Source organism: Sarcophilus harrisii, chromosome 1 (genome assembly GCF_902635505.1).
Source record: "Sarcophilus harrisii chromosome 1, mSarHar1.11, whole genome shotgun sequence".
Lineage (NCBI taxonomy): Eukaryota > Metazoa > Chordata > Mammalia > Dasyuromorphia > Dasyuridae > Sarcophilus > Sarcophilus harrisii.
Window position 1 is genome coordinate 117,178,853 of NC_045426.1, and position 121,896 is coordinate 117,300,748.

The following is a 121,896-nucleotide window of genomic DNA, read 5'->3' on the forward strand; positions in this document are numbered from 1 at the left end:
CCTACACTATTTCTCCATAAGCCATCCATATTCTAATGAAAAATGAGAAATTTTAGGCACTGGACTTGCCCTCTCCCATAATTAGATTTTTCAACTTTACAGAATGATTTAAGAAAACTCCTTAGTTATTAGCATGATAAATGAACTATAAAGAAACTAAAACACATGTGATTATACACATATGAAAAATGTGTATGATAAATATATAAACATATGTTATATATAATATATGTGATGATAGATATAGAAATATACATGTATGTATATAAGTATGTGTGTATACATACATATACAAATATATTTGTTGCTCTTGTTCTTGTTGAGTTTTAGTTGTGTCCAATTCTTCATGACCCCATCTGGGGTTTTCTTGGAAAAGATACTGGAGTGGAATAAAAATGGTTTATAGAGAACTTAAACAACATAAATGAAGAGTGGGAGATCATGGTCATATAACTGTCGACGAGGAGTTCATGTCATTAGGCTATCCTAGATTTCGTTTTATTTAGAGTACTAAAAAAACTGTATTTTCTGAGTTTTATTTAGAATATCATGTGCTGGCAATGGGAAATATATTTTTAAATCACTGCATTTGTAAGTTCCCCAAATAATTCTGCCATCCTATTGAAACCAAAGTTGTTTTGTCATTAAAAGAATTTCTTCATTTGAGTTCCACCTTTTAAGAATACACTGGACACCTTGAAATAAATTTAACAATGTGGTAAAAATAATGATCAAACAATAGGATGTGCTGCTGAAGGAGTAAACTACTCTCTTGGTGATGTTCACGAGATACTCTACCTCCCACTCAGCATTTTTATATATATATAAAGCTATCCTCCATTCCAAACATACTACTTCCTCATTTCTGCCTCTTAGAATCCCTGCTTTGTTTCAAAACTCAATGCAAATTTCATCCTTTCAATTCCTCCAGTTACTCTCTCACTAAAAATCACCTTGTATTTATCTGTTTATTATTTCAATTAACAATGTGAAAGAAAGAGAGAGAAAAGAAGATAACAAAGAAGGTGATGAAGATGATGAAGAAAAAGGAACAGAACAAGGAAAAGGAGGAAGAAGAAGAGAAGTAGAAAGAGGAGGAGAAGGAGAAGAAAAAGAAGGAAGAGGAAGAGAAAAAGGAAAAGGAGGAAGGAAGGGAATGAGGAGAGAGAGAGGAAGAGGAAAAAAGGAGGGAGAAAGAAAGAGAAGAGTGGGCATGATGGGAAGGGGGAAAAAAAGAAGGTAAGTAAAGATAAAGGAAGAGAGAAAGAGAGAGAAGAAAAAAGAAAGAAATCAAAAGCTTAGTCTCTATTCCTGTTTATTTGCTATGTACTTACATAGCTACATGTTGCCTCTAAAAGAATATAAGCTCCTCAAGGATAGAGATTTTCACATTTGTTTTTGAATCACAACACAAAGCAAAGTGCCTGACACAGAACACATACTTAAAAAATGCTTATTATTATTTTTTTTTTACCAAATAAACAAATAAATAAAGGAATGAATGAATTAACCACCTCTTATTTTTCTTTTGTTTGTCTCTTCTGAAGCAAATGATCTTTGAATCAGGAAGGAAAGAATAAAAATGGTTTAAAGAGAATTAAAATAACATAAATGAAGAGGGGGAGATCATAGTCATATAACTGTCCCCAAAGAGTTCATGTCATTAGGCTATCCTAGATTTCATTTTATTTAGAGTACTGAAAAAAAAATAGACAAGTAGACCTATCTGCTTTGGGTCTCTAATATAGTTCTTATGGATAAAATGAAGAAATGTGGAATAAATTATAGGACCTTTAGGGAGATTGGGGACTGGATCAATGAGACAGCATCTCATGAGAGACAGATTTGTTGGGGGTGTAGGACAGTAGGACAATCAAGTAGGACTTCAGGATATTAAACAATGTAAGGTCCTCCCAACTGCATATTGACATATTTTAATATTTAAATATTATCTCCATTTTATTGCATTTTTATTTATAAATATTTCCCAGTTAAATTTTAATCTTGTTTGAGCTGGTCTCAGAAGTGCTGTGGGCCCCCAAGAAGCTCATCACAGCATGTTTTTACATCTCTGGCATTGGAGATAGAAAAATAGAGTTTAAAAGATCTGGATTCAAGTCTTTTCTCTGGCAAAGTGACCTGAGAGAAAGTCATTTAACCTTTTAGTCTCCTGAGGCAACTCATAATGATTTTTATTGTTAGAATTCTTGAGTTTTCATACATCAATCATTCTGTGGGGGAAAAAAAAACATCCAAGACCAAAAAATTTTCAAATAAATAAAGAACATTTTAAAAAAGCATTTTTGATTTGCATTTAGATTCTACCAGCTCTTTTTCTGGATATAGACAGTACTTTTCATCATAAATCCAACAGAATTATTTTGTATCCTGTACTGCTGAGAATAGCTAAGTTATTCATAATAGATCATCATACAAGATTGCTATTACTGTGTATAATATTCTCCTGATTCTGCTCAGTTCACTTTGCATCAGTTCATATAAATCTTTCTAGGTTTTTTTGAGAGCATTCTACTCATCATTTCTTAAAGCACAATAACATTCCATCACAATCATGTACAGCAACTTATTCAGCCATTCCTCAATTAATAGCCATCCCCTCAATATCCAATTCTTTGCCACCACTAAAAGAGCTGCTATTAATATTTTTGTACAAATAGATTCTTTTCCTTTTTGTTTTTCACCTCTTTGGGATACACACTTAGTAAGGCTATTGGTTAGTGGTATTCTCTTATTCCCTTCCTTTTTCATCTTTCTGCATGGTTAAAAGGATTTCTACACCCAACTTAATATGGGTATTATTCTCTCTTTAAGCCATTTATGATTAGAGTAAGGTTAATGTATTCCTCTTCCCAATTCCCCCATTTCCTCCTTCCCTATAAAGTATCTTTCAGACCTCTTTTGTGCCAGATAATTTATGCCATTATATCTGTCCCTTTCCTCTTCTCCCAATGCATTCTTATTTCTTATCCTTTATTTTATTTTATTTTTTTTTAGATAATCATACCATCCCATTTAACTCAGACCTCTGCTTTTTGTTTATGTACACACTTTGTAACTGCTTTAACAATGAGAAAGTTTTTAGGATTATATATATATATATATATATATATATATATATACACACACACACACACACACACACACATATATATATATATATATATATAATTTTCTCATGTAAAAATATAAATTATTTAACATTATTGAATCTCTTATGATTTCTCTTTTCTTTTTAATGTTTCTTTTGCACCTTGTATTTGAAAGTTAAATTGTCTATTCAGTTCTGGTCTTTTCATCAGGAATGCTTAAAAGTCCTCTATTTAATTGAATATTTTTCCCCTGGAGGTTTATACTCAATTTTGCTGATTAGGTAATTTTTAGTGATAATCCTAATTCCTGTTTTTGCCTTTTGGAATATCACATTCCAAGATCTCAGATCCTTTAATGCCAAATCTTTTATTATCCTGACTGTGACTCCATGATACTTGAATTCTTTCTGCTTGTAGTATTTTTTCCTTAATCTGGGAGCTCTGGAATTTGGTCATGATAGTCGTGAGAATTTTCATTTTATCATCTCTTTCTATTTTATCCTCTGGTTAGAATATCAGAGCAGTTTTCCTTGGTAATTTCTCAAAAGATAATGTTTAAATTCTTTTTTTGATCATGACTTTCAGATAGTTCAATAATTCTTAAGTTATCTCTCCTGGATCTATTTTCCAAGTAAGTTGTTTTTCCAATGAGATATTTCCCATTTTTCTATTTTCATTCATTCTATTTTTTTTTTTATTCTGGCCTGAGACCAGTTCATATTTTTCTTTAATGCTTTGAATGTAGGAATTTTGGCTTTGTTGTCTTTTTTCTCACTGTGTGTTTTGATCTTCCTTGTCACCATTGTAATTTTCTATGGTCAGAATTTTTTTCTATTGTTTGTTCATTTTCTAGCCTATGTCTTGACTTTTAACTCTATTCTAATGTGAGGTTCTACTTCTCAAGTGGAAGGGTCACTGTCCCAAGCTTTGGGATTTTCTCTGCAGCTATTTTCAGAGGTAATTCTGAGGACTTGTAAGTTTTTTATTCTTTTCAGCTCAGAACGGTGACCAGGGTCTCTTCTTTCCTGTGGGCTGCAAGCTCTGTTTCTTCTCACACTGTGACTAAGACCTAGGACTGTGAAACCGATCCAAGTATAAGCAATGCAACAGAGTTCTACCCTGATATCAGCAAAGGGATCTCTGTAAAACTCCTTTTGAACTGTTGTCCAATAATCTTACCATCTATGAGCTGTGAAAGATCTGGAAACTGCCCCAGTTGCCACTAACACAATTACCCTGGGCCCTGCTCCTGGTTTACTAGGGCCAAGTCTTTGTTGGCATGGCCTGCAGTGGATTGCACTTTTCTTCCTGTCTATCTTCTAAGTTATCCAGAGTTGGAAAATTGTTTCACTCCATCTTTTTGTGGGTTTTACTGCTCTAGAACTTGTTTAGAATCATTTAAAGGTATTTGGAGAAAATTGGGGAAGAGTTCAAGTGAGTCCTTGCCTTTAATTCACCATCATGGCTCTACCCCTCCAAAGTTGCTTTTCTTGACAATCTTGTTGTTACTGTATAAATTGTTCTATTTATTTCACTTTGAATTGTCATGTAAATTCTTCCAGCTTTTTCTGAAATTAATTCCTTCATCATTTCTTATAACACTGTAGTATTCTATCATATTCATTTATCATAGCTTGTTCAGCCATGCTCAAACTATAGGAATCCTTTCATTTTCCAATTCTTTGCCAACACAAAAAGAGCTTCAATAAATGGGTCCTTTAACTCTTCCTTTGATCTCTTCAATATAGATTTAGTGATATTATTGAGTCAAAGAGTATACACAGTTTAATAGCTTTTTGTATAGAAAGCCAACTATTAAATATCTAGGAACACACCCATTTATCCCTTGCTCATGATCATTTGACATGTGCTTACCTCTAGCCCTCATCACTAGTAACTTATTTTTCTTACTATCATTCCCTTAGAAATGGGAGAAGCTAATCTGTTATAAGGTCAGAATATAGAAGAACAATGGGGAATTTCTTATCTACCAATGGTTTTGGGCTCCAGTGTTCTGTTGAATAGGGAATTGACATTCTATAATAGATAACTGGTGAAAGAATATTAATAATTTTCCTCTTCTCTCTCTTTTTTATTTTTAAAATATTTAAGAAATAATTATTTTATTAATAAGAATATTAATAGTTTTTAAAAGATACTCTAATTTGTTAAATGTAAGATAATTTTTTTTTATTTTCTGAATGTTGGGAAAGATGATGAAAAAAAAATGAAAATAGTCAATGTTGGGAGTTCTATGGAAAGAAAGATCCATATTGCACTTTTATTAGCATTGGGAAGTTGGTCAGACATTCTGGTTATCAATTTAGAATTATGCAGAAAAAGTGACTGAATTATTCATATCCTTTGATTCAACAACCCCACTGCTGAGCATATACCCCAAGGAAGTTAAAGATGGAAATAAAAGCCTGATAACATAACAGGTGATTTATGGCAACATTCTTTGTGGAAAGAACTAGGGGGAAAGTGAGTGTTTAATGGCTTATAAAAAATGGTTTCTGAATGTAATGTGTCATTATTTCTCAGTAAGAAATTGTTAGTGTGAAGAGTTAAGGCAAATATGGAATGATTTGAATGATTTGAAGTAGTGACAAAGGTGTTGAATGAAAGGAATATGGTATTCAATGATTAAAACTATTAATATGAAAAGATCTTAGGACAGGGCAACTAGATGGCACAATGGATAGAGCACCAGCTCTGAAGTCAGGAGGACCTGAGTTCAAATCTGATCTCAGACAGTTTAACACTTCCTAGCTGTGTGACCCTGGGTAAGTCACTTAACCCCAATTGCCTCAGCAAAAAGCAAAAAAAAAAAAAAAATCTTAGGATACTGAATTATACTTGAAAAACCAATGAGCCCCAAGAACAGATGAATATACTTACCTCCTAATGGCAGAGGCATTGAAGAATACAAAGTAGAATGTTGATTATATTGTTAGATGTAGTGACTGATTTAAATGGTTGTATTTGGTGAAGTATATTACAGATGATCCTAAATATTATCTCTTTCTCATTCAATCAAAATGGTAATTTTAAAAAATAAGGCAAATCCTTTTTAATTTAGCAGCCATCAAAAAAATAAAAACTTCAAAAAACATGTTTGAAAAATGATTGGACAGAAACCCTTAAATTCCAAATTTTGTACAATTTTAGGTTTAAAATTTTTGATTTTATATATATAGCAAGTGCTGAGGGGCTTGGTGCAATTAGCACAGTCATCAGTAAACAGGTATATCTGGAGCACCCACAAATTATAGGGCAAATTTATATACAAATTTTAAATTTGTACTCTGCATTGGCTCTTACATGATGGTGATGAAAATTTTTGGAAAGAATAATCTCATTTTTTTTAATGTGTAAGATTATTACTTCATTTCTCTTAAAGTGAAAAGATGATAGTTAGAGTTGCTATCATGCTACTTAACCTGTTGAGAACACTTTTTATTTCAACCCTGTTGTCTTGTTTTAAATGTGAACATTTAATTTTTCAATCAATTTAGATGTGTTTAAAAGTCATTGGATGCACTGGAGTGATGTTGCACAGAAAGTATATTTTGATCTGTTTAGAGATTTGGTTATACCATAAGGGGTTTGTGTAAAACCAATGTCCTAATTGGAACAAGAGATATAGGTATTTACCAACATAAGATAGAAACCTTTCTCTAAATTCCATTTGCCTCCATGTGCCTTTCTGATTTATTTCCATTTTGTTTACTTATTTTTAATGCTTTTGGTGTTATCAATATAATTAGCATGATTATAGTAAATGTATTAGGGCAGCCAAGTGGCTCATTTAGATAGAGTATCAGGCCTGGAGTTAGGAAGATTCATCTTTCTGGCTCAAATCTGGCCTCCGATATTTATTAACTATATGACTCTGAGCAAGTAATTTAATCATTTTTTGCCTCAGTTTCCTCATTCAGAGAAGAAAATGGCAAATGACTCCAGTACTTTTGTCAAGAAAATCTCAAAGTGGTCTCAAAGAGTCAGACGTGACTTGAAATAACTGAACAACCACAAAACGTGAAACATTCTTGATGATTAGAAAGATTCAAAAATAATATCAACTCCCTGAAGAAGTAGTAGGTTCCCTTTACTGGAAACCCTGAAAGAAAAGTTGAATGACTACTTTTTGGGGGGCTATTAGAGTGGATTCTTATTTAGATATGGTTTGAAAGAATTACCATGTATACTTCAGAACTGATACTCATTCATCTAAGATCAAGATAGAACACAGAAGTAGAACAAAATCTATGATCATGCTTGAAGAATATTATGTCTTAGACATAATGTACCCTCAGTGGCATTTCTCCTGGCATTCCAAGAATTGCCTATCTCTCATCAGAGTTGCCTACCCATCATGGAAAGTCCAAGGAAGAAGATATCAGGAACTGAATAATTGCTTATTCCTGCTTAGTAAAAGGAAGATGATTTACTTTATCATTGTTTGCATAAGTGTTCATTAGAACTGAGTCATGCAAAACAGTCACAAGTTCATCATCCTCAATGCATGTAATGTAATGTCTGGATTAGCTTTTGGGAGGGCCTTGGCACCAGCTTTGGTCTCAGCAGAATAATCACCATGAGAATAGTCAGGAATAAAGTTCAAATAAAGAATAGTTAATTATGAGAGAAGGACATCAAGAAAAAAAAATTTAATCACAGCAACTCATGGAAAACTCCCTTTATTTCTATGCTCTCTAGTGGTTTTTAATAGGAATGGGGGCTGTATTTTATCAACAGTTTTTTCTGCATCTATTGAAATTATCATGTAATTTCTCTTAGTTTAGTTAATGATATGGTCAATTATGACAATAGTTTTCCTAACATCAAACCAGCTCTGCCTTCCTGGTATAAATCCCCCTGATTATAGTATTATCTTCTCTTTGCTAATATTTTACTTAAGATTTTTGCATCAATAGTCATTAGGGAGATTTGTCTGTAATTTTCTTTCTCTGTTTTGGCTCTTCTTGGTTTAGGTATCAATACCATATTTGTGTCATAAAAGGAATTTGGCAGGACTCCAAATAGTTTATTTTTCCAAATGGTTTACATGGTATTGGAATTAATGTTTGGTAGAATTCACTTGTGGATCCATGTGGTCCTGGTGATTTTTTCTTAGGGAGTTCATTGATGGCTTGTTCAATTTCTTTTTTTAAAAAGGGACTACATGAGGAATTTATTTCCTCTTCTGTTAATCTGGGCAATTTATGTTTTTGTAAATATTCATCTATTTCAATTAGATTGTCAGATTTGTTTCCATATAGTTGGGCAAAATAGCTCCTAATTATTGCTTTAATTTCTTTTTTCATTAATGGTAAGTTGACCCTTTTAATTTTTAATGCTGGTAATTTGTTTTTTTCTTTCCTCTTTCTAATCAAATTAACTTAATCTACTTTTTTGGTTTTATCATAAAACTAAATCTTAGTTTTATTAATTAGTTCAGTAGTTTTCTTAGTTCAATTTTATTAAATCCTCCTTAGAGTTTAGGAATTTCTAATTTGGTATTTAATTGGGTTTTTTAAATTTGTTCATCTTCTAGATTTTTTTAGTTGCATGTCCAATTCACTGAATTCCTTTCTCACATAACTATTTAGAGATATAAAATTTCCCCTAAGAACTGCTTTGGCTGCATCCCATAGGGTTTAGTTTGTTGACTCATTATTGTCATTCTCTTGGATGAAATTATGGATTGTTTCTGTGATTTGTTATTTGACCTACTCATTCTTTAGAATTAGATTATTTAATTTTCAATTGGTTTTTAGGTTATTTTCCCCTGGCCTTTTGAATATAATTTTTATTGATTGTGGTCTGAAAAGAAAGCATTTATTGTTTTTGCCTTTTTACATTTGATTGTGAGGTTTTTATGCTCTAATACATGGTCATTTTTTGTGCAGGTGCCATGTACTACTGAAAAAAAGGTATATTCCTTGCTGTTCCTATTCAATTTTCTCCAGAGGGTCTATCATATCTAAGTTTTCTAGAATTTGATTAACCTCCCTAGTTTCTTTCTTGTTTATTTTGTGGTTAGAATTTAACCAATTCTGAGAGGAGGAGGTTAAGTTCCTCCACTAATATAATTTTCCTGTCTATTTCTTCTTGTAACTGGCTTAACTTCTTTTCTAAGAATTTGGAAGCTCTCCCACTTGATGCATATACACTTAGTATCAATATTACTTTATTGTCTATGGTACCTTTAACAAGGTAGTTTCCTTCCTTATCTCTTTTAATGATAAATTTTTACTTTTGTTTAATCTGAGATCAGAATTTCTGCCTCTGCTTTTTTTAACTTTGGCTGAAGCCTAATAAATTTTGTTCCAGCCTTTTACTCTTATTCTGTATACATCTTTCCATTTCAAATGTGTTTCTTGTAAACAATATATTTTAGGATTCTGTTTTTTTTTTTTAATAACTTTTTATTGACAGAACCCATGCCAGGGTAATTTTTTTTTTTACAACATTATCCCTTGCACTCACTTCTGTTCCAATTTTTCCCCTCCCTCCTTCCACCCCCTCCCCCAGATGGCAAGCAGTCCTATACATGTTAAATAGGTTACAGTAGATCTTAGATACAATATATGTATGCAAAACCAAACAGTTCTCTTGTTGCTCAGGGAGAATTGGATTTAGAAGGTATAAATAACCCAGGAAGAAAAACAAAAATGCAAGCAGTTTATATTCATTTCCTAGTGTTCTTTCTTTGGGTGTAGCTGCTTCTGTCCATCCTTGATCAATTGAAACTGAGTTAGGTCTTCCCTTTGTCGAAGAAATCCACTCCATCAGAATACATCCTCATACAGTATCGTTGTTGAGGTATATAATGATCTCCTGGTTCTGCTCATTTCACTCAGCATTAGTTCATGTAAGTCTCGCCAATCCTCTCTGTATTCATCCTGCTGGTCGTTTCTTACAGAACAATAATATTCCATAACATTCATATACCACAATTTATTCAACCATTCTCCAATTGATGGGCATGCATTCATTTTCCAACTTCTAGCCACTACAAACAGGGCTGCCACAAACATTTTGGCACATACAGGTCCCTTTCCCTTCTTTAGTATCTTTTTGGGGTATAAGCCCAGCAGAAATACTGTTGGATCAAAGGGTATGCACACTTTGATAACTTTTTGAGCATAGTGCCAAATTGCTCTCCAGAATGGCTGGATGTATTCACAATTCCACCAACAATGTATCAGTGTCCCTGTTTTCCCACATCTCCTCCAACATTCCGTGTTATAGGATTCTGTTTTTTAATCCACTCTGCTATTCACTTTCATTTTATGGAAGAATTCATTCCATTCACATTCATAGTTATGATTACCAGCTTTATATTTCCATCCATTCTATTTTCTTCCCTGTATATACTTTTTGTTTTCTCTTTCCACTCTGTGCCTCCTTAGTAGTGTTTTGTTTCTAACCCACCTCACCCTTTATTTAGATGCCCTCCCTTTTATCATCCCTTCTCCCTTTTCTTATCCCTTTCTCCTAGTGTTTCTGCCCTTCCTTCTATCCATCCTCTCCTTTTTCTTTTCCCTTTCTCCTACTTTTTTATAGGGTAAGATAAATTTCTATACCCAACTGAGTGAATATGTTTTCTCTTCAAGTCAAAACTGATGAGATTAAATTAGATAATGCTCATCTCCCTCCTTTCATTCCTTCTACTGTAATAGGTCTTTTGTGCCTCTTCTGTGATCTAATTTGTCCCATTTTACCTCCCTTTTCTCTTCTCTCAGTACAATTCTTTTTCTACCCCTTAATGGTTTTTTTTCTTTGATATCATCACATCAGATCCATTCATATCCACACCCTTCATCAATGTATACTCCTTCTAACTGTCCCAATAACAGATACAATTCTCAAGACTTATAAATATCATTTTCCCATCTAGGGATTTAAAAAGTTTTACCTTTAAATAATATATATATATTTCCCCCGTTTACCTTTTATGTTTCTCTTGAGTCCTGTGTTTGAAGAAAAGTTTTTCTGTTTAGTATTAGTTTTTTCAATAGAAATGACTGAAAGTCAGTCATAGTTAATTCATGGTTATAACCCCAAGTCCTTTATCTTTCAGAACTTGGTGCTTCAGGCCATCCGATCCTTTATTGCAGAAGCTGCCAGATGCTGAGTAATGCTGACTGTTGCTATTTGATATTTGAACTGGTTTTTTTCCTAGCAGTTTGCAGTATTTTTTCCTTGAGATTATAGTTCTGGACTTTTGCAACAATGTTCCTTAGGGTTTTCTTTGTGGGATTTCTTTCCTGAGGGGCCCCTTGTGTTTGGTGTCTTCCTCACAGCAGAGAATAGCCCTACCTACTCTCTCCAGAAAATAGCTTGTTTTTCCTAGCTAGAAATTTGACTTCTAAGTTGGGATTGGAAATTGCTTTACTAGTCTGCTTCATTATGAGTCAGGACTGAAAGTCTTAAATGCTGATCTGTGCACTGACTTTCCCAGACATTGTCTGAGTTGGGTTAAAAAACTTTTTTACCCCAATAAGACTGACCTTTCTTAAAGTCTTTCCAATCTATCTTGAGAAAGAGACATAGGAGAACATATTATTATTGCTTTGAAATTTTGCCTGACCATTACATCCTTCAAAATATACACTTTTTTTTAAATAATTATAACTTTTTATTGACAGAACTCATGCCTGGGTAATTTTTTACGACATTATCCCTTGCACTTACTTCTGTTCTGATTTTTCCCCTCCCTCTCTCCACCCTCTCCCCCCGATGGCAAGCAGCCCTATACATGTTAAATATGTCACAGTATATTCTAGATACAATATATGTGTTTCATCTTAGAAGAGTTATTCCATTGAAAAAACACCATTGTCAATATAAAGGATTAAGATTAAGCTCATTCCCCACTGGACTCTAGAACAGACAATGAGGAAAAAAGCACACTGTTTACTCCAAGCATTGCATTTTTCCTCCATAGCTGGGACTCTTAACTTGCAGAGCTCCTCCTATCTCAACTATCTGCAGATTTGGCTAGCTCATTATTTAAAGATGGGCCAATCAATATCTGATTGTCTCATACTTCCATCAATTATGATTGAAGAATTTTCAATCTGCCAATGGAAACTTTTCTTTATACTCTATATTCATTTCACTTAGAAAAGCAAAATTGTTCTCTGTTTAATTGTCAAATTCTAGTTAGAGGAAGCAATGTTTTTTTTTAAGTGTGTGCATTCCCTAATTAGCTTTTTACATGAAAAAGTGGATACTTCTTGTGTTTCTATGTTCTTCTGACATTTGCTTAGTGATAGGCAGCTTTGCATTAAACATTGTCTTTAAAATGTCAGAGTTATGAGTCACAACAAAAATTATTATTAAAATTGTCAATTATTGTCAATAAGACAATTATTTCTGAAAAGTATGTACCAAGAATAAATTTCATTGTTGGTGGAAAATGACAAATTGACCATCCATGATCTATGATTTTTAAAATTTTATTTTTTATTATGAACTTAAAATATTAACAGATCTAAAAATTTCAATATATTTTTAAAAAATAAAAAGTGGGCATTATGTATGAAATTATTCATTTCTGTTTTGTATAGTATAAGTTCCATTAAACATAGCTTTGTCATTGTTCGGGTTCTGATTATTTCTTTCTGCAGCAATTCATACAAGTCCTCCATTGTATTTCTGTATATATCAATTAAAAAAAATTCTTACAGTGGAATAACATTGCATTATATGTTCCATAATTTGTTCAAACATCCTTTAATTGATATGCACTCCTTTAATTGCCAGCTCTTTGCAACAACAACAACAACAAAAGCTACTATAAATATTTTTAATATATTTTGTATATAAACATGTTTTGCACATGTGGGTTTATTTCTTTGGGATGTTGGCCATGTTGTGGCATTACTGAATCAAATGCTATTATTCATTTTAGAGACGTTATCAAAATAATTCCAAAATGCTTTCTAGCTCCACCAACAGTGCTTTAGTATGCCAGTTAAGCCCTTTAATAACTTCTGTTTTTCAGTTTGTCTTCATTGCCATTCTGATGAGTGTAAGATGGAAACAGAATTGTTTTTCATATGTGTTTCTCATTTCTTGATGATTTGTAGCAATTTTGTATAGTTGTTGATAGTTTTTTTTTTATTTTATGAATTTCCTGTTCACATCCTTTGATTAATAAGTATTGAAGAATGGCTCCTGTCATAAATTTGTATAAATTTCATATGAGTTTTAGTTATCAGACCTCTGGAAAAAAAATTTTCCATAAAGATTTTTCAGTGCTAGCTATTTTCACTCTAATTCTAAGTATATTGATTTTATTTATACAAGAACTTTTCTTTTTATCTTCAAAAGGTAATGTTTTATTAATATTCAACATAAATTAAATACTTTACAATGTTAATGAATACAGAAGTACTTTTAAAATACATTAATTCATAAATGTGCTCAAGTCCATTACATGGGTATCTAAAAATAAATGAGCACATATATGAGAACAAAATTAATGTTTGTGTCATTTTTTTTCCATATGAACTACTTGGAGTTGTCATTAACTTTGTAAGGAGAAAAACATAATCATATATCATTTAAGTTGCTTTACAGTGAGAGGTCAGCAATCAAATTAGAACTTTAATCAATCCAGCTTTAAGAAGCAAGTACAATGCTAAATGTTTTATGATTTCTTGAAGCATTATACAAAGTGATTTAGTAAAAGCATCTATCCCCAAAGCTTTTTATTTTTTCTTTAAACCCACTTGCTAAAAATGTAAACCAAAAGAATAACAAATAACAGTGCTTTAACAAGTACTTTTAAGATCTGTCTTTCCTAATATCCTTATTTGAGAGAAGTTTTTTAAAAAGCCTTTAAAATAAAGCCTTCTAATGGAATATTATTGTTCTATAAAAATGATGAACAAGCTGGTTATAGAAAGGCCTGGAAAGATTTACATGAACTAATGCTGAGCAAAACAAGCAGAACCAGGAATAGATTGTACCCAATAATAGTAAGAATGTGTGATGATCCAAAGCAATCCCAATAGACTTTGGATAGAAAATGCCATCTGCATTCAGGAAAAAAATTAAGGAGATTGAATATAAATCAACACATGCTATGTTCACTTCTTTTTTTTCTATTTTTTTTCAATCTCTCCCATGGTTTTTCACTTTTGCTTTGATTTTTCTCTCCCAACATGATTCATAAAGCAATGTATATTAAAACAAATCTAGTAAAAAAAATAAAAACTATCAATACATAACTGCATAGCTCAGCAAAATTCATTCCCGCATTAGCCATGTAGAAAAATATTCCTCTTTCTTCATTTTATCATCAGCTCTCTGTCACGAAGTAAGTGGTGTGTTTTATCTTTAATCTTTTGGACTCGTGGTTTATCATTGTGCAAATCAGAATATTTTCTCAAGTTGTTTTTCTCTATAAAGTTTCTATCATTGCATAAATCATTCTCCTATTCTGCTCACCTCACTTTGCATCACTTCATAGGGGCCTTCCCAGTTTCCTCCAAAACAGTTCTTTTCATTATGACTTATGGTACAAAAATATTACATTTTATTTACAACAATACAATTACACAATACACAATACAATACATAATATAATTTTATTTACATAATAAAATTTATTTATATAATACAATACAAAGGGCTTTTCCACTGCTCCCCACCCACCCTTTTTTTTTTTTTTTTTGCCACCTTCTTTCTGCTGTACTCTTGGACAATTTTTATTTGCTGAAAATATCAATGATCATTTTCCCCCAGGTGTAGAAGGTGGGTCTCCTGCATACCAGTTCCATTTGGACACTGACAGTAAGATTAGCTTTCATACAAAAATATTTATTTCTAAAGATATAATAATAAAACACACAAAAATACTCCCCAGTAAGTTGAAGATATAATTCCCTTCCACTGTTGTATTACCTCAGTCCCTGGGAAGGAGAAGAAAATCAGGTTCATAGCTTAGTTTGGTTTCAATAGAGCCTAATCTTAGTACCAAATTTGAAACTCCTTGGGCTTGTTGCCTAGCACCCCGGTTTCTCAAGATTTCCATGATGAGCCTGGGTAGATTCATTATTCTTCCTCTAATCCTGGCTTCAAAGTCACCATGGTTTGAACTTTTGAGTCCTTTGAGGATCACCCTGGGCACCTGAAATGGAGGAAGACAAACAATACAAAATAGAAACAAACAATATTAGACCCATTTCTCAAAACTAGGGTAAAAAGAGGGAGCAAAAAACTATGGCAGCAGAAAAACTATCTTATCAGTCTCAAAGAGACAGGCAGCTAATGTAAAGAGGCTATCCTGACCTGTGTGGTAGGAAACACATGGTCCATGATAAATTGATATGTTAGATCCAGAGGGTAAAATTGAAATTTAAAGAATCCACCAATCACCCTCTGAAAGAGATTCTTATGGGAAACTACCCAGGAATATTATATCCAAATTCCAGAGCTTCAAAGTCAAGGAGAAAATACTACAGGCATCCAGAAAGAAGCAGTTCAAATATTATGGAAACACAATTGGGATCACAGATTTAGAAGTTTTTACATTAAAGGGTAGAAGGGCTTAGAATATGATATCCTGAATTAGGATTACAATTAAGAATATCTTTCACAGCAAAACTGAGTATAATTCTTCAGGAGAAAAATAGATATTTAATGAAACAGAGGACTTAAAAGTATTCTTGATGAAAAGATCAGTGTTAAATAGAAAATTTGGCTTTTAAATACATGATTTAAGAGAAGTATAAAAAAGTTAACATGAAAGAAAAATCATAAGGGGTTCAATAAGGCTAAACTGTTTATATTCCTATATGGGAAGATGATACATGTATCATTCTATGAACTTTAATCATTTTATGTCAGTTAGAAAAAGTCGACATAGAGAGTATGGGTATGAATCTAGGTTGAGATGATGATCCCCAAATAAATAAGTAAAGGGGTAAGAATGAGAAATGCAGTGGGAAAAAGAGGAAAGGGAGAAGTAAAATAGGGGAGCTACTTTACAAAAAAAAAAAAAAAAAAAAAAAAAAAAGAGGCATGCAAGGAAGAACTTTTACACCGGAGGGGAAATCAGGGGTGGGAGTGGGCAGTCCCACTAGAGAGGAGTCCCTACATGCAGCCACAAAGACTCTAAATTTTCTAGCCTCGAGGGCCTATAGGGTCTCCTTACCAAAGGTCCACATTGCCTGCCAGTCCATCAAGTATTTGGGCCACAATCTCACCCCCACTTCCTGCTGTCTAACAGAGGGGAGAAAACAGACTATTCTAAGTCTTCCAGACCCTGCCTCACAGAAGCAGCTGTGTACTTTTTTAGGCATTGCTGGTTTCTGCAGGATCTGGATTCCCAATTTTGGGATTATTGCTAAACCCCTCTATGATTCTATTCAAGGTCCTGATAACCTTCCTCTTAACTGGGGACCTGCTCAAGCCAAGGCTTTTAAAACCCTGAAAGCCAAACTGACTTCTGCCCCTGCCCTGACCAGCCTAACTTAAAGAAGCTTTCACTCTGTATGTAGATGAAAGGCGTGGACAGGCTTTAGGGGTCCTTACTCAGACCCTGGGACCTGACCCCCAGACCTATTGCTTATTTCTCAAAGAAGCTGGGCTTGGTTTCCCTGGAATAACCCTCCTGTCTCAGAGCAGTGGCTGCCATGGCTCTTTTCATTGAAGAAGTCTCAAAACTTACTTTGGGACAGCCATTAGAGATTTTAACTCCCCATCGGGTCCAGAGCATTTCAGAAGCCAAAGGACATCAGTGTCTTAGTGGGAGACCTAATAGATATCAGGGTCTCTTAACTGACCTGACTCTCTGGGTGCTTCATACTTTTTATCCTGCCACCCTGCTCCTTGAAAATGGGGAAAGAAAGGCAGGTTATTCTGTGGTGACTCTTAATAGTATACTGGAGGCTAAGCCATTACCTCCTGGGAAGGCTGAATTCATTGCCCTAACCAATGGAACTGGGGAAGGGAATGAGAGTGAACATCTATACAAACTCCAAATATGCTTTTCATACTTTGCATGCTCATGGGGCTATCTGGAAAGAAAGGAGATACATCCTTTCTCCCTCTGGCTAGATTCAAATGCCCTCAGACCAGACACTATCCATCTTGCACTCTAGGCTACTTAAGTGCTTCTTTTACTGTATACAATGCCAGCACCTCAAACACAGCCCCCATCCCTTCAAGGAGGCAGAAGCAGGGATTTGGGGAAAATGTTCTTTGGTTCTTAAAGGCATAGCAATGCTAACACCCTGGGTGGGATACTTAGAACATCCTTTCCAACTTTACTGGCCAATGAAATTGCTTTCAGTTTTACTAAGGATGAGAATTTTTTTGCTCCTAGCATTTTCTTTCTTACTTTTCTTGGTTGGCATTCTATACCCCTCTCAGCAGCTGATGAATTTTTTGCAAAACGCCCCATTCCCAAATGTCACTATCTCAATCCTAGATGACATCCCACTTTTAATCTGCTCCTAAGATTTGTTTCCTCTAGGCTTCAAGCTGCAAATTTTCAACTGACCTTCAGTCTGCAGATCATGGGACGACTGATTGGGACTTCGATGCCCTGCTGCTATTTCCCCTCCTGGCACAAACCCTCGGTGAACTCAGGGACAGCTCTATAACCTTTGTCAGCTTGAAGCAGTTACAGAAGTCTAAAATCTTTGCCCTTTATCCCAAATGAATTTGGGTGGTTATTGCTTGAGGGGGGAGAAATGACACGGGTGAATTCTGTAAAAATTGTGTAAAATAATCACTGAAACTATGTCCCCATTAAGGATGAGAAACAAAGAAAGAGAGATTCGGGATCTCCCAGGCTCCAGAGAGTCTTGAAAGAAGGCATATCCTCCAGACAGAGATAAGCAGTATCATTCAAGGGCAAATCACCCCCCATTGATCTTTTGGGGAGTTGCATACTCATTCAGGAAACTCAAAAGGGCTTCAAAGTGATTTTCATTCAATTGTGAGATCTGGACCTGTTATTGATAAGTATCTAGGCCTCGGGACATTGGCTTTTTTTTTTCAACTGTTAACTTCAGTCTCAAATTTCCTATTAAAGGGCAATTTTAAACTCATTCTTTGTAGAATGCTGTAGGAATTACGCTTCTGCCAAGAAATCACTCCTTCCTCTTGGCACAGCTGCCTACTAGTACTCCTGCCCATTGTGAAGACATTCTCTTCTCAGTGATAAACCCCATTTCCCTAATAGGACTTTGCCACTGGTAAGTCAGTCTTCCTAGCAAAGCTGACTTCTCATCCAACAATAAACTTCCCTTTTTGCCATTTAAAACTTTTCAGGTTCATGAATTCTTTCACGAAGGACCTGCGCCCACCAAAAGGGGATTCTTCCACCACTCTCTGCACTGCCACTAAAACAATATCAAGGTGATATAGGATAAATAGAGATAGAAGGTGGGAGGGGGGAGTGATAAAAGAAAGGACAGATTAAGGGAGACAGTGATCAGAAACAAAACACATTTTAAGAGACAAGATAAAAAGAGTGAAGGATAAACAGAAACATTTGACATTTGGCTCTCTATAAGAATAGAGAGAAATACATAGTAATCATAACTAAAATTGAATAGGATGACTTTACCCATAAAACAAAAGTGAAAAGCAGATTAGATTAGAAATAAGAATCTGACAATATGAAACAGACATACATAGAGTTAAGGATTAGAGCAGAATCTATTGTACCTCAGCTGAAAAAAAAGGCAGGAACTGCAATCATGATCTTAAATGAAGCAAAAGTAAAAAGAGATCTAATTAAAAGAGACAATAATGTAAATTTCATTTTGCTAAAAGGTACCACAGACAGTGAAGTAATAGAAGAAAATTACAGCAAAAAATTTTTTTGATACAGACTTCATTTTTCAAATACATAGGGAATCAAATCAGTTATAAAAATAAGAACTATTCCCCAAATATAGTCAATGAACAAGAATAGTCACTTTTCAGAAGAAATCAAAGCTATCTATAGTTATATTTTTAAAAATGCTCTAAATTGCTACTGATTACAGAAATGCAAATTAAAACAATTGAGATCTTCCCTCATACCTATCAGAAATGAGAGGTTCTAGAGAGAGTTAGAGAAAATAGGTATAATGATGCACTGTTGGTGGTACATAGTCCACCATTCTAGAGATTAATTTGAAATATGCCAAAGCACTATAAAGCTTTGCAAACTTTTTGACCCAGCAATACTGCAATATTGTACTAGGTCTGTACCCTAAAGATATCAAAAAAAAAAAAAGAAGAAGAAGAAGAAGAAGGAAAAGGACCCGTATGTACAAAAACATTTATAGCAGCTCTTTTTATGATGGCAAAGAGTTGAGGGGATGCTTATTAATTGAAGAATGGTTAAACAAGTCATATCATATGATTGTGATGAAGTCTATTGTGCTATAAGAAATAATTAAGCAGGCTATTTTTAGAAAAACCTGGGAAGAGCTATATGAATTGATGCAAAATGAAGTGAACAGAACCTGAAGAATATTATACACTGTAACAGCAATATTGCAATGAAGAGCAACTGCAAAAGATTTGGCTACTCTGATCAAAACAATTCCAAAGAACTCATGATTTTTAAAAAATTGCTATCAACCTCCAAAGAGATAACTGATAAACTCTGAGTACAAATTGAAGTATAATTTTCTTTCTTACTTTTTTTTTTTGCCTGTTTGTGGCATAACTAATTTGAAAATATTTTTGCATGATTCCATATATATAATTGACATATTGTTACTTTTTCAGTGGGGAAGTAGAAATTGGAAGGAAAAAGAGAATTTGAAACTAAAATTTTAAAAAAGAAAATTATGTTTAAAATAAATAATTAAAAATAATAATAAAAGAAAATCATTTTGGTAGCAGAAGTTAGAGTAGACTAAATAGGAATCCATTTCAAAAAGCCAGGCAAAAAAAGATTTAAATGAATTAAGGTGGTAGCTTAATTTGACAGTTGTAACAGATGAGAGATTTTTTAGAGGGAGAAATGCTAAGACTTGATAACTGATTGGAAATATGAGTTGAGGGAGAATGAGAAATCAAGGATAATGCCAAGATTAGAAGCTTTTATTGTGACTCTTATTACATAAAATAGTATCTTTATCAACACACCAACATGTAAAAACAAATTCAATGTCAGCAAAGGAGTTTAGCTTCATTCTCTGGGAGAGCGTGGAAGTTATCAATTATGATAAATATAACATTCCAAGGAAATGAGTCACTGAAATATATATTATGAAAAAGGGTAGTTTTGAATTCAAGTCTGGTCTCAAACACTTACCATTTCCTAGCTGTGTGACCCTGGGCAAGTCACTTAACCCCAAATGCCTTGGCAAAAAAAAAAAAAAAAAAAAAAAAAGAAAAGAAAAGAAAAAGGGTAGTTTACTGTGGGAAAAATACTTCATTTATGTTTATGAAAATGTTATGAAGTGTAAATATAGCAATCAAACCTCTCCTACATACCTAGCATAATCTTTTTTTTTCCTCTTTCTTATCTGTGCTCATATTTTATCTTCTTCATTAGGTATATTATTAGTTTACATCATTAAAGCACTGTGGGTGCTCTCCTCACAACAGTGCTGTGAAGCAGATAGAATGAAGATTTTTATCTCCATTTTGCAGAGGAGAAAGCCAAGATTCAAAGAGGTTCAGTGACTTGCTAAATCACATGACTATTTTTTTTCTTTTTATTATAGCTTTTGATTAACAAAACATATGCATGGGTAATTTTTCAACATTGACCCTTGCAAAAACTTCTGTTCCAACTTTCCCCTTCCTTCCCTCTACTCCCTCCCCTAGATGGCAGATAGTCCCATACAAGTCACATGAAAATTAAATGTTAACACCAAGATTCAAAGATCTTATATGAAGTCTACATTTTACTTTGCCACTACCACTTCTTGAAGAATCTACCTATTTCTCTTTTTATCTCTGCTCCATTTTTCGTGTCCAGCAACCAAAAGCATCTGTCACAAACTATTATTACTTAAAAATGCAATATTGCTCATTTTGACATTTAGTATATCTGGGAGCTCCTCCTGCTGGTGGAAAACATTTATTTTTGGAGGAAAGGAACTGAATTTCCTCCATTGCTTTGCATGAAGCAGCACTTATTTATTGTAGAATGAATGGATGAATTCTAAAGCAATTTTATAGTTACATATATATACACACACACTGCCTTAAACATTCATGAAGGCTGTCCTCTTCAAATTTGGGAAATTCTTCTCATTTCATTGATGTCATCTTTAAACTTCAATTTTGGGAACCACACTTATTCTATTGATGTAGAAATTTCTTAAAAGTTTTTTTTTTTTTTCTTATCCCTCTTTGGACTTGTCTTTGGTATCTATCTGCTAGTAATGACTGGATGGGTAGAGGAATTCAGTGAGAATTGTGCAGGAAAGATGAAGTCTAACATCTGGGGCCTAGATATTCATTACTTAGTTTGGGTCATTTTTAGAGGTCTCTATCCTTGAAGAGCTTATATTCTTTCAGAGGGAATATGTACATATATAAGTACATAGCAAATAAATAGAAATAAAGACTAAGCTTCTGATTTCTTTTTTTCCTTTCTTTCTTTCTTCCTTTTTTCCTCTCTATCTTTTCCTTTCTTTCTTTCTCCCCCTCTTTCTTTCCCTCTTTCTCTCTCTCTCTCTCTCTCCTCATTCCCTTCCTTCCTCCGCTTCCTTTTTCTCCTCCTCCTCCTCTTCTTCTTCCTTCAGTAGTTCCTTCTCCTTCTTAGATTTCTGTCTTGATCAATAGTTTATTCCATTTCTGTTCCAGGAAGGAATACAAAAAAGGGTCTAAGTATTATTCCCTATATTCATCTCACAGATACTTATTTGAACTTTACTGATTCAACGCAATACCTTTATGCCTAGAGAAAGGGTACTTAGCAATGGGTAGCAGGACAAGATACCAGTACTAGTTGTAATAGTTATAGTTAAGAGTGGGATGGAAAAGCCCTCAGAGTTCCATACCTATTATCACAAATGTGCTTGTTTTTGTACATAAATGAAGAAAGTTTAATGTCCTGAAGCTACTGAGTTCAGCATTCATCGCCCTTTATTGTTTACTCTATTTATCTCCTTATGGCTACCTGTTCTATCACATCTGGACTCCACTTTATCATAAGCTATTATTAAATGATGAGTTCTGACTCCTGATCAATTGCCTCCTCCTATTTCTCAGAATAATGGTTGATCTCTGGCTCTTTTGAATTATGCTTCGAATTACTAAAAAGCATTTCACTTCCACCTATGCTCTCATGCATACCAAGCATTACACTTGCCCCAAAGTCCGAGGATCTGAGTTCAAATCCATTTCAACTTCTCTAACCTGAGGCAAACTCACTTCCAATCTCAATTTCCTCATATATAAAGGGAGGAAATCAGAAAAAAACTAGATTAGATCATTTAAAGTCTCTTCCTGTTCTAAATCTGATCCTATTATGAGTAACTGAGATCTGTTCCTGTGAGTTTTACCTTGACCTTGCCAGATGAGACAAGACATCCAAAAGTTGCAGTATTCCCTTTTGAATAGAGGTATGTACCTTTTGTTGTTGTTCAGTCATTTCGGTCACATTCAATTCCACTTGTGGTTTTCTTGACAAAAATACGGGTGTGGTTTGCCATTTCTTCTTCTAGCTCATTTTATAGATGAGGAAACTGAGGCAAATAGAATTAAGTGACTTGCTCAGAGTCACACAGCAAGGGAGTTTCCAAGGACTGATTTGAACTTAGACCTTTCTAAATTTAGACCTAGCCCTTTATTCATTGAATAACCTAGATGCTCCAGGTATGATGCAAAATATTATTTCTCATCCATTATAGACAAACCCTATAATAAACATTGTGAAATATGATTATAAACACCATTTAGCTCTTTGACCCAGTGATAAAGGGTGGCTAGTAATGATCCAAGAGAGCTTGAGCCCTATTAACATTAATACCAGGTAACAATATTGTTAACATCATATTGTTGATTTATTTCAGTCATGTCCTACTCTTTGTGACCCCATTTGAGATTTTCTTAGTAAAAATCCTGGAGTGATTTGTCATTTCCTTCTCCAGCTCATTTTACAGATGAAGAAACTGAGGCAAATGGTGAAGTGCCTTGTCCAGGGTCATACAACTAGTAAGTGTCTGAGGGCAGATTTGAACTGAGGAAGATGAGTCCTCTTGATTCCAAGCCTAGCACTGTATTGACCATGTTACATTTACTATGCCATCTACATTTACTATGTACATGGATATTGTTTCTATAAAACTCAAGATTATTTTTAATGTCATTTCATCTAATATATTTTTCACAAAACAGCTAGCAGTGCTGGGTGAGTTACTCCCTCTATTCTTTACAATGGCAAATCTTCGTCCTTTCAGGTTAGATTTGAATTATGAAAAGGCCAAAAATCATCCAGAGCCAAGTACCATGATGGTTAATATTATTTTTATGTGACTATAATAATGAGATTGATTTTCTTCTATGTCTCTTAAATTGGCTTTGAAAAGAAATATAAAAGCGAATCTCAGAAAGTCTGACAGAAAAATAAAATGTTCTGAGCTTTGACTACACAATGGGAAAAACTTCCAGAGAACACTCTGAAGGAAGCAACATCAACTTAGTTATAGTTCTGAAGTTTTTATTTTTCAAATCAGTCACACAATTTTATAATTCTATAAAATACAATATAGTTATAGTTAAAAAGCTAGATAGCCTCACGTGACCACCAAGATAGAGTGCTGGACTTGGAATAATTAAAAAAGGAAAATAATAATAGTGTTGGGATTCAAGGAGGACCCCAAAATGTTAGGGTTCCAGACTAGTGTTGCAAATTATCTCAAAAGAATTTGCAGGCTCAGATCCACCTCCAAGTCAAGAATCAAACTTTATTATAATTGTAATGGCAATTAAAACAAGCTAAGTTCCAAAAGAAGTTAGCAAAGAAGCAGGAGCAAGAATATAAATGTATAGGGAAAAGCTAGAGATTGAGTAATTCATGTCACTAATATGCTAATTGTATGGCTTAGAGGTAGAGTTGAGTAGTGGCCTGGTTCTGATTTTGTGTGCAGATTGCAAAACCCATAGTTCTTTGGGCAGAGCTGGGGGTGGGTGAATGGAGGAACCCTTTGGAGATGTGTTTTTAGGTCTGAAACATCACTAGGTTAAGGATGGAGCATCCAATTTTATTATGTCCCTGTGTCAGCTTTAAACAACTCATTTTTGTTGATCATTAGTCTCAGAAACCCTATTATCATAGACCAACATATTCTTGGAGCACAAATATGTCCAAGTCCCTCCCTTGCTCCAGAACCTTTGTGACTTCCTCCTATCTCTAGAATAATGATCAATCCCCAGCTTTGCGCTTTTAGAGCCATCCATAAACTATCTTCCTGAACTTATTTTATATTTTTCCCATTTTATACTTTTAGGACCATTTAAACTGGCCTACTTGCAGTTCCTCGGCTCCTACATTTCATCTTTCACTATATTTTGCACAGTGAGCTCCCTATCCCAAGACTACTCTGCCTCCTCACCTCAGCTTCCTCTAGATGCCTTAATTTCCTTTTAAAGTTCAACTGAAGTGCCATTTCTTTCAGAAAGTTACTGTCATTCTTTCATTTGCTACTGACTTTACCGTGGAAATTACTTTGTATCTGTATTATATATATTTTGTAATTGTCTGTGTTGGTGCTATTCCTCACCCACTCATTATGTAAATTGTTTGAGGGAAGGGACTGTTTCCATTTTTGCCTTTGGATCTCCAGTGTCTAGCACAGTTCCTGATCTAATAAGTATTTATTGGATTGAATCAAATTCTTCGACTTTAGCCTTTTGTATTCCAGAGTAGTCTTCCACTACCATTGTAGCCTAATTATGGAAGAAGCAAGAACACTGAAAAGTTAAGTGTATTTGTTGATTCTATTGAGGAAGAAATGGAAATTTCCCCAGTTTTTACAGTATATCTCCTTCCTCTCCTTCCTTTCCCTCACTCCCAAGCCTTACCTGAATACTTGTTATTACCTGTTGCACATCATGCTTTTTCACTGCATGTTAGAATATGCAGTCTATGCCTGATTTAAAACGTTTTAGAATACTTATTTGCTTAAGGAAAATCCCTCTGAGCCTGTGCTCCATCTTTGTAAAATTATGAGATTGGAACAGATGTTCTCTAAAATCTTATCCAGTTCTGAATGTTATAAAACTGTAGGCAGAATGTGTCTTTCTAAATGGCTAATGCTGCCACCTAGTGGAACACTGGTCTAATTAAGGTTCTAATTCAGGTTGCTAATTCAGATTTGTAACAAAAATACTGTAGTGATTTGAAGCAAGGTTTTGTTTGCTACATACAAATCCAACCCAGTTCAATTTATTCATATAAGATCTTCAGTAGGGAGGAGATATAAAGCTATAGAAAGAATGATTGGCTTGGAATCAGACCTTAATTTAAGTTCCAGCTTTATGACTGTGGATAAATCTCTCTCTTGATTGATATTGTACTGTGGTGAGGAAAATGTTTTGTAAACCTTGAAGTGATATAATAGAGCTGTGAGCTCAATATTAGAAAATTAATTCAACTTCTTATGAACTAGAGAAGAAATAGACCTTTCCATGAATTCTAATCTTGTTTCTATTTGAACTCCCTTTTGGTGTGTTTTATGTTATGCTTATTATTCATAATCAGAGTACTGTTGAACTTATCAAGGAATTCTGCATAATTTTAGCATATGCTTGGAAAGCATATTGTTGTTTTTAGATTAAACATGTATAATCCTTTTGAACACATTTCCATATTTGTCATGTTGTATAAGAAAAATCAGGCCAAAAAAGAGAAAGAAAAAGCAAAGAAAAGACAAAAGTGAAAATACTATGCTTTGATCCACATCTCCATAGTTTTCTTTCTGGGTATGGATGGCATTTTCCATCCCAGGTCTATTGAAATTATCTTGAATCACCATATTGCTGAGAAGAGCTATGACCATCAGAGTTGATCATCACATAATCTGTGATATGTAATATGTTATTGTGTACAATGTTCTCTTGACTTTGCTCACTTCACTCAGCATCATATAAGTCTTTCCAGATTCTCTTGAAATCAGTCATGCACATTTTTTTTTGGGGGGGGGGGGGAAGAAGAACCTTTAAGGCTACTTTCTGTTTAAGTTGTTTAAAAAAATTAGAAATCTATATCATACAGTTTAATTCTCAACTATGAAATTATGATCTTCACAGAAAGATTTCTGTGAAACCTTGCATGTGCTCTTCTCATTTTTTGCTCAATGGTTTCAATTTATATGAAAAATGTTCTCTTGAAGATTTTATAGAACTGCAGAAGTGCCCTGGTAGAGTAATAGGTAATGCCCCCTTTAGTCATCTTTTGGGGAGGAGTTATAACAATTATACTTCTAATTTTTTCTGTTTGAGTAATCTAGTATAACTTTATTATGAAATATTCATTTTGATAACTAAAATAGCTTAATATTGCACATTTTTATGCCTCATAAAAACAAGAAACTCAGAATTATAACATAGCTCCTTTTCATTCATATGTTTAAGTCACTTTATATTCATGATCTTGGTTATCTTCACTATATATATATATGTAAGGTAGAAAAATAAGGTAGTATTAACATTTTTCAAATGATGTTAAGAGCTTGCCAATTTATTCTTCCTTGGAAATATAACTATTAATTGAAACTCAATCATTTCCTAGTCCAAGAGTTCTTTTTAAAATTTTGTTTCTTAAAAAAATTATTTCAGTTACGAATTTATTTAGTACTGAATTGTCTCCCTCCCACTCTTTCATCATCCACTGAGAAAGCAAGAAATAGATTATATAGAAAAGATCATATAAGACATATTTCTGTATTAGACATATTATAAAGGGAAAAACAAACAAAAAATAAAGTGAAAGAAAACATGCTGCAATCTTCCTGCAGAGTTCATCAGTTCTGTCTCTAGAGGTAGATAGCATTTTTTAAAAATAAGGAGTACTTTGGAATTGTTTTGGATCCTTATCTTGAGCAAAGTAGTGTATTTCACAGTTGATTGTCATTACAATATTGCTGTGACTGTGTATAATGTTCTAATTCTGTTCACTTCTCTTTGCATAAGCTTGTATGATAGTTTTCTTAGGTTTTTCTGAAGCCGACCATTTCATCATTTCTCATAGTATAATAGTACTCAGTCACAATCATATGCCACAGCCATTCCCTAGTTGATAAATATAAATTTGTAATTATTTTCCACCACAAAAAGAGTTGCTACAAATATTTTTGTCAATGTGGATCATTTTTTAATAATTTCAACTTTGGGGGAATATAGATCTAGTAGTGATATTTCTGTTTCAAAGGCATAATTTCAATAAATATGTAATGTGATTGTTTAAAAAGAGAGAAGAAAATCAAATTGCTAGTATTAAAAATGAAAAGTATGAATAAACCACTAAGAAAGATGATATTAAGGCAATTATAAAGTTATTTTGAATTCTAATTTCTAATTCATTCTGCTTTCCACTTCCATTCCATGGATGAATCCTTTTTACATTCACAGTTATGACTATTAATTATGTTTCCCTGTATCCTATTCTCTTTTGTTAACTCTCTTTTTTACCTTATTTATCTTAAAAATCTGTTTAACTTTTCATTACTGCTTCCCTTAATTTACTTTCCTCCTCTTTTTTCTTATTCCTTTCCCCTGTTGGGTAAATTTCTTATACCCAAATGCATGTGTAAATTCTTCTCTCTTTTAAATAGTACAGATGAGAATAGGGCTGAAGCAATGCCTATTCCCTTCACCCATTATTCCTTTCATTGTAAAAACTTTCTTAGCATTCCTCTTTTATGTGAGATAATTTCCTCCATTTTTCTCCTCTCCTTTCACCTTTCTCCTAATACATGTCTTTTTCTCAACTTCCATTTTGTTATTTTACAATATTTTCATAAGGTGGTGAATTCTTTTTTTTAATAGCTTTTTATTTAAGAGTTATATGCATGGGTAACCTTTTGTTCCAATTTTTCCCCTCCTTCCTCCCACCCCCTCCCCCAGATGGCAGGTTGACCAATACATGTTAAATATGTTAAAGTATAAATTAAATACAATATAAGTATACATGTCCAAACAGTTATTTTGTTGTACAAAAATAATGGGACTTTGAGATAGTGTACAATTAGCCTGTGAAGGAAATCAAAAATGCAGGCGGACAAAAATATAGGGATTGGGAATTCTATGTAGTGGTTCATAGTCATCTCCCAGAGTTCTTTCCCTGGGTGTAGCTGGTTCAATTCATTACTGCTCTATTAGAATTGACTTGGTTCATCTCATTGCTGGAGATGGCCACGTCCATCAGAATTGATCATCATATAGTATTGTTGTTGAAGTATATAATGATCTCCTGGTTCTGCTCATTTCATTCAGCATCAGTTCATGTAAGTCTCTCCAGCTCTCTGAAATCATCCTGTTGGTCATTTCTTACCGAATAATAATATTCCATGATATTCATATACCACAATTTATTCAGCCATTCTCCAATTGATGGGCATCCATTCAGTTTCCAGTTTCTGGCCACTACAAAGAGGGCTGGGTGGTGAATTCTTTTAATCTCTACTTTGCCCTCTAGTTTTACACTATCTAGACAGTTTTTCCTGAAAAAAAAAATGGCTAGGCTCTTTTTTCTGATCATGGTTTTCAGGCAGTCTAATAAGTCTTAAATTTTTTTTCCTTAATCTATTTTCCTGGTTAGTTCTTTTTTTTTTCTGATGAGATATTTCACATTAACTTCTTCAGTCTTTTGACTTTGTTTCAGTATTTTGTGATATTTCATAAAGTCATTAGCTTCTACTTGATTACTTCTAATTTTTTTTTCTGAGGTAATTGGGGTTAAGTGACTTCTTCAGGATCACACAGCTAGGAAGTGTTAAGTGTCTGAGACTAGATTTGAACTCAGGTCCTCCTGATTTCAGGGCTGGTGCTCTATCTATTGTACCATTTAGCTGCCTGACTACTTCTAATTTTAAAGAAGTTTTTATCTCTTTAATTAAGCTGCTAATTGCCTTTTCATTATTTTCTTGCATTGATCTTATTTCTTTTCCCATTTTTCCTCTGCCATTCTTATTTTCTTTTTTCAAATAATTTTTTGCTCTTTTAAAAACTCTTTAATTATTTTAGGAATTCTTGGTGGTCTTGTGTTCAATCTGCATTTTTCTTTCAGGCTTTGCTTGTAGATGTGTCTAAAGTCATTGTCTTCTGAGTTTATATCCTGAGTTCCTCTGTCTCCATAGCAGCTTTTTATGGTCAGGTTTTTTTGTTTGTTTGTTTGTTTTTGTTTTGGTCATTATTTGCTCATTTTTCCAATCTAATATTTTTACTTTATACTTTGTTAGAATTAGGTTCTGCATCCCTCTGGCTAGTCTGAATTTCTATGAATGGATTTGGAAGTCTGAAGGTTTTTGGAGCTTTCAAGATGGTGTGATTCTGGGACAGTTTTAGTCACTATCCTTCTAGTCTGAATTCTGGTCCTTACTCAGGTAGGGCTTCTGCTTCTTCAAGACTGCAGATTGTAATCACCCTTTCTTTACCTTAGAATGATGACCCAGATCAGGTTGCTAAATGGTGCCTTGATGGTAGCTGAGTATATACCCAAAGAGTCTTTAGAAGTTCAGTACTCTGATGTGATCAATCAGCCGAAAAGTAATCATATGGCAGAAAGGGATTACCTGATCTATTAGCTAAAAAGCAATCAGATGGCAGAAAGGGATTACAACTGGGGAGAATACAGGCTTTTTAAACCAACAGAGCAGTGTCCAGTGCAAACAGCTCCAATGCAATTGCCAGGTGATGAGGAGAGATGAAGAAAGTGGTAAATAGAAGGGAATTAGATAGGTTATCTGCTTGGAGGAAATATATTCCTACAGATGGAGAAGGAAACAGATGGGTGGCAATGAGCACCTAGAGAGAGACAGAAAAGGAGAAAAACCTGAAGAAGATCTAAGAAACATCTGACATTGAAAGAGCATAGCTGATAATGAGACTATTGCAGGACTTCAAAATCTGCAGGAATCATTGGATTCTCTAACACAAGATGAGACTGTTGCAGGACTTGAAAACCAGCAGGAATCATTGGATTCCTTGAGATGAAAAATTGTTGAAGAGACTATTGCAGAACTTCAAAACTTGCAGGAATTATTGGATTCCTAGCACATGAACTAATGGACAATGGATTCCTTTTGGACTATTTCTAGGACTTTTGGACATATATAATTCCTCATGTTGATTCATGTTATTTGTTACATCACTACTAGCCTGTGTTGTGTTACTATGTGCTTATATAATTTATGTAATTATGTGTAATTCCTCCCATATTGATGGATTTATGTATACCTGTTTCAAATGAGCCCTTTCAGAAACCCACTAATCTGATTTGATTTCCCATTTTCTTTGGTGTTTTCATCTCCCTTCTGAGAAGCCAGGGAGGGTGTGACCACCTCCTTTTTATGGTGTTTTCACTCCTTTTTTGAGCAGTCAGGGAAGGCGTGATTACCTTCTTTTTTTTGCGTTCTCACCTCTTTGAGAAGTCAGGGAGGTCATGACCACTTATGTTCTAAATCAAAAGAAAGTGGGAAATGTTATAGGCCAGAACTTGAAACAAGGTGCTAAGTCACTGGAATTGATAGAGACAATGATTATGTATTTAGTACTTATTAGAGTTCACACCTCACAAGAGAGTATATATAAGCTAGGAGGAGCCTCAACCAGGATGGAGTCCAGGAGATTCACAAGTCTAAGAACACAAGCCCACTTTTGGAGGTGGAGTCAAATTCATTCCATATTCTACCTTTGTGTTGGCTGGAGATTCGGAGGGAGCTAGAGACTGAAGCTGGAAGAGACAAAGGACTAGCGGCAAGAGCTCTTGGAATCAAGGAAAAAGATAGGCCTCTATTAAAGCTAACTGGGGCCCCAGGAAAAGATTCAAGACTTTGAAAAAGAAAATAAAGAATCTGGACTTTAATCCCTGGATGCATTTGGGATGATTATTACTTTGAGCTGAAACTAATGCTGCTTCCAGAAGCCCCCCAAGAAACCTGCTCCCAGAGAACATTATATTTAGAGAAGAATATTACAGTGCCTAATTCTGTGCCCAATGCTAAAACTAAGGTTCTCTGTAATATCCTTCCAACCAGGTGTTTAGTCCTCTTACTATCTTTGGGTGCTGAGTGCTCTTGGAGAAGATACTGCTACTGCTGTTACTGTCACCTCCAGACCCCACAATGAATCTGCTTCCTTCACCTGGATCAACATAGTACCACTCTGGGGTCCATTAGCAGACTTTAATTTCAGTCCTTCTAAACTGTCATGGGCTGCAAAAAAAAGAGATACTGTAACATTTATTTATTATTTTTTTTTATATTAAAGCTTTTTATTTTTCAAAACATATGGATAATTTTGCACCTTATAATTTGCAAAACCTTGTGTTAGAGTTCCCCCCCCTTATTAATAAATTAGAGGAACATAGGATAGTTTACCTCTCAGACCTGTGGAAGGGGAAGGTCTTTATGACCAAAGCAGAACTAGAGATCATTACTGATCACAAAATAGAAAATTTCGATTATACCAAACTGAAAAGTTTTTGTACAAACAAAACTAATGCAGACAAGATTAGAAGGGAAGCAATAAACTGGGAAAATATTTTTACAGTCAAAGGTTCTGATAAAGGCCTCATTTCCAAAATATATAGAGAATTAACTCTAATTTATAAAAAATCAAGCCATTCTCCAATTGAAAAATGGTCAAAGGATATGAACAGACAATTCTCAGATGAAGAAATTGAAACTATTTCTAGTCATATGAAAAGATGCTCCAAGTCATTATTAATCAGAGAAATGCAAATTAAGACAACTCTAAGATACCACTACACACCTGTCAGATTGGCTAAGATGACAGGAAAAAATAATGATGATTGTTGGAGGGGATGTGGGAAAACTGGGACATTGATTCATTGTTGGTGGAGTTGTGAACGAATCCAACCATTTTGGAGAGTAGTTTGGAACTATGCTCAAAAAGTTATCAAACTGTGCATACCCTTTGATCCAGCAGTGTTACTACTGGGATTATATCCCAAAGAGATTATAAAGAAGGGAAAGGGACCTGTATGTGCACGAATGTTTGTGGCAGCCCTTTTTGTAGTGGCTAGAAACTGGAAACTGAATGGATGTCCATCAGTTGGAGAATGGCTGAATAAATTGTGGTATATGAAAATTATGGAATATTACTGTTCTGTAAGAAATGACCAACAGGATGATTTCAGAAAGGCCTGGAGAGACTTACACGAACTGATGCTGAGTGAAATGAGCAGGACCAGGAGATCATTATATACTTCAACAACAATACTATATGATGACCAGTTCTGATGGACCAGGCCATCCTCAGCAACGAGATCAACCAAATCATTTCTAATGGAGCAGTAATGAACTGAACTAGCTATACCCAGAAAAAGAACTCTGGGAGATGACTAAAAACCATTACATTGAATTCCCAATCCCTATATTTATGCACACCTGCATTTTTGATTTCCTTCACAAGCTAATTGTACAATAATTCAGAGTCTGATTCTTTTTGTACAGCAAAATAATGTTTTGGTCATGTATACTTATTATGTATCTAAGTTATATTTTAATATATTTAACATCTACTGGTCATCCTGCCATTTAGGGGGGGGGGGGGGGGGGTAAGAGGTGAAAAATTGGAACAAGAGGTTTGGCAATTGTTAATGCTGTAAAGTTACCCATGTATATATCCTGTAAATAAAAGGCTATTAAATTAAAAAAAAAAAAAAAAAAGAGTTCCCCCCCCCTTCACTCCCTTCCCCTAGATGGCAAGTAGTCCAATATAAGTTAAAGTTGGTAAAAAATATATGTTAAATCCAATATATGCATATATATTTATATGATTATCTTGCTGCACAAGAAAAATCAAATCAAACCAGGAAAAAAAATGATGAAGAAAATAAAATGCAAGCAAACAACAACAAAAAGAGTTAGAATGCTATGTTGTGAATCACACTCAGTTCCCACAGTCCTCTCTCTGAGTGTAGATGGCTCTTTTGATCACAAGACCATTGGAACTGGTCTGAATCATCTCATTGTTGAAGAGATCACTGAAGAACTGATCATTGTATATAATATTGCTATTGCTATGTACAATGATCTCCTGGTTCTGATCATTTCACTTAGTATCAACTCATGTAAGTCTCTTCAGGCTTCTCTAAAATCATCCTGTTGATCATTTCTTATAGAATAATATTCCACAACAGTTATATACCATAACTTATTCAGCCATTCTCCAACTAATGGGCATCCATTCAGTATCCAGTTTCTTGCCACTATGAAAAGGGCTGCCACAAACATTTTTGTACATGGGGGTCTCTTTCCCTCCTTTAAGATCTCTTTGAGATATAAGTAGAAACACTGCTGAATCAAAGATTATGCACAGTTTAATAACTTTAGAATTGCTCTCCAGAATGGCTGAATCTGTTCACAATTCCACAATAATGTATTAGTGTCCCAGTTTTGCCACATCTCCTTCAATATTTGTCATTATCTTTTCCTATCATCTTAGCCAATCTGAAAAGTGCATAGTGGTATCTCGAGTTGTCTTAATTTGCATTTCTCTGATCAATAATGATTTAAAGTACTTTTCATCTGACTAGAGATGGTTTCAGTTTCTTTATCTGAAAATTGTCTATTCGTATCCTTTGACTATTTATCAATTGGAGAATGGCTTGAATTTTTATAAATTTGGGTCAGTTCTTTATATATTTTAGAAATGAGGCCTTTATCAGAACCTTTCAATGTTTTCTCAGTTTATTGCTTCCCTCCTCATCTTGTTTGTATTACAAATTTTTTTTAACTTAATATAATCAAAACTATGTATTTTATGATCAATAATGATTTCCAGTTCTTCTGGTCACAAATTTCTTGCTCCTCCATAGATCTGATAGGTAAACTATCTTATGCTCTTCTAATTTGTTTATGATATCATTCTTTATGCTTACATCATGAACCCATTTCAATCTTATCTTGGTATACAGTGTTAGGTGCGGGTCAATGCCTAGTTTCTGCTATACAAGTTTCTAATTTTTCCAGTAGTTTTTGTCAAATAGTGAGTTCTTATCCCCAAAGCTAGGGTCTTTGGCTTTATCAAACACTAGATTGCTATAGTTATTGCCTATTTTGTCCTATGATCCTAACTTATTCCACTAATCAACTACTCTATTTCTTAGTCAGTACCAAATGGTTTTGATAACTGCTACTTTATAATAGAGTTTTAAGTCTGGCATAGCTAGGCCACCTTCATTAGTATTTTTTTCATTAATTCACTTGAAATTCTTGACCTTTTGTTCTTCCAGATGAACTTTGTTACTATTTTTTTCTAGATCTGTAAAATAATTCCTTGGGAACTTGATTGGTCTGGCAATAAATAAGTAGATTAATTAGGTAGCATTGTCATTTTTATTATATTTGCTTGGCCTTACCCATGAGCACTTGATATTTTCCCAACTGATTAGGTCTGACTTTATTTGTGTGGAAAGTGTTCCATACAGTTCCTGACTTTCCCTTGACAGATAGATTCCCAAATATTTTATACTCAACAATTATTTTGAATGGAATTTCTTTTTATATCTCTTGCTGCTGGACTTTGTTGGTAATATAGAAAAATGCTCATGATAGTTGTGAATTGTTTCTAATAGTTTTTTAATTGATTCTCTAGGATTCTCTAAGTATACCATTATATCATCTGACAAGAGTGATAATTTGATTTCCTGGTTACTTGCTCTAATTCCCTTAAACTCTTTTTCTTCTCTTATTGCCAAAGCTAGCATTTGTAATACAATATTGAATAGTAATGGTGATAGTGAGCAACCTTGGGTGAACCAGGAGTTGAATCAGGGGTGAACCCTGATCTTATTGGGAATGGTTCTTGTTTATCCCCATTACATATGATGCTTGTTGACGGTTTTGAATAGATGCTACTGATTATTTTCCATTTATTCCTATATTCTCTAGTGTTTTAATAGGAATGGGTGTTGGATTTTATCAAATGCTTTTTCTGCATCTATTGAGATAATCATATGGTTTTTGTTAGTTTGATTATTGATATAGTCAATTATGCTAATAGAGAGAAGCACAGAGAGATACATAGAGAGAAGCAGAGAGAGACACAGAGACATACATACATTTGCTCTTGCTCCCTGCTAACCTCTGCTGAGATTACTAATAAAGAAAGGCTGTTTGGACCTTAACATCGGTCTCATCTCCATGTCTATCCAGGAAAGATTGGTATGTATGGCCCTGGCAATCAGTAGCCTTGGAGTGGGAGAGGTTACACATGAGATGTAATTTCCCTTATTTTACTTTCACTTTCCTCTTTTTTCAGTACAATCCCCTTTCCACCTCTAGTTTTTTAAAAATATAATAGTAAAATCAAATTATACATGCACTCTCTATGTATAACCATAACAGAGATATAGTTCTCAAGAATTCTTTTCTTTTTACCTTTTTATGCTTCTCCTGAGTTCTATACTTGGGGATCAAATTTTTTTGTCCAGCTCTGGTCTTTTCATTAGAAATAAATGGAATTTACCTCTTTCATCGAATGTTTTCATTTCACAAAATCTGTTTTTCAGGGAGTTGTTTTTTCCATTTTCCAATAGTTAAATATATTTTGTAAGATGTTATATGCTTTTCTCATTTCACTAAATCTATTTTGTAAAGAGTTTTCTTCAAATATTTTCTCTTTCCTTTTCTAAACCCTCTTGCAAAATTCTCATTTCTTTTCTCCATTTTTCTTCTAGCTCTCTTTTAAGATCCTTTTTAATTTCTTCCAAGAGAGCCTTGTGAGATGGGGACCAATTTATATTACCTTTTGGGGCTTCATCTGGAGACAATCTGCTTTTAGTGACCTCAGAGTTTGAGATCTGTTTTTCTCTTTTACCATAAAAATTGTCTATGGTCAGAGTTCTTTTTTCTTTTTTGATCATTTAAAAAAAAAAAAAAAGTTGAGGTCTGTTTTTAGGGCAAGAGAGAGATTTTCCAAGCTTCCTCTACAAGTGGCCGGGCTGTGCGGGTTCAGCGCTGACTGACTTCTGGTGATGGGTGGGCATAGCCAGGTCCCATGAAATTCTGGCATTTTGGGGTTCATTTATTTACCTTTTGTGTTTGTGTTGGATGTTTTATAACTTTTTTGATGATTTACTGGCTTGCAACCAGGGCAGAGTAGTCAACACTGCTGTAGATTCCTTCCTATAGATTCTCAATGTGCAGAGCCCACACTGCCCAAAGTGTGTTGCCTGCACTGGCATCTATGCTCAGCCTGCTTGTGCTTGGCTTGCCTCCCTCCAAGCTGATTGAAACAGACCTTTTCTGGAGATCTTCAAAATTTTCTGCTGGTAATTTGTTACACTCCCAATATTTATGGGTTCTGTCAATCCATAACTAATCAGAGTTTGGATTTGCTAATTAGTCTGAGGGTCATGGGAAGAGCTCAGAAAAAGATGTGTCCTCTCTGCCATCTTGGCTCTGCTCCCCTCTTCCTCCCCATACATTAAAAAAAAAAACAAAAAAGAAAACAACTTTTCCTCATAATTTTGAGACAATTTTAAAAAATTGTTTTGATGATTTGATTAGGAGAACTTGGAAGAAATGCTTGGCTCTGCCTTATTCATTTTTTAATAACTACGTGGAATCTTCTTCTCTGAGATACTTTGAAAAGCCATCCCCTAATGCTTTCTTTTTTTTTTTTTTTTTTTTTTAGAAAATTTTGAATTTAATTTTGAATTAAATTGAATTACTTTAATATAAAACAAGGAAGAAAATAAAACATTTCCATATATATGCTAGAACATAAGAGAAGATTCAGTTTAAAACAGTTTTCCATTTCATGAAAACTCTACACTTGTTTTCAAAGCTACTCAATTTTTCTGTGCTTCCTTCTAGGTTTTCTTTGATCTCTGCTGTGTGTTCACAGCAATTTTTTTTTCCTCCCTTCTTCCCTTCTTCTTTTTAGAGAAGGCCACACACACACACACACACACACACACACACGCACACACACAGCTTTCATATTCACTACCCTATTATATTTCACTTTAAAATCTGGTGCTGTTGACTTTTCCTCCTTTACAATATCCCCCTTAGTTTTTTTGAAAATCCTGACAGTTTGTTCTTCCAAATGAATCATATTTTTTCCTAATTTATTAATTTTTTTAGTAATTTAATTAGAATGGAATTGAATAGATTAGTTAAAACAATTTTGCCTATTTTTCCAATTATTTAAATCTGACTTTATTTGCATTTTATATTCATGTTCTTGTGTCTGCATATACTCTGTGGTGTATATACTTTCCAGTATTTTGTGCTATCTAGCTATTTTGAATGGTCTAAAACAATGCTGAATAATGTTGACATAGTGTAATTTTCCAATTTTTCTCTTTTAATTAAATCTATTTTAATTTTAACTTAAAATCTTGATTACTACCCCTGCTTTTTTTTAAACATAAATTCTACTCCTCTCTTTTATCTTATCTTTCTGCATCTCTCATTTTTATTGTGTTTCCTGAAAGTGACATATTGTTGAATTGAGATTTTCAACCCTCACTATTATCTCTTTTTTATGGGCAAATTTATTCCATTCACATTCTAAGTTACTACTTGCCTATTTCTTTCCATCTTATTTTTTCTTCACTATCTTTCCTGCCCTCTTTACCCTATTCTTTCTAATTCATCTAATTAACTTCAAATTCCCTACCTTACCCTCCTATTTCTTAATCTACCCACCCCTCAAAGAGGCCTTCCTTTCTCCTTTCCCTCACAATCCACCTTAGTCTACCTATCTTTCTAAGACTTTCCTACTTACTTGCTCCACCTTCTAATTATTAATCCATAAAAGTACCTCCCTTTTTCTATCCCCTCACCATCTTTATTCTCTTCTAAATTTAGAAGACTTTTATACTCTTCTAGATGTATATGTTGTGTTCTCTTTAACCCATTTCTTATGAAAATAAAGTTCTAGCATGCCAATCCCATCCCCTCGATCTTGCTTCTTCTGTATTAATTCTTCCTTTCATGAATCATTTGTATGAGATGTTTTTTAATATCTCCCTACATAGTTCTTGAAAAAGAACCATCCCATCATACATAGCTCAGCCCAAGCCTTTCTTTTAAACTATCCAAATAATGACATTTATAAAAGTACTGATATCATTTTCACATATAAAAAAATAAATGGTTTGACTTTACCAAATGCCTTATAATTGGTCTTTAATGTTTACCTTATATTTCTCCTGAAAATTATGTCAAATTTTCTATTAAGTTCTGCTCTTTTTGTCACAAGTATGTGAAAATTATAAAATTCTTTAAAAATTATATGTAATGAATAATTTAATAATTTAAATAATTGAATTTCCTTTTTTTTTCCCCATTCAAGATTATACTTAACTTTGCGGGCCAAAGTTAACCCCAGATCTTCTAAGAAATATGGTGTCCCAAGACTTATAAACCTTTAACATAGAAACTATTAGGTTTTATGTAATCCAGATTATAGGTTTGTGATATTTACATTGTTTTTTGTTGTTGTTGTTGTTGTTGTTGTTGCTTCCAATATTTTCTCCTTCCCTGGAAGCTTTAAAATTTGGTTCAGATGTTCCTATGTTTTCCTCCTGGCATCTCCTTGAAGTGGTGATAGGTAAATTTTTTTTTTTTCTATTTCTGCTTTACCTTCTTGTTCTGGAATTTTGGGGCAATTTTCCTTAACAATTTCTTGTAATATTGTATTAAGATTCTTCTTTTGATCATAACTTTCAGGTAATCTAACAATTCTTCTAATATCTCTCCTCAATATGTTCTTCAGATCACGTGTTTTTCTGATAAAATGTTTCAAATTCTCTTTTATTTTTTCATTCTTTTGATTTTGTTTTATTATTTCTTGGTATCATTTTCTCCCTTGGCCAATTTTAGTTTTCTTTCTTTCTTTCTTTCTTTCTTTCTTTCTTTCTTTCTTTCTTTCTTTCTTTCTTTCTTTCTTTCTTTCTTTCTTTCTTTCTTTCTTTCTTTCCTAAGGCAATTGAGTTAAGTGACTTGCCCAATGTCACATAGCTAGGAAATGTTAATTGAATGTGGCCACATTTGAATTCAGGATCCTCCTGACTTCAGGGCTGGTGCTATATCCACTGTGCCACCTAGCTGCCCACTCAATTTTAGTTTTCAAGAAATTGTTTTCTTCCCTAAGTTTCTGATTTTCTTTTTCAAGCTGTTTGATTTTCTTTTCATACTTTTCTTAGATTGCTCTTTTTTTTTTCCTATTTTTTCCTCAGTCTTTCTTATTTGACTTTTGAAGTCCTTTTTAAGTTCTCCCAAGAAATCTTTTTGGACTTACAATTATTTGTCCTTTCTCATGATGTCAACATAGTATTTGTCAACAAAGTATTTCACTCTTTTTGTTATTTGCTTATATTTTGTTTTCTTTCTCATTTTTTCCTTTTTGACATGATTTTTCAAGTGCGGCATATTTGTAAAAATATGTATAGAAGAACTGTACATGTTTAACATATATTGGATGACTTGCCATCCCTGGGAGAGGATGGGGGGAAGGGAGGGAAAAAATTTAGAACACAAGGTTTTGCTAGGGTGAATGTTGAAAATTATCCATGCACATGTTTTGAAAATAAAAAGCTTTAATGAAAAATATGTGCTTTTTTTAGCTCCATTATCTTTCTCTGAATATGAACCCCAAATCTTCTCTATTTCCATAGTTACTATCTCTGGTTGAGTTAGTTCTCCTTTGCTTACTCATTTAAAAAAATTTTTTAGATTATTATTATAATCAAATTTTAGTCCCAAGGTGTAAGGAATGATACCCCAAGCCTCAGATTCTTTTTACCATTATTTTCTGAGCTCTGCCCCAGGGCTCAAACTTGGGCATTCCTCTTCACTATGGCTATGCAGCTCTAGCCATATTGTCCCACAAATTCTCTTGTTCCCTGTAGTCCCTCTGATGGCCATAAATTTCAACTGTTTTCTTTGCCCTGGAACAGACACCATGGACTCTACAATTCTGTGAGCGCTCACTCCCAATGGATCCCTGTCCCTCTACTACCATGCTCACCAGGTGTATACTAACAGCCCAGGACTGAGTCTAGTCAGCGCAGCTGTGTTTGGATCCTTCAACAATCCTTCATTTTTCTCAGTTATCTAACTCCCACAGAGGTTGTGAAGTGAAAGTTACTAAGCCTGAGGTTACCTCCCAATACCAGCTGTCCCTAGGGTTTATTGCTGTTGATTTCTGAAGAGTTGGTCTAGAGATATTTGCTTTTCACTCAGGACAAATCTCCACTCTTGGAGGAGGAGTCTTTCTTTCCTGAGGTCTTCCTAAATTGTCTCAGGACAACTGCTTTACCCTACCATCTGTTTATTTCTATCCTAAATTCACTTTGAGGCCACATTTTGTCTTTTGTGGAAGAAGTTTGGAGAGCCTAAAACTTTCTGACCTACTTTGCCATCTTCCCAGAACCCTTTTTTGATATCACCTAAAGCATTCATTTCTTCTGTGTCTTTAAGTCTAGTCTTGCTGTTTTTCCCTAGAATGCTTCTTACATGGCATTTCTTCCCTTTCCCCACTCCCCACTCCCCACTCCCTAATCCCCACTCTCCCAATAATACTAGATGGTTTTGTATCCTGAAACACTAGAACTCATAATTTCCAAAGAATTCCAATGGCACATGATCCAAAGAACAATAGAAAGATATTAATGTGATTTTAAGTAGGTTTGAACACATTTCCAGTGATAAGTTCTGAGAGGCAACATGGCATGATGGCCAGTATACTGGATCTTGCTTGAACCAATAAGACTTTGGTTTAAATATCCTTTTTCCTACCTGTCTAGTGATTCCTTCTGAATCTCCTTTGCTTTATCATTACCTATGGCATTCTCTGTGGGCATAACCTCTGAATGAAATGAAGTGAGATCTTTCAAGACAGTTGTGAAAATTGAGTAAGTCTTCATCTACTTCAGAGTAGGCCTGAAGGACTTTGAGCATTGATCCAAGAGCATACCTAAATCCCCATCCTGCTATCCTCCCATGACATCATTTTCTCCCTATTTCAATCAAATATGGACAATTATGTACTTATTGGTCAAGTTCAATTTCTTGGGTAGTTCCTGAGTTTAGAATATGAGACCCTCAGCCAATGAGGATGAGGGTCAGCGGTGGGAGGGGGTATTTGCTTTAGGGATTAAAGTGTTAATCCTGCTCACAGAAGGTACTTCCTGCAATCTTCTATTTGATGGGTGGGATGCCTTTCTCATGAAAACGCATAATAAACTTTGCTTTGCTTCTAGAGATCTCTCCAGCTTTTTTTATTAAATGGTGACTCCTTACCATTTCTGAACCACACAATTGGGGGTCTCCAGGTCAGTGTCATAGGTTTTGCAAAAGAATTCACAGTCCCAGTCTCCAAGTTAAGCTGGCAAAAAAGCGTTTATCTTGACAATGAGAATCTTGACAATGAGAATTCTTATCGGGCTGGGTTCCTGATTGTAATCCAAAGCAAAACACTGAGAGACAGAGTTCAATTTTATCTAGTCTTTTATAGCCTCCAGATGAATTAAGGGTGTTGGGCTAGGGAGAAATCTTCAGATGAATTAAGGATGGAGGGTGGTGGGCTAAGGAATAATCTCCAGGTGAATTAAGGGTGCTGATTGTCCTAGGAGTTTCCTGAGGCTAAAAGCTACAAAGTGGTCAGAATTAGGAGAGTTTCCAAAGCCAGAAGCCAGAAGATTCTGACCCAGGTCCCCTATAAAGATCAGGGGACCCAAGAGTCCTATTCGATCAGGTGCATGTATTATTTAAGGAAAACTAGCTCTTTTGGGGCAAGGACTTGCCAAGCCTTTTTCAAGGCTGCTCATCCACCTTTGGTTTTCACCTGGCATTCAATTTTCACCTATGGTTACAAGAAGTTATAGTATCCCCAGTGGCTACCCCATCTCAACAGACTGAGCAGACCATTTCAGATTGGCTAAATCAAGTTGAAGGTAATCTATAGGATTTAAACCCTTCTGTGAATTAGAAGGAGATCTACTCCCAGCATGTGAAATCTTTGTCTGCTGTTATGGATGAGAACAATTTGTTTCATCAGCCATAAAAGTAACTGAAACAGGCATTTTGGAGTGGTTAGAGCTTAGTTAAGCCCCAAAGACACCAAGGTCTTCTGCTGCGTTCTGGGCCAAACCTAGTCAAACTTGTCTTGTCTTGCCTGACTTCTCTTGCCCCTGGACTTTGATGATTTTGGAAGAGTGAGGTTGGCCACTTTGTCCAACTCTGTCTCCCTTCAATTCACCCCGTCAAGATGTCACCCCATGATGACATGGTTCTCTTTGAAAATGAAGGGCAGACAATTTTCAGATGAAGAAATTAAAACCATTTCTAGGCATATGAAAAGATGCTCTAATCACTATTGATCAAAGAAATGCAAATTAAGACAATTCTGAGATACCATTACACACTCTCAGATTAGCTAAAATGACAGGAAAAGATGATGAATGTTGGAGGGGTTGTGGGAAAACAGGGACACTGATACATTGTTGGTGGAACTGTGGATGGATACAACCATTCTGGAGAACAATTAGGAACTATGCTCAAAAAGTTATCAAACTGCTCATACCCTTTGATCCAGCAATGTTACTACTGGTCTTATATCCCAAAGAGATCTGAAAGGAGGAAAAGGGACCCGTATGTGCAAAAATGCTTGTGGCAGCCCTTTTTGTAGTGTCAAGAAACTGGAAACTGAGTGGATACCTATCAGTTGGAGAATGGCTGAATAAGTTATGACATATGAATGTTAATGGAAAATTATTGTTCTATAAGAAATGATCAACAGGATGATTTTAGAGAGGGCTGGGGAGACTTATATGAACTGATTGATGCTAAGCGAAATGAACAGATCATTGTACACAGCAACAACAATATTATATGATGATCAATTCTGATGGACATAACTCTTTCCAAAAATGAGATGATTGATCAGTTCCAATAATCTTGTGATGAAGAGAGCCATCTACACCCAAAGAGAGGACTGTGGGAACTGAGTATAGACCACAACATAGCATTTTTACTCTTTCTGTTGTTTACTTGCACTTTGTTTTCTCAGTTTTTTTTCCTTCTTGATCAGATTTTTCTTGTGCAGCAAGATAACTGTATAAATATGTATATGTGTATATATATATATATATATATATATATATTGGATTTAACATATATTTTAACATATTTAACATGTATTGGACTACCCACCATCTAGGGGAGAGGGTGGGGGGAAGGAGGAAAATTTGGAACAGAAGGTTTTGCAAGGGTCAATGTTGAAAAAATTACCCATGCATGTTTTGTAAATAAAAAACTTTAATAAAAAAAAATAAAATGAAGGGCAAACAAAAACATATTTATACTTCTGAATGTACTTGTTAACTTAGCTGCTTGAGAAGAGGGAATTGTTTCATTCTTTGTTTTTGTAGTCTCAATGCTTGGCATTTAATCTTGTGTCAACGATGGGACAATAAAAGGCCAAAATTATTAAAAAGTACTTTCATCACAATATGATGGTGTTGAATAGTAACAACATGATATAGTGGAGAGTACAGGGTTAAGAGTCAGGAAGATTAGTTGAAGATCCCAGAAGACCAATGTTATTGGGCCATGACATGTGGAGAAGAACCCAAGCTAAGCCTTTGATTGGATCAAATTCTGTAGGAATTTGTGGAGTGGAGATCTATTATCAGAGGAACAAGGTTTACTTTCCAGGTAGAAGACTGAACAAATCTCAATTTCCAATTTCTTCATCTGTAATTTGTTATGAGTCAAAGGTCAGTATGATGAAGTAGAAATAACACTTAGCTTGAAGCTAAATGACCTGGCTTTGAATTTTGACTTATTTACTTGTAATTTGTGTTACCTCCAGTCAGGTAGTACAATGGATTGAAGACTGCTGGGCCTGGAGTGAGCAAAATGTGAGTTCACATCCCACCTCAGACACATACTAGCTATGTGACACTGAGCAAGACTCTTCAGGTTCTTCAATTGTAAAATCCAGAGAATAAGAGTACCTACTTTACAGGGTCTCAAATGAGGCATATGCAAAATGTTTAACACAATGCCTGTAGAAGAGGCACTTAATACTTATTTTTTATTGTACTCCCTCTAGGCTTCTCATTCTATCTAACTATCCAGCTATCTATTAGATTTGTACTAGATCAGGACTTCTTATACTTTTTTCTGTGTCGTGGACCGTTTTGACAGTCTGGCTAAACCTGTTAGAACTACTAAAGAAACAAATTAGGAAAAGGAGAAATGTAATTTTTTTGCCCATCCATTTCCAGATCCCGTGCCCGTGAAATCTAAAAGCCAAGGAAGGCTCTAACTCCATCTCTCTTGAGGTGCTCCTCACCGGGTGTTCTTAGGTGGAGATGGCAGTAATAGCCTCCAGAAGAATAACGGCTGGTGGAAGCAGAGCTGGTAGTCTACAGGACGAGAACTGTGTCCAAAAGGTGCCTGTTCCTTTAAGGAACCCAAAGCTGTGCGCTGATTGGCCGCGGATTTACGGATTGCCTTAGCCACACACTGGACCTTGCCCAGGCGGGGCCCACCCGGTTCTAGGCCGCCTCGGAAACTCGTCCACATCCTAGCCAGCACTCTCGTCACCTTCCCGGAACAAGAACAGCAGCACCTGGGACCCTCCCGTGCCCTGTAAGCAGGCTCCGAAGCTTTGGGAGGACTCAGGGAGAGGGCGAGAGTGGGGAGGAGCGAGCAGATTCAGGGGCTTCCTTTCCTGGGATTGCTGCTTAGCACAACCCCCTGCATCACCAGGGTCCAGTGTCAGCACGTGGCCCTTGCTGGAGGGTGGGTGTTTGGGACTGAGAGCGCGGACTACGGTGGGGTGCGTTGCGCATGCTTGTGTGTGTCCGGCTGAAGCTGGCCACGCCTGCCAGGGGCTGGGAAGCCTTAGTAGTAGTGTAGCAAAAATATTAGAGAGCTGCTTGAGTCCCTGGGTGACCGTGAAGAAACGTCTTCATCTCTCTGCCTATTTCCTCATCACTCAAATAGAGGGGGTGCAAGGGTACTGGACTAGTGTCCCTCAAAAGTTTCTGTCAACTTCAAATCTGTTACTGTATGCGATTACGTGGTACTTTTGGATAGTTTTGTTTCAGAATTACACTACTCCCTAAGATAAAGCCGGCACTGTTACACCACTTTTGACCCTGAGAATTTAGATCGTATTCAAGGTTATGGAAGCAGGAACTCTTTCAACATGTCTGCTGACAAGTGTTGTTTCTTTTAGCTCATTTAAAAGCAAACCAAACCAAAAACCATTTGAGTTAGCATTTATAAAGTCACTTTATGGTTTTATAAAGCACTTTACTTGTGTGATTTCATGTTTTATCTTAACAGCCCCGTAAAGTACAGTGATAGCTGTTTTGCAGCTGAGCAAATACGCTGGGAAATGACTTAAAGTCTTAGAATTAGCAAGTAGTTTAGTTGGGATTCAAACCTAGGTTTTCTGAGTTTTTAAAAAATTTCATGCCGTCTTTTAACAACAGAATAACAATAGCTCTCTTTTTATATAGAGTTTTGCACTTTCCGGAAATACCATTTAACTAAAAGCTATTTGATGAATAGCTTTTCTGAATTGAATGGATTGGGGTTAGTTGAAGAAAGTTTCCTGGAAGCAGTAATTCAGGGAAGAAGAAAGGAGAAATCTTCTGTCTCCAAATTTAAAACTGCTACTGCCACTACTATTCTGATGTCTTTCTGTTAAAAACCTAGATAGAGTAATTTTGAATGCTCTTCTTATGTTGGATTAAGAAAAACGGCTGAGTCTTATACTGTTTATAGGCAATTTACTGGGATTGTCCTGTAGGGATTGGCAGTAGGGTTCCAGCTGCTATTAAGTCTGTCTGATATTGGGCCATAGTAGAAGCCAATTCTTACATCTTTAAAATGGACTTTTTAGTACTCAGAAATGTCTCATGGACATTCAAAGGGAGAATGGAATGGAACATGCATTTATAAAACTGCCTTATGTGCCAATCATTGAATTAAGTGCTTTACAAACATTATATCATTTGATCCTCACTTGAACTCTGGGAAGATGTTATTCTAACCCTCATGTTAGAACTGAAGAAACTGAAGAATCTAACCCTCATGTTAGAACTGAAGAAACTGAAGAATAGATTATTTAGTGTTTGAAGTAGCTCTTCCTGAGTCTAGGCCCAATGCACTATCTGTTATGCTAGCTGTGAGGACTCCATGGACAAAGATGTAGATCTATCTTCCTTTTTACCTACTCACTCTGTAGGCACATAATCAGTGATCCCTACTGCTTTTTGACTTCCGTTCCTGTATCTAGGAAGAGCCAGTCAATACTGAGATGTCCTATTCAAGAATTCAGAACTCTCCAGGTTCCCTATACTCTTGAAACCAATCACCAAACATCCACACTGAAAGGCAGAGACTTACAGTCAAGATTAGTCTGCTTACATAGGAAGCTCTTCTAATTCACACATTAAATGGAGGTGGCTTTGGCATTCTATATTCAGAGGCATTTCTGCCTATATTTGCTTTAAATAATCAGTGCCATTTTCTCTTGTAGGATGTACCTACAAATGGATATATCCAACTATATGGGATGGCAATGCAACTCCCAACTTAAAATGATTACTCAGAGATTTCTCAAAGTGAAGATTAGAAGTTTTATTAAAATCTCCCCGAGAAGCAGACAATCCACTTACTGAGTGCTCAGAGAGAGGAAGCTCATGGTTACAGAGTTAGAATTGATTAAATAGTCAAAACCATAGGAACCCGGTGACCCCCATCCTTTATTGGGGTTAATTTTCAATGCTTGCTCAAGTGGAGGTAGCAAAGATTTGCTAAATTCTAGTCAAATGGATATGGTTGACTTATTGCAAGTGTGTTTGCCTAAATTTATTTTGGTCAGCTTGTTATACTGTTTGCTCAAGCTTGCAGGTATGTTTGCCTAAGTTATTGCTTGTTACAATGTTTGCTAATGCTTGTTTGAGTTGATATGAGTACTCTATTGTAATGTTTGTACAGAGAATTTAATTTTTCCCAAAGCCTTCAGACCTTCATAAACTAAAATTTAGACTATAGGTTCAATCTACTTTAGTTAATGATTTTATGAGAAACCACACTAATCCCTCACACAGCTCTCACTGTCTACAGCCCTTTAACACGGGCTCAGGTTAGCTCACAATACCTGGTCAAAACATTAAAGAGCAAGCACTCTTGTCATAGGATAACCATAAATGTCTGCCTTGCCTTTCAGGCCTTTCATAACTAACTTTTTTTTTTTTTTTAAAATCATGTTTATGACTTCAGAAGAGTTTCAGTTTTATACAATTCAGTCATTGTACCTTAAAAAAAAACCTTTATTTCCATTGTTTAAATTTTTTTAAAACTCACACAGTGTACCAGTTTAATTCTGTCCCCAAATAGTTAACTCCTTAGAGCAGATAAGTGGCATAGTAGATAAAGCTCTGGGTCTGTTGTTAGGAAGACTGATCTTCATTATATATGGCCTTACTTAGTTGTGTAATCATGTTCAAGTTACTTAATCCTGTTGCCTCAGTTTCCTCATCTGTAAAATAAACTGGAGAAAGAAATAGTAAATTATTCCAGTATCTTTGCCAAGAAAACCCCAAATGGGGTCATGAAGAAGAGGACCTGACTAAAAAACGAATGAAAGTTCACTCCTCAGTTATAGCTATGGTTGTGTTTTCATGTGTATAGACAAACCTACTTAATAAATACATGGTACCTTTAGGGGTATGATTCCCATGGAGTAGAGTGAGCCTCATAACCTTTCTCCACTTATTATAAATAATAACATCTCTTGTTTAACCTGCTAGTAGTATACAATATGTATAATCCTAGAATATTAAAGCAGGGAGACACCTTAGAGATTATCTAGTGCAAACCATTGGTATTACAGATGAGGAAACAGTCCCACAGTGGTTAAGATATGTGCCCATGGTCATTGTAGCTATAGTTGCAGAGCTAGAACTCAAATTTTTGATACTACTCAAGGTCTGTGAGGAAGAGAGTAAACAAGCTTTTGATAATGTCTAGAAAAAAATTTTTTTTTTAAATCTCTTAAGTTTTTCTATCATTTTGCTCTGTGGATAGTCTCCTTCAAGAAATAATTTGGGAGGGGTATCTAGATGCCATGGTGAATAGAGCACCAGTGTTGGAGTCAGGAGGTCCTGAATTGAAATCCTGTTTCAGACACTTAATACTTCCTAGCTGTGTGACCCTGGACAAGTCACCCCAATTGTTTCACACATAAAAATAAATAAAATTTAGGAAAATCTCACTCTTCCAGTCCTCAGTATAATCAGCATGATGTCATCTGCAAAAAGAATTATCTAGAAGAATTCTCTTCCATTTGGAATGTATATTCTACTAAAATGGCAAACATTGGCAAATGTACATCTTTTTGGCTTATGCTTCAGTTGATGCTAGTAATGTCATGTTATATATCATAGGGTCACTCAACAACTATTATCCTATTTGATTCACCTTTCAAAGAATTTAATTTTATTTTTGTCATATGTATAAGAAATCCTGTGTTGGGTCTTTAAGGTATTTTTTGGTCTTTGGAATCTCATTTTTTTTTAAATTAATAAACAAGGACATAGGGATTTTATAGTCTATATCTTTAGAGTGATTTTGTGACTGTAACAGTTTGGTCTTTGGCAAAATATAATCAAAAAATTTCTAGTTCCCTTTTCAGTTCTTCAAGTTATATTTGTGGAATATATAGATGGGGGAAAGTACGCATTGGTTTTCATAGTTATTCATATTTTATATCCTTGGACGTTATTATAATGAATGAAGAATGTCTTAGTGTTCAAATTATGATTTACATATGGACAGATTTACACTAGTTTGAACAGACACTACAGATAGACAATGAACATGATATAGAAATATGCTAGCTTATCTTTGGGAAACTAAGTAATACTCCCCCTGAAAAAATAAACCAACCCCAAACAAACCAATATTGTAATATTTAATCAATATCATACAGTGATGCTATTCGGCTGAGAGTCATGGGTAGAGATGTCTCCAAGCTCACCCCAATTCAGTGACCTTTCTCTTTGAGGCTACAGCCTGACCATTAGAGACTCCATTGTATTTAACAGTGGAGTGGGAGAAGGGCTCAGACACAGCTTCTCTTGAAGTTTCTCAGTTTATCTCCCCAGAACAGATCAAAGAGAGTGCTGGCCTTGGACCCCCAAGAAGGGTGCCCAGAATGGCCATGTATCTCTTGGTTAAGGTGGGGGTGTATGTTAAAAAGACACTTCCTCTCCGGTCTCCTGCCTGAGGGCAGGGCTTTCTGGTGAGAGAAAAAGGAATTTAGGAGTGCCTTAGGATGCAAAAGAAGGTCCTTTGTCTCTGGAGGGGCTGGGCTGAGGGAGTTTCCTCAAGCCCAGTATCTTTGCTCAAGGAAGAGTTTTTAGAGGCAGATGTGTTTCTAGATTGTGGAAAGATAAAAGCTTTTAGTTTTCCAAATTCTTGCAGGACCTCTCTCTAGATTGGCTACAGAATAGGGAAAGAAAAAAAATGTCTTTTACCTTGTCCAGAGTTCCAGATTTCCTGGTCCTACTATCTCAAAAAAATAGAGTGTGACAAAGAGGCTTTTTTACAAGAAAATGCAAATATTCTTCCCAGGGGAATGAGACCCACAGTCCAGACCCGGTCTGGGTGCCCACTACCTTTAGAGATAGAGTGAGACAAAAGAAGCACAGGTATTCTTCCTGGAAGAAACAAATTGGTTCTGAGTGTCCAGAGTTTTGGGGTTCCTGATTAGGGAACTAAATGATTAAGTTTAGATTTAGGGAACCAAAATGAAATCAGGATTTCTGGTGGTCAGGGAGCTAAATGATAAGATTTAGTGGCAGGTTCAGGGTTCAGGGAACCAAATAGAGAGGTTTGGCTTTAATGCAACCCCTTGGGATTCGGCTCAAGGATAGGGAGTTTTGGTGACTCCCTTCTGACAGTGTAGAGGTTCTCTGTAAAGGAATTTACAGACCCGAAAACCTAGATTAATAAAAGAGGTTTATTATGGGGATTGGAAGTAAGGTTAAAGTCTGGTTAGGGAAATGAGTAAAGAGAGGATGGCACTGGAAAGAGTATTCCAGTGGACAGAGGTCCTTGGCGTGCCAAGCATAGGGCTAGCATGTTTGGAACCTCTGCAAAGTTAGCATTTTAGTTTGGCTCTTTTTATAATGAGAGATTTAGCTAAAGAGGGCCCATGGGTGGAGTCCTAACTGGGTTTCAGCTAGAGCTAGAATTTGAATTGAATTCAGTGAGTTTCAGGACTTAGCCAACCACCTCCAGATAACAAAGATGAAACTGTTTGTCCTTTGGGGCAGGGTCCCTCACTGAAGCAGAGTTGAAGGAGATTTTCTTCTTTAAGGATTTTCAGAATTTCGGGGTCTCCTCTTCAATACTACTGTGTCTAAAGATCAATAGTGATATATGTGGAAGGCATGAGCAGACTGCAGTATATTCATAGTGAAGAATTGGCCAGAAGTTTTTCTTTCTTCCCCCATACCCCCAAAAATGTCATAGGAGAGATACATGACCTGAAAAGGGAGTCATGAATGGAGATCAAGGGATAGTAAATGGCCTTATGTTCTCTATACCATATTCATAGATTTAGTGGGAGGTTTCCTATCCAGTATGCTGAGCAGTTTTGGAGTATCCAAATCAGTGAGATCACAGATCCACAGTTGTTTTGCTAAGGATTGTCATACCTCCTCCCCCTTTTGATTTTTTCTAATCTGGACTAAGATATGGGGAGAGAGGGAAAGGAACAAGCATTTAAGTACTTACCATTTGCCAGCCTCTAGGCTAAGTGGTTCTGTTTGTTTGTTTTTAGCAAGGCAATTAGGGTTAAGTGACTTGCCTGAGGTCACACAGCTAATTTAGTGTCTAGTATCTGAGAATGGATTTGAATTCAGATCTTCCTGACTCTAGGGCCAGTGTTCTATCTCTTGTACCATCTAATTGCCTCAGGCTAAGTGCTTTTTACTAATATTATTTCATTTGTTCCTCACCACAGCCCTGTAAAGTAGGGGTTGTTATTATCTCCATTTTATAATTATGGAAAAAGAAGGATGTGTTTAGGATCTGAGGCTGGATTTTAACTTGATCTTCCTGACTCCAGGCCCAATTAAAGAAAACCAAAAGATTTTTTTTAAGTTCTTCAGTTTTTTAAATGTACATGGAAGAAAAACTAGAAACCAATTTTATGGTTAAATGCAAGAACTATATAATGCTAGAAAAATTGAACACTTAATAAGAATCTTATCTTTCTATATTTTAGATCAAAATGGGATTTATTATTTCAAAACCTATGAATGAAAACATGAAACAACAGCAGGAATTTATGCTTATGAATGCTCGACTTCAGGTATGATTTCATGTTTCAATTTAATTACAATTTAAAATTTGATACTGAAATGACTGAATTGCTTTACATTCTATAATTGCTTGGAAAACAATTAAAATACAACTGAAGTGAAATAGATAGTTATCTGGTGACTGACAGTGTGACTTTTTAGATACCTGATCTAGATAAATAAATAAGTTCATTTTAGAAATATACTAAACATACCTGTTTCTCAGAATTTCAGAAATCTCTATCATGCTTCTGCCATGATCACATCTACATTATTAAAGAAAAGCAACCATAAATAAAGGTTGTCTAGATGCAAAAGAAAAAAAAATTGGAAAATAAAAATCAAGTATTTAAAAATAAGACTAGAACCAGAGCTTACTAAAATCTAGTCTAGTGGTCCCATTAGCCCCTTGCATTAATGGACTGTCCCTCAAAAGAGAAAACTGTCAAAAGTGAAGAAGAGCAACTAAGGGGAAGAATAAATGTTTATTTTTGGAGGAAAAAGATTGTTGATATAATAGAAAAAGAGATCAATTTTACCAAGAGGTCAGAATAAATGAAAAATGAAAATCATTCCACTTAGAGGGAAATTTAGGGCTCTTTTCATCTAAATTTATAATCTTAATACAACCAGCCCATGTTAGTCAACCTTACAATCTTCACTTAATGAAGGATGACACAAACAACTTGTACCTATAACACAAAGCCAGAACAGGTTTGGTTTTGATTTTAATGTAGATCAGGACCGAAGCAAATCCAAAGAATACATTTTTATCTGCAACACTCTGTTGAATATTCTCTCTCTCTCTCTCTCTTTTTTAAATTATAGCTTTTTTATTGACAGAACATATGCTTGGATTATTTTTCATCATTGACCCTTGTGATTACTTCTGTTCCAGCTTTTCACTTCCTTCCCTCCACCCCCTCCCCTAGATGGCAGGCAGTCTCATACATGTTAAACATGTTAAAGTATATCTTAAATACAATATATGTGTACATATTTATACAGTTCTCTTGTTGCACAAAACAAATTGGATTTAGAAAGAAGGTAAAAATAATCTGGCAAGAAAAACAAAAATGCAAGCAGTCCACACTCATTTCCCAGTGTTCTTTTGCTGGGTGTAGCTGTTTCTGTTCATTACTGATCAATTGGAACTGAATTGGATCCTCTCATTGCTGAAAATAGCCACTTCCATCAGAATTGATCATCATATAGTATTGTTATTGAAGTACATAGTGATCTCCTGGTCCTGCTCATTCTCTCCAAGCCTCTCTGTATTCATCTTATTGGTCATTACTTACAGAACAATAATATTCCATAACATTCATATACCCTAATTTACTTAGCCATTCTCCAACTGATGGGCATCCACTCAATTTCCAGTTTCTAGTTACTACCAAAAAGGCTGCCACAAACATTTTTGCACATACGGGTTCCTTTCCCTTCTTTAAGATCTCTTTGGGATATAAGCCCAGTAATAGCACTGCTGGATCAAAGGGTATGCACAGTTGGTAACTTTTTGAGCATAGTTCCAAATTATTCTCCAGAATGATTGGATCTGTTCACAACTCCACCAAGTCTATTGAGTTCTTGACAAATTCTATATCATTTGTTCAGTCCTTTGAGTATTGAAATCAAGTGAAACATAAAATAGGGGGATTTGGACATTTCAATATTATCTGCCAGTGTACTGTGAAAAGTCCCGTTGGGAGATTGAATCCCTATATGTAGTAAGGTACTTCACATGCTCCTGTTTGTGGGTGAATGTCTTGATTGCACTGAATACCCCATGGCCTTTTTTTTTTTTTTAAATAATTATAACTTTTTATTGACAGTACATATGCATGGGTAATTTTTTACATTATCCCTTGCACTCACTTATGTTCTGATTTTGCCCTTCCTTCCCTCTACCCTCTCCCCTAGATGGCAGGCAATCTTATACATGTTAAATATGTTATAGTATATCCTAGATACAATATATGTGTGCAGAACTGAACAGTTCTCTTGTTGCACAGGAAGAATTGGATTCAGAAGGTAAAAATCACCTGGGAAGAAGAACAAAAATGCAAACAGTTTACACTCATTTCCCAGTGTTCCTTCTCTGGGTGTAGCTTCTTCTGTCCATCATTGATCAATTGGAACTGAATTAGATCTTTGTCAAAGATATTCATTTCATGGAGGTACACTTAAAAACATTATCAGCCAAGTATTATTCCTGTCAGGGACTATCAAGAAGCGCTAGTAGGATTTTGTGTATAGTTCTGTTGATGGAATATATGCTACCATGTAATACTATCAGTGATTAGATTTTGCCTTACCTAAATTTGAACCAGAGGGTGGGCTAAAAAATCAGGGTCGCTTTTATTGTTGTTTTTGGCCCCAGTAACTCTTGAAGACTACTTGTTAAATTGAAGTTATTATATCAGGATAAAAGACCTAGAACTTGAAGGGACCTCACAATAAATCAGTCTAACCCCCTCATTTTATAGAAGTTCAGTGTTACCCCAGGTTACACAAATGGTGAGGATCAGAGATGGAATTTAAATTCATTTCTTCTGACTCAATAATTAACAGTTTTTCCAGTATCCTGTGCTGTCTTCCTATATATTTTATTCTTTTATCAGTCAAAGGGCAACATCTATAATGATGAAATAACAGATCTTTAAAGCATTAAAGAAGCTATAAAGACTTGGTTACACATTCTTGACTTGTGAATATGGGCCATTTTTCACTGTTTCACTCTTTAGTAGCATTTCCATAAGGAAGTTCAACAGAATAAATATGATGGTAAAATTTTGAATAATTGGAATCTGATTAACTTGAATCATTTTGACCAATACCTTTTAGAACAATTCTCTGTGAAGTCTGTAACCAGAAAAAATTTCAGTTAATACTTACTTAGCAACAAAAATCAAAATAACATAAACACTCCAATTGATTATGATTGTTAATAAAATAATAAATCTATATTCAAATTAAAACCAATAGGTGGAAGTCATAGAAAGGCAGATTTCAATTCCTCATAACTGTACTAACAACAAAATACACCTTCCCAATAATTACAACTGTCCAGAAATGCAAAGAATTTTCATAGTAAGATCTGTCTCACTAGAAATTTTCAAGTAGAGATTTAGATGAATACTTGTCAGTGATATTATTCCTGTTCACAGATAGGGGCTGGACTAGCTAGTCCCTGATACCCCTATTAGCTTTATAATTCTTTGATTTTATGAACTTACTTTAAAAAAAAAAAACAACAAAGATTTTAAGAGAGAGGAGATTCATATTACCTTGCTAAAATGAAATATTGGATTATCTAGAAGTGATGGTTTCTCATATTGTCTGCCTTTCTGTTATATATGGATAACTAATTGGCTATAAGCATCAAGCTTACATCAAGCTGCTTTTACTCAGTTAAAAATTATTATTTCTTTTAGTACCATTAAATAGCACCACCATCTTTTTTTTTTTTTTTGTATCTTGATGTTAAATGACACAAATGGATTGAGAATTCATCCTACTATTATAAATTTGATCAAAACTGAATTATAATAATTAGAAAAAGAAAATGAAGCACAAAGAATGAGCAAGGAAAAGATTACATAAGATCTTGATGTGCTATAGTGCTTTATAGGTAAAGGTAATATATGAGATTTTTTTTTTAACTTTTTAAAAATTATTTTTATAATAACTTTTTATTTTTCAAAATACATGCAAAGATAGTTTTCAACATTCATCCTTGCAAAACCCTGTGTTCCAAACCTTTTTTCCCTCCCTCCCCAACTCTTTCCTCTCTTAGACAGCAAGTAACCCAATATAAGTTAAATTTTGCAGTTCTAAATATATTTCTACATTTATTATGCTGTAATAAATGTAGAAATATATTTAGAAATGTAGAATATATGTAGAATAAATGTAGAAATATATTTATATTTATTATGCTGTACAAGAAATATCTGATCAAAAAGGAAAAAAATGAGAAAAAAAATAAGCAAACAACCACCACACTGATATCCAAAGTAAAAGTACTATGTTGTGATCCACATTCTGTCCCCATAGTCCTCTCTCTGAATGCAGATGTTCTGGAATTGGTCTGAATCACTTCCCTGTTGAAAAGAGCCAAATCTATCACAGTTGATCATCATATAATCTTGTTGCTGTGTACAATGTTCTCTTGGTTCTATTCACTTCACGTAAGCATCAGTTTGTGTAAATCTCTTTAACCGCAAAGGGAAAATTCGTAAGAAAACAAGGGAAAGGAATAATTATGAAAAATAAAATCAGTCATTTTGGCCACAAGAAATTTAAAAGCTTCTAAATGAACAAAAGCAGTGAACAAAAATATGAACTTTTATTGAATATTCACTGTGTGCAGAACAATGTAATAAAAGTTGAACAGTAAACAAAAATTATCCCTTTATTCTTTATTTTGTGGTAGGTTGTCAATAAACTTATGACCTTTGGTACAAGACATAATTAAGTTAAATAAAACAGGCATTTTTTATGCAATAGATTATGCAAAATGTATATATTTTGAGTGTGATTAATGAAGTTGGTTGAGTTAGTAAGCATTTCTTATGTTCTGAATACCTCAGTCTTTAGATTTGTGAGGACATATAGATAATTGAAGAACTTTTCATTTTTTGTTTAATCACAGAATATATGATATATTATACAAGCTCTTCATCTAGGATTTCAATTATTGATGTTAGATAATATTTTAAGGTTAAGAAGAATGAGTACTGAGGAAAAAACAAAACAAAACAATGATCAAGAAGTGACTAGGGAGAGAGAAGTTTTAATATTATTTCAAGGAAAGAAAGCAGAATGTGAGGAATTTAGGAATGGATCAGGGATAAAGAAATGGAGACAAAGTATATATACTACCCTGTTTAAGAGTTTGGTTATTAAGGAAAGAAGAAAATTAGCCTGATATCTAGAGAAAGTAGAAGAGTTGGGCAAGGGGTTTTATTTATTAGTTTGAGGGGCTTAGACTCCAATTTAAAGTAAGGAAAATATAAAATAATTAATAGAGTCTCATAGAGGAAGCAAATGATGGACTCAAGCTCATAGTAAATGAAGATTCAGCTCAGGAGAAGAGGAAGATGAAAGAAGAAAAGATTGTTGAGTTACAAAGAGACATTAAGAAATTTATTCAGATAAAAAAACTGTTCACTGAAAATGAAGTCTTATCTGCTTAATTTTTAATACTTGCTGTATAGTTTATGTGGGCTGGCATTATTCCCAATGTAGAAACTCTAAAAGCTTTTTTAGTAAGTGTAGTTTTTTTTTTTTTAAAGCAAGAATGCAGCATTGTTCTTTGACATTGTTTTTGAAATGCTGATAGAAAGAGATCATCAATGAAAAGGAAGTCCCCATAATTACCAAAATATTTATAGTAATGGATTTTTTTTTGGTAGTGTTAAAGAATTGGTAACAAAGTAGATACTACTCAGTGGGGCAAGGGATAAACAAATTAATGGATAAATGTGTATTAAAGTAACTTTAGTGGGTTGTAAGTAGAGCCAAAAAATCTTATATACCATGACTATATATATATATGGAAAGAACAATCACCACAAAATAATCAAAATTAATGTTGCAAAATGACAAAGAACAAGCTTGGCCAAAAAGAAGAGACAGGCAAAGACCCTTCCCCCTTCTTTTTTTCAGAGCTTTAGCTAGGTCTAAGGATGTGTAAGATTGCATAGATTGTTAGAATTTTTTTCATTATATTTATCAGCTATGTCGTTTCTTTTCCCTCTCTGTCTTTAAAAAAAAATGCTTTGTTACATAGATTGACTAGAATGGGAGAAGGGAAGAGATATAAGGAAATGTGGGTGATATAAAAAAAAATCTATAAATTTATTTTTTAAAGAGAAAATTAGAAACAAATATTGGAAAAGAAGTAACAAAATTAACCTTGTTTGCAAATGACATAATTGTTTACTTAGAAAGCTACAAAGAATCATCAAAGACACTGACACAGTTTCAGTAAAATAGAACATACAAAATAAATCCACAAAACAATTAACATTTTTAAATAGCAATGACAAAATCAAGGGGGATATGATAGGGCTAATCTATTCAATATAGCTACAACATGAGGAAAATAACTGGTAGTGAATCTGCCAAGATATATTTAACATTTACGTAAATACTATTATAAAACATTCTTTAAAGAAATGATTTCAGTAATTGGGGGGAACATTAACTGTTCCTGATGATATTACGTAATTTCATTTACAGATTTAATGCTATTCTACTCAGACTAGGTACTGATTACTGATAGGCATACTTTATAGAACTAGACAAAAAAACAATAAACTTTATTTGAAGGAACAAAAGGTCAAACTTTTCAAAAGAAATAATGATTTTTTTAAAAGTAGAAATGAAGGGAAATAGCAAGGATGTCTACAGATCACATTATAAAACAGTAATCGTCAAAATTATTTTGTACTAGTAAATAGGCAGAAAAGTAGACCATTGGAACAGAGTAGGTAAACAAGCATCAGAAACATTCAATAGCCCAATGTTTGATAAACCTAAGACTATAAAATACTCAGTGAAATGTTTTTTTGACAAGAACTACTAGGAAAATGGAAAATCAGTTTTGTAATAAATAGATTTAGACTAATATTTTATTTTTTAAAAAATTTTAATAGCTTTTTATTTACAAGTTATATGCATGGATAATTTTACAGCATTGATAATTGCCAAACCTTTTGTTCCAATTTTTCCCCTCCTTCCCTTCACCCCCTCCCCTAGATGGCAGGATGACCAGTAGATGTTAAATATATTAAAGTATAAATTACATACACAATAAGTATACATGACCAAACCGTTATTTTGCTGTACAAAAAGAATCAGACTCTGAAATAGTGTACAATTAGCCTGTGAAGGAAATCTAAAATGCAGGCGGGCAAAAATATAGAGATTGGGAATTCAATGTAATGGTTCTTAGTCACCTCCCAGAGTTCTTTCGCTGGGTGTAACTGGTTCAGTTCATTACTGCTCCATTGCAACTGATTTGGTTCATCTCATTGCTGAAGATGGCTAGGTCCATCAGAATTGATCATCATATAGTGTTGTTGTTGAAGTATATAATGATCTCCTGGCCCTGCTCATTTCACTCAGCATCAATTCATGTAAGTCTCTCCAGGCCTTTCTGAAATCATCCTGTTGGTCATTTCTTACCAAACAATAATATTCCATAATATTCATATACCACAATTTATTCAGCCATTCTCCAATTGTAGACTAGTATTTTATACTGTTAATTACAGTAAGATTTTTTTAAAAAGTGACCTGAGTATAAAATATCGGAAGAGAAAAAAATGAAAAGGGAATGGTACCATGTAGCTTTCATAGGTATTGCTGGGATTGAGTTCTTAGCTAAACAAGGGAAAGAGGCAATTATGAAAAATAAAATCAATCATTTTTGACTACAAGAAATTTTAAAGTTTTTGAATGAACAAAGTCAATGCAATTAGGACAAAAAAGTCAACCTATATTTTCCCAGCATGATAATGTACCTGAGTAGTATATTGTAAAGACTATTTAGTTATATAATAAATCAAACTCTTACTAAAAACATTCAGGTATTGTTAATTTTTCTTCTTGGTAAAAAAAATGAAAACCAAACCAAATACCAACAACCACAAAACTTAGGTAAAATTACTATTTACACACAACAGATTTATTCATATTTCTTTTTAATCTTATGAAAAGCTCCCATATAAAATCTGAATGTCACTTTTTTATGTACTTTAGTTATTATACTAAGATACTTGATATGATAGACACTGATAATAGTTATCTCAACAACTGTATTATTGAGGCATTTTTAATTCTATGATTTGTGTGGTTCTAGCAGTATTACATTCCCTGGTAATAGAATATCACTTAATGTAGCAGCATATATGTGATTGTTGGAATCATAAATTTTTTGAAGTAAAAAAAATACAAGTAGTATAGTAATTCTGGTGAATTTAGAATGTTATAAAGCTTTAATGTTCAATATTTTAATAATTCAAATAATATTTCCTTCATAATAACAGAATTGAAGTTATATATTACATAATTTTGTAGACAGTTTTCAAATCTACAAAAGAATCATTACTACTAAAAAAATGTTTAAATGTTTAATTACTTGTGGCATTGAGCTTGGTACAACCTAAAGACAGCATATAATTGAGAGTTTGTTGAAAATATTCTACTGTAAGGCAGTTGATCAATAAGCATTTATTTATTAAGTGCCTGCTGTATACCAGACATTGTGTTAAGTGCTGAAGATACAAATAAAGACAAAAGGCAATCCAAGGTTATCTACTGCATCTTGGGCCATCACCAGTTATCTCAACTTTTGTCTTATGTTGAAGACTCTGTAAAAGAGTGAGGTTGTCAACTTTGTCATTCTGCCTCACTTAAATCCAATTCACTGACAACGTAAAACATCACTGTTATTTCAACATTGTGCTTTTATTCTTCCTCTCTGGGAAAAAAAAAGAACAAAGAGCAAAAGACAATACTTGTCCTCAAGGGAGGCAAGTAAACAAAAATTGTACAAACAAGCTATATGCAGGATAAATAGCAAATAATTAATATAGGAAACATACTAGGATTAAGAAGGGTTGGGAATGGCTTCCTGTAGAAGATAGGATTTTGGGTGGGACTTAAAAGGATCCAGGGAAGCTAATAGACAGAGGTAAGTAAAGGGAGAACAACCAGAGAAAATGCCCAGAGATGAGAGATAAAGGGTTTTAAAGTTTGTGGAACAACAAGCATGCTGATGTTACTGGACTGAAAAATATTGATGGATAATTGAGCATAAGACAATTTAAAAAATAGGATGTGGCTAGGTTATTGTAAATTTAATCTAGGTTCAGGATTCACATTCAACAAGCACAGACTTAAAGGGGGTGAGTTCATATTTATTACTGCTTAGAATCTTGATTCAAACAAGATATAAGGGAAGAAGAAACTTGTAATAGAGAAACAGTATACAACTTACAGGTGCCATTATCACAATAATAAAAAAGGCAAAGAGATAAACAGGTAACACATATTGTCACCAATTTGGGAAACATTAACTCTTGACTCTTTGAGGCAGGGGAGCCCCAAAACCATGCAGGTGGTCAAAGTGATTAAATGATTTTTCAATGACTGATGGGAGAATGGACTGGAATGGCAAGAGACATGTCTGTGATTGGGAAGGGTAAGGAAACATTTTTAAGGGAAAAGATTCACTTTTGGACATGCTGAATTTAAGATGGTTATAGCACATCCATTTTGAGGTATCTGAAAAAAAAGTTGGAAACGTGAGATTGGACATTAGTAAAGAGGTGGATTTGAGAATCATCAGCATGGAGATGGTAATTAAATCCATGGGAGTTGATGAGATCATCAAGAGAAGTAGTATAGAGGGAGTAGATAGATAAGACCCAGAGCAGAAAGAATCCTATGAGACATTTAAAAACATAGGATCACAGATTTAAAATCTGATAGAATTGTAGAAAGTTTTTAGTCCAGTCTCTTATTTAATAAATGCAAAAACAAACCCATAGAGATTGTGACTTACTTAAAGACACAAAGGCAGTAGCAAGTGGGACCTTTACCCATCTCTTCTGATTTCAATCTAATGTTCTTTACACTGTGATATGCTTTTTGTCTAAAGCAACAAGTGAAATAAAAACTTTCACTGCCTGACTCTGCCACTTAATTGTTTGGGTGAACTTGGTCAAGTTACCTAATCTTTCCAGTTTTCTTATTAATAAAATGAGAGGTTGGACTAAATGTCCAAGTCCAACTCCTAATCATGCAGTTTAACTGTTTCTGATCATATAAAGTTCTTCAACAATGCCCTCCTCCTGCTCCTCTTACTGAAACTTTAGATTCTGATCTTTGGGACCTCATAAGGGAAACTTCACCTTCTTGTGTCTGGTATCATTTCCTAGCCATCTCTATATCATGCCATTTTGATTTAAGTGATGATAGATAGATATACTACATATTATATATATAAATATGTCTGTCTTTCTATATATGTTTCTTAAGGGAAGACATTATCTCGCTTTCTTGTACTTAATATTCTTGCTGCTTAGTAATTATGCACATAGATGTTTAATATCAACCTGTCAACCTAACTTTAGTGCAATATGGCATTGTAAAGAGATTTAAATCCTAAAAAGCCACTGTAACTCTTAGCATGAGTACCTATGCATCTGATGACCAGTGAGTCACATAAGAGATGATTTAGCTGGCTTTGTTTTTATTTTTAAATTTTATTCAGTTATCTCATTTCCTGTCAGCATGTTACAAATCTTAATATTTTTTATCATACTTTATGTCAATTCTTCAGACTTAATAAGTAGATGCAATTTATGTTTCTTATAATTCACATTAGTTTCTAATTATGACTTTGCAACTATTGATATTCATCTTAATCTGTAATACTGATCCCATACAATTTCATTAATGCCATATCCTTGAAATAAATTTTTTCTTTTAACTGAATAATTCACATTACACTAATTAAAATGCTGCATGTTCCAGTTAGACAGCCACACAAGACAGAAAAGTAGAATTTGGGAACAAATTGATGATTCTTTCCCTAGACCACCATTTTATAGAAAGACCCCCAATCATGCTTCATCTTTGCCCTTGCCTGGATTCTCTCTGGGTTCTTCTTTTTTATCTTTACTTGCCAAATCTATATGTGAGAAAACTCTACTTTGGGACCTTCTCTCCTTGATGATTCCCCATCCTTTTTTAGGTCCCCTGTGTATATTGTCTTCTTCCATTATAATATAATCTTCTTGAAGGTAGGCACTATTTTACTTAATATTTCTATCTCCATTGTTTAATACCATACTTGGTTCATAGTAAACACTTAATAAAAGCTTTGTCCACTTGTAAGTCTATTTTCTTAGGCTGACTGAAGTCATCAGGATCATAAAATTAGCGCGAAAAGAGACTCTAGAGATAGAGATGAACTTAAGTTCAAATACTTGCCTAGTTGTGTGACTCCAGACAAGTTACTTTACCTCAGTTTGCCTATCTATAAAATGGGATAATAAACTTTAAAGCACTGTATAAATTTTGCTTATTATTATTATTCCTATTGAAAATAAAATGCTAGTGTTTCCATTTATGACCTCTCTTCTACATCTCTTAGTTATGTCTTTCCATAAGCAGAAGCAGGCAGAAACACACATACCACCTATTCACAGAAATGTACATAAATGTGAATATGATTCTGGTTCTTGGAATAGTAAAGGAAAGGTGACTATTTCCTATTTCCACTTAATGATTTCTACTACTATTGTTTTTGAAAGATCTCATAGAAATATTTATATGTGTGTGTGTGTGTGTATAAATATATAAATATATATATATATGAATAAATAAATTAATTAATAGATAATATTCTCCCATTCTAAGTTGCAAGGCAGCAAATTCTTTTAAATGTTTTTAAAATGTAGCATTGATACAAAGTACATTAATTTAATAGTGGCAAAAAGACTTTCAAAATGTGATTATCATATAATGTTTTCAAGTGTTTATGCATAAATTTATCTATAATCCTTGATTCCTGGGTTTTTGGATGTTTTGGGTGATACAGTTTCTAATGATATTTGATATAGCATGTTACAAATTGAGTAAAACCATTTATCTTCAAAAATAACAGCAATATATGAAATGTAATCATTTATTGCTCAACAAAAAAAGACTATCTGAATGCCATTGCCTGGAAGATAAAGGCTGAACCACTTGGAAAACATTATAAAACTCTGTAGGCATAAATTCTGTCAACTTATCATGTGAATATTGAAAATAAAATATATTGTTCTCAAATCAGAAAATCCCACAAAGCTGTTTAGAAATGTAATGTCCTTTTCTAGTACTTACCCACAAGTTTCAAGACACCAACTTTAGGCTCATGATGGGTTTATAAGGATCCATTTATAGTTTTTTGCTTGGCCTTCCTACGACTAATGGCACAAACTTTTGAAGTTTGGAAGACTTGGAATATAAGAAGGTTTGAGAACCTGATGAAGATGATATACAAATTATTCCAGGGGAGAGGTAGAAGATAGTGAAGCTATGTTCTGGGAAGACTTTTAATCTTCTAAGTGATTGATTGTAACATTTAAAATGTACTTATGCTCTTAGATTGGTTTTTATTTTGTAAATTTAAAAAAAATTTATTTAAACTTAAATATAAAATGAGAAAAGAAAAAATATTGCTATGAATAGCAGAAATGAGATGATTCAATATAAAATGATAAATTTCCATTTCAATAAAGCCTATGTAATAAATACTATACATTGTTTTCAAAGCTGCCTAGCTTTTCTTTACTTCTTTGTAAGTTTTCTTTTGTTTTCTGCTGTGTACTTTTTCTTTGTTTTCCCCCTCCCTCTTCCCACTCTACCTTAAAGAAGGATATAATTAAGAGTGAATATATATATATATATATATATGTATATATTTACATAGATGTCTATAAACATAAACACACACACACACACACACACATATATATACATTTATTCACATATTAAGATAGTACTATGCTTATTTTCACTTGTCATTTGTTTCTCTGAAGGTGCATAACATCTTCATAAGTTCAAGTATTTTCATGTTTTTCTAAATCAATCAGGTCATCATTTCCTATACCAGAGCAATATTCCAACCCAATCGTATCAATTTGATTTGAGAGATTGTCTGTGAAAGTTCCCTCCTCCCAAAATTTTCTGTATTTTCTCCCTGGTTACATAGGTTTTATTTATATAAGAAAATTTTAATTTAAAGTAATCAAAATTATCTATTTTATATCTCAATAGTGTTCTTGATGAGGTTTACATTTAGGGAACCAAAATGAAATTAGGGTTTCTGTTAGAGAGTTAAATAATAAGGTCTAGTGCAGGTTTGGGATTCAGGAAACCAAATGGAGAGATTTGACTCCCCTGTACCCCCTTATGTTTTGGTGCAAGGGTAGGGAGTTTTGGGGACTCCCTTCTGGCGTCACAGAGATTCTCTGTAAAGGAATTTACAGAGTCGAAAACCTAGATTGATAAAAGAGGTTAATTATGGGGATTGGAAGTAAGGTTAAAGTCTGGTTAGGGAAGTATGTGAGAGTAAAGAGAGGATAGCACTGGAAAAAGTATGCCACTGGATAGAGGCTCTTGGCATCCCAAGCATAGGGCTAGCATGTTTGGAACCTCTGCAAAGAGAGGATTTTAGTTTGGCTCTTTTTATAATGAGAGATTTAGCTAAAGGGGGCCCATGGGTGGAATCCCAAGTTGGCTCCTGGATGGGTTTCAGCTAGAGCTAGAATTTGAATTGAATTCAATGAGTTTCAGGACTGAGCCAACCCCAGCCAGATAACAAAGATGAAACTGTTTGTCTTTTGTGGTGGGGTCCCTCACTGAGGCAGAGTTGAAGGAGATTTTCTCCTTTAAGGATTTTCAGAATTTCGGGGTCCTCTCTTCATTCTCACCTATAATATAATTTGAGCTCTGATACTACTGAATCTGTTCTCTTTACATATTTTCCCCTTAGTTTCTTTAAAGTTCCTGACCTTGTATAGTTACAGATAACTTTATTTTTTCTATCTCAGTAAGATCATTTTAAAATAATTTAATTGGGATAGCATTAAATAGATTAGTAAGTAAAATTGTCATTTTAAAAATTGTATTGGCTTTAACTAGCTATGAACAATAGATATTACTTCAACTATTTAGATATAACTGTAATGCGGAAAAAACTGAGCAAGACAGAGATTAGAGACCAATAATTTATTAAATGGAGAGAAATACTGGGAGGAATGGATCCATGTTGATCCCAGGGCTAGAGGAGACTATCATCTCAAAAACTCTAGCCCCGGGGTAGCAAGCTTTTTATGGAATAACAAGAACAATGACATTACTGATATTCTAATGACATCTGAAATGGATAAACCTATATCTTGTCAAACATTAAGGAATGTCTATAAGACCTTTATCTCAAACATTAAGAGGGGACTGTTATAACCTAAGGCAGAATACCAAAATAGGACAATTGGAGGAACTGGGTCACCCCCTTAAAAAGTAACTTTGGCATAACATAACTTTATTTGTTTAAAAACTATTTTTTATTTATATTCATAGAGTACCGGTATCTTGTGTTCACAGGTGTAGTCTCAGGTATTTAAATTGTCTAGTTATTTTAATAGTATTCAACAATATTTTAATAATTATTTAACAACATTGAATATTATTGCTGACAGTGTAGTTTCCCTATTTTTTGTCCTTTGATTAAATTTATGTTAGCTTTAATTTTATCTGAGATTTTAATTACTACTTTTTTATATAATAAATTTACTCCAGACCTTTATTTTGTGTGTCTCTCTCATTTTTAGAGCATTTCCTGAAAGCAACATAGTAGTGAATTCAAATTTTTAATCTACTCTCATTTTCTATTTTATGGATAAATTCATCCTTTTCACATTCTAAGCTATAATTGTTGTGTATTTTTCTCCTTCCTGTTTTTCCTTATTATTCTTCTCACTCTGTTCCTACCCCCTCTTCATTCTTCTGCTTTACTTCTACCCACTACCTTGTCTACCTTAACCTATCCACTCCTTCAATAATCCCTCCTTTGTCCTCTACCCCTACCCTATCCCCTTGCCCTCTTATTTCTTTCTGATTAGAAGGCATACATACATACATAATTTCTTTCTCTTATCTTCTTTGATGGAGGACTAAAGTCTGGGCTAGCTTTCTGGAGGTCTTGGGATTAGCCTTGGTTTCAGCAGAATAATCACCATGAGAATAGTCAGGGATAAAGTCCAAAGTCTTTATTATCTCCTTCAGTCTCCTAGTCTAAGTCAGCAGTCTCAGTTAGCTTGCTAGTCGTAGTCTGCACATCTCAATGTAATATCCTGTTTTCTAGAGCCCTCAAGTTAGGGTGACAAGATGTACCATTGCTTTCTAGAGCTGTCACATGGAGTGGATTAAAATATAGTGTCCAGACTAAATCTTTGGAGGATCTTGGGGCCAGCCCAAGTCCTTGATCTTAGTGGAGAAATGATGAAGGCAGGAGAGCCACCGTGAGACTGGCCAAGTCTTCTCTTCCTTGGCTGAGTTTGCCCCCAGTTTATATACTCTATTACAATTAAATCAATTCATCATGCTGAGTATAAGCCAATGATTACATCACTAGAGAACCATTATTTGTTGTAAGATTAAATCAATCATACTGAAATAGAAAACTATTAACCACCATACTAAACTAGATAACCATTGTCTTATCAGTTCCACTGAATTAACACCTTGTTGTAATTGTCTTATCAATTCCACTGAGTTAACACCTTGTTGTTCTTACAGCATCTTTGCCTTAAGTATATTTCTCCATAGTTCTGGCCCATACAGAAGACTTACCAAAGAAAAACGGGAGAACTTTTACAGACTTAAACTGCTTAGAGTTTTCCAATATCAAAGGGAAATTGGAGCCGTTTTTGAACTTTAACTAGTTAAATTCTCCCAATCTTAATGCCAGAAACCCAGAGAGCTCACCAGATCTTGGCAAAGGGAAAGTTCTTTAATAGACTTGAACCACTTAGAATCTGTCTCCACTCCCCACCCCAAGTTTCTTGCCCTACTTGGGTTGTGCACAATTTACCTTACTGATTTAAACTTTTCTCAGCTGGCTTATTTCCTGGGTTGAATTAATCCTCTATCTTTGTTAGCCCACTTCAATTTTTGCTTTCTCTGAGTCTCTCTTTGGGAATTTACCTGATCAGAATGGGAATTCCTAAGCCAAGTCCAAGGACCACTGGAGAATTTGCTGGAGGGTGCCTGCCTAATGATTTGGTAGGGGAGAGACCCCTCACAAAGAGGAAATATCCTGGAATGAGCCCTCAAAACTGTGAGAGGCAGTGACCCTTACCTAAATTAAAATCAGAGATTAAGGTAAAAAGCAAAAAAGGATTTTGTTGTGCTTTTGTGAGACAGTTCAACTCCCAACAGACAAGGTATCAGTAGAGGAATGCAGAGTGCAAACTGCAAAACACAAGATTATATAGACCCTAACCAGAAAACCCCACTTCCCACTTCTGACCTTTTCTCACATTGGCTGGCTAATTCTAATTTACCCAAGGACTAAATATTGATCCCAGAACACATCTTACCTATTAGGTACTTAAATGCTAGTGAAACGTGTATGTGTGTGTATATAAGTTTGTGTGTGTGTGTGTGTGTATATAAGTTTGCGTGTGTGTGTATAAGTTTGTGTGTGTGTGTATGTGTGTGTGTGTGTGTGTGTGTGTGTGTGTGTGAGAGAGAGACAGAGATAGAGACAGGAGGGAAATGTTTGTTTATCTGAGATTAATGAATACCTGTAGTTTCTAGCTATAGCTCAATTTATTGCAAAGTTTCAAGTCACAATTAGAGCACAAGTCAAGGCCACATTCTTATGAGAGGTTTTCACTTGGTTTATCACATTCAGAAAGGAGGAAGGAAAGAGGGAATGGAGGAAGAGAAGAAAAAAAGGAAGGAGAAAAGTAAAAAAAAAAAGTAAAGAAAGAGGAGATGAAGGAAGGAGGAAGAAAGGGAAGGAAGAGGGGAAAAAAGGAAAGAATGTGAGAAAAGAAAGCAGAAGGAAGGAAAGTAGGAATAAATTTTTTACATCTATAAAAAAATAAAGGAAAGAGATAAATGAAGGAAGAGAAAAGAAAAAAGGAAGGAAGAAAGAAAAGCAAGGAAGGGAAGGAAAGAAATAAGAAGAAAAAAGGAAAGAAGGGAAAGAAAAAAGAGGGAGAAACATCTCATTAGTGTTTACTGTATGTCAGGAACTGTGCTAGACACTGGTGACACTAATATAGGCAAGTTATATGGTTGCAAATGTGGGATAGCCTGGATCCCAGGAAACTTAAGGCAAAGAGGTATTAGAGCCTGCAGGTCTCAGAGTATAGGTCTTGGTGAGAGAGGAGTAAGGAGAATGAGGCAACATGGTCTGGGAGTGGCTGAAAAACAACATCTGTGTTTGGACCCTAGTTCTAACACTATTTGTGAACTTGGGCAAGTTGTTAACATTTCAGAGCTTCAGTTTCCTCATTTGCAAAATGGGAATACTGATATTCATATTCCCTTTCAGATTTTTCCTAATAAGGCAAGGAGAGATGGATAGAAGCAGACATCTATTCTAATTTTTTCTATCCATTAACAAGAACTAGACCTTGTGGTACATTAAATATAATACTGACCTTAGAGGACACCTGAGTTTTTGTTCCATTTATACTGTAATGCCAAAAGAAACTGAGCAAGGCAGAGATTAGAGACCAATCAATAGTTTATTAAATGGAGAGAAATACTGGGACCAATGGATCCCAGGGCTAGACGAGACTATCATCTCAAAGAGTCTAGCCCAGAGTATCTGGACAGCAAGCCTTTTATGGAATAACAAGAACAATGACATAATGCAGAGACCTAGGTGGGGATAGCCTCATAGATGAAGGTTACTGATATTCTGATGACTTTAAGGAATGTCTATAACACCTTTATCTCAACCATTAAGAGGGGACGGTCATAACCTTAAGGCAGAATACAAAATAGGACAAATGGAGGAACTGGTCACCCCATTAAAAGTGACCTTTGGCATTACAATACCACATATTATCTGTATTACAATTGGGGTTCAAAGAAGACCCCAAAAGGTTGGGGTCCCAAACCAGTGTTGTGTGGTGTCTCAGAAGAATTTGCAGGCTTGGACCCATCTCCAAGTCAAGGGGCAACGTTTATTATAATAATTGTAACACCAATGACAGTGATCTGGGTTTCAAAAGAATTTAGCAAACAGCCAGGAGCAAGAAGATAAATTTATAGGAAAAAGATGGAGAGATCAGGTGCTTCAGGTCGCTGATATTCTAATTTTATGGCTTACAAGTGAATTTGAGATATGCACCTCATTATTATCTCAGAAACTTTGTTGTCATTGAGGAACAGATTGATATCTGACATCCAGCAATGTTTGTGAAACTACAGCATTTCCAAGGTCTGGGGATGTTAGGGTTATTCACCAATAAATTGTTATCTGACAGTCAGCAATATTTATAGAACTATAGTACTCCTCAGGCCAGGGGACCTCAATGTTATTGCTACATTTCCCCTAGAAACTGCATTCCATCATTACTTATTTTATTTCTCTGGACCTCAGTTTCTCTATTTGTAGACTGAGGTAGATTGAACTTCTAATATCTCTTTCAATTCTTACATTCTATCACCTCTAGCCAATTTCAACTGAAGGAATTATTTAGTAATTAAAGGGGAAAGAAATGAGGGTGTGTGTGTGTGTGTGTGTGTGTGTGTGTGTGTGCGCGCGCACAAGTTCCACCTGCATGCATGCTTATTAAATTTCAGATCATTTTTACATATAGTTCTTATTAAATAAAATTCTGTAGAATCTTAAAGCAGGAATGTGTTAGTTATTTTAATACTACTTTCTTAAAACCACCTCACTGCAATTTCTTCTGTAATTTGAATAATGTTATCTGATACTAATCAGACTTTAATTTGCTAGTAGATGCATCACACTTTGGGAATGTAGGAGAGGAAAATATATATATTAATACATCTTTAAAAGATGTTTTCATTATTTCTTGTTCTCTCAGTTTCACGAAAATGATTTCTAATTTTGACACCTTTTTTTTTTTTTTTAGTTCTCTTAACAAGGTAATTATAAGGATCAATAATCACAAGGCTTGAAACAATTTTCTGTCTCATTGATAATTTGTTGAATTGAGATAAATCTAGTTTCTTTGGCAACATTTACAGTAAGCTAAATATCTATTTTAAAGAATTACAAAGATAGAAATAATAAAAATAAATAATAAACTTGCACATTCATGGACATGAATAGGACACAGTGAATTATGATTTATATCTACAGTCTTAAAGACTTGGGAAGAGAAGCTTTTGAATTATTTTATAGTGCTGTTATCATCTGTCAGACCCTTCAAATGTTGGACTAGGCCAATATCCGTTATCTGTCAGGTAACTTTTTTTATTAGCTTCTATTAACTTAGATGACTTTTCTAAGAGCATGACATTAATTTAAATCATTACCTAAGATTCTTGTTAACCCAAATTATTATTATATGGACTAGGCCACACCTGATGGATTTTAAAAGAATTTCAGTTCTCAAACTGGAAAGATAAATATATAAAATTCCTTAATTGTATGGGGAAATATTTTCTACTTCCTGAATATTTATTTGTAAATTAACATTTGATAGTTAATTAAAAGATGTAGCCATAATTATCTAAGAAAGGAATGACATTCCTTCATAGGAGATTTCTGGGAATAGGTAGCAATAATCATCTAAAGGACTTGATTAGCTCATTCCATTGCTTTACCTCTGGGACAGGGAAATGGACCAGAAATTATTCTGGCCCCTCTGTACAATTTTTCATAATTGTATGATTGAACAGGGAATTTTCATCTGGGTTTTGGCCCAAAAGAAATTTTTGCCAATCCTTAGTAAAAGTAAGGGCACTTTATAATTTCTTAGCAAACATATTACAACCCTGTGAAATAATACTTTGCTGTGTACCTTAATTACTTCATTTGTATATAAATAGAACTTTTAAAATATAAAATATTTGTATAACTGGGAGGTAACATAGTACAGTGGACTGGCTCTAGACCCAGAAGAGGTAGTTTTAATGACTATATCTGACACTTAGTATCTCTATTATCTTAGGCTAATCATTCAATTCCCCAAGCCTCAGTTTCTATATCTGTAAAAGAGATTGGACTAGATGGTTCTGAGATCTCTTCAAGCTTAAGATCTATGATCTTATGATCTTACTCAAAAACCATTTACACATTTATGAACGTTTTTCTCTCCAGTAGATTTTTAAAAAGAGAATTCTTTAGAAAGAACCATATAACAAAAAGAAAAATGGTTTTGCCCTTGGGTGAGCTGTGCTCAAACGATAGAAATAAAGTATTACTTTGTTACAATTTTATATCATTATCAGTCTAAGTATAGTAAATGAAACTTAGCCATGAATGGTTCCACAGTGACAACAAAGATTGAAACAATATATCTCACTGAGATAAGGCAATTTGTTATATAGCAAGTTGGAGAAATTTAAATTGGACAGTCCTTAAAGTTGTAAATGTTGGAATGATTCATATTTTGTGAAGAAAAACAAAGGGAAGTGGAGTATTCTTTCTTTGAAATAAATAAAAATAAATACAATAAAGCCAAGTTTTGCCTACAAAGGTAAAAAAAATTATTCCACTTTTATTTGCTTCACTGAGTAAAATGGAGGAAGCTTCATGGTCAAATTAATATGAATGAGGAACAGATACCTCAAAATGATGGTGGTCTTATCAGCAATGAGCTCACATCAGAGATCAAATAAATTTGCTACAATCATTAGGTAAGTTCCACAAATTTCATAGCACCAAAGGACTTTAAAGCTAGAAGGGATCTTAAAAATACGCTAATCCACCCTGATTTTACAAATGAAGAAACTAAAGCCCCCAAGAGGTTTTAAGTAGCTGGTTCAAAATCACTCAGTTTGTAAATAGTAAAGGTAGGATTCAAATTTTAAGTCCTGTGACTTTAAAGTTACTGCTTTTCCCATTGCAGCATATTTTCCCTTTTGGCAAGGTGAAGGAAGTGATAGGCTAGGCATGAGTTGGGCTCATCCAAGGAAGAGCCCCTAAACATAGGGGCTGTTAGCAGAAGCCTAAATGATGAATGGCTGAGGAGCAGTATGGGGTAGGCAACAAAAGGAGCTCAGAGAGGAAACAAAGGGTGTGATGAAGAACCATAATATGGACAGAGCATCACAGGGATGTCAGAGGAACTCACCCAACTTTCTCATTGTAAGCAAATGGATGAGCACTTTTACTGTCCTCTTTTCTTAGTCCTAAAGCTTTCTTGGATAGTAAAAGAACTTACTGCATAATTGAATGTTATCAGAAGTTCCAGATCCTCAGATTGTAGAGCTAGAAGGGACCTTAAGAAATCAGCTATCTATTTGACAAAGTAGCTTAGGAAGCTAATTAGGAAGCTAATTCTCACAGAGAATAAGGAGCAAAGTCAGGATTTCAGTCTAGGTCTCCTCACTCTGTGTTCTATCCTCCATATTATGAAGTCTTCACTACCAACTCCTTTGGGAGACTACTACCTCCCTCTACTTCTTCTTTTATCATCATTTTATTTATTCACAGTGAAGTTGACGGGGCAGCAGTTGCATCTTTCTCTCTCTGTCTTTCTCTCTGTGTGTAGGGGTTATGTGTGTGTGTGTGTGTGTGTGTGTGTGTGTGTCTTGTCTCTCTTTCTCTGTGTGTGTTTCTTGTTTCTCTCTTTCTCTTTCTGTCTCCCTCCCTCCCTCTTTCTCTCTGTCCCCCATATGTAGATATATATTACATATATCACATATATGACATTTATGTGGCACTTTAAAATTTCAAAATACTTTTCCAAACAAGAACTTCCTAATACAGATATTGCAATTATTGTTGCCTCACTTTTCAGCTGTGTTGCTGAGAGAGGACAAATTACTTGCTCATAAGTACACAAGTCACATAGAGTGGCTAGGTGGCACAGTGGATAGAGGACTGGACTTGGAATCACGAAGTTCAAGTCTAGTGTCAGATACTTGCTAGCTTTGTGACTCTGAGCAAATCACCTAACTTTCTTTGCCTGTTTTTTTTTTTTGTTTTTTTTTTTTTTTTTTGAGAGATGGGGAAGTTAGTTTATCTGGCATTTTTAATAGTATTTTATTTCTCCAAATACATTTAAAGGTTAGTTTTTAACATTTACTTTTGTAAAATTCTTTTGTTCTACATTTTTCTCCCTTTCTCCCTTACCTTCCTCCTCCCCAAAACAGCAAGCAATCTGATATGGGTTAAATATGTGCCTGATTCTGCATTTTTGTCAATTTCTCCTTCCAGATGTCTGTTCATTGTGTTTGGAGCTTTCCTTACATTTGAGGATGATTTGACTGCTAATGGAATATATGGATTCTCCTTTCATTCTCACCCATTCTCATGTACTTACTGGTCTATCTCCTTGTTTGTCCATATATTCCTTTAAGAACATAACTGTTATAGAATCCCTAATTTGTAAAGAGGAGCATAGATAATAACTCACATTTATAGAGTACTCTAACACATGCATCCTTATTCATTTTTATTTAACTCAGAAAGAAATCAGATATGTCTTTGATAAGTCTGCAGTTGAAAACTCTGAAGCTCTGAGTTTTTGATATTTAGGTAAGTAAAAATTCTAGTTAGAATTCATTTCTATCTCAGTCTAAACCCAGGTAGAGGTAGGTTTTACACATCTGTAAAGGATTAGAGGATCTGGAGTTAGAAGAGACCTTATCAGTCACCTGGTCCATTCTTCTCATTTTATAGATGGGGAAATTGAGCCTTAGGAAGGTTAAGGAGCTCACCCAAGGTCACACAAATAGTAGTAGGGTCAGGATTTCAAGCCAGATCTTTTTTTTTAAAGGAAGAGTAATGCTTCTTCTACTTACAACCCATTTCCCCTGGATCAAATCCATATTGTGTTGAGCCTTAAGGATTAGACTGATTGTCTTGTTAGGTGGTTTTCCTCCAAGAGACCAATAGAACCAGTTTTATTTTACTTTTTTTTTTTTCTTTTCTCAAAAGCCCTCTTAATAACTACTTAAAATGAGAAAATGTCTATTTCTGCCTAATCAAATGCTATTATTTTCCTTTGCTCTGACTTATTCTTTATCCTGTTTGGAGTCATTATTGATATTTATGCAAATTGGTTTGCTTCTTTAGGTTGTTTACATGTTTCAGACTTTTGATACTTGGTCAGCCTGCAGCATAGATTATATTCACATTCTGAGAATAAGATTGTTGCAAAAAAGTTACAAAGCATTAAAAAACTCTTTTTTGATCAGATACAATTTTCTTCCCAATTTTTTGTCCCTTTCTGCAGCCATATAGTGTGTTGGTATAGAACTGTGGGCCTGGAGTCAAGAAGATTTAAGTTCAAATCCATTCATAGATACTTTTTAGCTGTGTGACCCTAAGCAAGTCATCTAACCTTTTCTGTCTTAGTTTTCTCAACTGTACAATGAAGTTGATAATAGAATCTACTTCATAGAGTTGGTATGAGTACCAAATGAGATAATATTTGTAAAGTGCTTAACACATTGCCTATCATAATATGTGCTTAATAAATGTTTGTTTCTTTCCCCATCTTAATTGTCCTAAAGTGACAAAATCTCTAAAAAAAGTACAATTTAAAAAAAAAAAACATTTTTCCATAATAGCCTAGGGTTTTTCTTAGAATATATATATATAAAGAAAAAATTGATGAAGCATTGAGATTACTGATGATAACATTAAGATACTCATTTCAGCCAGCTAAACTTCCAAAAAATCTATTTTCAATTTTTTATGCACAGGTATAATTAAGAGTGTTTTATACTCTAATTTGGCATTTAATCCATAAATAATAAGATTTTAAAATCGAACTCAATGTGAGCATACATAACAAAAATGTTATGACATTTAACAATGTAATTGTATTCAATTTATATCATTATCTTAATTGAATAAATTCCTTAATATAATGATCCACATACTTCTAACAAATCTTCAGGAATATGCTTAAACCAGGGACCTGAACCAAACCTTACTGTGAACCCCAATTCTTTTCTATTGAACCATGTATCAAAAGCACTTATTCTCAAACTGCCAAGTGAGTCACTTTGAACAATAATTGAACTTATAAAGATAGATATGAAAGTTATTGAGCCAGAACTTTTAAATCAACTCAAGTCCAACATTTTATTCAGTTCAAATTACTAACAAATATTAATTTGGATGAATACAAATATGAATGCAATCAGATTTGATCATCATTATATAGTATACAGTTATTTATTTTCATTCTAATATGTTCAAAAACCATTCCTCTCACATTGCTTTGGGAGTTAAGTATTTCCCTTTTAGAGACAAAGATAGAAAAAAGTTATTTCTTAAACACTTAGACATGAAATAATGTATTAAGATTATAGGAAAATTTCTCCACTGATGTCTTACCTCAGTGGCTTATTACTTTTTGGAGGTAATTTTAGGTCCTCCAAGGCTAAATTCTGGGGAGTCCACCCAGACTGGAATGAATTAAATTAAAGACCTGGAAATGGAATGAATGAATATCTGTTGTCCAAAGGACACTGTCATTACCCACAAGCATATATTAAGTACTTACTATTCTCCAGGCACTAAACATAGAGCATATAAAGAAAGATTTAAAAAAAAAAAAAAAACATAGTCCTAGTATAAATTGGAGGTAATCTCAGAAGGAAGTCACTAGCAGTGAAGTTTTAACAGGTAGATAGAGGACAGAAAAGACTTCTTATAGAGCTAGAAATTGAGCTGAATCTTGAAGGAAGGCAGGGAAACCAAGAAGTAGATAGGAGGAGGGTTGTTGTTATTGTTGTATTGTCCGTCCCCCCTTCTCAAAGACAACTATGACATCAGGGAGATGATGCCATGACATTCAAGTGAAGTGGATTTAAGTATGAGGTGGGGGAGAGGAGCAGGGGTGCTGTGCAAAGTCACCAGCCTTACTTTCTCCTGTGGACCTTTCTGGGTCCAATATAGATCAGGATGGAGATGACCCTGGCTAAGTGGAAGACTTTGACCTTCTTAAGCTAAGGTCTATAACAGGTCTCAGTGTGACTGAGGCAATGTCTAGTCAGTGATTAAGGCTAAGTAAATGAGGCAAACAATGATCTCTTTTACCAAATCAAATAAACAGACAAACAGATAAATAAATAAATGTATGTGTGCATATTGCTTGTGCACACACACACCCACCCACACATATGGGCAGCCCAATTAGGTAAAAGAGACCATTTATTTATTTATATATAAATCTTGGAGGGGAAGACCCTCAGAGTTTCTGGCCCAAACTGAAACAATTGCAATTTATATTCACTCTGAGCCAGTCAGGACTCAGTAACCACATGGGGCTTGGGACCTATTGTTGGCCCCTCAGTGAGTGTCAGAGCAATTTGGGCTTAAGGCATGGCCCTAGCTGGTAAACCCCAAGGTATTTTTCAGTTTTCAGTGGTCAGAATTTACATTCTTTTGGGCAAAGCACCCACAGGAAAGGGTTTGATATCCTGTATGGATAGAGGGAAAGGAAGAGAAAGAAGAAAGATGCGAACAAAGGAGAAGAGAAAGAAAAGAAGGAGCTATTCCTGTTTCAATAGGATTTCACAGAGGTTGTTAACATGACATACAAGTGAATTAGAAGTGAGGAAGGGCTGTGCAAAGTTAGCAACCTCAGTTTTTCCTCTGGACCATCTCCCTATAAGACTGATATATGAGGAAGGAAAACCTAGTTAAATGTAAAAAGTCTTAACACTAAAGGATTGGTCACTTAGAGATGAATTTTTTTCATCCATAGCAATTAATAAAACTTTCTATAAAGGCATAAAATGGGGTGCAATTTCCAATAATGTACCTATACCGATGAAGTCATGTATTCCTACAGTTTTGAAGTGGATCTGTAAAATAATGATTGATAATTGAATTTCTTTAATATTGACATTATAGTTACTACTCAAGGATGTAATGGAATTATTTTTAAAGGATAAGAACAAAATAAACAAATATAATATAATTAATTATCTCTGTTAAATTAAAAAAAATCCAAGAGACCCTTAAAGTTTATGAAACAAAAACATTTAAAATGCATATTTTATTTAAATAGGGAAACTGTATGAAGATATCAATGCAGTTCAAGAATAAATGTATTTTAAATAGAATATTTTGAACCTGTTTTGTTCAAGTTTAGTAGTTTAAAAAAACATAGATTTTGTTAATAATTCAAACTAAGTAGTAGGTTTTTAACTAAAGAAAAAAATGATAGGCAAGTACATGTAATGGACTTAAAATTTCTCTTGAGGAAAAACTCAGTATGGCAAATAATGATATTTTGATTCTGTTTTTTGACATATTGTTATACATATATTATAACATATTTTATAATAGCATTAATAGCTAGCCCAAGTAAGAGGTAATATATTCTTTGTATATGTAAATGCTTGACTTGGCAGTGAGGCACAGCAGATTATTGATCTTGGATTCAGGAAGATATGAGTTCAGTTCTCACCTCTTGACATATAGAAACTGTATGACTCCAGGCAAATGCTCTTAGTGCTCTGGGCATCACTCTGTGATTATAACTAGCAAAGAAGGTGCTCACCTGCACTGGTGGAGGGATTTTCTGCATTTGGGAATTCCCTATGTCATTGAGATCCAGACTCTATTCTTCTGTACTTGAATATAGTAGTGAAAATGTGAAGAAGAGCAAAAAGCAGGTAATAAAAATTATTCAATCAATAAGCATCATTGTAGTAGTCATTATGCTAAGTAGTAGACATATGCTGGATCAAGAGTCAGGAAAACCGACATTCATATCCAGCTTCAGACACTTACTAGCTGTGTGATCTCTACCTGCTTCAGTTTCTTCATGGGCAAAATGTTATGATTAGTAAAAGCACCTACTTCTTAGGGTGGTTGTTATTTGTGAAGCACTTTGCAATCTTAAAATTCTAGTTGTATAACTGCTAGCTTCTTGTTCTTCTTACTTATATTATTACTGTTGTTACTGATTTTGAGTAAAAGAAAAAACTGTCCTGATTCTCAAAGAACTTACTTTCCTCATAAAGGAAAGATAGCACATAAAAGGAGGCTGAAAAGGAGGTGATACAGAAGGAACTCAGGCAGAGAGAAAATAGGTATTAGAAGAGAAAATCTGGAGGCTGGAGAGTGGAGTCTAAAGGGTGAAGATATGTTTGACCTGGACCAGCTCTGCTCTTAAAATGGAAGTTCTAGGAGGAACGAGCTAATCAGAGGAAGAGGCTAAACAGGTAACATGTTCTTTCAGTGTATAAAGTCCAAGGACTGAGTGAACTTCCAGAATGGAAAGGCTGCAGGTGAATGGGATAGAAAGTCTGAAGAGTCAGAAGTAACCTCTGGAGAGGAATGGAAAAAAAAAAAAGAGCAGAGCTGAAAACATATGGAGAAAAAGGAAAAAAAGCACCAAATGAGAGAAAAGAAAAAAAAAAAAAAAGGAGAAAGGAGATAGAGAAAAGGAAGGAAAAAAATGGCTTTTAATCTTTGCAAGGGGTGTTACATAACCTGACCATCTAGCTTTAGGCAGTATGTACCAACCAAAAGCTTTGTCTTCCCTTAGTATATGATCCTAGCCTGTCCAGTCATGTCTCTATTGCTTTCTTTTGGTTACTGGTTGCTAACATAATAAGAGTGTTTGTTCATTCCAGTAGTTGATTGGAGGAGGGTGTAAAGATCAGCATCGTACTTCCTATTCAAGCAATCTTGATTCTAGATATCTAGAATCTAGATAAATAAAATTATCACCTTGAAACTTTGGAGGTGCTCAAATCTGCCCTTCTGTCTTACAGATGAGGAAAATAGGTATATGAGAGGGTTAGATGACTTGTTAAGTGTCAACACTTAATCAGTTAATGGCAGAATTGGTATTGCCTATTGTATTCAGGATATCATACTCCATGCCTTTCCTTCATAATGATTCTTGTCTAATGAGAAATAAGATGTAAGAAACAACTATAATATATATTACTTGCTAAGTTTCTTTAAAAATTTAGTTGTACTATTTTATTCATTTTCTTCTTGGAAGTGTCTTTCAGGCTATATATTGCAGCTTAAACAAACTCACCAAATACTTCTTCATTGCCTTTTGTGTGATATTTTCTTTTGGTTCTTCAGACTGTGTGTCAAACAAAACAAGTAGAAGGTTGGCACTAAAAAAAAAAGATGGGATTCATTTTCCAGCCCAGAACTAGTGAGGTGATGATCTGGTTTAAACTCTGTCCTGGTCAGAATAGACCTAAAGTATTGTGTTCAGTTATGAGCACATTTTAGGAAAGACTCAATAAACTGGAAAGCATCAAGTAACTCAGCAAGACAAAAAAGCATTTATCAAGGTGCCTACTATGTTTTAGGCACTGTGCTAAATACTAGGAATATAAGTACTAATAATGAAACAATTCCTACTATCTAAAAGCTTGCTTTCTGCTAGAACTACAAGTACATAAAACTATATACAGTATAAATATAAAAATCAATACGTAAATATATATAGGTATACACTAAAAAACTTGACATATTTATAAAACAGTAGGGGAAGAACAACATTAGCAGTTGGCAGAATCAACAAAAATAATTATGCAGAAGATTCTGCCTGTGAAACATCTTAAAAGAAGGAAGTTACTCTGTGATGCAGAGATCAGAAGGAATAACATTGGGAATAGCCAGAGAAAAGGCTGGGTCCTAAGGTGGTGTGAGTGAAGAAGAGAGGGTTACGTTTGGCTGGATTGCAAAGTGGGGAAAGGAGAGTAATGTCCAGTGAGACTACAAATGACAGATTGGGGCCAAGTTATTTGGGCAACTTCATCTGTGTGACTCTGGACAAGTCACCTGACCCTGTTTATCACTGTTTCTTCATTTATAAAATGAGCTGGAGAAGTAAATGGCAAAATACTCCAGAATCTTTACCAAGAAATCCTCAAATAAGATCACAAAGACTCAGACACTACTGAACAATAGCAGCAGCAAACATAGGATTTTAAAAGCTAAACAGAGAAGCATATATTTTATCCTAGATAAAAAGATCAATATGATGCCCTGAGAACTGATTGAGTAGGGAAATGAGAGGGTCAGAGCAATCCGATCTGATTAAATGGCTTCTGAGATTTCTTCCAGCTCTAAAATCTTATACCTAAAATTGAACACATTATTTTCTCTCCCTAATTTAGGATGGTAGGTCTAGAGCTGGAAAGTTTTGCAGAGGCCATCTAGTACATACAGCTCCTCATTTTATAGATGAAGAAATTCTTTCTATTAATTCATCAAGCACTTATTAAGCATCTATAAGCACAATGTAGAAAATTTAACACCAAATTTGTACAAATAGTTTCTACGGAGAGGGCACTAGCAATGGGAATAGGGAGTATTAGATGGAGGGGCAAGAAGAGGCAGCAACATGAAGCTGAAAGAAGGGGTTTGAAATGTCTGAGGAAGAAAGGAAAGAAGGATTTATTAAGCACTTAGTATACCAGGCACTGTGCTTAGGATTTTACAAATATCTCATTTGATCCTCACAACAACCCTGTAAGACAGGTATTACTTATTATCTCCACTTTACAGTTGAGGAAACAGAATCAGAGATTAAGTTATTTGCTCAGGGTTACACAGCTGATAAGTAGGTAAGACTAGATTTAAACTCTAGCCTCCTTGATGCTGGACCCAGAACCTTAACTATCATGCCACTAACTATCAAGCCTCTAAAGAAAAAGAACTTAACTTAGTTTCCTCAGTTGTAAAATGGTGAATTATAGCAACACTTACCTCCCAGGATTTTTGTGAATATTGAATGAGATGTTTGTGAAGTGATCTCATAGTAAGTACTACATAAATGCTTATTGCCTTCCCCTTCCCTTTATAGTACTTCAAAACAGCTAAATTCATCACCTTATTTCATTCTTCCTCTTATATGGAACATGGTTCTCACTAAAGTGTTTCAAGAATTGTCATTTATATTGTTCTAAATCACTATTAATCAGGGAAATGCAAATTAAGACCAATCTGAGGTCCAATTATGCTGATTCCTGGTAAAAATCCTACTTTACCATAGTGTATTATTCTTAGTCTCGGACTTTGGTACATTAGTATATCTGAGATATTGCTGTCTGTGTTCTCCCTCTTCATGTGCAAATCCTATACTCTCCTTGTCTTTCCATTTTATTTAGTTTTAGTCCAAGTTTTCCTATAGTTTCCTATGTGTTTGTACTTTTCTATACCTTTACAAATTTACATTACAATATCCTCCAATACTTCATTAATTTTTGACAAATGGCTCTATGGGGATTAAATGAGACTAAGACTGCAAGAAAGGTAAGTCTAAATTCCAGGACAGTGTAGTGTAAGGTCACTCCCTCTTTCCATATTCCCTGTGGCAGTCATACCTTTTAAGATCAAGGGCAGACTCACTCATAGTGCTCACTCATATATACTCATAGTCCTTTTCTGATTCTTTCACTTATTAATAATCCTTCCCAATCACTTTGTATATGTCATATTTTTGTATATGTCACATTTAATCTGTAAACTCTTTATCCTTCCCCCCAGTAGAATGTAAATTCCTTGAGGGCAGGGAATGTGACTTTTGTCTTTGTATATTTGCACCTGATAAAGTCCCAGTGTTCCATTGATCCAAGCCATTAATTTTACCGAGGAAAGAATTAAGGATTTAGAGAAATGCCTTGTTCAAGGTGACACATTAGGATACTATCATGGCCCACTCTCCACAAAAATTGGAGGTCCTGAGCCCCAACTTGATCCTCTATTTCTGGAGCAATAATTGAGAAGGCACATATGAAGTTATGTAAAACATTTCTAGAAAAGTCATGTTACAGGAAAAAAAAAACATTTTTATGACACAAATATGGTATTGATACTTAAATCAGAAAGAAACCAAAATAGAAAAATTTCCCTAATTTCCCTAAGGAATATTGAAGCAACAATTTTAAATAAAATATTAGTAAAGAGATTGCAGAAATTATCACCAGGATAATATAGTATGATCAAATAGGATTTATACCAGGAATATAGGGCTAGTTAAATATTAAGAAAACTATCAGCATAATTAACTATATAAATAACAAAACTAACAGAAATCACACTAGAAAGCATAGGTATAAATGGAGTTTTCAGAAAAACGATAAACAGCATCTATCTGAAACCATCAGCAAGCATTACATGTAATGGGGATAGGCTGAAAGCATTCCTAATAAGATTGGAATGAAGCAAGGTCGCCTGTTAGCACTACTATTATTCAGTATTGTACTAGAAATCTTAGCATTAGGAATAAGAGAAGAAAAACAAATTGAAGGAATTAAAATAGACAATGAATAGGCCAAACTATCACTCTTTGTAAATGATACAGTGATACACTTAGAGAATCCTAGAGAGTCAACTAAAAAGCTTCTGGAATTAACCACAAAGTTATAGGATATAAAATAAACCCACATAAACCATTAGTATTTCTACATATCATTAACAAAGGTCAGTAACAAGAGATAGAAAATGAAATTCCATTTACAATAACCATAGACTACATAAAAATATTTGGGAGTCTGCAAATCCAGAAACTATATGAATATAATTACAATACTTTTCACACAAATAAGCCACATCTAAATAATTGGGAAAATATCAATGGGTAGATCAAGTTTATATAATAAAAATGATAAATCTACATAAATTAATCTACTTATTCAATACCATGCTAATTAAAGTACCAAAAAATTTATTTTAGAGAGCTAGAAAAAATTAACAAAATTCATCTGGAAGGTCAAGAATATCAAGATAAAAAATCCAAATGAAAGTGACCTAACTATACCAGACCTAAAACTGTATTATAAAATAGTAGTCATCAAAACTGTTTGGTCAAATATAAGATTTAGAGTGATGGATCAGTGTAATAGGTAAGTACACAAGTAATCTTCTGTTTGATAAACCCAGACTTCGGCTTCTGAGATAAGAGTCACAGTTTGACAAAAAATTCTGGGAAAACTAGAAAATAGTATGGCAGGAATGAAGAATAGACCAATCTCATATTCTATACCAAGATAATAATGGATTCACAATTTAGAAAAAAGGATGATACTCCAAGCAAATTAGAAGAACAAGGAATAGTTTATTATTAGATCTTTGGAGAATGGAGGAATATATGACCAAACAAGAAGTAGAGAATATTATGAAATGCAAAGTAAGAAGCTTCAAGAAATCTACTCATAAGCTTGGTATCCAGCTTATGGAACTAAGGAAATCCCAGGTGTCTGGAAGTTACTAGGGAGAAGGGATTCTCAGGAGTTCTCTGACAAAAAGGGACCTAAAAGGTAAACAGCCTCCTGGATATTCATGACTCATCATGATGTTTAGACTGATCACCCTTGCTTTCAAAGACATTATCACTTAGTGCTACAAAAATAGCCTTGGTGGTGTTCTAATGCCTCTTGAAGCCCCTTATAAAAGTTGAAGGGAATTAAACTATGTGACTCTCCAGGATAGGGATCCCCACTCCCCAAAACCCAAATATGAAAAAAAGAGTTTAGAGACATGTACAAAAGTTTCCAGAGACCAATTATCAGATTTTTAATATTCTATTGAATTATAAAGAACCTTTGGGTCCTAGTTAACTGCTCTTAGGATCTTAGGGATTAAGCTCTGAAATAAAAATGGGAAGAATTATAGAATTTGCCAAAACAAATCTGTGAATATTTGAGTGTTAAGCGTAGGAAAAGACTCACATAAAAAGATACTTCAGTTTCTATTTTTTAACACAGTTTTCATTGGGGAACTTCTCAGAGGATAAATGAAAACTCAGGTCACAAAAATCTTAATTCCTCCAAGGTTTCCATTCCTGGTGAGGACACCTACAGGAGAGATGTAGTCAGGCCATTAGAAATAGGCATCCTATAGGATCCCTCTTGGGCCATGTCCTACTCAGTAGCTGATGGTCCAGGGACTTTCAAATTTTGGGGATAAGAATGGACTTACCTGTCCAGCAGAGAATAACAAAAAAGAGGGTAGAAGGTAAGCTATTCAAGTCTTAAGTTTAAGAATATAAAGAGTTCAGAGGAATTGTTGTGACTAAAATATAGAACTTTTGATTACTCTAGGCTCAGAAAGCTATGAGCTGTCTCCTTAAGTTTAAAGCAAATGAGTTATTGATAGGAAAACTTTGTTTCAGCTAAATATCCCATCTCCCATCTTTACAGTAGACAATCCCCAATCACCATTCAGAGAAGCAGTTTGTGGGCTTTGCATGTGCATGGTATCTGCCAATGGGAGGAGAGCTAATCCAGCAGTTTAGCAGCTCACTCACAGGTGAGAGGCTCTGTCAAGGCTTTCCTGCTCATGAGCAACTAGCTGTGACTCTTGGTTTACTGTTCCCATAATCACAAATCACAGCTCTTTGCTCAACAAAGACAGTTCTGCAACATGGCAGAAAACCAAAGGTCGAGGTGGCCTCAATATTCCCTCCCAGCAGGGTCCCATACCCTAGCACTTCACAATATTTGAAATTTGAAATTTACTGAGCCTCAGCTTTGGTAGAAAAAAAAAAGCTTTGAAAAATGGAATTTTAACTCATTTTTCTACCTGTTAGACACTTGTTTTAAGTACAAAGTGTACTTTAAATGGGTGAATCCAATTGGCAAATTAGACTAAAGAAATTTCATATTGTTACTAAATTACATTTTTATTTATTGATGAAATTATAAAGCCTTAGCATAATTAGCTAACATCAGAATCCTAGCTACAATAAGTTCTCTACTCAACAGAAGAGAAAATCCTGACTTAAAAATATCCTAGAGTAGGGTTAGAAGTTCAAGACTAATTGAATGCTGTATCAAATCTTATTATATGTTCTATGTGATTCTGTTTTATGTATATTGTAAATTAATTAGAATAGTAGGTTTCTTGCTTCAAATACCAGGAAATATTATAGAACTAGGAAAAGTCTTTAATAGAATAGAAAATCTGTGCTGTCTTATCTGTTTCATTCTAATCCATAGTCAACAAGTGTTTTATCTATGCTTTTTCTTTTGGTGTAACCAACCAAAAGAAACAGGTTCTTTAAAAGTACAATTAAAAAAAGGGGGGGAGGGGGGAGGATTGGCCATGTTGGAGACTGCTAAAATGAAAAACTATTACAGAAATTAGTGGAAAACTAAAATGAGAAAGAGACTAAAGAGAAACAGAGAGAGAGAGAGAGAGAGAGAGAATATCAAATTTGTAAAAAAATAAAAAGAGGGGGGATAATTATTTTCTTTCATTTCTAGATTATAATTTGGATGTTCTATGAAGCATTTTGGTGAATCTTTGGGGGGATATACCAGTCTCATGAAAGTAAAAAGTGACAGATAAATTATTCCATTAAAAGGGAACCTTAAAATAACTAGAAGTTGATTTGAAAGATACAGTTTGAGTTTTAAGAACTATTTTTACTAATCATAAGATGTGTTCAGGAGAGATTCAGTAAAATAAGGATTCAGGGAAGTGTTAAAATAAGAAACTTAGGAAATAGCCTAGGAGAAATTAAAATAAAACTCTTATGACCATAATAATTCAAGAAAACATAAATTTTTATTATTAGAAGGCAAAAGAAGAGAGTTTTAAATAATCTTCAGATTCCACAGAAATAAAAGTAAGTAGAACTGGAATTTATTATACCCTTCTGTTGCTTACTGCTTTTGCAGCATTTAGAACAAGTCCCTAATAGATAGAAGAGCTGGTTAAAATTCCATTCTTCTAGGCTTTTGCCAAAGCTTATTCATAGAAATAAAAACTGAGTTTGAATAAAACTGAAAAATTCCAAATATTGTGAAGATAGGAGGTTTAGCTTAAATCAAGTTTGCCTATTCAATTTTGAACAACCCGAGGACACTGGATTTCACTTACTTTTTACTTGTTTGTTTTAAAACTATGAAGTATCTGTAAGATAAGTGGAATTCAATGTTTTTGTGAACCTTGAAGTACTTTCAGAAAAAGAAAAGCTTCCTTTGAGATCAGGAAACAATTGAAGGTAAGTGACATTTGATGATAATTCCATATTTCTATAGTTCAAATCAATTGTTTAAGTAAATTAAAACACAGCAAAAATTGTGCTAAAATCAGAGGAAGTAAAATAAGATCAGAAGTATATTTTGAGAGCTATAATTAGTAAGGCTATAATAAGTTAAGGTAAAAATTATTGAGGATAGAATTGAGCATAGAACATAGGAGTAAATGATGTACATTTATATCTAATAGAGAATGTTCAGATTGTAAAAGATTGTTAAAATAAGCATATAGCTTAAAGAAATATAAAATACTGAAATTTCGAGAGGGACAAGCACAACTTGCAAATCAGTTCAGGACAAATAATCATTTTATAGGATGAAGTAAAGAAACTTGTAACATAGAACAAATTTTTATCAGTTGAAAGCTTGTAAAGTCATAAAACAAACCATACTGCTTTGGAATCTCTATTAAATGATATATTACAATACATGAGGTTAAAAGAAACAAATTAAATTGATCTAATTTTGGAATGATTTGAAAAAAAAGAGAGAAAAAGTTATTCCTCCAATCCTTCAGAGAAGTACAATCTCCATCAGATAATTTTCCAGGCGTGTAATTCCTAATAATATGATGTGAAGTCAAAATTCTATTTAAATAAGAGCAGAAACTTTAAATCAAGAAATTATTATATTTACAAATAAAAAGCTCTTTCTTATATTAAAGCATGAGAACACTAATGATATTGAGCCCTGACTTGACTGTGACTATCCATAGAAAGAATAGTCTTTCTGGAATAAAGGAGGGGGAAGTGATAGATGATTAATTAGATCCCCATTTTGGTCCACTCAGTATTAATCAGTTTGATATGATTTCTTTTTTTTCCTGAGACAGTTGGGATTAAGTGACTTGCCCAGGGTCACACAGCCAGGAAGTGTTACATGTCTGAGGTATGATCATATATGCCTCTTCCTTTTTGTCATTTGATAGAGAGAAATGCTCCACAGAGATATCTTAGTAGATGTGGGATTACTGGGTTTAGACCTAGACGGGATCTTAGGGAATTTCTCTTCTAAGACTTGTCCAAAGAGTTGTGAGTTACCCATTTACAGAGTAAGTAGTGGTAGAATTTGGTTACAAACTCAGTGCTTTTTCTACTTTTTCTCTGCCCTCTCACTGAAAAGATAACCTTATTTTCCACTTAATAAAGATATTACAAATGACAGATTTCCGTAAATCTCTCTGCCTTTAGGGATAAAGTAGTACGTTTGGCAGGCTAATATGATATTACCATTGATTTCCAGGATCTAATTTTCCATAGGAGTGGAAGTGATTTGCTCTCCTTCTGAGGCAGGTTGAATAAACACATTCAATGATTGCTTTATACCTGACTCATGCTCATAAAAAAGCCCATCCTTATAAATCAGATATCCTAGGATCAAAGATTTAAAGCTCAATAGGACCTTAAAAATCACCCAGTACAACTTTCCTATTTACAGATGGGGAAACCAAGACTCTAAAAGGTTAATCCCCAAAGTCACTAAAGACCTATTTGTCAAGTTCATTTCTCATGCTTATTTTCATAGTACTTTTATATTAAGATAGTCTCTTCTGGGAGAATTTTAATAACAATCCTCAATAGACTGCTATTTATTATGTAAGGAAGGTGGTTCTACAATCAGTCTTGATGTTTTTGTGTCTCTGTTCTTTTTCTTTCTTCCTTTCTTTTTTTTTTTTTAATAATTATAACTTTTTATTGACAGAACCCATGCCTGGGTAATTTTTTTTTTTTTTTTTTATTTAATAGTCTTTTATTTACAGGATTTATACATGGGTAACTTTACAGCATTAACAATTGCCAAACCTCTTGTTCCAATTTTTCACCTCTTACCCCTCCCACCCCCCCTAGATGGCAGGATGACCAGTAGATGTTAAATATATTAAAATATAACTTAGATACACAATAAGTATACATGACCAAAACATTATTTTGCTGTACAAAAAGAATCAGACTCTGAATTATTGTACAATTAGCTTGTGAAGGAAATCAAAAATGCATGTGTGCATAAATATAGGGATTGGGAATTTAATGTAATGGTTTTTAGTCATCTCCCAGAGTTATTTTTCTGGGCGTAGCTAGCTCAGTTCATTACTGCTCCATTAGAAATGATTTGGTTGATCTCGTTGCTGAGGATGGCCTGATCCATCAGAACTGGTCATCATCTAGTATTGTTGTTGAAGTATATAATGATCTCCTGGTCCTGCTCATTTCACTCAGCATCAGTTCGTGTAAGTCTCTCCAGGCCTTTCTGAAATCATCCTGTTGGTCATTTCTTACAGAACAGTAATATTCCATAATTTTCATATACCACAATTTATTCAGCCATTCTCCAACTGATGGACATCCATTCAGTTTCCAGTTTCTAGCCACTACGAAAAGGGCTCATGCCTGGGTAATTTTTTACATTATCCCTTGCACTCATTTCTGTTTCGACTTTTCCCCTCCCTCCCTCCACCCCTTCCCCCAGATGGCAAGCAGTCCTATACATATGAAATATGTCACAGTATATCCTAGATACAATATATGTGTGCAGAACCAAACCGTTCTCTTGTTGCACAGGAAGAATTGGATTCAGGAGGTAAAAATAACCCAGGAAGAAAAACAGAAATGCAAACAGTTTATATTCATTTCCCAGTGTTCTTTCTTTGGGTGTAGCTACTTCTGTCCATTATTGATCAATTGAAACTGAATTAGATCTTCTCTTTGTCAAAGAAATCCACTTCCATCAGAATACATCTTCATACAGTATCGTTGTTGAAGTATATAATGATCTCCTGGTTCTGCTCATTTCACTCAGCATCAATTCATGTAAGTCTCTCCAAACCTCTTTGTATTCATCCTGCTGGTCATTTCTTACAGAACAATAATATTCTATAACATTCATATACCACAATTTACCCAACCATTCTCCAATTGATGGGCATCCATTCATTTTCCAGTTTCTACCTACTACAAACAGGACTGCCACAAACATTTTGGCACATACAGGTCCCTTTCCCTTCTTTAGTATCTCTTTGGGGTAAATGGGTAACATGGGTAACTTTACAGCATTAACAATTGCCAAACCTCTTGTTCCAATTTTCACCTCTTACCCCCCCACCCCCTCCCCTAGATGGTAGGATGACCAGTAGATGTTAAATATATTAAAATATAACTTAGATACATAATAAGTATACATGACCAAAACATTATTTTGCTGTACAAAAAGAATCAGACTCTGAATTATTGTACAATTAGCTTGTGAAGGAAATCAAAAATGCAGGTGTGCATAAATATAGGGATTGGGAATTCAATGTAATGGTTTTTAGTCATCTCCCAGAGTTCTTTTTCTGGGTATAACTAGTTCAGTTCATTACTGCTCCATTAGAAATGATTTGGTTGATCTCGTTGCTGAGGATGGCCTGATCCATCAGAACTGGTCATCATCTAGTATTGTTGTTGAAGTATATAATGATCTCCTGGTCCTGCTCATTTCACTCAGCATCAGTTCGTGTAAGTCTCTCCAGGCCTTTCTGAAATCATCCTGTTGGTCATTTCTTACAGAACAGTAATATTCCATAATTTTCATATACCACAATTTATTCAGCCATTCTCCAACTGATGGACATCCATTCAGTTTCCAGTTTCTAGCCACTACAAAAAGGGCTGCCACAAACATTCGTGCACATACAGGTCCCTTTCCCATCTTTATAATCTCTTTGGGATATAATCCCAGTAGTAACACTGCTGGATCAAAGGGTATGCACAGTTTGATAACTTTTTGGGCATAATTCCAGATTGCTCTCCAGAATTGTTACATTCGTTCACAACTCCACCAACAATGCATCAGTGTCCCAGTTTTCCCGCATCCCCTCCAACATTCATCATTATTTTTTTCTGTCATCTTAGCCAATCTGACAGGTGTGTAGTGGTTTCTCAGAGTTGTCTTAATTTGCATTTTTCTCATCAGTAGTGATTTGGAACGCTCATATAAGTGGAAATAGTTTCAATTTCTTGATCTGAAAATTGTCTGTTCATATCCTTTGGCCATTTATCAATTGGAGAATAGCTTGATTTCTTATAAATTAGAGTCAATTCTCTATATATTTTGGAAGTGAGGCCTTTATCAGAACCTTTAACTGTGAAAATGTTTTCTCAGTTTGTTGCTTCCCTTCTAATCTTGTTTGCATTAGTTTTGTTTGTTCAAAGGCTTTTTAATTTGATATAATCAAAATTTTCTATTTTGTGATCAATAATGATCTCTAGTTCATCTTTGGTCACATATTCCTTCCTCCTCCACAAGTCTGAGAGATAAACTATCCTATGTTCCTCTGATTTATTTATAATCTCATTCTTTATGCCTAAATCATGGACCTATTTTGATCTTATCTTGGTGTACAGTAGTAAGTGTGGATAAATGCCTAGTTTCTACCATACTGATTTCCAATTTTCCCAGCAGTTTTTGTCAAATAATGAATTCTTAAGCCAAAAGTTGGGATCTTTGGGTTTGTTGAACACTAGATTGCTATAGTTATTGTGTGTCCCTGTTCTTAAAACATTTTGGAAGTAGACAGTTGTCCAAGTATCTTTTTTTAGGGTGAGCCAAAATATCCAGGTCTATGCTTATCATTGTCAAGCCTTTTAGGAAAAAAATTGTACAAGTATCATGAGAAAGAAATAATGTTCAGTAGATTCCTATTTGCAGAGTATTTTTTATTTTTGTTTTATAGATGATAAAACCGAGCAAGGAAAACTGAATGTAACATGTCTAGTAGGTGGGAGAGTATAGACTTTAAATTAGATATTTAAACTCGTGGCCATAATTTTTCTACTCCCCCTCCCCCACAGTGCTGCCTTTAAGGAAACATTTAACATAATCTGTGGCAGTGGATTTTTAGGTAATTGTACTTAGATTAGATTTTTGCTTTCTTTTAATTGAGTCAAAGGAGTGAGTACACTGGGAGTATACTATATAGTTGACAGATTTTGTATCTTGACATATCACTTCAAAAATCAGTGCATTATTTAAGGCAATTAAAATGTTGGGCTTGTTCATTTATACTTGAGGATTTTTAATCATCAGTTACGTTCATTTAAATTAGAATTTTCTGCAATTTTGTAAAGTGTGAGCATTGGTGATTAAGAGTCAGACAAGTGTCAAATATATGTTTTTATGTCATGTAATTTTAGGTTTCTTTCTGATTCTCTGCCTCCTCCCCTCTCTCCCCACCCAGTAACACAACCAGATCTAAGTTAATTGATGTTCGTGTCACTTCTGTGAATTAAAATGGTTTGTTTGGTGAGAATTAGATTGGTAAGTTTCTCATTTCTCACTTTCCTCTCCCTCATTTCTCATTTGCTGTTTGACAATACAGGAAAACAGTCGAGTTCAACCTGAAACTGTTATGTGTTTTTAGGGAATAATTTCTCTACATTTTTAGTTGCAAGGGTTAGGAATTTTATGTACTTATACTGTACTGTACCATCTGTTACTTTGATCCTGAATATTTTTGTAAGGACCCATTAAGGACTTTCTTACTGGCATCAGAAGGTGATTATGACCTTAACCTTGATTTTGTAATTATTCTTTGGGGAAAATATATTAAAGCACTTGTAGTTTCTTTTTGCTTTTAGCTCTCAGACTTGGCAGGACTTGTTAAAGGAAGAAAAGGAGAAATTCACACTTTTTTTCAATCTTGTCAACTCTAAGCCTAAGAATTTGATGTTGATTTCTGGGAAATTTTTTGCACTTTCAGTATTTTAAAAGGACTAGTTTGTGAACAGATAGAAAAGGAAATAGTGATACAAAGAGGGAGTGTGACTTCAGCAACATAGATTATTGCCAGATTCACCTTATTTCCTTTCTTGGTTAGGGTTATTAGCCTGGTATCTCATGGAATGCTATCAAAACCATTTCCTTTGATTTTTACATGATTTTAACAAAATATTTGATAAAGTCTTTCACAATTTTCTTGTAGAAAAAGATGATGAGATATTGGCTTAGGTCATCATACAATTGTGGATTTGGAACTCCTTGAATGGCTTGACCAAAAGAATAGTGGTTTGATAAAACTTGAAAGCAAGTCTTTACTGGAATATCCCCAGGTTTCTGTAATTGACCCTTTCTTGTTTAACTTTTTATCAGTGAAATGAATAAGGGCACACCTAGCAGGCTTATTAGATGTGTTAGTGACAAAAATTAGGGGATAATTACTTAGTTAAGATTCAAAAAAGATGTTGACTAGTGGAACATTGGACCAAATCTAATAAGATAGAACATCATACAGATCAATGTAAAGTCTTATGCTTGAATTTAAGAGCTCAATTTCATAAGTGAAAGATGGAGATTATATAGCTAGAAAGCAAAGAAAGATATTAGGGGCTTTTCATTGATCTAGTCACCAGTATAAAATGGCACCCAAATAAGATGAGATGATTTTAGGCTGTAATGAGAGAGGTATAGGATGCAGAAAAAAGTCCTGTACTCAATATTTAGATAATAGGGGGGAGTCTACGGAATGGGCTACTTATTTTAAATGAAAACTATTTTATGTTTAGTTCAAGACACTACATTTTTAGAATGATATAAATAAGCTAGAGAAAGCAGACCAGAGAATGATAGTTCTCAAGTTCATGCTATAGAGGGCACAATGAAAGTGACTAAGATTGTTTAATGTGGATAAGAGAATACTTGAGGGAGAATGCCATAGCAGTACTCAAGGATTTAAAGGGCTATCAGAAGGAAATACTATTAAAATTGTTCTTTGGGGACCTAGAAAGCAGAACCAGAAACGATGGGGAGAAGATATAAAGAAACATTTAGTTTTGATGTAAAGAAAAGCTTCCTGACAATTAAAGCTATCCTCCTTTGTATCTAATATCTCATATACAATAGGAAACCTAGTGGCTTTCCCTTTTAAAGGACACCATTTCTATCCCCAGGTGATTAGAATGTCTAAATTCAATTAATCAACCAAAAATAAACAAGTGTGAATAAATCCTTAATCAATTTGATAGAATTATAGGGGTTTTGAGTCATTGGAACATAGGAAATATCTTGTTCTTGTTACTTTAGAAGGACTGAAATTTAAGAACGTCTCTAAGGCTCAAAGTATCATTTTGATAGAGTATATTTACACATGTCATTGCTGTTGTTCAGTTGTTTTCAGTCATGTTCAACAACTCATGACCCCATCTGGGATTTTTTTGATAAAGATACAGGGGTGGTTTGCCATTTCCTTTTCCAGTTCATTTTACCAATGAGGAAACTGAGATAGATAGAATTTAGTGACTTTCCCAGGGTCACACAAATACTAAGTTTCTGAGGCCAGGTTTGAACTCAGGGAGATGTGTTTTCCTGACTCCAGGCCTGGCATTCTATCCAGTGCCATCTAGCTGCCCCTTCTCTACATTTACACATACTAGTAAGATTTTTATTTCAAAGTAAAATTATGATCTTTGTTTGTAATCATTTGTACTTAAAATTCATTTTCAAAGATAGGAGAAATTATAGTAAATTATAATAAAATATATATATTTTTAATTCTTGCATCAGTAATTGATATAATTGATACACCTGCTCCTTAGCATCCCCATGGACAGCAAGTTAGTTTGGATTCTGTCAGTCAAATAGCTATAAAATCAATGGTGAAGGACTCCTTAGAGAGAATGAGGTAGAGTAGGATAATAACCTTTGTAACCTAGAGACAATTAGATGATGGCACAGTAGAAAGAATGCCAGACCTGGAATAAGAAAGAATTCAAATATAGCCTTAGACATTTACAAGTTGTATGACCCTGCACAAACACTTAATGTCTATCTGCCTCGGTTTTCTCAATTATTTTTTTTAATTTTATTTTTTATTATAGTTTTTTAATATATAAAACATATGCATGGGTAATTTTTCAACATTGACCCTTGCAAAAACTTCTGTTCTAACTTTTCCCCTCCTTCCCCCTCCCTCCTCCCCTAGACGACAAGTTGTCCTATACATGTTAAATATGTTAAAGTATATGTTAACTACAATATATGTATATATATTTATACAGTTATCTTGTTGCATAGGAAAGATTGAATTTATAAAAAAGGTAAAAATAACCTGAGAAGAAAAACCAAAAAACAAAAATGCAAGCAAAAAGTAACAGAAAGAGTGGAAATGTTATGTTGTGGTCCACAATCATTTCCCAGTGTTCTTTCTCTGGGTTTAGCTGGTTCTGTTCATTACAGATCACTTGGAACTGATTTGGATCCTCTCATTGTTGAAGAGAGCCACATCCATCATTGATCATCATGCAGCCTTATTGTTGATCTCATAGTTCTGCTCATTTTACTCAGCATCAGTTCATGTAAGTCTCTCCAAGCCTCTCTGTATTCATTCTGCTGGCCATTTCTTACAGAACAATAATATTCCATAACATTCATATACCACAATTCGTTCTCCAGAATGGTTGGATCCATTCACAACTCCACCGACAATGCATGTGTCCCAGTTTTCCCACATCCCCTCCAACATTCGTCATTATCTTTTCCTGTCATCTTAGCCAATCTGACAGGTGTGTAGTGGTATCTCAGAGTTGTCTTAATTTGCATTTCTCTGATCAACAACGATTTGGAGCACCTTTTCATATGACTAGAAGTAATTTCAATTTCTTCATCTGAAAATTGTCTGTTCATATACTTTGACCATTTATCAGTTGGAGAATGGCTTGATTTCTTATAAATTAGGGTCAATTCTCTGTATTGTTTGGAGATGAGGCCTTTATCAGAACCTTTAGCTATTAAAATGTTTTCCCAGTTTGTTGATTCCCTTCTAATCCTATCCGCATTAGTTTTATTTGTACAAAAGCTTTTTAACTTAATACAATCGAAAATTTGTGGTTGTTTTCTCAATTATAAAATTGCAATAATAATAACATTTACCTCTCATGGTTGTTATGAGATAAATATTTGTAAAGCACTTAGCATAGCATCTGGAATATAATAAGTACTTACTGCATGCAGTAAGTGGAAGCTTCTTCCTTTCCCTCCCTCCTTCCATCCTTCTTTCCTTCCTTCCTTTTTTCCCTATATCTTGTAATCTGTAATGTGATAGTGAGCATAGGCACTATTATTTTTTTTAATAATTAAAGATTCTCATTCTAACTTTAGGATTTAAATCTTAGCAAGAAGAATTCAGTGTATATACATAACCCATAGTATAAATATAATTGCAAGTATTATAAGAACAGTATTCAAAGAAGTTTAGAACAAAAATATTTCTTGAGTAAAGCTATCATAATTTAAGTTTTAATATGTCTTATGGCCATATCTCCTTCCTCAGTGGCTTTTTAAGGCTTGTTTTTAATTGAACATCTAAGATTTGTTTTCTCTTACAAAAATTAAACAATAAAAAAAGGAAAGTTATGTTGTCCATCTCTAGGTTAGATTCACCTTTCTGTAGAAACATATTTCTAAAAGTGGAAAACCCAGCAACATGAAAATTATTGTGTTTTGATTTCAAGAAATTGAGTTTGTTGCTTTTTTAATAATAGTGAGGTAATATTTCACCATGGATACCTGCTTGGTTGCATGAAATTGGAAAAACTTCCTTTCTCAGAAATGACTTGATGATTAATTCTTCAATGTAATAAGCTTTTTCCAAGATAGAGGTTTGTTTGTTTGTTTGTTTTTTAATGGAAATAGGTTTAGATGAGAAATCCTTGATTTAAAGGCTTGAATTAACTTGATCTAAATTCTGATTAAAAACCATCTATATATACAATAGTAATGACTGTATAGGTTCTTCTGATCCAAAGGGACCTAACAATTTTGTGTATTATTTTCAAAATATATTTGCATCTGTGGAAGGTATGTTTCAAAATATGGCCATCCAAATTAAGACTTTGCCAAGGAAATTTAGAGTAACTAGAAAACTGTCATGGTGATAGATTCCACATCTTTAAGAAAAATAGCTAGGTGGCACAGTGGATGGAGTGTTGGACTTTGAATCACAAAGACATGAGTTTAGATCCAGCCATGTGTACTCACTAATTGAGTGACAAATCACTAAACCTCTCTTTGTTGAAGTCTCATCTGTGAAATGGGGGTGATACCTCTCAAGTTTTTGAGGATCAAATAAGATAGTATCTATAAAGCAGTGGATACTTGGGTTAAATTTGTCGGACACCATATAAATGTTATTGTTGTTATTAATAAGTATCTAAAAGAAGCGAAACTAGTAAAACCTTGCAAGTTGAGTCAAAAGACCTAGGCTTAAGTTCCAATACTGTTCCTTATCCTCTAAATCCTAATTTAGCTCTAAATCCTATCAGTTTAGGTCTCAGGTAGTGGTTCCCATTCACCTTTTCCTTTGTTTAATTTCTATATAGGATTTGCATTTTGAATAGCAATACTGACCATTAACCAAGAAGTAGTTTTTGAGTCAATAAAATGATTCATACTATATTAGATACTGGGACAGCAATAGAAATATAGGATGAATCCCTTGGCCTAAAGGAATTTACAGACCAATTCTTGAAATAAGACTATGATAAATAGTGATAGATATTTGATAATTATGTGCCAGTAATGTAATGCAGATTATAAGAAATCTAGAGGAAGGGGAGATAACAAGGACTGTACTAATAGGGGAATGCTTTATGAAAGAAGTAGGATCTTGTGATGAAAGGGTAGGTAGTATTTGGTTAAATTGAAAAACATTTCAATTGCATGAGCAATAAATTGTTGAATTTTTGAGCCAGAAAAAGGCTTACAGATCATTTAGTATAACTAGCCTATCTCAAACTATACTGCAGACAGATAAAATATTTAAATTTCATTACCTTGAATTCTTCTAGAGGCCAAGTCTTTATCCCTCAGGAACTCAGGAGGCAGGTCCTGCATGCTGTGGAAAAGAAAGAATCTAAAGGTACAAGGAGCAGAGAAGAGGAACCATTCCATTAAGTTTATAAGTTTTAAAAAGTAAAAATTTTTAACGTAAAAGTTTAGTGGATTGAGGGTTTGCAGACTGCTAATTATAAAACCCTCTCAATTTATAGATGAGAATACTGAGATTTAGAACCAGGGTCACAGCTAGTTAATAGAGCCTGGGGACTAGAATCTCAACTTTTTGATTCTTAGTCCAATGTTATTTCTTTTCTTTTTTTAATCATTATTTTATTTTTCTCCAATTACATGTAATATAATTTTTAACAATTGTTTTTAAAACTTTGAGTTCCAAATTCTCTTCTTTCTTCCCTTCCCTTCCCCTTTATTGAGAAAACGGATATGAAGTCATAAAAAACATTTCCATAAAAATAATTCTGTGAGAGAAAACAGATAACTCCTCTTTACATGCAAAAAACCCCAAAACAAAACAAAAACAAAACCCTCAGGAAAAATAAAGTTTTAAAAAAATATGCCTTAGTCTGTATTCAGAAACAATCAGTTCCTTCTCTGGGGATGAATAGCATTTTTCATCATAAGTTTTTCAAAATTGTCTTGGATCATTGCACTGCTGAGAATAGCCAAGTCATTCACAGCTGATCATCTCACAATATTGCTGTTACTTTGTGCTTAGTATATTTTACCTTGTATGAGCTCATGGAAGTTTTTCCAGGTTTTTCTTAGAGTATCCACCTCATCATTTCTTATAGCACAATAGTATTCTGTCACAATCACATACCATAATTTGTTCAACTATTCCTTATTTCTTTTCTTTTTTTCTTTTTTTTTTCCCCTCTACTTAATATTATTTCTCTCCAATAAAATGTAAAGATAGTTTTTGTAAGATTTTGAATTCCAAATTTTTTTTTTATCTCTTCTTCCCTTCTCACTCCCTCTACTAGACAGCAAGCAATCTGATATAGGTTATATGTGTGCAATCATTTCAAACATATTTCTCTCTAATGCTCTTTCTACTACAAGTTTGATCCCACTGAGAAGGTTGGATCCATGTGCTTCCAGGACTTGGCAATGAAGGGAACTGCATAAGATTTACTAGAAAACAAAGGAACTTGGATTATAAGTAAACATTTTTTGTTCTTTTGTTTGCTGAAACCTTGAGCATAGGAAAATTTGTATTTGAAAGGCAGATGGTTTTGATTATTTTTATTTTTAAGAGATTATTAGGCAAATAATTTGTAGTCATCTTCATCCCTCTTCGGGCAATATTACAGAACTTTCTGTATCATACCATGGAAAGCTCTTTGCCTTGGAGGTTTACTCCACCTCAGGACTATTTCTCACATTGGAGAGTATGGGGTATTCAGGAAAGACTAGGACCTTTGGTGAGAGGGTTTGCTGAATACTCCAAGTCTGCTCACCTACCTTTTACTTTGGCTTCAAGAAACCCAAATTCTTTGGAATCCAGTAGATATAGATTAGGAGTTTACATTCTATGGGGGAAACAACTTGCTTATTTATAAATATTTAGAAATATATGTTAGGTAATTTTGAGTAGAGACAGGCTCTAGCAGCTAGATTAGAAATACCTCATTAAATTAAATCATGAGTTAAATTTGTAGGGCACTATGTAAATATTATTATTATTAATAAGTATCTAAAAGAAGAGAAACTAGTAAGATTGTTATGCCATAGCTCTCTTTAACTGTTCTGACTTGGTTTCCTTGAACTAGTTTCCTTTGTCTCAGTTTCCTTAACTGTTCTGTCAAATCCCCTTAGTCGTAAAAACCCACTCTGGTCCATTAAGATTGGGAACCGTTTACTCTAAGGTTATAAACTGCTAGCAAGATAAACAAGAGAGCAGAACTCCTGACTCTTCCCTGTCCTCAAGAATTTACACTATCCCTCTAAAATATTCCAAGATACTTCACTGACATCTTTATCTCTGGGTATTCAGACATCCTGTTTCTGGGCTTTTAGGAGTTATGGTCTCACCCCAACCTGACAGAAGCGCCATCTCTCCCTCCTCCCCCTTTGCCCCTCCCCCTCCCTCCCCATCCTCGTGGTCCTTTGTCTTTAGAGAATATTTAAGAGGTTGGCTTTCTTTTGTTCATTGCTGGAAGAGCCTGACTGCTAGATGCAGCAGGCTGGATTCTTTGCTCCCCAGCCCTGGGACCAACATGGATTCCTTGGTCCCAGTATATCTTTATCTGACTGTATAATTTGAGACGAGAGTCCTGTCCAATCAATTATACTCTCCAATTAATAAACTATTGAAAACTCTCTAATCTCTCTCCTGCCTCAGTTTCTCTGGCATTACAAGATCTTGCAAGTTGAGTCAAAAGACCTAGGTTTAAATTCCAAAACTGTTCCTTATTCTCTAAATCCTAGCATAGCTTTAAATCTTATACCCTTAGGTCTTAGGTAGTGGTTCCCATTCACCTTTTCCTTTGCTTAACTTCTATATGGGATTTGCATTTTGAATAGCAATACTGACCATTAACCAAGAAATAATTGAGTCAATAAAAAAAATAATATTCATACTAGATTAAGTACTGGGATAGCAATAGAAATATAGGATGAATCCCTTGGCCTAAAGGGATTAACAGACCAATTCTTGAAACAAGACTATGATAAATAATGGAAAACTATCTCAGCAGATAGGCTAAATCAGGTTGGGAGCAGCCCACAGACTTTAAACCTGATGGTGATTTTCAGAGATGCTTATCTCGTATATGTGAAGACGGATACATGACAACACTTTGTTCCAATGACCATACCTGGTGGAATGGTATTAAAAACTCCACTGTTTAAGCATGATCAGACCTGGAAAATGCCAAAATCATCCATTGCATCTTGGTCTGTCACCAAGTATCGTGATTTTTGTCTTGCCACTGAACTCAGTACCCTGACCTCTAGAAAAGGGATTGAAACTGATAGTTTTGCAACTTTGCTTCACTTAAATCCAATTCAGGGGCAAGTCAGGACATCACTCATTCATGATGTCATTGGAAGGAAGGATGAACAACACTTCTTACATTAGAAATACTCTCCATCCTTGTGGTCTCATCTTCTAACTGGCTGGTTCCTCCCAGAACCTTTAGCTGAAGGAGGAGCCGCAGGGCAAGGAGATCCTTATGTCTCCCCAGGCTTTTCAGCTTTCTTTTATATATTCCCTATTTCCTTTAGAATGTAAGCTCCTTAAGGGCAGGAACTGTCTTTTTGCTTCTGTTTGTATTTCCAGACTGATTAACACAATGGTTGGCATATAGGAAGGGATCTTAATAAATGTTTGTTGACTGACTGAGACAAAGGTTGAAGAAATATGTCTTCCTTTGGTTGCCCTTTTATCTTTTAATCTCAGGAGGCTATACTTTCACAATATTGTTTAATTTTTAATAATTTATTTAATATTTTATTTGTTCCCAATTACATGTAAAAACAATTTTTAACATTTGCTTTTTAAATTTTTGAATTCTAAATTCCCTCTTTCTCTCCTCCCCCAATTAAAAAGGCAAACAATTTGATATAGATTGCAGTCATGCAAGACATATTTCCATATTTGTCATGCTGTTAAAAAATGCAAACAAAAGAAAAAGAAAACTCAGGAAAAATAAAGTTTTAAAAAGTATACTTTGATCTGTTTTCATCAGTTATTTCTTTGAAGATAACATCTTTCAACATAGGTGTTTTAGAATGCTCTTGGATTATTGTATTGCTGAAACTAGCAGTCATTCCGTTGATCGTTATACAATATTGCTATTACTACGTACAATGTTCATCTCTGTCTTCTCATTTAAGTTCTCAGGTTTTTCTGAGAGCATCCTGTTCATTTCTAATATAATAGCATTCCATCACAGTCATAAACTACCACTTCAACCATTGCCCACTTCATGGTCATCCCCTCAATTTCTAATTCTTTGCCACAAGGAGAGGGGTTCTCTTTTTGTTTATATAGGTCCTTTTCCTTAAAAAAAAATCTCTTTGGGATACAGATCTATTAGTGGTATCTCTGGGTCAAAGCATATGCATGGTTTTGTAGCTCTTTGGGCATAGTTCTAAATTGTCTCTAGTATGGTCGAATTAGACACAACTCTATCAAAAATGCATTCATGTTCTTATTATTCCCTTCAGCAGTTGTCATTTCCTTTTGTGTCATGTTGAAGTCCAACTGTAGTAGTGAAATAAGGGTGTGTTATGCAGGGGCCAGATGGAGAGAAGTTCAATATAAACTCTTTTAAGTTTTATTGATGAGATAAACATATATACTTCCAATGCTTGTAGACTTGATATAAAATGCACTTTAATGTTCCTATAGCTTTTTGTAACAAGCACAATCTATTGAGATGTAAATTACTTAGTTAGAGATGTAAATAATTGAGATACATATCAGAGTAAAATTATCATACCAATATCCTCAAGTATCTTTTCCCCAAATGCTTTTAGTCTCCATTGTGGGCTGTTTTTCCTATCCTAACTTCAAAGGTGTGTCTTTGATCCAGTATATAGTAGAGTTTGCATTTTGCTTCAGTCACCAGATTTCTTATTATATTAACAAGTATCAATAAGAAAAGGGAGGTTGGTGAGCCAAGTTACTCTAAGATTTCCTGGAGTGGATTCTTACCTCCTGGCTCTCTACAATTCCCGGTTCTTATTTAAAAGATGAAGTCTATGAACTTCAATTCTCATAGTTGAGAATAATTGCAGAACAAACTTAAAAGCACAAGGGGCTAAGTCAGTCAGTAGTAAAATAAAACATATGAGAGGAACAAAATGCAAAAGAATAGAGGTCAAATTATTTACAGGATTTATCATTTTTAACCAGTCGAATATCTGGTTAGCTACATTATCTGGCTCAGTTCCATGGACACTACTCTTTTCCATGTTTTCTGCTAAAAAGTTAGCTGAAATCGAGATTCCAAATTGTTTACATGATTCCCTAACCATATTAATGATTGTTTCACTAAGTTTAATTCTTGTTTTAACTCATAATCTATATTAATTTGTTCTAAAAAGCTTATGATACTTTTTTGCTAATTTATCTGCGAATTGAGCAGTCTGAACAGATTTTGTAAGAGCTATAACTGAAATAGCAAGTGTTGTAATAATTGATATATCTGCTAGAATTCCAACAGTGAATAATCTGACAAATGTCTTTTACTACTACTATTTTCTAATTTTCCTTAATGTTATCTCAAACCTGTTCACCTGCTTACCTGTATCAATTGTGATTGATCTTATTAGATATCATCACATAGGATGGATGTTCCATAATAACAACCATAAGTATCGAATTTGAAAAACATTTCAGTAGAAGTAAGACATTGGAATAAAACACAATTGTAACATTTTGCAATATATCCTTCTAACACATTCATGATTTGGATTCTAGTGCCATTCCTTAAAACATATGCAGTTAGAAATATCTACAGTTATTTAAAAATATGCTATACAGTATATCTCTGAGGGTCTTGAAACCATCATGGAATCCCATATCTGAAATGTGAAAATTTGTGCCATTCTAAGTTCCAAATATATTGGAGACCCATCCAGAGACTGAATAATTTGGGGGTCCATTCACCAATCAGTTCCAATTCCCCCCTTTTAAACACATGGGGCTCAAAATCCTCTGGGAGCAGGGGGATGATTTCATCTTCTGAAACTGCTTCCTCCTGAGAATGGACATAGATTTGAGTCATTTGCAAAGTCCCATCTTTTTATGGAGGGAGTGACAAGCTAGAGCTGATTAAAGTGTCCAATGGTTGATTTAGTTCCTTGAAGCTGGGTAATGCAGCTGTAACTCATCAAAATCTAGAATACAAAACAATTCTAACAAATAGAGGTTAAGAGGATCTGAGATAAAAAGACAAGTGTAACCAGACCAATGTAGTTTGAGCAGCAATTTTCAGGTATGAAATATATATTGTATCAAGGACATATAGTATACACCAATTTTAAAGGTGTTTGAGTTTTAGTTTTAAATGAAGAATAAAATAACAGTTCATTCTTATGGACAATCATGTTAATTGTTCTTACATTATTTTGGAAACCTATAAAGAATTTATTTCATCAAACATTTATATATATATACATAACACAAATAGATGATTAGGCCAAATAGTCATTCACCAAGTTATTTAGGATATAATGACTACATATTTTCAAATTGAAAACAAGAAGATATACTTGAATTTGTGCTGAACATTTGCTCTTATAAGAATTTGTCATAAGAGGAAAATACAAGGGTATAACAATACCATCAGAACTGATTCTTTCAGGCCTCAGCCTGGGAACAGATACCTGACAAAATAATTTTTTTTTTACTTTTACTTTATCAGACTTAGGAATTATCAAGTAAGAAACAAAGAAGCAGAACTGGGAAACAGTTTGAGCAAAAGCTCTCAACTGTTACATTAATACAGACCCTTATCTGTTCAGGGTCACATTTCTCTGAGTAGCTTCTGAAAATTCTCTCAAGTGGTGGGTTACTGACTTAATGATTAGGCAATCAAATTCAAAACTCAAAAATAATATATCAGTTGCAGTCCCAAGAGATTTCATCTCCAATATCAAATTCCACTAACTGCAACTTAAAGCTAGATAAATTATCTCTTTTAAAACTTGGACACATAAAAGATTAACTTGTTTTGTATGTTAAAACTCATTGTGGTACAAAGGATTAATCATTAAACAAACATAGAATTTTTGTATATACTTTGTTATATATGTTACTATATCTCTTAAAGAGGTTCTCTGTATAAACTGTATCTCTCAGGGCTGATGCCCTTGCCTATCCTGAAAGTATAAGAAAACTGACAAGCTTAAAATTAAAAGGTTGGGCAGTGGCCCTAAGGAAGGAGCTGAGCTATTTGTTGCCCAGTCCTCACCTTTCATAGAAGGTTTTTTTGTTTGTTTGTTTTGCTGAGGCAATTGAGGTTAAGTTTCTTGCCCATGTTCACACAACTAAGAAGTATTCTGAGACAAGATTTGAACTCAGGTCCTTCTGACTTCAGGGCTGGTGCTCTATCTACTGCACCACCTAGTTGCCCTGATTCATAAGTGTTTTGATGGTCTATGCTATATACAGTAATTATCAGATTATCAGATGACAATAGCTCCAAATAATTTAGCAATTTTTAATTTTTTCCTGAGAATAACCAAATAGTTTTTGTAGTAATTTTTCAATTAATTTTCTAGCATCAGTAAAACATAAAAAATAATATGAAACAGGATAAGCAAGGCCAAATAAACTTTTCATCTTCTTAATAGTTGACAAATCTATTCTGTCTCCAAACTGCTGAGTTGAGAAGTTCTCAGGGATGATTTTTATTGCCTTAAATAATTTTACTTTTTTGTTTAGAGAGAAGACAATGTATATATGTGTCTGCAGCATGACAACTGCAACTGATATATATATATATATATATATATATATATATATATTATATATAATACATATATTTTTTGTTGAGCTAAAACAAATTTTTGAGATTTATTTAACTTTAGTTTATGAAATTTCCTAAACATCAATCAGATGTTCTAGACAAACTGAATTTCATTTAAATATTTTTTAATTCTACACAAATCATTTTTCCTTGGTGAGTCAGGAAAGAGTTAAGATGTAATTTGTGTGTGTGTGTGTATCTGGGCCCTGAAAAGTCTGATTTTAGATAACTCAAAAGCAGGCTGATTTTTTTGAGTTTTTAAGTAGCTGTGAACTGCTCTTCTGTTTTCCTAAATTTAATGCAAATAGATTATAATTTATATGTTTTTTAATGGGCTTTGATTAAAGTTCCTTTACAACTACTTTTATCATCATATCTCAAATAATAAATTACACTGCATTATGTGTTATTTTCTTTCTCTCTTATCCTTTCTTCAGGTAAGGAGGAGGAAAGAGAAAGAGATTCTATACACTATCTTTCTAGGCCTACTGAAGTATAGTTGAATTTGTTTAGTATAATTTACACACATCTAAAACATTTTTCACCTCAACATTAACCTTGCCCTTGTATATTGGTTACATCTAAAAACCCATAGAGTTATCAAAATATGAAGCAATTTTTATTCAATAAAGCAGTTAACATTCATATAGCATTTGTTTTTTGTTAAGCAACAATCAATATTAGTTATCTTTACAAATCAGAAAACTGGGCAGATATAAATTAATTTGCCATAAATTACATACTTAATACATTTCTGTAATTGAAATAAAGAATGATGAGTTTACCAAAAAACAGAGGTTGAGTGGCTGCCATGCTGGATGCTGCTAAGGGCTCCCAGATTCTTCTCAGGCAGTTGCTGGACAGAACCTGATGAAACCTGGGGTGGCTGGAGACAGGTTTCCGAGAATCCTGGAGTTTGACTCCAACCCATTGCATTCCTCCAAGCTGGGTTGGGCAGGAATTTTATCCAAGGCTTTGAATCTACTGCTATTGAAGCTTTTCTTACAATAGTTTAGCAATTGTGATTCCAGTGATAATAATCTCATTAGCAATCCTATGAAAATTCACTCTGACTCCCACCTAGAATGCTTTGAAAAATTACTCCAGACAAGATAGAATTCAAAGAAAGGTTAATAAAAATTGCTATTTTTCCTAATTGTTGTTTTTGACTAATTTCCAAATTCCATGATCGATTTTCTCAAAATTTTTGAGACTTTGATGAGGCATTTTGCTCGCAAAACTTTTGAAAATCTATAAGATGATATTTTAATTTTATTTTCTAACCCCTTTTTTTCCTGTGCATTTTTTCAACCTTTGACCAGAGGTTTTAAATTCACAGAAAAAAGGTTAGGCCTTTTAAGGAAAATTTTCCAGCATACAAACTACAGTATAGAGTTTGTTGCCTTACAACTCTTTCCAGGCAACAAAATCTACTTTACACAACAAATAATTGCATATTATGGAAGAGAATTGTCCCAACTTTGTATAATGCCATAAACTTGAAAAATTAAAAAAAAAAGATCTTATTGTAATGGCGAAGAAACTGAGCAAGACAGAGATTAGAGACCAATTCAATAATTTACTAAATGGAGAGAAATACTGGGACCAATGGATCCATGTTGATCTCAAGGCTAGAGGAGAGTATCATCTCAAAGAGTCTAGCCCGGAGTAAATTCGTGCTTTTTATGGAATAACAAGAACAATGACATAATGGAGGTACTAGGTGGGAATAACCTAATGGAGGGAGGTTACTGATATTCTAATGACATCTAAAATGGATAAACCTTTATCTTGTCAAACATTAAGGAATGTCTATAAAGCCTTTATCTCAAACATTAAGAGGGGACTGTTATAACCTAAGGCAGAATAACGAAATAGGAGGAACTGGTCACCCCATTAAAAGGGAACTTTAGCATAACATTATTTAGTTATTATCACTTGTACAAGCACCAACCATTCTTTAACACACACACACACACACACACACAAACACACACAATTACTGTTAAGGAAATCTCCTTTTTAACCAGCAGGATGTTCAAGACTGGGGCAAATTTGCTATTTGAAAAATATTAAGATCTTGAGCAGTATACAGTATAATAATAATTGCATATAACTCCTTCTGTTGTGTATATTCAAGCAAGGTATTACAAACCTATTTAGTAGTAGTGTTTAAAGACAAGGGCAAGGAGACAAATCTTGAATGAGGTTTTTGTTGCTATATTTATGCTAAGGAGGGTTTTGACAGAAAAAGAGACAAAGATCTTTTTTTGTTTGTTTGTTTTGCAAAAGGGGTTTGGTGTTTTGCTGGATTATTTTAAGTTTAGAGCTTTTTTCAAGCCTCAGTTCTCAAACCCAGCTTTCCAGGGGGTTTGAGGCATGATCTACCATCCAGGTTCTATTGGTAGGCAGAATACATATACAAAGAAGCTAATTTTTGTTAGTTGATCTTGGAAATATGCATTGATATCTAGTCATGAATTGCAAAATTGGTAGCTAAAAAATATTATCAATTGGATCTTAGTATCTAGTCAATAGAACTTGATAGTCATTGTCAAAATCTAATAAGGATCTTTAGAGTATGTCTGATGAACTGTATGTGGGATATCTCTGGTTAATTTTTAAAGCTCTTTGAATCAATATCACCACCATCTGAGGGCAAGCAGAAAGGCCTTTCCAAAAATGGTTAGGTAAATAATTTTTATTGCCTATAATTGCTCCTAACTTCTTTGGTAAGATTTCTTTTAGAATTTGGATTAGGATCTCCTTGTAAAATGTGAAATAATTTTGTCAATTCATGTGTTCCCATTTTCAGTTTTATCCAAAGAGTATCCCTTACTAATTCTTGATAATCATTTAAAGTAACCAAATTATCCCCTCCAATATCCATTTTAGAATTGGCATAAAATCAGTGATAGATTGCATCAAAAATACCTCCTTTCCTGTGCTCCCCAAATCTTTCACCACCCCAAATTTTTTATTTTTATACACATATTTTTAAATTTTATTTTTATGCTTTTCCTATTTTTATGTAAGGTGTTATTAATACTGTGCTATTTTTCTCCCTCTATTTATTTAAGAAAAAATACCATGGTGAGATGTAGCCCAGCAAAGAATATATATTTTCTTAAAATTTTAAAATAATCTTAAACCTTGGCAATGTTTGTAAACTGCACCCTAAAATAAGACTTCTCATATCAAAAGGAAGTGGACTGAGTGGGTCTCTAGTGGGGAAAGAATATATTCCATTTCATAATTAAAGCATCTATGAGAATTTGAAAGTAAATTTTTTTTTAATAGTAAATTTTCCTGATTTTTAAGCAATGGCTTGAAAAGTGGAAATAAGGTATTTTGATTTCCCCCCAGCTAATGATCCCTTAAATTGGCATTAGCATTTTAAAAGGCAGACTATTTCAATGCAGTTTTAACTTGCCTCCTTTTACTGCTTAAGAACTGATTTGCAATTTTATAATTTGAATTGGATTATTTAGATCTGGAGCTAGACAGACTACTAGTATTTTGAAAGGAATATCCATTTCTCTTTCTTTAGCTCTCTAAAGTATTTCCATGAACTATCCCCTTGAATATAAGGGCTTGACTTCTCTTCAGTCTGTATGATCCAAACAAAAGTCTGGGATAGGTAAGGAGGTGCTAATTTTTCCCCTCTTCCAGTATTCAAACTTTTCAGTCTTTTGCCCTCCTGACTTCTTCCAAGGTAGTGATAAAAGAATTTATTTTAAGGATTTAAGGGAACTGTCTCTGAGGGTTGGAGAAATATACCAAAATATAGAATACAGAAATTGGACGATCTTCCAGTTCTTTTCCTTAAACTAATTAATACTTTCAGATAATATTCTCAATCCCTACTATCTGATTGATTTTATCTTATTCCCAATTCAAAATGTGTACTATATTGATATCAGCTGGACAATAATCTTATAAATTTTATCTTATTATATATATTCCTATATATCTGATATCTGATATTCTATATTTATCTGATATTTGATATCCTCCCCCTGTCAGCCTGGTGCTAAATTATTTTTAATGTTAAATTATTTCTAGTGACAAAGTGCCTGTTGGTGATCACCTTTTTTTCCACTTTATCCTCACTTTTTATTATTTAATTCCCCTCTTACCTGAATTGTGCACGTGTGTGCTTCTTCTAAGAGGGCACCCTTCCATGGAAGCTCTCTCCACTCATGAAATTCTGTCCACTTGTGAAGTTCCATACCTGTTTTCGGCCAACTACTGTTGAAGTCCAGCCCCAGTAGTGAAATAAGGGTGTGTTATGCAGGGGCCAGGTGGAAAGAAGTTCAATATGAACTCTTCAAGTTTTATTGATCAGAGAGACAAATATATATATACTTCCAATGCTTATAGATGTGATATAAAATACACTCTTTGATGTTCCTATAGTTTTTCTAATAAGCACAATCTACATCTGAGATGTAAATGATTAAGCCCAGATTTTGGTTACTTAGACAGAAATGTAAATAATTGAAATACACATAAGGGTAAAATTATCATACCAATATCCTCAAGTACCTTTTCCCTAAATGCCTTTAGTATCCATTGTAGGCTGTTTTTCCTGTCCTAAGTTCAAAGGTTTGCCTTTGATCCATTATATAATAGAGTTTGCATTTTTCTTCAGTCACCAGATTTCTTGTCATTATATTAACAAGTATGGCTCTGCTATTCAATAAGAAAAGGGAGGTTGGTTGGTGAAAAGTTATTATAAGATTCAAGATGTGGAATGGATTCTTAACTCCTGGCCCTCTATATTGTCATATTAACCATTCTGATAGGGATGGTACCTTAAGAGTTTTAGTTTGCATTTCTCTAATCAATGGTGAGTTAGAGCATTTTTTCATTTGATTATAGATGGCTTTGATTACTTTATCTGAAAACTGCCTATTCATATCCCTTGACCATATATCAATTGGATAATAGTTCTTACTTTTGTAAATAAGTAAATAAGACAGGTCTCTATATAGCTGAGAAATGAGGCACTTATTAGAAAAACTTGCTATAAAATTTTTTTTCACAGTTATGATTAGTAACTGTGCATTTCCCTCTATCCTATTCCCTTCCCTCCCACCAAGTGTTTAGCTTCCTCTCTTCCTCCTTTTATGCTATCCATCCTCAAGAATGTCTTGCTTCAGGGAAACTAGGTTTACGCAGTGGATAGAGCATCAGCCCTGAAGTCAGGAGGACCTGCGTTCAAATATGGCCTCCAACCCTTAACATTTCCTGGCTGTGAGACCCTGGGCAAGTCACTTAACCCCAATTGCCTCAGAAAAAAAAAAAAGAAAGAAAAAAAAGTGTCTTGTTTCTGACTACTGCCTTCCCTAATCCCTTCTCCCATTCCCCTCCTACTCTAGATTTGTGTATATTATTCCCTCTTTTAATCAATCCAATGAAAGTAAGGTTTAAGCATTTCTCAACACCACCCCCTTCTTCCACCTTCCTCATTTTCTCCTCCAAAACTTTTATGTGAGATAACTTATCCCATTCTACTTTCCCCTTCAACTAGTTTATTCCTCTTTCTCACCCATTACTTTTTTTTTTTAGATATCGTCCCATCTTATTCAGCTTACATTATATACACATGTGCACGCGCGCGCGCGCACACACACACACACATACACACACACAGTGTTCCTGCTAAGTTACCCCAACAATGATAATATTCTTAGGAGTTACAAGCATCATCTTTCCAACCATGAATGTAAATAATTTAACTTTATTCTTAGGAGTTACAATTATTATCTTCCCAAGTAAAAATGTAAATAATTTAATCTTATTGAATCCCTTATGATTTCTTTTTTCTATTCACTTTATTTATTTATTTATTTTTTGCTTTTTTTGAGTATTTTACTTGAAAATCAGATTTTCTATTCAGCTCTTCATCAGGAATGTTTGAAAGTCCTCTATTTCATTGAATATCCATTTTTTTCTTCTGACAGATTATACTGTTTTGCTTGAAAGGTGATTCTTGGTTGTAATTTTAACTCCTTTGCCTTCCAGAATATCATATTCTGAGCCTCCCGATCCTTTAATATAGAAGCTACTATAACTTGTGTTATTCTATGACTCCATGATATATGAATTTTTTCTTTCTGGATGCTTGCAGTATTTTCTCCTTGACTTGGGAACTCTGGAATTTGGCTATAATATTTCTGGGATTTCATTTTGGGATCTCTTTTAGGAGGTTATTGGTGGATTCTTTCCATTTCTATTGTACCTTTTGGTTCTAGAATACCAAGGCGTTCTTCTTTGATCATTTCTTGAAAGATGATATCGAGGTTCATTTTTTGTTAATGGTCTTCAAGTTCTTTGCTCACACTATTTCCCAGGTCAATTGCTTTTCCAATGAGATATTTCACATTTTCTTCTTTTTTTTTTTTCATCCTTTTAATTTTATTTTATAACTTATTGATGCCTCAAGGAATCATTATGTTCCACTTATCCAGTTTTAATTTTTAAGGAATTATTTTCTCTTTTCATCAATTTTACTTTTTAAGTTCTTTTCTTTGGTAAATTTTTTGATATCTCTTTTCATTTGGCTAATTTTGCTTTTTAAAGAGTACTTCTCATTAGGATTTTTGTGCTTTCTTTTCCATTTAGCCTGTTTTTCAAGGTGTAGTTTTCTCTACTGTGTGTGTGTGTGTGTGTGTGTGTGTGTGTCTTTTATCAAGCTATTAAATTTTTTCCCCATTATTTTCTTGCATTATTGTTATTTCTTTTCCCAGTTTTTTTCTCCACCTCTTTTATTTGATTGTTAAAATGCTTTTTGAGATCCTCTAAGAACCATTTTTTGGGGGGAAGTCTGAAACCAATTCACAGTTTTCTTTGAGACTTTGGATATAGCAGTTTTGACTTTGTTGTCTTCTGAGTTTATGCTTTGATCTTCCTGTCACCATAGTAATGTTTTGTGGTCAAGTTCTTGTTGTTATTTGCTTGTTTTCCCAGTCTCTTCTTGACTTTTAATTTGTTCCTGGGGTAGAAGGGACATTATCCCAAACTTCAGATATTTTGTTCAGCTATTTTAAGTGCTATTTTTGAGAGGTCTGCTAAGTTTTTCAATTCGTCCAAGGTAGTATGATCTAAGGAGAGCTGTGTTTACTATTCTTCTGGTCTAGTCTATGAGTGACCACAGTCACTCTTTTTGGCCCCTTGTAGTGTGCTAATGCTCTCCTTTTTTCCTGGGACTGTGACCCAAGACTAGAGATGACCTAGGAGGTTAAACCAGTGGAGTATAAGCTTTATCAGATCTGACCAAGCTGGAAAGGTATGGTGGCACTTTTGGCCACCTGATGGTGACTTTTTTGTTTGTGGATCACACTAAGGTATACATGAGTTGAATCTCTACTGATGGAGAGAATATGTATATTAGTGAAATCATAGCTTTTTTGAAAAACCTTTTATTTTAAAATCATTTGTTGAATTATGAAAATACCATTAAATTTGATGATATAATTTGAAGTGCCCAATATATAGGGAGATGTATTCTTCCGATTTTTCAAGCCTGCTTGTTTATAATCGTTTTGTAGTACAATGTTGAAATGTGCTAAATTCCTTTTTAAAACTAATTTGCTATTTGCTTTTTCCCCCAGATTCTTCCAAGGCTACTTAAGGGGTAAAAAACAATTTGAAAGTATGAAATACAACTGAAAATGTCACTTTCCAAGTGCTCTTTTTACTTCTCCCCTATATAGTATTTTTTTTTTACCCAAAAGTTGAATTTTGCTTTCTGTTTAGGTTTTGCCTATTCTCCCACTACCTTTTATGTACTTTAAGAAAGGGATAATAAAGGTTAATATGATCTGTTCATTTTTCTAAAACAAAAAAGTTCAAATGTATTTATGGCCAAAGGTATAAATCATGGTTTTTTGGGGGGTTTTGTTTGTTTTTGCTCAACCAATTGAATAGAGGGACAATTCTATCGATTCATCCAAATGTATTTGGCTTAAATAAGATTAGTGGGATGAAAACACTGAGATGAATTGATTCATCATTGTACTCAATAATTATATAGGATCTAGTTAAAAAATTGCAATGAGGATTTATGTGTAATGTCACACTTGTGGTATAGATACCAAAATGAAATCTCATTAATTGAGTACTATAATAAGTGGTCTGTGGCCTTTTAATTAATTGCCACTTTGGAAGCTTGAGAGAGTAGCCAATTACTGATGGCAGTCAAGTAGTAGTAGCTGTCCATAATAAATTCAATTGGACCAATTAAAGAGTAAAAGTTCAGCGTAAAGAGAATCCTACATAATAGCTTTGTGAAGGTGGAGAGAATATAGTTTCTCCTACTGTGTGCAATTATCTTTAATGAAATCTATCCCTCCTATTCTGTTCTCAACTATCACATAACTATAATTATTTTTATTATCTAGCTTCAAATAAGACAGCAAGATCATCATAATTTAAAGACAATAAGAAACAATTTAATTTCAAATTGTTCTCAGGCTAAATCAACACTAATGCTTGGAGCAATGGAAGTGGGAAAATTATTACCGTATAAAACATTCATTATGTTTATTTAAAATAAGGTCATAGCAGGATAAAAGAGTTAGGTACTTCATTATTTGGGTTAAATGTTCTTAAGAGGATTTGTGGTAGATATTCTCTTTTAATCTTTTTTGTTGTTACTGACAATGTTTCAAGAAAAGGAGATGAAAATTTAGGTTCTACTGACATACAGGATTAAAATTGTGGACTAGTAATTTGATCAGCATATTTTTCTGTTGGATTTAATTATTACAAAATTGTGTTATCATAGAGTTTGTGAATCAGTTTTCTTTGATAATAGATGACTGTTTTATTCCATAATTAAATAAAATTTATCAAGGGATGAGAAAGCTAACAAAATTTTATATTAACTAAATTTACTTTATACTTTTAAGAAAAGTTTCCTTAAAGTTCACCACTTATGGAAAGCTCTGCCTTTGCATTTTAAATTTTTTAATGTAGGATTTCAAAGATCATCATAGACTTATTAAATGTCAAACTTTGTGTGGAAGTTAGGAAGCAGGTTTAATGATCTCTCTCTTATCAAGAGGGAATCGGCATCATTAAAAAATGATTTGTGTAAAGTTCTACAGAGAGTCATTGTTGGATCTAAGTTTACAACGATGATTACATACCCAATTTCATTATTCCTCACTCTGGCATTATTATTTTTTCTCCATATTATTAAGTTAATACACAGAAAGGATTTATTTACCCAAGTCACATGTTGGATCAACAACTGAGTTAAAAATCTAAACTTTTGAATTTCAGATTCTTAACAAGGATTGAATACACTAACTTCACCATGCTCACTTTCTATAATAAAAGCTCTTAAGATATTGTAAATATAATGGACCACCCGAAAAGTTTTTACTGTAAACAGTGATGTTTCTTGATTTTAGAGATATGTCGTAGATTTTGAAAAAATTTATTTAAAATTCTGGGTGGATCTGAAAGCTAGAGAGGTTCAAGATGAAGTATAACAGCTAGCAATAGATTATGTGACTGTAACTATTAAACTCTCTATGCATAGCAGGCTTTATACAGTTTTTTTTGTTTGTTTGTTTTTTGTTTTCATTAGTTTAGTTTATTTGGTTTTGGTCTCTACTTGGAATCCTATACTCTATAGCTGTAACCTAAGGACATGGAAGCAAAATCTCTACATTCTGTTGTCTGTGTAATAAAGGCAGATAGCACATCCAAGATCGTGAGCAAAAGGGAAGGGGCTAATTATTTATATTGCACCTTCCATGTGTCAGGAACTGTAGTAAGTAAGCACTTTACAAATATTATCAATGACATTGTGAGGTAGGTGTTATTAGGCACTCTATTTACTGTGCTGCCTAGCTTCCTAGCCTAAGGCATTATGCAGTTAACCAAGATTTGATTTAAGGCATTTCAATGTGGGATTACTTAAAGAAGTTGGCAGTGAAGTATGCTGAAATAAAAGAGTAAAAAGAGTTGAGACCAAAATATCTTTTCCAAATTAATAACATTAATTCAAAAGCTAAATCGCGGCATTATCATTTCTTCTCTCCCCAGATGGAAAGGCAACTAATGATACAAAATGAAATGAGAGAAAGGCAGATGGCCATGCAGATTGCTTGGACAAGAGAATTCCTCAAATATTTTGGGACATTTTTTGGCTTGGCTGTCATTGGTCTCACAGCGGGGTATGTTGTTTGCTTTTTACCTAGAAATGTCCATTTTATGATCAGAAAAAAACTAATATTCAATATTTTCTTCTCTCTCCCTCTTTGCAATTATCATGTTTCAAATATTCAGAAGTCCTCCAATTTTAACATAGTAGATAATCCTTCACCAATGCATATTGTAAGTCCTCCATGATTTAATATATAGTTTCATGAGTGTTTATGGCCAAAAAAGTAATCATTTGATGGCCAACATTTGAATGATATGCATTCAACTGGGCTGGTTCTAGATGATAGAAACACTGTCTATTATAAGGCCAATATTAGAAGCATTTTCACCTTTATAGGACTTCCTTTCAAGAGCTCAAGATCACTTCTACACATTAGGATGAGTTATTGATTTATAAAAATATGGGGCCTCAATGTCACATTGTCATAAAATTGGTTAAAGTGGAATTTAATCTCAAAGAGTGAATATGGAATCAAAGTAGCCCCTCATAAGACAATCCTTTGTGTGTGATTTACATGAAGGGCAATGTAGTCAGGTACAAAAAAACATTGTTAAGTCAGCAGACCTTGGTATAAATCATGCTTGTGAGACTTAATATCTGTGTAACTCTGATCAATCACTTAACCTCCCTGGGTCTCAGTTTCCTCATCTGAAAAATATGAAGATTGAACTGCAAGGGCCCTTAGGATGTTTCCAGCTCTGAATCTATGGTTCTCCTTGTCCTTTTCCTTTCTGTTATTAGGGTTAAGTTACTAACAATACTATAGAACCAAGTAGTCACATCATTAGGGTTATCTTTTGTTAATCTCCAACTCATAAATTAGAGGTGGTACTGTCTTAAAACAAGAAGAAAAGATCTCTGAAGACATAATGGAAATGGGGAACAGTACCTTTTATTTATATCCAGAAATGGAAGAGTCCTTATTAGACATCTTCATTATTACCACAAGTTGTACAAGGGTAGCCATACATGCACCCAGTAGCCTTTTAGAGTCATAAAAAATTGGATCATCCCAGAATTCACTGCATTACTCTTTTGTATAACTCTTAGAGACAGAAAAAAAGTGAGGGAAAAATGTTGATTTTCATTGTAGAAATAGTCCTTTTTCCTTAGGAGAGACTCTGGGGAGAGTAATGGAAGATACACGTAAATCTGTCACAAAGGCAGTAAATGATCAGACTCATTGCTAATATATTTATTGTGTAAGTTTTCTCAAATATGGTGATGTCAGAGATAAAAGGAACCATTTAGTTAAAAGTTAAAGGCTGAATTTGAAAATCTTTGTAATTATTACAATAATGACTCATCCTTCAAAAGATTCATGGTCTCATTTGAAAAAGCTTTCTTCCTAACAAACAGATGAATCTTTTGGGAGAGGCTAGTATTATGGGCCAGAACTCTGAACTTGAAACAAAGGATTCTTACAAGGTGCTAAGTCAATGGAATTGATAGAGACAACGATTATCTAGTTTAGCATGGTTAGCATGATTGATTTAATCTTACAACAAATAATGGTTTCCTAGTGATATAATAATGATTGGTTTATACTCAGTGTGGAGCATATAAGCAAAAGCTGAGAGCCACAGAAGAGAAGCTTTCAGAGGACAGAGAAGACAGGCAGGAGCTCAAGCTCTCGGAACCAAAGGCAGACATTCATTTGCTCTTCAGTCAGGTCACTGGTGGCATGCTTTCCTCTTGCATTTCTCCACTGAGACCAAGGACAGTCTGAAAGGCTCTCCAGAAAGCTGCCCAGCCCCAGGAAGGAGATAATGAAGAATCTGGACTATAAGAAAGCTTTCCTTTTTCCTTTGAGAACCACAGAAATGTGTACTCTACTGTTTCTAAAAGTTCTGCTCCCAGTTACAATCAAACCTTGGTTTTTTATAAGTTTAACCAAGCTTTCAACAAATTTTCCTTGCGGTGGAGAAATCTCCTTTCTAAACATTTGTCCCATTTTAACTGGAATACTACTTTAGCCCTTTACAAAGTTTTTTTCTTGTACTCACCCTAATTTCATAGATGTAGATTCTTGGTCCCACATTCAGGTGTCAAAATGTAATGTTCTTTAGTTTAGTTTTCCTTGGGGTCTCTGGGAGCAGCCTTCATTTCAGTTCAGTAATCGCCACAAGAACAGCCAGGTGTTAAAAGCCCAAATTTTTTATTGTCTCCTTACCTGGATCCCAGTTAACTTTCGTATGGTCCAGATTCTTTATTATCTCCTTCCTGGGGCTGGGCAGCTTTCTGGAGAGGCTTTCAGATTGGCCTTGGTCTCAGTGGGGGAAGTGCAGGAGAGCCTGCCACCAGGAGCCTGACTGAAGATCGAATGAATGTCTGTCCTTGGTTCTGAGAGCTTGAGCTCCCGCCTGTCTTCTCTGCCCTCTGAAAACTTCTCTTCTGTGGCTCTCAGTCCCTGCTTATATGCTCTGCACTGAGTATAAATCAATCATTATATCACTAGGAAACCATTATTTGTTGTAAGATTAAATCAATCATACTGAACTTAGAGAACTATTAATCACCATGCTAAACTACATAACCATTGTCTCTATCAATTCTATTGACTTAACATCTTGTGAGAATCCTTTGTTTCAAGTTCAGAATTCTGGCCCATAACAGACTAGAAATAACTGTTCCTCAGTTTTTAATAATTTGTTTTTTAATAGAATTGTTTTTAATATTTGTTTTTTCTTTGACAGAGCAATTAAAAAAAGGCAACCAGTCTTCTTCGTTCCTGTTATTCCATTAAGTTTTGTATTTGCTTATCAGTATGATATGGGCTATGGAACCCTTCTGCAGAGGATGAAAGGTATGTATGTACCTGACAAATGAATCTTTGTGTAGCTTAATTTACTTTTTAGTACAGCAGACCTTTAAGAACTCATGACTTGGGAACAACCTGTTTGAAATAAGATCAAAGTGCCCTCCCCTTTAGAGTGCTGGTACCCTTCTCTTAAGGAAGTCCCATCGCTGCCTCCACTTCAGGAGCTGGAGCTGTTACCCAAAGTGATGATGACCTTGACTGAACCTTGGCAGACAAAGCCTGCTACCTCATTCTGAATTCCTCATATATTCCCTTAATTACGGATAGTTAGAGGATAGAGGTAATTCATTAAATAGCCTTTGATGCATTGGTCTGGCAAGCTTTATGACACTAAACCTTTAGAAAAATATACAAGTTCCAGACAAAAGATTTTCAGACTTTTAAAACACAGCCTGTTCATTTAGTACTATCTGTATGAATGATGGATTGTTGATTTTAAAATTACTGTACTCATGGTAAGCCCCTTTTCTATTACCTATCCAGCCTCATGTTGTTCATCTGCTTAAGATCTCACGAGTCCAAGATTAAACTGTCTCATAAAAATGATACATTATCTAAAAAAAGTCACATTACTTTTATCACATTGATTGAAGATGGAGTTGATTTTCTAAGAACAGAGCTGAATGTGGATATTTTAATAGTAATTTATTATAATAATATATTTTAAAGAATAAAAGATTTTAATCTTGGAAAAATAAAGTCCTGGAAATCCACAGTAAATTAAATACATTTTGGCATTCAGCAAATTAGTGTCTAACAGAAAAAATTGTTTTCTGGGAAATTAAGACATGTTAAAATGTGTATGTTTGTAATATACATGTGTATATATATGTACATGTGGGCATGTATATACATGATTATATATTTGTGTGGGTGTATATTTATGTACGTGAGTAAAAAGTTATATATCATAATGGCCTGTGTATAATTTTTTTTAACTATACTTTTAAATTTAATAATTGAGCTGAAATTAATTAAAAAAAAATTTTTTTTTGGTATGGAACATTTTTGAAATGTTCTAATGCCTGTCTTGATATTTACAAACTGTAGCATTATGTTATAGAGTTTTTAATGAAAGATAATAAACTGTTATCTTGAAAAGCAATGTAAAATCCTAGAGCTGCTAGGAACCTTAGAAATCATTCTAATATAGTCCTTTCATTCTACCAATAAGAACCTGGAAGCCAAAGAGACTGAGTAGAATAAAGAACCAAGCAGTAAGCCATTAGTCAGAAAACCTGGACTCAAAATCCGAACATTGCCAGTTATTAGCTGTGTCATTGCATATCACCATAGATTCTCCTGGGCTTCTGTTTACCCATCTATAAAATGAAGGATTGGACAGCTAAGTGCCAGTGGATAGAGTACAAGGCTTGAAGCCAAGAAGATCTGAGTTCAAATCTGGTCTTAGATACTTCCTAGCTGTGTATCATTGGGCAAGTCACTTAACCCTATTTGCCTCAGTTTCCTCATCTGTTAAATTTTGTGGAGAAGGAAATGACAAATGACTTTAGTATCTTTGCCAAGAAAACCCCAAAGTGGGGTGGGGGTGGGGGTGAACGTCACAAAGAGTCAGACACAATTGAAACAATTAAGCAACAACAACAAAACATGAAGGATTGACTAAATAGCTTTTAAGTACCTTTCTAGTTCTAAATCTTAATTAGACTAAGTGACTCAAGATCAAATTAATGAGACAAAAATTCAGGTGAAAAACCTGTTAACTTTACTTCTTGTTTTAATGGTCTTTCCACTTGATCATACTTCCCTTATCCTCAAAGTGATTTTAGTAGAGAAAGGATGAAAATATGTAATTTCTGACTATGACATCATTTTATTTTATTGTAGCTAATTAGTTTGGACCTTTAATGTAAAACCAAAGAGACTAAAAAAAGGCAGTTTTCAAAAGCTATTTCCTTTTTTTTTTTTTTTTGGATAGTATATATTATAGAGCAGTTAATTTTGTTTTGAGGTTCTTTAATATGCCAGATATCTGTACCAGGACTTCTTCTGGATTATGGCTGAATCCTGCTAAACTGGATTAACTTTTGGAGTCATACTTCAGAACTGTGTCCAAGGACCACTTGCTGAAGCTTGTAGAGGGCTATCCCCACAATGATTTTAGAGCTGGTTTGAACTTTGAGATTATCTAGTCCTTTCTTTATAGGCGAGGGAAATTTAGGCATTAAAAGTTAAAATGGTACTTTGTTTCTGTAACTGAGAATCAGAAACTTTTACCATCAATTTCTTCTCCCAGAATGTTATTGAGATCTTTCCAATGCTTTATTTAAGGTGAAGCAGAACATATACTTGATATAGAAAATAACAAGCTGCAGCTGCCAAAAGGGATGATCACTTTTGAAACCATTGAAAAGGCCAGAAAAGCTCAGAGCAAATTCTTCATAGAAAAATGAAGATGGCTTCACTAGACTCTACTCAAAGCACAAAATAATTTGGTTGAATTATATGTTTTCTATTTAATTTTTTAAATGGTACCAATTTTTTTGGATATAATGTGGTTTGTAAAAAAAAAAAAAAATAAAACTTATCATGTCTAAAATATACCCTGAATTTTGTTTCTTTCAAGGACTATCTCTACTTTTTCACATTTTCCAGGTACGTTTGCTGAAACTTATGATAATACTTAATGTGCTTCACAACTTTCCTAGCTGCCAGCTGGGGCTTAATAAATTAATGGCTCCAAAACTGTTTTGTACACTTGTCATTAAAAAAAATTTGAACATGTACTCATGCACCCATACATAAACATATATGTGCATGTTTATATACACATACTCAATGTATTTATAAAGTTTATACATACATCTTATACCAATATAATAGAAATCTAAAAAAGATGAAATAAGTATTTTTAAAATAATGCTTATTTTATTTACTAACCCTGACAAAAACTTTTTGATTCCAACAAAAAAATTATCCAGAGGAATTATCATTAATGATATTTTAGTGGTACCTATATGACTGAATATGATTTCATTTTTTTAAAAATCATGATTGAACATTTTTGATGTAATCACGTTGCAGCCTGGTTTTTAGCTCTTTTGACAGTTGGTTCTGATAAATGGCTGCCGTAGCTGAAAAAGATAGTTTGTAATGATACATAGATCCAAATGAAGGAAGTATATCAGGAGTCATACTTATTAAATAATATTGCTCATTTTGTTAGGAAACACGTTTCGTTTTTTCTAATGTCAATCTATTGTTCTTGCAAGTTGATTGAAAGGTATTCCCAAATTGTTGTTTTTTTCAAGTATCCAAAAATAATAACAAAAAAAATCAACTTTTGAACTCATCAGTTCGGCACTCTAACATCATTTCCAGCAACAAAAATTTAGTTTTTAAATGCCTTACTAATCATGATATTTTGAAAATATTAATATCTCAAAGCACAACTTATACTTAAGTTGAAGTTCATAGTCAATTTGGATATAAGAACATTTTTCAAATAATCTTAATAATTATCTTTTTTGGGGAGGGCAAACTTTTTTTGTCCTATCTAAATAGATCCTCACTATTTTCACCTCAGATTGTGAGCAACAGAGAATTTCTACTAGGAACAGAAGAGTATTTATAAATTTAGTTAAAACTCAATAAATGATGTAGAAATCTATTTTGCTGGACACATGTGACTACAATTGATTGCAATACACTGAAAATGAACAAACAGGTGAGAAACATGCTCTTCTGCATTGGAAATGTCTCCTGTGTTCCCAGGTTACTTTGGGAACCTGTATTTGACATAGGAAATAAATGTGGGTTCTTTTGTCAAACATTATGTTAAATGTCAACTAAGCTTAATTTATTTCTTCTGTAAAAGAATTAGAAATAGGAGTTCTAATATTTTCTTCCTGAAGCTTAGTGGATCATTTTTTGATCAATATGGACACCATTATTTTAAGTAAATATCATCATGTTGTGTGCAAATAGGTATAATCTTCTCTTGCCAAGGCATGTACTTTATACATATACAGTTATTTATTTAATGTCTTCCTAAAAAAGATGTAAGCTTCTTGGGGGCAGAGGCAATTTTTTTTTTTGGCAGAGACAATTTAAAAAACTTTTTAATGTCTTCAACATTCACCACAAGGCCCAGTCCATAGTAGATACTTAATAAATGCTTGTTTATTGGACATCATACATGCACAATAAGTAGCTGTTGATTAATTTCTGCTTAGAATCTA

At 34.2% G+C, this 121,896-nt stretch overlaps 1 protein-coding gene across 2 annotated transcripts; it reads left to right on the forward strand.

Moving 5' to 3' along the window:
• Positions 1-44,749: 44,749 nt before the first annotated feature.
• On the forward strand, positions 44,750-120,238 carry PLGRKT (plasminogen receptor with a C-terminal lysine). 2 transcript variants are annotated; one of them, XM_003762702.4, is made up of 5 exons: positions 44,750-44,911; positions 51,576-51,662; positions 114,753-114,883; positions 117,570-117,679; positions 119,987-120,238. In XM_003762702.4, exons 2-5 carry the CDS (start codon positions 51,582-51,584, stop codon positions 120,106-120,108), a joined length of 444 nt encoding a protein of 147 aa, XP_003762750.1. In that variant the 5' UTR covers positions 44,750-44,911; positions 51,576-51,581; the 3' UTR covers positions 120,109-120,238. The 2 variants fall into 2 exon arrangements, with proteins under 2 accessions (XP_003762750.1, XP_023354182.1); XM_023498414.2 differs by lacking the exons at positions 44,750-44,911; positions 51,576-51,662 and adding an exon at positions 94,598-94,706.
• Positions 120,239-121,896: the final 1,658 nt, after the last annotated feature.

Excerpts from the sequence above, each read along its gene's own strand:
- PLGRKT (XM_003762702.4), top strand. The coding sequence starts at position 51,582 with ATGGGATTTATTATTTCAAAACCTATGAATGAAAACATGAAACAACAG. Across the intron at positions 51,663-114,752 it reads TTATGAATGCTCGACTTCAG|ATGGAAAGGCAACTAATGAT; the intron begins GTATGATTTCAT and ends TTCTCTCCCCAG. Across the intron at positions 117,680-119,986 it reads CCTTCTGCAGAGGATGAAAG|GTGAAGCAGAACATATACTT; the intron begins GTATGTATGTAC and ends GCTTTATTTAAG.